Here is a 139599-nt window from a genome sequence, read left to right as displayed (position 1 = left end):
GCATCCAGGTTGGCAATGTCAGCGGTCAGCCTCACAGGGAAGCCAGTGGGAAATGAAGGAAGTAGCTCACAGGTCTGTGCATCAAGATAACGGAACCCGAGCTGGAGCCAGAACTGCAAGGCAGCTCTTCTAGTACATGGCCATACTGTGAGGATGGGCGGCCCCTCGGAGCAGACAGCCTCAGTCCCGATGATGTCATATTGTTTCTCTGACTTCCTTTTTTCTCTTCTCCAAGAGAGGAAGAGACGAGGCTGAGTGTCAAGGAGAGACAGGGCGGAAAGTTGGTGTTGACGGCCAGATAGAGTTTGTGTGCTGACTCTGAGCAGTGAGATTGGTGTTTCTGGAGGGGAGGGTGCCTGGATAGGTGTCCTCGGGGACTTCCTAGCCTTGGAGAGATTTCATGCCAGCTCTTGCAAAAAATCTCCTCTTCTGTCTCTTGAAGCGTAGAAACATTCTCCTGGCAAGAACACTTCAATGTCACCTTTATGCCCTTGTGCAATGAGGTACTAACAAAGTCCATAGTCTGTCCTAAGGACCCATGCTGCTTCTTAGAAAGTGTGGCCTGTTGTCTTTGCAAAGCTGTTTGGGCCACTGTTCTTAGGGGCAGGCATCGCATGGTGACAGAGTTCTAGAACTGTTTATATACAAATCCTTTTGAAGTTTCCACAGCCTGCCTTCCAAGCCAGGTGTGAGGAAGGGGGCCTCAGGAAGCAGCCTCTGTCTCAGCTAGTGTAAGAGACCCACCCTCCCGCCTCCCCTGCACCCCAGCATTCCCAGTGCCCCCCACACCTCCCCTGACCTGCTGCCACACCCTAACTTTACAGGTTCTTCTCATTTTCCGTAGCTTGGGTATAAAACTCCATCATGTTCTTGAGCAGACTCCGAGGCTCAGCAGGAATGTAGTCAGGACACATTTTCCTAAGCACGCGCCTGAATTCCTCTGCCTGGAATATTAATGCCGCTTCCTTGCATCATCCTTGGGGCCTTGGTGTTTGGAACAGGCTTTAGGAATCACTCATCCAGTCTTCCGAGTTTTCCTCTCTGAGCCCCTGTCCTTCTTCACAGCTCCTCTTTAGAAATAGGAACCGAATCAGTTTTGTTTGGGCCCCATTGCTGGCATCTCTGAGGAACTCTCTGGGCTCTCTTGGAGAACCGGATCATCCTTGTTGAGATGCAAAGTTCCTTCACAAGGCTATCTGCTTGTGCCTTAAAATAGCTCTCAGCTGGAAGCCCTCCCTGGAAAATTCCAAATTCTAGGCTTCTGTTGCTTTCTGCCTTCCTTTCTTTTGGAAAAGGTGCAGGTGTTTGGGTGCAGACTGAGCATGCCTGGCCTGTGGCCACACCCACTTTCAATAGACAGTTCTCTATTGAGGTCAGTCACAGCAGGGCCATGGGGCACTCGCAAGGACTAGAATGAAGCCAGGACATAAAGTACCAGCCTACCATACCCAAGCCCTGGGTTCTATCTCTAATACCATGAAAAGAAACAAGCAATGCACCAGACCCCAAAACAACAGAAATGCACATCAGTCAGTACAAAGTCAACACTCTACGTCAGGTGAGCCCTTGGCATGTGCCCCATGGTGTGTCAAGGGCTTAACTATTAATCCTTGCTGTATCCCATGAGTGTTCAACCATCCCTACTTCATCTTTGTGTAGACTCAGTCATTGGGGAACATTAGTTGAAGATGTGTTATATTCGCTTATGCTGTGAAACATGATTAATGTTGCAAACACGTGCTGCATTCTCTTATGTTGCATTTAACTCTGTGAAACTGTTACTTTGCCTGCCTATAACACTTGGTTGGTTTAAGAAAGAACTGACTGGCCTATAGCTAGGAGAAAGGAGAGGTGGGGCTGGCGTGCATAGAGAACAAACAGGAGAGAGAAGAGGAGAAGAGGGAGGAGCGAGAAAAGGAGGAGAGGAGGACACAAGGGGCAGCCACCCAGCCAAACAGTCAGCCAGGGAGGAAGAAGGATGGAAAGATGTATATAGAACAGAGAAAGGTAAATGCCCAGAGGCAAACGGTAGATGGGATAATTTAAGAGACGCTGGCTAGAAACAAGCCAAGCTAAGGCAGGGCATTCATAAGGAAGAACAAGTCTCTGTATTTATTTGGGAGCTGGGTAGTGGGGCTCTGAAGAGGAAAACACCAGCTACACTGAGTTCTACTCGTGAAGTGGCTCAGCTGCTGAGTCAGCATCTCAAACTCATCAGTTTTGCTTCAGAGTACACACCCTCAGTCATTATGCTACCCCAGTACAAAAATATAAGCCATGAGCAAAAATACTATATTTTCAGTGCTGGGGTTCAAACCCAGGGTTTCACATATACTAGGCTGATGCTTTTTCCTGGACACCCCTACCCCACGCCCAAGCCCAAACACAGAAATCCTAAACTATCTTACCAACTTGGAGGGGAGTTAGAATGTCACCTTTTCTACTGAAGTAACTCTGAGGCCTCATCGTAACCAGTGTGTCCTTTCTACCAACCCAGCTGAGGACCCCAAGCATCCTTTCTGGTCTAAGGAGCCAGACTCTGCTATGAGGATCCTCAACACAAGACACTTTCTGTCCTGCTGAAGGTCCAGTCATTTGCTGTTGGGTGACAGACACAGTTACTGGATCCTGGAACAACCCATGTTCACTGAAGAAGGGCACTGGTGACATCAGGTGCCCGTTCCCGCCCCTGGTGCAGCTAAGGGCTCTTCAGATGAAAAGATGACCCTGGGTTTTCCCAGCAGTCATTCTTCTGCCCTAAAGTCCAGTCTTAAACACCACGGCCATTTCACCTAGGGGATATTTACGAGCGAGCCTAAAGCCAGCTTCTGTACCCCGCTCTCCCATCCGACCCTGCACTCTCTATCCCCAAAGTCAGCCTATCTGGTGTCAGAGTAAATGTCACTTCCTCTAGTGAACTCCCACCCTCTCCAATAACTCATTATTCAAGGTGGAGCTGGAGGGGACACAACGGTGCAGAGCAGCTTCTGCAATGTTCTCTAAACACTCTGGCTGGTTGTCTGCCCCTCCCTTGCCCGCAGAAATTCACATGCTGGATCAGTGAGGTTAGGAGGAGCACGATCCTTCCTTTGGGGAGCCAGCTGCCTGTGGGGAACAGGCATTCCGCTTTGCTCCTATTGGAGCAGTTTGTTTCTGTGGACAGCAGCAACAGGCTCACAATTAATGGGTCCTAGATTGAGACATATTGAGCCACTCAGCCTCTGGCAGGCCTGGGAAGCTTCCAGCGTCCACTCTGCAGCTAAAGCACATGACCAGAGACAGCCACCAACGCAGCTCAACAAAACCCATAAACAATTAAGACACCATGAGAGGTTTGTTTTAACTTTTAAACTCAATTGTGAAGTTTTTAGGGGTATGACCATATTATGTCGCGGTGTCAAAAGGTTGGACATGCCTGTCAGGTCATGGTGATGATCTGAATTGTTGGCCAATTTTCTTCTCCTTTTCTTACATTGTTGAAAATATAGATTTTAGGACTCAGCAGGTGTTTGCTGCTATCTGAAGCCCTGAGTCCTGGAATTCCCCAAGGTAGGAGGAGAGAACTGACTCAGGCAGACATCGCTCTGACGTCTACACATGCTCTATGGCGCAGGCATGGCCCCGCACACATACACACAAAACCAATGTGAAGACTTTAGAAATCACCGAGAGCTTGATAAATCATCCCCAAGAACTAGAACTTTGTCACGAGTATGGGGTTTCCTGGTGGCAAATGTGAAGCCAGGAGCAGAGAGGGAACATTCAAAGGACGTGCCTTACAGAGCTGGTGCTGTCTGGGCAGCTCAAGCAGGATATAAGAAAGCCTTGATGCCAGCTTCCTTTCACACACACTCACACCCACACACCCACACACTCGCACGCTCACACACACATCTTTTCCCTCTCTGTCTGGAAGCTCAGCCTCTCTCTACGGAGAAGCTTCTCGTCAACTTCACTTATCCTCCCTTGGTCCTCTGCGGCTGCCAAGTAAAGGAAATGAGCATCCATCTCCCCAAGTGGCCCCTTGGGAACCCTGTTCCCCGAACTGAGAAGATGGGAAGGCACCCTCCAACACTTTCCCCACAATTTTCACCCCAATCTCCAATAACTCATGCCTTATTATACTCCCTCAGATGCAAGCAAATCTTGCAACAATTTCTCAACCATTGTGGTCTATTCCACTATTCTTCTTGGACCGTGGCCTCCTCTGGCAACACACACACACACACACACACACACACAGAGAGAGAGAGAGAGAGAGAGAGAGAGAGAGAGAGAGAGAGAGAGAGAGAGAGAGAGAGAGAGTTCTGTAATAGCCTCCAGCTTCCCACTGGGGGACTTCTACAGCATCACACTGTCTATCATACTGAGTGGGGGGCTCAGGCACATCTCTGATGTTTCAAACTACCGTGGGCATGTTTGCCACTGGGAGCCTTCTCATTGTAGGAATGAGAAAGAAGTCTCAGGTGGTGCTCCAGTCCTTCCACCTTTGCCCCAACTGTGATAGCTCTCTCGGCCTTTGTTTTCTAGTGAGTTTAAAAAGAAAATACTTTGATATGTATCAATATGATTTAACTGCTAAATAATGCTGTCACTCTGTCGACCAGACACATACACCTTGGATCCCAGCACTTGGGGGGTAGAGGCAGGTTAGGTATGTGCCAACATGCCATGCCAGATAGAGTCCTAAACAGAAGGAAATGGGAACAATTTTAGGTTACAAATCCTCTCTGCCCAGAATAAATTAAAAAAAAAAATCAATCACTTTCTCTTAGTGACTCGGTGGCAAACATATTCAGGGACTTGCCATGTCTAATTTCTCATTCATTAATGGTCAACTGATTTTTTAAAGCAAAAAATAAAACAAACAAATGAACAAGCAAAACCTCCTAACTTTCACAATTATGGTCTCAGAGGAAGAACAGATGTTGAATTCTTTTGGAGGTAAAAATGGTTCTTGCTATGTTAACACTCAGAAAGTTAAATTCGCCAGGCCTTGGTGGAACATGCTTTTAATCCCAGCACTCAGGAGGCAGAGGCAGGAGGATCTCTGAGTTTGAAGCCAGACTAGTCTATAAGAGCTAGTTCCAGGACAGGCTCCAAAGCTACAGAGAAACCCTGTCTCAAAAAACCAAAAGAAAGAAAGAAAGAAAAGTTTAGCACAAGGAAAAAACAACTATGATGTATTTGAAACTAGAAAAAAATAGCTTTATATCCCTTTTTAATGACTGCTGTCTTTTCCAATATTTGAAATACTTATTGGATAAAAAATGAGTCTGTGAAAATTAATTCTACATATTTACTATTGTGGGTTATTGACCAGAGAAGACTGCTCAGACGTGGGTTTAAGTCAATAGAAAGTCTGTATTAGCTGGCTGGCAACTACACCAAGTATTCAAAATCCCAGAGTAGCCCCAAGCCTTCCTCAGGGGGAGCTTTTAAGCACAAAAGCCGTGTTCTGGGTTGACATACTTTACTTAACAAGAACAGTTAGCCAGCCACAGAACTACAGAAGCTGAAAAGCAAGGTTAGTACATTCAGAAACTTTCTAAAAACTATAGACTTTGATGGATTAGGTCTTTGTTTTTCTATGGGCTGGAGGTGCTGTCTATGTACTGAGTTTACCACCTGAATGGCACTTCTGTCATGGAGTCAGTTGTGCTAAGGTTTGGGGGCCCGTTACATTAACTTGGTGAGTGTGTGGTGTCTAACTGAAACAGCAGATTACATGGTCCCAAGAAACATCTCACATAACTAACATGTAACAACTGTGTTTGCTTCGGGGTCGATGGACACAAACTAACAGTCACCTGGGTAGAGGAAACTACTGAAGGCTTGCCTTGGTCAGACAGGCCCGTTACTGTGTCTATGCGGCATTTCTTGACTGCTTTTTGATGGACGAGTGCCCACTGCACTTGTATAAGAAAGCTAGCTGGACAAGGAGCAGCATCTCTGTGTCAGTTTCTTCCTCAGGCTCCAGCCTTGAGATGTTGGCCCTCAGGGTTGGAGTGAGAGCTGTACAATGAGACAGTCGTATTCTCGACCTGCATTATCTTTGGTCCTGGTGCTTCTTACAGTGATATCCCTTAGATGCTACGAGAGCCCCTGGGTTAAAGACGGGTCCGTGAGCTTGAGTCACACGGTGTATTTCCCCTGAAGTGTAAGCAAAGGCCAGTGTGGTGGATGAGCGAAGTCTCTGGGTGGGAAAAGAAACTGAGGTTGGCATTTAACTCCTGCTCCCTCCACCTGCTCAGTATGCGTGGTCGTTGCCAGTGCCAGGTGGAAGTGGTCAGGTCGGCGTCTTCTCTGCTTCCTCGCTCATGGAAGAAAACAGACTCGAGACTTAAGAGTAACAGGCATGGCCTCAAGCTTGTAGCTTAACACATCGATGTCAAAGGCACAGGGCTGCCTCCTGCTCTTTCTCCTCACAAGGGGGTTTTGAGCCTTCTAGGCATAATGGAAAGAAAGGGAAATAGAAGACAGGGGGGCGCTGTAACCGCTCAGCGCTGGCTTCCTTTCTCATCAGGCAGGTGCTGATCTGACTCTCTTCTGTGTCCCTCAGTTCCTTTGTCTCAGAGGTCTCAGGTCTGGAATACCCTTGTCCTGAGTATATGCAGCTCGCTCTGACTGTTTCTCCCTCGAAACCTTCCTCCTGCTTTCTCCTATGGAGTGAAGCTTGGCTCTGAGATACATTGCCCATGCCCACTCCCGAAGGCCCCCTGTCCTCTCAGCCCAGACTCCAGGGTCATTCAGCTTCTTTGTTTGTGTTCAGGGCTTCATCCCCTGAGACAGGCATCAGGCACTTTCCTCATTGCTGTTACAAAGCACGAGAAAAGCAGCTTGAGGAAGGAAGGGTTCACTGTGGCACACAGTTCAAAGTGAGGGGAATTCATATTGGCAAACTTGTGAGCAGCAGGTAGCATTGCATCCTTGGTCAAGAGGCACAGGAAGGTGGTTGCTGCTGCTCAGCTCCATTTCTTCTTTGTTTTCAGCCCAGAACCCCAGGCCGTGGATCTGAACCACACTCAGGGAGAGACTTCCACACCAATTAACCCATTCCAGAAAGAACCACAGACCTGAGGGGAGCCGAGATTTGATCAAGTTGCCAACCAATATTAATCATCAAAGGACTTTTTTCTCTCAGGGACTTCAAGGACCATTTAATGCTTCTCATTGGGAAATTAGTCAGCATGAAGTAACAGCTGCCAGTACCGAGGTCTCCTTTCCCTCCCCACAACCATCAGCCTCGTGTGTTCCAAACACGAGTGACCAAGACTTCAGCCTGAAGCATCCACAGCATTTCCGTTCTCCCTCAAAGAGAGGAGCTTCCCCCCTCCCCACTTTCTCTGCGTTGACTTTGGCATCTATCAGCAGTAACCATTCTTGACATCTTGGCCTGTTCTCCAGAAAACCCTCCCACAGCATTTCAGCAGGAACTACCCCCTGGTAGTGGAACCAGAGAGTGTGTGCTCTCTAGACAGCTCTGGTGTGATTTCCCAAGATAGCTTTATGGGAAACAGCTGGCTCCTGCCTGCACCATCCAACAGATAAACTGTATTATCAACATATAAGCAGGCTGCTTCTTTCTTTGGGTAAAAGAAAACAAGACATCAGAAAGTTAATGGGAAAATCATGATTTTTTTTCCTTTTTGTTTTGTTTTCTTGTATTTAATCAAGTCATTTTCTAAGGAGATAATTGGATGTACATTATTAGCTCAATGAGGCAAAGTACTAAGTTATTACTTTTGTTTGTTTGTTTGTTTTGAGATAAGGTCTCATAATTTAGCCCTGAACGGCCTGGAACTCACTATGTAGACCAGGCTGGGCTGGAGCTCCAAGATATCTTCCTGCTTCTGCCTCTTGAGTGCTAGGATTAAATCCCACCATGCCCATCCCCAAACCACATGATAATGTCATCAAATATGTAATTTAAGCCTTAAAGTGAGCAGGTAGGAATGAGGAGCCTCTTCTCATGCACCTAGCTGATGATTGAAGTGTCATTTACAGAAATGACAGGATTAGGGTCTCATGTCTCTGTGACCAAAACAAGAAAACTTCAGAAACAGTTCTGTGGGCCGTGGAGAAGTCTAAAGAGGTTACATGCTTTGTTCACAAGGATAAAGACCTGAGTTGCGTCCCTAACATCCATGTGAAGAGTGTGGTAGCACACACCTTTAATCTAGTGCTGGATGGTGGAGACAGGAGGTTCTCCAGAATTGTCTGGTCAGCCAGCCTAGCTGGCTCCAGGCTTTGTGAAACATCTGGTTTCAAAATTTCCATCAACCCCTGGCCTTCATCCACATATACAAACTCACTTGCCCGTGTACACGTGTGCACACACATCGGTTGCATAAAAACTTTATCATAGTAATTTCAAACATTGGTGACGTCAAAATAATGGCAGTGGAAAATGACTTCCCTTGATTTCAAGCATAGTCTGTTGATCAAGAAAAATCACATCCTTTAAAAAAAAATCAATACCTTGCTTTACCTCTCAACAGCTGGTAACTCATGTGAGGCCAAAGACCAGGGCACTTCCATCTAGTACTGCGTTCTTCAGACACTCTGTAACCTAACTAACACTAGTAACTGAATGAGTAGGGATACTAGTTAGTCAATTGTTTGATGATTTTTGCATGTTTGCGGTACATGTTTTCATGTGAGTATGTGGCCACACATGCATGTGGGAGCTCATGCATGTAGGTGTAGTTGTGTGTAAAAGATAGGGGCCAGTGTCAGACATCGTACTCAGATGCTGTCCACCTCATTCTGGGGAACAGCGTCTCTCAGGGAGCCTCAACCACCAAACTGGCCAGGCTGGCTACTGAGCTCTAGTGGTCGGTCTGCCTTGGCCTCCACAACGCCAGGGTTGTTAGCTGTTTCTCCGAGTGACAAGGGCACACCACTCTGTTCTGCCCAGATTTTAATGGGATCCGAACTCAGGTCCTCATGAGTTGCTCACATGGCAAGCACATAAGGGTGGAGTCCTTTCCCCAGCCCTGCATGACAACATTTATTCATTCGTTTTCACCCATCCACAAGTAGTTTCTTTGCTAGGGCTCTGTACAGGGTGAAAAGTCATGGTAGCTTCTCAGGTGGCTCATTGCCCAAGAAGGAAGACAGACAGATGGATCATCAATGCAATCAGGTGACCGTGGCTAAAAGTGTGTAAGGTATTTGAGGGATAGACAGGAGAATGGCTAACTCTGTCCTGGAGACCCAAGAGAATCATTTCAGAGAAGAATTCCATTTAGCTGGTGGTTCAGAATGAGAGGCCAGGGGAATGAGGAATATGAAAAGTCTTTACCAAATAAGTCTTAGAAACAGAATCTCTTTTCTTTGGAGCTCTCGGGTCAAAACTGTCTAAATTGCCTTGGGGCGGGGAGCTGTTTAGCCATCCAGAATCGTGCCGATTAGGCTTCATTAATCAAGAGTATTTCCCTCCCTCTCTGGCATTGACGGCCATGCCGCAGCACACTGTCTCACATTTCTGCTGTAATTAGCTCCTCCTCAGGCTGGGAACTGACTGGAGGTGATGGTGGGCTTGACATCTGTGTCCTTTCTTCCTTTGTTTCCACAAGGTTGCTTTCTGCATGCCGGAATGTAAATACAGTGTCTAAAACAGATACCATGTATTTTGTTTTAAATAAATAACTACTCAAATACACTAATAAAATCAAGATTCTTTAAAACAAACTATCCAAACATCACCAGGACTCGACCAAAGTCGGGGAGGACCTAAAGGTATACTTGTTGGGTCAATTGTATCAGACCATGGAAATGTTGATCTTGCCTATTTATATCTGTGTATTCAGGAACTGGAAGTTTCTCTTAGGTATAAACAGAACATTACAATGTTTAAAATGTCTTAATGAGTAACACAATCCTTTCTGGGCAGAGAAAAAAAAATCCGCCAATTCTTGGGCTAATAGCGGTTCTATGTTAGTGGAAGTGTTAACAAAGTCCATTTAGTGTTTTGTTCAAAGGAATTATAGGAAGTAATTATAGCAGTGGTTATACTTGTTAAACATCATAACTTGTTTGCTTATAATGTTGATTTTGTTATATGTCTTTAAAGTTTTAATAAATTAAAGAAGAAAAGAGGGCAGCAAAGAAAAAAAATCTACTCAATTTTATCATTTGGAAAAAATTAAACTTTATGTCTCTCCCCTGACACTGCTCTGGACTCCTTCCCAAAGGCGAACACTTGGTACCTTTTAAGCCGAAAAATTAAAATCCATCACCCACTGAGCCAAGCCAAGATTGAAGAGGAGAAAACTTGAGATTTGAGAAGATGGAAAAGGGTCCAAGACAGGAAATTGACTTGGTCAGATGTGTGGAAAATCAAGGCAACCCACAAGACCATTAACACAGGCCCCCATACACAGGTCCCTGAAGGCGGCCCTGCCTCTGCTCCCCACCCTTGGCCTGCTGTCTCCAGCTGGGAGGAGATATTTTGGAGGGCGCGTGCCAGCACCTTCCAAGAGAAAGACAGCTGGAGCATATTTCACCGGGAAGTGTGAATAGGAGGTGCAGGTGGCACTCGGCATGAAGACAGGGATCTGGGCACAGCCGAACCTTGGCCTCCGCTCCACTGGACAGAAATCTCAGCTGCAAAGCTGATCAAGAGAGTCCTGTTGCAAAGATTTTTATCCTCAGGAAATAGCAGCAACAATGTCCTTTCCTGCCTTCCCCTAAGGGAACCGTGCCAAGATGCAAAGGGCAGGAAGGGGATCATCATTACAGTCAGGCATGTGGGTGCATGCCTGTCATCTCAGTGCTTGGGAGGTGGAGGCAGGAGACCTGAAGATCTGCAGCCTGGACTACACAGCAATCCCCTGTCTTAAACATGAAGTAAGAAGGTAAGCAAATAGGAAGACCAGCAGAAATGACCTCAGTACAAGACCAGAGAGTCTCTAAAAGGTTGTGGCCTCGTCTCCTGCTTGGTTATATTCAGAGGCCCATGGAGCTGGCCCTCTTGTCTGTCTGAAGATGGCATGCATCACCTTTGGGATATAGTGAACACATGGATTGAGTCTCACCCCTACCCACTCACATCTCCATGTGTGTCCACATAGCTATGGCTAATTCACACCTCCTTATATGTCCACATGGCTATGGCTAATTCACATCTTCATACATGTCCACATGGCTAAGGTTAATTCACATCTCCATGTGTGTCCTCATGGCTATAGCTAGTATACATCTTCATATGTGTCCACATGACTGTGGCTAATCACATCTCTATACATGTGCACATGGTTATGGCTAATTCACACCTCCATATATGTCCACAAGGTTATGGCTAATTCACATCTCCGTATATGTGCACATGGCTATGACTAATTCACATTTCTATATGTGTGCACAAAGCCATGGCTAATTCATATCTCCAAACATGTACACATGGCTATGGCTAATTCACACCTTATGTGTCCAGATGGCTATGGCTAATTCACATCTCCATACGTGTACACCTGGCTATGGCTAATTCACATCTCCCTCAGGTCAAATAAGGCCAATACCCTGGTGGTCCCCATCATCTGTGGGGAACTGGCAAGGGGGACCTTTCAAAGAGAAACTCCTGTCTGCTCCATGAGGTCTTATCCCAGCTCCTGATGCCCTCATTAGGCATTTGGTGAGCATCTTCTGATGAGCAGAGGACAAAACTACCTATGTTCTCATGGAAGTTAGTCTTGGGAGTGGAGGGGCAGGTGCTGCAGACAGTAACTGCATTTGTAATGACCGCTCTAAAGAAGGGGCAATGGAGAGATGATATGGACCAACATGCTGTAGGCCATCGAGAAAGGGCTCTGTTACTATCATGGTGGGTGCTTTCCATGTGAAGGGAGGCCCAGGGCAAAGTCTATTGACATGTATTTGCATCTGGTCTTGTGGGTCTGCAGGAGGGACCCCCAAGTCTGGCTGACAACCACACTTCAGAGATACATGATCCCCTAGTGGTCAGGCCCAGGTGGGTTTTGACGCAGTTCCATGCAATCGTGCTACTTCGCAGGGGGCTGACGGGGCAGCGCTAGCAGGAGCTGCGAATTCCGAGGCCTGAATGGAATAAACCTGGATACTTCTTAACGCGAACTCAGCTAAAATCGAATGAGAGGATGAACAGCGAACAGCTTACTTTGTGGCAACAGGGTCTTCACCTTGAAGACGGTCAGCAAGGCTTTTCCTCCAGTACCGTGCTGTGCAAACCTAACAAACATGCTCTACGGTTTGTAGGAAAGAGTACAAAGGACAGCACTGAAGCCTGAGACTCAAATACACCAGGCACCCACCAAGCTCTACCACTGAGCGCTCCCTGGCCAGGCACGCGCTCTTCCACCAGGGTTCCCTGGTCCATCTGCTCTGAATATTTAGGTAATTTTGGTATCTGGCTAACTGCTTCTTATTAATGATGGAAAAATAGGTCATAGTATTTCTCATATATTAGTCACACATGAGTCAGTGATGTACTAGTGTGTGCTGGTCATCCTAACACACGCTTACACACTTTGCACACTCAGGCACAGGGTACAGAGAGATCAAGGCCCTACAAGGGCCCTTCTATGTGTACCTTGTTTTCTGTTTTAAGATTCAAATACTGGGGCTGGAGAGATGGCTCAGCAGTTAAGAGCACTGGTTGTTCTGCCAGAGGACCCGGGTTCTAGTCCCAGCACCCACGTGGCAGCTCACAACTGTCTGTAACTCCTGTTTTAGGGGATCCAATACCCTTATACAGACATGCTTGTAAGAAAATGCACATAAAAATTAAAATACATAAAAAGATCCACTAGGTACCATTTGGGAGAAACTATTTTACAACAGCTCACCGTGGGGAAGCTGGTTCAGAAGCAATTTCAACACTGAGTTGAGCACATGCAAAGGCAAAGAGAATTTAAAAGTTCTGTGAGTAGTAAACCAAAATTAGTTTAAAGAGATTCCTTTAAAATATATGCAGCCCAGGTTAGACTTGAACTCATGATCCTCCTGCTTCTGCCTCCTTCAGCAAACCCTCCTGGCATACACCACCATAACCAGCTAAAAGTAGGTTTCTAATAGGATAAAGGCCCCAGCATTTTGTTTTTTAAAAATTGTTAAATTTAAAAATTTATGAAAAATTAACATAATTAAGAAGATACAAAACTACAATTGCTTATACTTAGCATATTTTGGGTCTTTTTTGTTTTTTATCTGAATATCTAATTTTTATATGAACTGGAAAACATATTCTGTACCCTGTTGTAGAATATTGTTTTAAGATGTGTTACATTTGTTTATGCTGTGGAACATTTGTTTTAATGATGCAAAGATGTGCTGCATTCTTTTATGCTGCATTTGTTTAACTGTGTGAAGCTGTGCTGCTTTGCCTGTCTGAAACACCTGATGGGCTAATAAGGAGCTGAATGGTCAATAGCGAGGCAGAAGTAGAAATCTTGGGGGAAAAGGAGAAAACAACAAGGAGAAGGACATCAAGTCAGTCGTTCAGCTACAAAGCAAGCCACAGAGTAAGAGTGAAATTTGCTGGGCAGTGGGGGCGCACGCCTTTAACCCCAGCACTTAGTAGGCAGAGGCAGGCGGATCTCTGTGAGTTCAAGGCCAGCCTGGTCTTCAGAGTGAGCTCCAGGACAGCCGGGGCTACACAGAGAAACCCTGTGCCAAAACACAAAACAAAGCAAAACAAACAAACAAAAAAAAAGTTAAAGATTTACAGAAATAAGAGAAAGGTAAAAGCCCAGAGGGAAAAGATAGATGGAACAATTTAAGATAAGAAAAGCTGGCTGGAAACAAGCCAAGCCCGGGTATTCACAGGTAATAATAAGCAGCGGTGTGATTTATTTGGGAGTTGGATAGTGCCCCGCAAAGCGAAAAAGAGTAAAAAGTAAAAAACCAACAAGAACAGTACCCAGATAATTCCTTCTTTTTATCCTGTGCCTAGCATGACAAAATAAATAGACAAAAACCTACCCCCAGCCCCAGTCAGACCACAGGCAGGAGCATGCTCTGTGATTTACAGAATCTCTTACTTTGTTCCTTTGATTTGGTTTACTTTAAATTTGATCTTTGATTTCTTTTGTCCCCCCTAGTTAGGTTACTATGGTTCTGATGAAACACCACAGCCAAAGCAAGTTGGAGAGGAAAGGGCTTATGATTTGACTTACACATCCACATCACCGGCCATTGCAAAAAGTCAGGACAGGAACTCAAGCAGCGGGATCCTGGAGGCAGGAGCTGGTGCAGAGGCCACGGAGGGGTGCTGCTTAGAGGCTTGCTCAGCCTGCTTTTCTACAGAATGCAGGACTGCCCGCCCGCGGATGGCTCCACCCACAATGGGCTGGGCCCTTCCCCATCAATCACTAGTTAAGAAAATGCCCCACAGGTTGCCTCTTAGACCGGTATTTTCTCAAATGAGGCCCCCTCCTCTCTGATAACTCTAGCTTGTGCCAAGTTGACATAAACTAGTTGGGATATTGACCTTCCAGAAGACACTGTGATATTTCAGGATCAGGGTGATAGATGGCAGAATGATTTGTCTGTTCAGCAGTTTACATGGGGAGTTGAAATAAACACCATGGTTATTAAATGGCATGAAATGTGTTTCTCTCTCTCTCTCTCTCTCTCTCTCTCTCTCTCTCTCTCTCTCTCTCTCTCTCACACACACACACACACACACACACACACACAGCCACTGACACCTAAATGTAGGACTCACTCAAAAGAAAAGAAAAGAATGTTGCTTTTATGGTATGGACTCTTCTCTGCTGGCAAATCCACCTCATTCTCTCTCAGAGAAAACAAGAGCCTTCCTGTGAGGCTGGAGCTGTTGGTTCTAGTCAGATAGCCTCTCCTAGCAGGGACTTCTTGCCTAGCAACCCCTGCATGTGATCCAGGACAAAGGAAGGTTGCCATTGGCCTAGGCAGACTCCTTAGAGTCTACAGAGAGTAACCACCTCAGAAGCATGAAGTGTGGATGGAAGGCCTCCGTTTCCAAGGCTACAGTATCTACTTACACAGCATTGTCTTTAGATGCTATGTAGGATTTCAGTGTTATGCAGGGAACGAGCAAAGGGTCAGGTCCATCCAAATGCCATCTCGCTCACTGGCTTTGCAAACCTGGCTTAATGCCAGAAGTTAAAATGAGAAGGGTGTGAGGTGAGGGCTGAAATCCTAGTGAGACCCCACTGCCCACTCAGTGGAGCTCTTCAACCGTGGTCAAGAAGACCACTAAAGAATTCTGACTCCACTCTGGAATGAAGCTCTGTAGGGAGGTGGGGCGTAGCCCCCACATCTCTTGGGCCTGGTCATAGCTAGGTAATGGCAGTGGGGCTCCCACTTTTGTGATATGCCCTCAGTAGTTTAAATCCACTGCACAGAACTAGTTGGATGTGTCAAATCCCTGCTAGGCCTTCAAGAATGGGCACAGCTCAGCACAGGGAGAAAGGAGGTAGGTGAGCTTCAACTTTCTCTGAGCTGTTACAAGCTCGCCACTATAGTCACAGGATGGCCCGGAATGACAGCTCACCTGCTGTGGCTCTGGGCTTGCTGCCCTCAAGCTGTAAGTTGCCATTTTGGATGCTCTCCTGTCTTTCAGGCCTCGGAAGTACGGCATAGTGCTCCAAAGTGCCATCCACGCTCCTGGACCAAGGCTTGGCTTTCTCTTTCCTCTCCCACCTGAATTTCCTTCTGTAGGTGATGCGCTCTGAATTCCTAACAGGTGAGGGAGTGTGAGAGGAAGAGGCTGGAGGCAGGGAGTGGGAAAGGCTGAAGGTCAATCTCTCCGGGTAGAGCACAGTGTGACGCCTAGCACGGCAGCAAATCTTTGGCTCTGCAAGGGGAAGGTGTGTGTTTTAAAGTCCTCTTAAATATCACCATAGAACCTTCATCTAACAACAGAGGGTAACAGAGGCAGAGACCCACATTGGAGCACTGGACTGAGCTCCCAAGGTCCAGTTAAAGAGTGGAAGGAGTGAGAATATGAGCAAGGAAGTCAAGACCATGAGGGGTTCACCCACTGAGACAGCTTGCCTGAGCTAATGGGAGCTCACCAATTCCAACTGGACTGGGAGTGAACGAGCATGGGATCAAACTAGTCCCTCTGAATGTGGTTGACAGTTGGGGCAGACTGAGGGGCCACCGACAGTGGGGATTTGTCTTTACTGCATGTACTGGCTTTTTGGGACTGGATATATTCCTTGTTCAACCTGGATGTAGTGGGGAGGGCCTTGGACTTTCCAGAGCAGGGTGCCTTGCCCTCTCTTAGGATTGGAGGGGGTGGGGTGGGAGGGTGTGTGAAGGGAGTGGGAGGGAAGTGGGAGAAGGGGAGGGAGTGGGGAATTTGGATTGGTATTTTTTAAAGTAATAAAATAAAATAATAATAAATAAATAAAAATAAAGTCCTCAATCATGAGCCGGGTTGAGGCGTCACTCTTTTCTGTTATTTATTGGGCTAAATACGTCTACATGATTAGCTTCATGTACCACAGTCTGCTTTGTGTTGTTCGTTAGATGTCTGAGGACTATTTTTGTTTGTTTAATTACTGGCTCCTAATTTGCAGAGCCACTTTTCAACAGACCCACAAGTCTGTCAGAGGGCACCTGATGCCTGAAATCTTGCCCTCCGTGGTTCCTGGAGATTTCTTTGTATGTTTTGGGGTTTCCGTTCTCCACCTGGAAAGCAGGGCTTTGCCCGGCATCTCACCTGTGTTCTTGTCGGTGCGTGCGCGTGTGCACACGCGCGTGTGCACGTGTGCACACGCACACACCTTGCCCATCAGGAGGCAGTCTTCTGGGTAGAAGAACGGGGCAGGTGTCAATCCCAAGATTGTCTTAACAATGAAGTAAGCTCAGGCTCCACGTCTGTTTCCATACAGTTGATAAACATCTTTCTCCTTTGATAAGCCGCCCTCACCTTTGGCACACTGCACTATTTAACAACAAGGGGCCAGAAGACGAAGAAGAACCTGAAATGCTTTTTTTTTTAAAAAGTTAATTTTATTATTATCATATGTGTCTAATGTACCTGTGTATGATATGTGTGTGTATGTGATGAGCATGTGCAGGAGCTCATTGTGGTGTCTCTGTGTGTGTGTGTGTGTGTGTGTGTGTGTGTGTGTGTGAGAGAGAGAGAGAGAGAGAGAGAGAGAGAGAGAGAGAGAGAGAGAGAGAGTGACTTTGCAAGTCTGTTATCTCTCTCCACTTCTACTGGGTTCCAGGGATCACATTCATGGCTCCAGGCTTGATCAGCAAGTGCCAACCCCCACCCCCACCCCCGCTGAGCCATCTTTCCAGAACAGCAAGGGCTTTCCCAATCCCCTCACTTGTTTAAATTATTGTGATGCATGCCGTAAGTATATAAGAAAAAGAGCCAGAGTTAAATTTAAAGAATTTGGTGACTTCACCTCATAAAATCTAATTGGCTACTTGTAAATGTGTCACGGGACAGCCCACATTCACCCTGTAGAGAAGCCATGATGGAAGCTATCACCGGGTTCTCAGCTGCCTTGACTACCTCCTAAGAAACTGGGAAGTTGCCAGTGGGGAATGGACTGCCTCACAGTGGCCTGGTCAGTCCTGAGAGGGCCATTTGTCTGTGACTTTATCCAGTTACCCGATATCAGGTGGTACAACTAAATCTGAGTGAATGGGTTTGCCTTTGTCTTAATGGGGCTACTGATTCATTGAGGCTCCCCAGCAACTCAGCTGGATCCGGAGAAGAAAGTCTGCAATCTCCATTTTAGCTCCAAGATTAAAAACATATATGGGAAATAATTTTTGAAGAAATAATTTATTCCTGATATATTTGATATATAATTCTCTTCCTAACTAAATCAGTATAATGGAAATTAGATTGTAAGAAAGCTGTGCATTTCAATGCATCCAAGATATTGATCATATATTTTAATTAACAGCTTATTACATTGTGTCATTGTAACCCTACAACCATATTTGAAAAGCACAGACATGTAGGGATAATATTTGCAAGGAACTGGGAAACAGGTTAAGGTATACCAGACTGCAGCAATGATTTTGGTTCAATTCTGTTCCCATATCTTATTCCAAGCAAGACTAATCTATAAAGCATGCTCTTCAATCAAGAACCAGAAAATGGAGATAATCACCCCACCTGGATAGAATTTAAGAACAATTTCTAAAGGCTCTGTCCTAGTGAGGGTTACGATTGCCGTGACAAGACACCATGACCAAGGCAACACTTAATAAAGAAAACATTTAATTGGAGTGGCTCACTTACAGTTCAGAGGTTCAGGCCATTATCATCATGGTAGGGAGCATGGTGGTATGCAGGCAGGTATGATGTTGGAGAAATAACCAAATGTCCTAGGAATAGGAATAGGCAATAGGAAGTCAACTGCCTGTCACACTTTAGGAAGCTTGAGCAAAAGAGACCTCAAAGCCTGCTCCTACAATGACAGACTTCCTCTAACAAGGCCACACCTCCTAATAGCGCTATTCCCTTTTGGGGACATTTACTTTCAAACATTCCAGTTCCTGACCCCCAAAGGCTTATAACAATATAATGCAAAATGTGTTTAGTCCAACTTCCTGGTATCACCTTCTGTCGTAGTTAGGGTTTACTATTGCTATGAAGAAACACGTGATCACAGCAACTCTTAGAAAACACTTAGCTGAGGAGGCGGCCTATGGTTTCAGAGGTTCATTATCATTATGATGGGGAGCATGGCAGACGTGGTGCTGGAGGAGCTGAAAGTCCTACATCTTGCAGGCAACAGGTAGTCAATTGATAGTCACACTGAGGGAAGCTTGACCAAAAGAGACCTCAAAGACCACCCCACAGTGACACACTTCCTCCAACAAGGGGATACCTCCTAATAGTGCCACTCACTTTGGGGACCATTTCCTTTTAAACCACCACAGGCTCCATCATATGAGCAAAAACCAGAGTGCTGGCTGACCATACATGAAAGGGGAAACAAGGACCGGTTGCACAGAGCTGTTGTCTAATACCGGTTTAAATAAGCCGTGTTATCCCAGATGATTCTAGAACATCCCAGTGTATGATTTTACTATATGGATGAACTCTTTCTTTCTTAAGCTTTTTAGATGGATAGGAAAGCCAAATCAATCACAGACCAAATTCATACAATTTATATACAAATATCAATGTTTTATCAACTAAGAATAAGAGTTACCAGTACCGAACCCAAACTTAAGATTTCTTCCGAAAAAGCCAGCCTAAGTTTTTTATTTCAAACTTTTTTAAAAAAATCACCATCTATGTCAACAAATCTCTTATTAGATTTATAACATTTTAAAAGAGTGTTAGAAAGGTAAGAATAGTGTTTTAATTTACCTTTGGATGAAACTTACTAAATTTTAAAATGAAATTAATTTTGAAGCCTTGCCACACAACTGAACCCATCAAATGATGCTGCTTCAGGTTAGCATAGACCAGCCCGAAGTACACGTAATCTTGCTTCAGGAATCTACTGTGGGTATCCACTTTCTACTTTACATTTATCCTCACCATGGACGTGTTAATTCCTCCTTTGTGTATGTTAATGAGACTGATCGAGGAAATGAGCAGACTGTGTCAAATTAAAATAAGGACCAACTGACTAATTTAGGTCATTGTCTGGTGGCCAATCCATTCTTTACTGTCTTTCTTAGACTTACTTTATATAATTTTATTTGATTTCACTCAGCAATACATGGTTACAGAAAATTTTAAAATAAATCTAGACATTAAAGACCTTGAGAGTTGGTACAGAGAAGGTAATATTGCTGTGTGGTGGGCCTAAAACCAAAGCTGGGGGGGAGGGGGCGAGGGGGCAGAGCTCAGTACTGTGCCCGCTGCTTAAGTGTGAACTGAATCCCCACAAGTTAAAAAGAAGACCAAAGTCACAACCAGGTAGGCTGGCACTTGTTTGTACTCCCAGCACTGGGGAGGCAGAGAAAGGAAGATCGCTGGGGCTCGCTGGCCAGCCAGCATGGCCTAATCTACAGACAGCAAGGCAATGACAGGCCTTCCCCCACAATCCCACAACCCCTTGGTGAATAAAGAAGTAATTAATAATAACAAAAAACTTCCAAACAACCAAACCAAAACAAAATAACCCACTATTAATGGTGCCTGAGGAAGAACGACACCCAAATTTGTCTTCTGTTCTTCATACACAAATGCACACATGTGCAACACACACACAGACACACACACACACAGAGACACATACACACACAGACACACACACAAATGCTCTTTTCTAGCTTAAAGAAATCAAAGGGCAGCCTTTTTATCTGTCTGGTATCGAAATCTTTATTAGAAGAAAAAAACAAATATACAATGAGCAACAACAAATTTCATTAAATATTAACCATTTTAGCTATCAAAGGTATTTTAGAGCATACACTTTGAGTGTTCCTGCATAGCAGAGACACAGTGATTATATAACCCACGCCGCCATGGGCTCGGGAGCCCAAACCACCAGGCGTGGGGCGGGAGGGGTGGTGAGCCCACACCGCAAGGCGCTAGTGGGAACTTTTTGGTATAAAAGTATCTAAAGTGACCTTCCAACAAAGGGATCATTGATAAACGATACTAAGTTATTATCGACTGACTCACTAATGTCCACCATGTGGTTGACTTGCTGTAAGTCTGAGTTGGGTTAAACGGAGTTGGTTCTCCTAAAACTTAGCACTCCTCAGAACATTATTTAAAACTAAATCAAAGACTTCTATTGGCACAGTAAAAAACTCGACAGGTAAACAGGTTGTTTCATAAAAAGTGGAATGACATATACAAAACAGGCTCCCATGGAAGAGTCAAGTGTAAGGGAGCTCTTCAGCGCCGGCACGCCCCTTGCCACCCTCTGAGGGGCAAGCATCCCCGTTAACTCCCACAAGCTGCCCTTGGGGACAGGTAAAACACTAGAAGTGCAGGGGCCGACCTACCGTATTTTTAAGGAACTACTATAGAAAAGATTTTACTTTAAAACTTCCTTCAGTTAAAAACAAAGACAAAGCCAACAGATTTTCTCTCGGGTTGTTTTGCTTGCGTATAGCACACATTTGTGAATGTCCACGAGGCACAAGGGGAATTGTTCGAGTCACACAAGTGAGGATTATCAGGAGTGAAATGACCAGAGGTATCCGGTCGTCGAGCGGGATGGAAACAAAACAGAAGAAAACAAACTGAAAACGTGAGAAGACCTTTCATCGCTTGACACTGCAGGGTTTGATTTCTTCGAACAAGGTCTGTACACTTGCCCACAAGATCCGGGAAGTACTGACCAGCCAGGAAGGCACTTGCAAGAGAACTGAGTGGTTAGGGTGGATGGCTGACTGGCAGCTCTCACAGGAAGCCTCTCTACTTAGGCAAAAAAAGGAGGCGGGTGGTCTGCTTAATTGGTTACTGTCAAACAGCAGTGGGGAAGGGACCTAAAAACATTTATCTTGCTTTAATTATCAATTTTTCCCTGCAGAAGTCTTTTTAGTTGTCATCTTAAAAAAATTATTAGGAGCTACTGATTTAAATCATGTATACACCATTAAGTTAATAATGAAAAGAATATGAATGTACCCAATATATTTTTCCAAACATCCAAGCCTCTTTATGTTAAAAAAAAATACAAAACGAAAGATCTTAGTATAAAAATGTTGCATGTTATTAACAATCCCCTTGCGGCTTCTGATGGCTTCACAGGTTACAGTGTGGGCTTTGGTATAAGATGCGGAACGCAAGCAGCAAGGCCGTGGATACAGATGTCCCCGACCAAAGCACTGTGCAAGGAGTGTCGGATGGACCCAGCGGAACAGGAGGTGACAGAGCAGGAGGTGACGCAGGTGGCGGGTGCCCAGCTGGCTCTCCTAATGCTTCTTATCCGTTTTGTGCTCCATCAAAAGTTTCATTAGGGTCGGAGTCACGAAATAGGGTCTGGAAGGAGAGCCTTCGTTTCTTTCTAAGTCTTCCACTAGGAGGGAGGAGGGCAGAGAGTCAATAGCGCAGCAAAGCGGTGGGAGGAGCAACATCGCCACCTGCTGCCCACCCTCTGCACAGCAACGCCAAACATCGGTTTTTTTTTTAGAGGCCATCAGCATCATTGTAAACAGCTATGGAGAACAATCAGCCCTTGTTAATACATCGTGTCCCAGGTCAGTTCTGGCGAAAGTCCAAGCCTTTCCATGGAATGACTGAGGAAACGTTTACTCCCCACCCAAATTTACTCTCTAAATTACAGTGTTTCCAAATTGCCTTTGTTTTTCCAATGACAACTTAGAATGTAAAACCTTGACAAAGTGGTCTTTACAATTAATTTCAAATCTTCCACGGACAGTTCTGAAAATATTGCTCTGTGTTTTAAAAACTTTAATTGCTGTATATGAAAATGGCTTCTAAAATTCTTCTCAGAAACAACATTCATTTTACTCTACACATTTTAAGTACAGTAGTAATAAACAGAGACTATTTTTCTGGGGAATACACCACAATACAGCAAAACGACGGCTAGTTTCTCGCATCTGATCTATCGCTAATTTTTGTGTGTAGCTGGATCAAGTATCTTATCACAATCCAGAGAGACACCCACGTCCAGACAAGAGACACCTGCGGCTGCAGCTTCACTGGTAAATGTCACATTCTTAAGGTATTTGTTGAGGTCCTTGCATGGCTGAAAACAAAATACTACTAAATTCAAGAAAAAAAATAAGAGATCACTTTTTCTACCTTATCAAGGAAAGAAAGAAGGCTCTTTTCCAAGTGACATTTGAGACTGAACAACCTCAATAAAGTAGACCAAGCACAAGCCGCTGGCTGTCATGTAGACGACACACTGAAAACCTTCTGGAACAATTGGCTCTCCATAGGAAGTCTCAATAAAACAGTTCTAAATCTAGATCCACACACTTCAGGATTATTAAATAAATTAGCATTTATATTAACTCATAACTCAAGGATATATTTCCGACTCTCAAGTGTGAGGGCCGTATTGATATCCACACATTTCATTATTAATATATAGACAATCTGACATGAGTTTAGCATCAAAACCAAAAGGGCACTGATTAGTCCTGTGCTCTTTGGAGGGGCTTTAATTAGCCATGTGGCCCATCAGTCCCCTCCTCACACAGGAAAGAGCAGACAGGTGTATGGGTCCAGTTCACTGTGTGACATTTAGGCACAGCCACAATAAACCAGCTCCCTCTCTAAGCCCTGGGGGTGTGGTGTGGGGAGGAGATTTTCCAATTTGAACCAAGCACACCCTTGAAAGTATCAGATGCCATACTTGATAGAAGGCCACTGGTCCATTCATTTCCTTAGAATAAAATCTGAAGGGACCCATCAGCGTACTTCCCTCACTGAAAGTTGAACTCAGACCTTCTGCAGAATGTAGTCACATGAGCTCAGGCATGTACCCATGAAGAGGAGAGTCCAAAGGCCTTCTACATGACTGGAAACTCGGGCAAAAGGCAAGAGATGAACGAGGTAGCCATTTCTGCTCTTTCAGAATATTCTCAGGGTAGCCAAAGGCTCATAGTAATGGAAATGATATCCCCAAACCTAGATTTGACCCCAGTTATGAGTCTTGTGTTTCTGAAACAGATGGACCACAGGGCCACAGGTTCACGTCATCTGCAGCAATGCTAGCGGTAGAACCCAGGGGACCTGCGCTTCACATGACTTGTCATGGACTCACCAGACTGAAATATGCTTTCTAGGGAACCAGGATTATAAGCTGAATCACAGTTTAGAGAGCTGTTCACCAGCTTAAACAGTAACTATAACCATAGCACCATATTTACAAATTTAGTACCACATACCGGTCAACTACAACTCGGTACATTTATGGCTAATCGATCACGCACTTATAGTGTTGTAGAAAAATTGCCTGAATATCCTTTACAAATATACACCTATAAAAACGAAAGGCTAGCAAAGTTATAAAAGTTAGTAAAACATTGTCAGCTGCAGGTTTCTGCAGTTGGGACCACAGTCTAGAAAGAACGTTAGGCCACTGTCAAACGCCTGCTCCCCCCAGTGGCACCAACTGCAGCCTTTTCAGAAACAGCACAGAATTTGCACCCTGCTCCAAAGCAGCGTTTTCACATTGCAATCAACCTAATCCACAAAGCTCCTGCTTGGAGCTTTTCTACTCTGTCTGTCTCCGGGAACCTGGGCGCTTCTTGGTGAGAATCCTGTGCAGGCTGGGGGTTACAAAGTAAGGTTTCTCTGCCGAGCCGTCGTTTCTCTCCACATCTTCACCTGGGTATCAGGGGCCAAGGCGGGGCCAAGGCAGGAGCCACAGCACAACAGGGACCCAGAAGGTTACAATTTGGAGAGTTGAACAGGGAGAAACCAGAGAAATCAGCGTTAGCATGTCTAATAGAGGCAAAGGGAGGCAATGTTGGTGGTGGAGAAGGCGCGAACTGGCCTCTGCCCCTTGGGCCCTTGGATCCTTGGATCTTTATCTCCACGTTCATAAGGAAGCTCTTCCTGGGGATTCTAAAGTGTCACCTTTCAGCTCTGCGACTGTTCATTTCAGAAGGTCACGAGCTGCTGCACATCACTGACCCCATGGAAAATGTAAAGCAAAGATTTAATTTCATAGCCCAAGCCTTTTTGCTTTTGAGATAAGCTCTTGCTATCTAGCCCAGGCTGGCCTGGCACTGGTCATCCTTTTGCTTTAGTCTCTCCAGCACGGGGGTTAAAGGCTAAGCTATTTTACTTACATGTATGTGTGGGGAGCGTGTGTGTGGGTGCACATGTATGTGTGGGGAGCGTGTGTGTGGGTGCACATGTATGTGTGGGAAGTGTGTGTGTGTGTGAGTGCACATGTATGTGTGGGGAACGTGTGTGTGGGTGCACATGTATGTGTGGGGAGCATGTTTGTGGGTGCACATGTATGTGTGGGGAGCATGTGTGTGGGTGCACATGTATGTATGGGGAGTGTGTGTGTGGGTGCACATGTATGCGTGGGGAGCATGTGTGTGGGTGCACATGTATGTATGGGGAGCGTGTGTGTGGGTGCGCATGTATGCGTGGGGAGCATGTGTGTGGGTGCACATGTATGTGTGGGGAGCATGTGTGTGGGTGCACATGTATGTATGGGGAGCGTGTGTGTGGGTGCACATGTATGCGTGGAGAGTGTGTGTGGGGGTGCACATGTATGTGTGGGGAGCTTCTGTGTGGGTGCACATGTGTGTGTGGGGAGCGTGTGTGTGAGTGCACATATATGTGCACATGCATGCACATGAGAACCAGTGGTCAACCTCGGGCAGCACTCACTCCTCAGGAGCTCTCCACTTTCCTTTCTGAGATGATGTTGTCCACGGCCTGGGGCTCGCCACGCAGGCTAGGCTGATTGACTTGTAAGCTCCAGGGATCCACTGCTCTGTCTCTCCAGTGCCGGGATCACAAGCAGGCACCACAATTCCCAACTTCTTACATGGAGACTGAGCACGCTTATGTGGCAAACACTTTGCTGACTGAACCATTTCCTCAGTCCTAAAGTCATTAAAGTTATTTTATTGGTGTGTGTGTGGGGGGGGATATGTGCACATAACTGCAGGTGTCCAGAGGCCAGAGGTGTCCGGATGTGCACATAACTGCAGGTGTCCGGAGGCCAGGGGTGTCCGGTCCCCATGGAGATCCAGTTATAGGAGGACATAAATCACCCTGCATGGGAGCCGGGACTCATGGAAAATCTAACTCCAGCCTCCTGCAAAAGTATACGTTCCTAACCACGGAAACAGCAGCCCAGCTCCCTTTCCTTTTCTCCTTGAGTTTTCTTTTTATTACACTCATTGATTTAGTGTATGTGCGTGTATGCATGGGCCACAGTTCATGTATGAAGGTGAGGGGACCACCTGCAGGAGTCAGTTCTCCCCTTCCACCAAGGAGCAGTGGTTCGAATGGGCAGCTTGAGCAATCATATGAGACCTCAATATTCATGCTACGCCCACTGTGGGACATTGTCTCCTTTTGCTGCCTGCGGATCAGGATGCAGGACGCTCAGCTCCTTCTCCAGCACCATGGCTGCCTGCGCCTGGGTGCTGCCAAGTTCCCCCATGATGACAATGGACTGAACCTCTGAACTGTAAGCCAGCTCTAACTAAATGTTTCCTTTATAAGAACTGCCATGGGCATGCTGTCTCTTCACAGCTATAGAAGCCCTAACTCAGACAGAGGATCTAGAATTCAGCTCACCAAGCCTGGTAACAAGGAAATTTAAGCCAGCTTCTCAGTTATCTTTCCATTTTCTTTTTTTCTTTTTTCTTTTTTTGGTTTTTCAAGACAGGGTTTCTCTGCAGCTTTTTTAGAGCCTGTCCTGGACCTAGCTCTTGTAGACCAGGCTGGCCTCGAACTCACAGAGATCCGCCTGCCTCTGCCTCCCGAGTGCTGGGATTAAAGGCGTGCGCCACCACCGCCCAGCTCTTTCCATTTTCTTAAATGAAACAGAGACCCAAGGCCAAGATTATACCTCACAGTTCCTCACAAGCCAGACGAGCTATCTAGCGAATAAAGTTTTCAGATTTCTTTGTTTATTAAAAATTGATTCTCAAATGCTTAGAAAACACCAGATTATGTTATTTTCTAGATTTTTTTTCTTTTCGGCAATTATCTTTCTTCCTGATCTGCCTTAAAACTGCCAGTCTTCCACAAGGCATTTTCTCAGGAAGTAAGCTTCCTCTGCCTGCCTCTCTGAAAACCCCATGTGACAGAGAAATTATCTCTCAGCCATAACATGGCTACTAGGTTCTATTCTCTTACATCCTGACCCTACCTCCTGGTTTGTTAGACATACAAGGAGGAAAGACCAGATGAAAATAGCAATAGAGCTTAGAATCCTCTCCTAGCAAAGGCAAGGACCTAGGTTCAATCCCCAGATCCTCCACCACCTCCACCTCCACCTTCACCACCACCACCACCTCCACCCCCACCACCACCTCCACCACCACCACCACCACCACCCCCACCACCACCTCCACCTCCACCTCCACCTCCACCCCCTCCACCACCACCATCATCATGCGTGCTTCTCTCACTCCCCCTCTCTTCTCTCTTCCTCCCATCCCCCACAACAGAACTAACAAGCATCTACAAATAATAATCTCCTCCCAAATAAATGCTGCTTTGCATCCGAGCCTAGGTAAAGCAAATCACCAAGCCAGGTAGGCAACTGAGTTTTCACCTTCTCATCTTTTCGTTTTCTACAGGACAAATATGCACGGTGGATACTCACAGAAGCAGACGAAAATGGTCTCAACACACATTGAGTAGACGCTGAAGCACCCATGAGCAATCAGGTAAGATCCAACCACCAGAGTCTGTGAACAGACAGAGAAGAGGTCCAGCACATTGTGCTTTGTTCATACTGACTTCGCTCAGAACAATAATGAGGCAAATGCAAATGGAAGGCAGGATAAACAAACATTGGCATAGTCCATGTGGGGAACATCTACAATATAGACACCTTTGGCTTTATGGTAACGTGCTGTCCTGAGATTATAAAAACATGTCCTCGTTCACATGACCACCCGTATTCCTAGTGCCTATCCAAAGAATCTCAGTTTTGAGTTCCCGCATCAAGGCAGGAGAGTCTAGAGGTTAAGAGCACATGCTGCCTAGGTCCTCAAGTTACTCAGCCTCTCTGCGCCTCTGCCCTGACCTCAGGGAGAAACATTTATGTCATACAGATTAGGAGAGCTGGCTTATTGTGCTGGGTCCAGCAGGACTCCCCTCGGCTCTTCATCCACTCATCCTCAGAGACTGGGAATGTCGGCTGCAGAGAAGACTCAGATGCTTCACTGCATAGACATCCACTCCTTCAGGGAACCGCTTCGTCCAAGTTAGAGCCCAATATAGGGGATCAGCTCCTGGCTATCATTGCCGGCATGATTCACAAGGCCAGCTTCTTTTCCAGAAGGTCCTATCACTGTATCTGGGGATACAGCAGTCAGTGTACTATGGGCTAGCTTCTCTTGCTCCGCCTAGTACCTCCTTATGAATGTAGCTCATGGAAGAGCACCCAGCACACCTTCTGCACGCAGCCCTAGCAACAGAGCAGCCCTTTCCAAGGACCCCGACACCAGAAGCAGACTGAACTGCCCCCTAGGCTATGGGAAGAGCGATGGGGACACAGGTCACGGTGGGAACACCTTTACATGGGGATCGTGCCCCTCTACAAAGAGACTTGGTCTGCCACCTTTCTCTCCAGCATGTGATGTGAAGAATCAACCTCTTTCCCAGCTGTCATCTCCAAGCCTTTCAAATTGGGAGGAATAGATTTCTATTGGTGAAGTCACTCACCCTATGTTGTTTTTGTTACAGTGTCCCCAAGTGACTAAGTCACCAGTTCTTACCAGGAAAGGTACCCAGTAGTAATTTAAAGTCGTCGGCCCTTCTACAATCCTTTCCAGCCTCTCTGTGAAGAGTAGGAAGGCCAGGATACCTACATGAAAAAGCAGGACATGGATATCATACACTGAGAAAGGCTATCAGAATTTTTGTGGCACAGGAGTCTCCAAACTCCTTAAAGCTTTGAATCCCTGTTGTTATCACTACTCACCTACAATCCCAGACACTAGAATTTTCCCCAGGAGTAACACAAAGTGTGTGACTTCATCTGTTACTGCGACTCTGAGCGTCAAGGGAAAACAAGAAAGTATAATTCAGTGTTTGAATGCACTCGGCATTTGAAATCTACACCAGATAGATTTGTATCTCCTGCATATTTGGTGAAATTTTATTTGGCTATTGTTAAATGCAAGACAGGAGCATGGGAGTCAGGCATGAGGTCCTTATTTCTAACGAGACTCACAGTAGAGGACACTGGAACAATGTCCCTGTGGGATGAAGAACAATGAAGGTTTCTGGTTCTCTCTCTACTCCCTAAGGTGATGGACCAGCTTGACCCCATCTTACAGATGGAAGCCATTTTGTTGTAAGGTCAAAACAAGTCAATTTCTGTCTGCTGCAAAATTCAAGTTGATTTTTCTTTAACCTGTTTCTGGAATTTGACATGCTCCCAATACCCTGATAAGATGTTCTGCCAAATAACTTTGAAATGTTCAGCCAAGTTCCTACATCACCAAAATTCTTTTGGAAATCTTCCAAACCTTGAAAACCCCTAGTCATACAGCTTTTTTGACTATATAAACCCCACTTTCTCCTGTGTTTGATGCTATTTTCTCAAACCCCACTTTAGGGAGATAGCCCTGTCTGATAGAAAATAAAGCTTGTTAATTTGATCAAAGAACTTGGGTAGTGGTCTTTACTGTCATCTGATGGGAGTAGTGAAGGCACCCTGGATCCTGAGTATGGTAAATTGATGGAGGAATGTCTATGTGTTACTTTCATTATTAATAAAGACACTGCCTTGGCCCTTTAAGAGAACAGAAAATTAGGTAGGCGGAGTAGACAGAACAGAATGCTGGGTAGCAGGCAGTGGGGAGATGCTTCAGGCAGTCGCCATAGTGAGTCGCCATGCTTCTCTCCAAGATGGATGCAGGTTAAGATCTCTCCTGGTAAGCCACACCTCATGGTGCTATATAAATTACTAAATATGGGATAAAGCAAGATATGAGAATCAACCAACAAGAAGCTACAGATAACGGGCCAGGCAATGTTTAAAAGAATACAGTTTCCGTGTAATTATTTTGAGTAAAGCTAGCCGGGTGGTTTCCGTGTAATTATTTTGAGTAAAGCTAGCTGGGTGGCAGGACATGGCCCCGCCGCTCCCTTCTACAGTAAATTTATTCTCTGACTCTGCACACCCATTTCTCAACAATTTTGAGAGGAGAAAACGGGCACAAACGAGATGCTAAAGTAAGCCACCTAGAAGACTTCTTGAGCAGAAAGGACAATAAAAATTAAATATGTAGCCACCTAGGTGGACGGAACTGTTGATTAAAATCTGCCAAACTAAAAGGTAACATCCATGGCTGCTAAGGCCAGCAACACCCTGGTAACTACAAGCGAAGAATGTCAAGTCTCACCAGATTGTCTATGGTCGTCCTCAGCCTGATTACTTACTTCAAAATGTTTCTCATGAGCAGATAGAAAGCATCTTTTGTTGACTCACAGAAATTTTTGCCATATAATGCGATCTGAAGAAAATGATTGACACACGTGTTAGTGACATAACCAAACAACACCCAGGGCCGTCCAGTTCACCGCCATCTTCCACACTAACAACCCTGTTTTCCTTCCAACATTTAGGTTAGCAGGGTGCCTAGGAGCTCTCTGTCCTTGACCCCACTAACGGGCTTGCCAAGTGTTGTATGTAGGGGCAAGCCTTTTCCTCAAGTCTCAGATGAGGGAGTCTATCTTTGAAACATTTGACTGTAGTAGTTATTAAATACATTGAATATTGTCATCAAAATAAATTACTCCTAAGGAAAGCCAATACCTTCTACTATGAGAATTTACTAATTAAAAGGCTCAGCATGACCTCTCACTGTAGGTAAATTAATTGCATCTCCATCCATGACCATATGAACCCAGCCCCAGTCCCCACCGCACTATGATAATAAGCAAACATGGTAAAATAGTACAGTTTTCGCATTTTGAGGGAGTTGTTTTTTCTGAGTCTACTGTGTAAACAAAACAATTCCTCAGTAGAGGCTTGCACATTCTCACAGGAAACGAGTTAGAGATTTGCCCAAGCCTTACCACAGCTCACTCTTCTTTAACACAAAGTTTGTTAAAACAATTAATCCCTTTTCTAAAATTATGTAAATCCCCTTATTAGAAAGATGGTTTCTTCTTGGAAGGACCCTGATGGAGGAGTGTTTATGTGTTACTTTCATTATTAATAAAGAAAACTGCCTTGGCCCTTTAAGAGAAAATTAGGTAGGTGGAGTAGACAGAACAGAATTGTGGGAACAAGGAAGTAGAGTGGGGGAGACGCTTCAGGCAGTCGCCATAGGAGTCTCCATGCTGCTCCTCTCCGAGATGGACGCAGGTTAAGATCTCTCCTGGTAAGCCACACCTCGTGGTGCTACCCAGATTACTAAATATGGGTTAAAGGAAGATGTGAGCATTAACCAATAAGAGGCTGAAACTATGGGCCAGGCAGTGTTTTAAAAGAATACAGTTTCCGTGTAATTATTTCGGGTAAAGCTAGCCGGGTGGCAGGACGCAGCCCCGCCGCTTCACACTACAGATTGGCGCTCCAACGTGGTGACTAAATCCACATAAAAACCTGTAAAAGCTTCAAATAAAGGAGAGAGAGTGTTTAACACGGCTTTTTGCTGTTTGCCTGGACATGCTGTAGAGAGATCTCCTGTTTCCGCAATAGCGGCACAAAAAAAAAAAAAAAGCTGAGTCATTTTAAAATGCAGCTTCCTGCGCTGTGCCGCCAGTGCAAACTCTGGCTATAAAGCATTTCAGTGGCTTTTATGGACTGGATGTTTGTGTGCCCGCTAGGTATCGGAAAGAAAGTACTCTGAGACCACTGCTCCCTGCCTGCACCTGGGCAGATGGCGGAATCAGGCTTAGGCGAGCGGGACAGCGTTTGCGGATTCCTGCTGCCATAGAGAGAGAGGTGTTTTCAGACTGCGCAGTGCTCTGCATGTCAGATTTGGCTGTAACTTGGATGAAAAGAGTTTTTGTGCTGCACGCTCAGTCTCAGAGTTAAAGTGCTGAGTGCGGCTCCTACCTGGCGGCCCCAGAGCTAGTAGAAAATGGTACATCCTCCATTTTGAAATTGGAGAGAGGTGGAGCCAACATCCAGAGCAGCCCGCAGCTCTGCAGCTCAGAGCTGCAACCGATTCAGAGTCACAAGCGGCTCAGCTATGTTGCACTGGGCGTGGCAAGCTCACAGTACCTGTTTTTGACCTAGGAATGTCACAGCTTAGAGTCTTAAATGCTTAGCGATGTAAAGGCGCAAATGAAACATGTTTCTCGACAGTAGAAAAATTACAGATTCACAATAGGACAGATTCAGACATAAAAGACTTTTAAATGAGTCACAATGTTGGATGAATGTATGTAGGCTTGAGAGAGAAGAAGAAAATATAAAAAATAAAGTTAATGCCTTAAAAAAAGGGTAAAGTCTTTAAAGAGACAGAGTACAGATAGTTATAGATTAAAAGAAGTAAAGTGATAGAGTAAAAATAAGCCACGTAAAAATGGAAAATTCACAGAGAGTCTGGATTATGTATTTTATTGTGTTTTCTTTGAAATTTTTGACTGTAAAGGAGCTAAATACAGAGAGACATTTCATTATATGGGCTGCCAGTCTAGACCAGAATGGACATCTTAACGGTATGACTTCAGGATTTGGATCTAAGAACATGATGCTTTGGAAAAGAGTTTCTTCTTTTGTTTTCACAGAGGACGAGACTCTGTGGATTGCTTCTATCCCAATATGGTATGATAGACCACGCCCTCCTGAAAGGTTGCTGTGAACACCCTCAAAAAATGACTTCGCTCAACTGCCGACTGAGATGAACCTAGCAGACAGGTTATACCATAAAAGACCTAAATAACAACGCCCCCATTCAGCAGGAAGCAGTTTGGAGAGATTACTACGTCCATATTCCCAAATATTGTTTATAAATGTTCTTTTACATTTAAAGGGGGAGATGATATAGATATGAATTTGCATTGGTATAGATTTTAAGGTCAATTTTGTTATATGTATATGTATTTCTGATCTTGATTAAGCTATTGTGATTGTAGTTCATTTTAAAAACTGTAATGTATAATTAGGAATTATAGGTTGTTAATGGATAATCATTGATAATAGTTAAGCTTGTAGTCATGTTATTAGATTTTCTAGATATGTAGAGATATATTTCAGTTAGATAGACATTCTTCATATCTTTCAAAGACTGCAGAATATGGCATTTAATGTTTTAATAACTTAGGGTTTTTCATGACAATGAGACACGTCTGCTCCTGGCAGCACCAATCTACTTCAAGAGGAAGATGGGCATCGAAGAGGCTACTTATGGAGTTTGTTAGCCATTTGGGCAAGAAACTGCTCTTGGCTGGACTGTTCCATAAACTGGACACAAAGAACCCGCAGAGAGAGGACTGCTGAACTTGCCTAAAGGTGAGATGGTCTTTTGGGGTTCCTGATTCATTAAAGAGTCTGCGAGACGTTCTGCAGGACACAGCAGAAAGTGACTGAACTGTCTTTGGAATTTCCTGCTTCATGAAAATGTCTGCTGGATACTTATGGGCCTGTAGGCTGAAGATGGATGCCCCAACAGTACAGAGGAACTTTGGGTGACTGTCCAGGCAGCGAGTTGTCTCTGTCATTTCTAGAGTTTTATAAGTTACTTATTTCTTGTTTACTTAGGTAGCATTGTATCCTTCTGGAGTCTTTGATGGAGTTGAAGAATAAATAGATAGTTATAGCTTTCCTTAGTTATGATAAAAGATAAAATAGATTTAAATATTGTAACTGTAATACTTGCTTGATAACTGTTTTGTTACATGTAATTTTACTATGTTAAAGTTAAAGCCTTTCTTTTTTGTTTAAACAGAAAAAGGGGAAATGATGGAGGAGTGTTTATGTGTTACTTTCATTATTAATAAAGAAAACTGCCTTGGCCCTTTAAGAGAAAATTAGGTAGGTGGAGTAGACAGAACAGAATTGTGGGAACAAGGAAGTAGAGTGGGGGAGACGCTTCAGGCAGTCGCCATAGGAGTCTCCATGCTGCTCCTCTCCGAGATGGACGCAGGTTAAGATCTCTCCTGGTAAGCCACACCTCGTGGTGCTACCCAGATTACTAAATATGGGTTAAAGGAAGATGTGAGCATTAACCAATAAGAGGCTGAAACTATGGGCCAGGCAGTGTTTTAAAAGAATACAGTTTCCGTGTAATTATTTCGGGTAAAGCTAGCCGGGTGGCAGGACGCAGCCCCGCCGCTTCACACTACAGGACCCAGGGACAACAGCTTCCCTCTTAAATAATTTTTAGACATAAAGCACCGTTTCAATCTACCACACTTTCATTTTCTATCATTTTAAAATCTAATTACATTTATTTATGTGTGCGCACATGTGTGTGCATGAGTAATGTGTGTATTTGTGCGAGTGTGTATGTGTGTATGCTCACTCGATAGCTTGCCTGTAGAAGTCATTGCAGGATTTGATTCTCTCCTTCCACCCTGTGGAACTAGGGCTAGCCTTGGCTCGTCAGGTTTGACAGCCAGCATCTTTACCCTCAGAGCCATCTCTCTGGGCCTCTAACATACTTTGAAAATTTCAACACAAGCATTTCCCCTTAAATGAGCTATCAAAGGTAGTAACATCTCAGGAAAAGCATAGCCCTGATTCATGTGTGGGATCACACACCCACTTATCCCAGTAACAAAGTCAATCACAAGATACTAGAATGCTCTTCAGGCAGTAGGGCAGACATGAGGTCAGCTGGGCAAAGCAAGGGCACCATAAACAAGCAATGGCCTACTTACCATGATATAGGCATTTCTGTTTAAAAACTTCACCATCTTTTCCAAACACCAGAAACAGCACCGCAGGCAGCACTGGAGGAACTTGGAAACGCTGTTCTGTGCCTCTGTGGAGGAGTGTGTGAGTCTGTTAGCGACCCTCAGCCTTCAGACCCATTGGAAACAGGGTGTGACTTTTTTACTGTGATGTATTCCTAGCTGACATTTTAGCCATTCTTTGGTATATAATTCAGTGGCTTTAGCACCTTTACAGTGTCATAAAATAATCTCACTATCCATTTTCAGAAGTTCTTGTTAAATCAAATAGAAATGAATGGCCAATCAAAAGCCACCCTTCTCCCTTCTCTCTCACTTGCTGGCAGAGGGCTGCTTCTCCCAGGAACTCTAAGTAGGACGATACAAAGAGGATTCTTTTTTATCTGGCCTCTCTCACCTAGCACAGTGCCTTCCAAATCGACCCCTTTATTCCCTTCTGAGCACTAACATCGCACCGGAGGTGGAATGCACTCCTTACCCTGCCCGTTATTAGCGGACAATTGAGTGGGTCACATCCTTTGGCTGTGGTACTGTTATCACGGATACTGGGGAGCAATGTGGGAGTCGTTTTCTGGGTTTCTATGAAATTATGCCTTTAGCATTTTACAAACTGCAGCTGTTTCCATGGTGGCTGTGCCGTGACCATTTGTATGGAAGGGTCCAGCTTCTCTACTCTGCACTGCGCTATTCATGGCTGGTTTGTTGCGGTTGCTCTGACGGTTTGTCCGTCCTGTATGACTGTGTCCTTGCAGTCTTAGTTGAGCGTTCTTGTCTATAGGGGAGGTCTTCTCAACTCCTTGGGCCACCTTTGGACTTTCACTGCTTGCTCTCGAGTGACAGGAGTTCGGCATGGGTTCTGGACACGAGTCCTTTAACTACCTGGCATATCATTTGCAATGATTTTCCTCCACTGTGTGGGCTGTCTCTTTACTGTGCCGTTCCTTTCATGCACACGTGTTTTTAAATTTCATGAAGTCCAATTTGCTTTCTCTTTCCTTGTGCTTTTGGTGTGAAGTCAAGAAAAGGCCACCAAATCCAATGACATAAAGATTCTTCTTTTCGAGAAGTATTATATCATTATCCCTTGTGTTTAGATCTTTGATGTGTTTTGGGTTAATTTCATATTTACTGTAAATATTGGTCCAACTTTATGTACTCACATTTGGGCACTCCAATGTTTCTATCACCTTTAGACTGACTAGTCTTTCCCTATAAAGGGTTTTAAATGTGAGAATTTATGTGTGGGATTCTCATGTTATTCCAGGTCTATATGTCCACTTGATTGCCAAACCATCCTGTCTTAATGCTATCATTTTATCTAAAATCAGGAAATTCAATCAGGAAATAAGAGCTCCAATTTTTTCCCACTTCATTATCTTTTACGACGCAGTGTGAGCAGAGCCTGTGTGCGTGCAGACTGCGTGTGCTGTGTGTGAAGACATGGTGTGAGCAGAGCCTGTGTGTGTATGCAGACTGTGTGTGCTGTGTATGAAGACACAGTGTGAGCAGAGCCTGTGTGCGTGCAGACTGCGTGTGCTGTGTATGAAGACACGGTGTGAGCAGAGCCTGTGTGCGTGCAGACTGCGTGTGCTGTGTATGAAGACACGGTGTGAGCAGAGCCTGTGTGTGTGCAGACTGTGTGTGCTGTGTGTGAAATGACAGTGTGAGCAGAGCCTGTGTGCGTGCAGACTGCGTGTGCTGTGTGTGAAGACATGGTGTGAGCAGAGCCTGTGTGTGTGTGCAGACTGTGTGTGCTGTGTATGAAGACACGGTGCGAGCAGAGCCTGTGTGTGTGTACAGACTGTGTGTGCTGTGTGTGAAATGACAGTGTGAGCAGAGCCTGTGTGCGTGCAGACTGCGTGTGCTATGTATGAAGACACGGTGCGAGCAGAGCCTGTGTGTGTGTGTACAGACTGTGTGTGCTATGTATGAAGACACGGTGCGAGCAGAGCCTGTGTGTGTGTGTACAGACTGCGTGTGCTATGTATGAAGACACGGTGTGAGCAGAGCCTGTGTGTGTGTGTGTACAGACTGCGTGTGCTATGTATGAAGACACGGTGCGAGCAGAGCCTGTGTGTGCATGCAGACTGCGTGTGCTGTGTGTGAAATGACAGTGTGAGCAGAGCCTGTGTGCGTGCAGACTGCGTGTGCTATGTATGAAGACACGGTGTGAGCAGAGCCTGTGTGTGTGTGTACAGACTGCGTGTGCTATGTATGAAGACACGGTGCGAGCAGAGCCTGTGTGTGTGTGTACAGACTGCGTGTGCTATGTATGAAGACACGGTGTGAGCAGAGCCTGTGTGTGTGTGTACAGACTGCGTGTGCTATGTATGAAGACACGGTGTGAGCAGAGCCTGTGTGTACATGCAGACTGCGTGTGCTGTGTGTGAAATGACAGTGTGAGCAGAGCCTGTGTGTGTGCAGACTGTGTGTGCTGTGTATGAAGACACGGTGTGAGCAGAGCCTATGTGTGTGTGTGTGTGTGTGTGTGTGTGTGCTGTGTATGAAGACATAGTGTGAGCAGAGCCTGTGAGCCTATGTGTGTGCAGACTGTGTGTGCTGTGTGTGAAGACACGGTGTGAGCAGAGCCTGTGAGCCTGTGTGTGTGCAGACTGCGTGTGCTATGTATGAAGACATGGTGCGATCAGAGCCTGTGTGTGTGTGTACAGACTGTGTGTGCTATGTATGAAGACACGGTGTGAGCAGAGCCTGTGTGTGTGTGTGCAAACTGTGTGTGCTGTGTGTGAAATGACAGTGTGAGCAGAGCCTGTGTGTGTGCAGACTGTGTGTGTTGTGTATGAAGACACGGTGTGAGCAGAGCCTGTGTGTGTGTGTGTGTGTGTGTTTGTGTGTGTGTGTATGTATGTGTGTGTGTGTGCGCGGGCTGCGTGTGCTGTGTATGAAGACTGATGTCAGGGCTCACAGTGTCTCAAGCCTGGCAGATATGGAATTGCCCCTGTGACATCTTACATGTTCCTCCACAGTAATATGTTAAGACAGAATTCTTCAATTCTTCTTTGAAATTTGCTTCTCCTGGACCCCACAAGATCAACCATGAGGACCCCAGACACTCTCCCTTCCCCTCTACTCACACCCCTCATCTTGGTACCCCATCCTTAGCAAGTCCTGTTGGACTGTGTATCAAAATATTCAAATCTCTACCACATCTATCCTCTCCACCCTGGTCCGCAATGTCACCCCTCCCCACCCCACTCTTAGCAGGGAGTCTAGGATCACTTCTGCGAGCTTACTTTTCAGCCGCCTGTCCAGGTACTCTAAGATCACTTTGAACATCTGGACTGATGCGAGGATCAAAGATCCGAAGGCCAGGGACCCCGTGTGGTATCTAGGGGAAGACAAGACAGGGTGGAAGGTGAAGGGTGTTCTGTGTACACAGGGCGAAAGATGAAGGGTTGTTCTGTGTACACAGGGCAGAAGGTGAGGGGTTGTTCTGTGTACACAGGGCGGAAGGTGAAGGGTTGTTCTGTGTACACAGGGCGGAAGGTGAAGGGTTGTTCTGTGTACACAGGGCGGAAGGTGAAGGGTTGTTCTGTGTACACAGGTGCCTCTCGAACAGTTCCCTGGATAAAAGGGAGGAGAAAAGCAGGGCTTCTTGTAATCTCTTACTCAAACCGATAGAGCTTTCCACAGAAAGTTTGAAAGCATTTATCCATCTTGTCTCTATAACCCATAATATGTTCTCCTAGAAGGGGTCTTGGCCTGATCAATGGGGCCACAAGATAATTCTTTTGGTGTCCAGCTCTATGCCCTATCAATCATCTCTGGTAACCTCTGGTAACCTATGGGATTTAGGACATTGACGGGGCATGGGATTGCAAAGCCGCGTAACTAGAGGCAACGAGCATCTATGAATCTCAAGTTATATTTCCAGCTCATTAGCGCCTTTCCACTTGAATTCACTCGCCAAGCATAAACACCAGAGCACAAACTGTAGCCGAGGAAAGGGGCGTGGAGTTCAGTGATGAGCTTACCGCACGGCTCGTCCGAAGGCAATGAAGAGCGGGTATTTCGGGATGTCCTCGGGTTTCCTCATGGCCCAGTAGTATGACGCGAAGGCCCCCGCGAGGGTGCACTGACCCAACGCAATGACAAAGTTTATAAGCCAGAGGAAGGCAAAGAGGTTGTACATCTGGAAGATCATGATGTAATTGAGATACTCATTCTTTCCACTGTAGGAAGCGAAGTTACAGGATGCCCCAGGGCAGACTTTGGGAATGTTAGTTTCAGGGAAAATCTGTGCTCAGAAGAAGACACGAGAACATGGCGTTAGATGTGGGTCTTATCTTTCCTTGTGGCTCCCCAGCTGGGTATTCTGTCCTCTTTCCATCGCTTCTGGTTGTTACTTCTCTGAGATATTAACTGATAGAATTCTTTAATGAGTTCTGGAAAGGGCTGATTTCAATCCACATGCACCCACTCTCTCCCTACTGTACTTTTACACATTATTTGTGCTTTCATTGCCACAGCAGCTTCCTGGATTTACTGCAGGAAAGCGAGCTCTGTTCTACCGGCTACATCCAACGCTGTCCTGACGACACCTCCCTTTCTTTCTGTACCAAGTTCCCCTGCGTCAGTTTCATGATGCAGATGATAGCAGAATTCTTTTACTCACATCTGGGTCACAAGTTTCATCTTCATAGATGCATTTCCCCTCTGGGACCATGACTTTGAATATTGGTACCCCTGATGTAGCCAAGAAACTGAACAACCTTGATTAAGGATAAACCATTTACTGTTAAATTAAAGATAAACAGATAAGAAAACCATAATCGGCATACTGTGGAGGAATGCGCTTTCCCGTGTTGTACCGGTCATCTTCCCAGGAGGCTGATATTAGTGCATCATGGGCCAGTTGCACTGACAGGGCCCTGACAGACCAGCGAGAGATGAAGGACACCTGCTTAGTTATTGCCAAGAATAAGCAATAGAACAGAACAGGTATCTGTGACTTCTTTAGGGGGAAATTACATTTGATTGACACATTTTTAGGCTTGGAACCTAATCCAGTTACTTCTTTATGTTGTTCCTTATCTTCACAGGAATGAAAAACCCTGGGCGTGAGGTCTGGTCTGGAGCAGCAAGGTGAACTCCAGAGATAAAGAAATCCGTTATGGAGAGAGGGGAGGAGGGTTGGGGAAGGGAAGTGGGAAGGCACTTATGAGTGAAGGGCAATCATATATATATGATATATATATGTAATCATATATATACATACACATACACACACATATATAAATGTCATGATGAAATCTATTATTTTACACATCAACTTAAAAAGCTAACAGCAGAGGTCAGCGGCCAAAGGATACACGGCTGTCACCGCCCAGTAGGAAATACAGATGGACAGCAAGATGAAAGTTAAAACCGGGTACATCAGCGTGCTGGGGATGTAGCTGATGGCCCTGAAACGAAGTGAATAGTTGATGTTCAGCAGGAATCTGGATCGGGTCTGCACGCTCTCGATAACCAAGTACTCATCTGGTAAGAACTAGATGCAAGCCTTAGACTGGATTCCTGTAACGGTGCTAATCGTCACTGATAATTTTCTCATTTTCTTCAGCAAGTCCTGAACTGGCTTTGACATGCATTCACTCATTTTAAAGAGGTGTGTTTCCCAGTGCTGACCTCAGCTCCTGCACAAGACTTCCAGTCCCCTTCCCTGCTGACCTACCAGCAAGGTTTTGACAGACACAGCCCTGTGATGTCTTCCTCTGCTTAGACTCTTAGCTTCCTAAAGTGAGAGAAGACCTTCTGGCCTTCTGTTACAGTGTGAGATTCCGCTCCTGAGTCAGAAACCTCTGCTGTGTTCCACACTGCGCTGGCCTTTGCTGCAGGCACCGCGCAGGGAACTATGATGCAGTTCATGCCATCCTACAAGAGTCGGACAGGCCATCCTCACCTACCCTCTAGCATCTCACCCACCACTTCCCGGGAAAGAGATGATTGTGTTGTCACCCCACACAACACAGGAACCCGTTTTCAGCAGGCTTTCCTCCTAGGACATTTCACCTGTGACGGTTTGCCAAATGTTCCCAGCTAGATTGTCACTAGCAGCTTTTAAGAAGTTGCTCCAGTCTCTGTCTCCAGATTGAACACATTCCTATTCTGTACTGCTAAGGAAATCTCCCCACATCAAATGCACCTGCACACAAGTCCCTTGCCAGAGCTCTGCTGCTTTCCCTTCCTGCACACTCTGAATTTAGGCCGTTAATTCAAAGTTTACTCTGAACTCTGGTCCATTTATTCCGGCCCTTACTTCCCCTTTGACAATCTATCAACATGTCACGGTGACACTGACCCTTCAACACTGCACACACTCATGTACACACCACACAGTAGCACACACACGCACCACACATACTCCACACACTCACCTACACATTGAACGTTGTGAGATGTGCGTTGAGTTATAGTGAACTACACAATAATGTACCATTTAAAAAATGCACCCAGAAAATCAGTACTTTCAGGGGATAATGACAGGGCCTCCTTTATTGTAAGGGGCAGAGTTTAACCAGCAGCTTGTTAGCTGTTAAACCACTGGCTTCGGGTGGCACTATGATTATAATAATATGGCAATTTTGTTAAAATAGTCCTTAAAGACAATTAAAAATAATTCTGCCCTGGGTGGTTAACAACTTTGTTTCCACTGTTGTAAGCAGAGGGTCTGTGGCTTCCTGGGGGAGTTTTCCCTGCTCCTCATTCAAAACCTGACTGCACAGACTTTCTCAAGTGACCATTTGGAATAGTCTGGAGACTATAGACATTATTGAATCTTATGAAAGATGGTTTATTTTGTAACATTTTAAAAATGAGAGTGGCCCTGGGTGTTAAGTGTGCCTGAATTATGTGTTTCTCATACAGAATGTATAGTCAGGCACTCAGGAACCAGCACTTTGTCCACTAGGAAAGCGTATCATGCACACACAATGCACAGCACACAATTGATATCATGGGATTACAGTGATTAGGACTTCTGCGGATTCTCTCAATCGGTGATATTAACACATGTGCCACCAAGGGATAATAGGACCCATGGTACCGCCAACCCCATCTGTACTTCATGACTGACATTCTCCTAGCTGTACATGTTCACATGTGTGTGTGCACAGGCTACATAGATTCTTAGTTTGCACTGTGGAATGGGAGACAGAAAGGACTTGTTGGAGGTGACCTTGACCTGGCCAGTAAGTGGAAACATCTGACCGTAAAACACGTTCTTAATGTTCTTCAATTTCTTCCTTTAAAAGTCCTGGTGGTGTGGGTACCGCGGGGAAGATGGTCCATTTGCTGAAGGCTTGCTGTGCAGCACAAGGGCCTGAGATAGCTCCCTGACACCCACCCAAAAAGCTGGCGTGCTGGTCCACACCTGTAATCCCAAATGCCGAGGAGGTGGGGGCAGAAGGATGCAGGAGCTCACTGGCTAGGAAGTCTAAATGAAGAAGTGCAGCCCAGAGTCAGGGAGACACTCTGTCTCAAAACTAAAGTGGAGTCACGTCAGCTTCTGGTTTCCACACTAATGTGCACACACACATTCACAAACACCCCACGCATACACATATCATGCACACACATACTCATGAATACACAATAGACACATACACACATGTGCATGCCCTGAGCACTGGCTGAGCCCCTCCCCCAGCCAGTCTGACACCTGCCCTTACCACTGGCTGAGCCTCTCCCCCACCCTAGCCTGACACCCGCCATTAGCACCGGCTGAGCACCTTACTTGCTTCCTTCCTTCAGCATGATGATGGCTACTCGGATTCGACTTCTGAGGAAGATCAGCACGATGACGAGGACGGCCTCGATGACGGACAAGATGATCACTGAACAGGAAAAGACGTCAGTCTGCAGTACCAGTCAGCACCAGAGCAAGCTTATTCTGCAAACCTAGGAGTGAGCTTAGCAGACCATTTCTGAAACTGCTGTAACAAAGGCGTGTGTTAGAATTGGGGGAGGGGATATAACAAGACTGTTTGGCCTCAAGAAGTTTTGAAGCAGATTTGGCTATCAGACAAGAGAAACAATGGAGCAAGTGAGGAGGCTTCTACTGAAGGAAGGGGTCCTGGCTCACCCACCTCAGGGAGGGCCTTTCACCTTTCCTCGTAGCTAGGAAATGCCCCAGAGAGTAAGGACAGCACAGGACCTAAGATGTCCCCCCGTACAGTCCTTTTTCACATACAGGCATTTTATTCCTTAAGACTGTTTTCTTCACCTAACAGCCTCAGTGGGGCAGAGTTCTATGAGTTTCAGCCCACGAGAGTTATAAACCTCAATTCAACACTGAAATGGATTCTCTTTCTGTGTTGTGGTTTCTGTTTCCTGAGGCAAGGTCAGAATAGCCGTGGCCATGGTCCTCTGCTTCCCCTTCTGTGTCCGCTGTTCTGGCTCTCCCCACTTTGCATGGTGCTGGGTGTCATTCGGGGACATAGTCTCGCCTGCCCTTGAATACCCAGAGTTTCTCGGACGAAGAGGCAGAAACAGGTTTGGAATGTACAGAGATTAGCCTCTTGCTGAGGATAACTGCGTGATCAGGTGATGCGTACACGCTTCTTCCTACACCCTTACTGAGTTCCTCTGATATGTCAAGGCCGATGTGAATGAAAAGAAGGGAAGATTTCAAAAACAGAATTCAAAGAAAAAGTGTCAAAACCTAGATTCATGAACATGGATCTCTAATTATAGAAATGTTAAGACCGAAACTATCTTTGAGATGATCTCGCTTTAGAAATTACTGCCAACCTTAAGTAATCCAATAATGTGAACAGTTAAGAATGTAAATCTATTTTCAGTTATTTCTCACAATTCCTGCAATAATTAGATGGAAGCTTCTGCCGTGCGAGCGAAATAAGTGTCCTCTTTCTTTTAAAGTAAGATCACAAAAATCAGCCATTTCTTTCCTTTGCAGGCTAACATCAATCAAGTCCCCATAATCAAACCATTTCAAAATAAAGGCAAGTGGCCTGGAATTCTTGTAAAGCTGTGCTGTCTGAGGCCACACGGTATGTTCACTGTTTCCCCACTCCTAAGTCATGGACATCTACAGCCAGCACTGAGTGGTCCATGTGTGTAGCGGGATGCACCAAGCCCAGGCTTCCCAGTGCACAAGCAGGCTTCTTCGTTGTTACTCTACTCACTCATCGAGAACCACGTCTGCTTCAGCTGAAAGAACATGTTTATGCTGGTCTGAACTCCCAAGTCGTATATCAGGATGGTGGACTGCGGTCTCTGCTGGAGGCCCTGGTACTCCAGATAACAGTACCATATGCCTTGGAAGGAAAAGACCAATATCCAGCGTTATTTTCTGGAGTAGAAGCTACATGCTTACCATACATGCCTACATAAAAATGATCAATGTGGCTATTTCTACAGAGTTAGAATCATGCTTGGCTGCAATAGCCCAACTGCTACTCTGGTTGACATAAATGTTTTCTGAATTTATGTGGCTTTCAGTGGGCTCCTGCTCATAGCAACCTTAGTATCCACCAACAGAACTGTTTTAATATTGCTACAGTACATCCGTCTTGCAGGAAAATGGGCTGACAACCCCTTATTTATACTCGATACTAATACCTTATTTATTGGCTTATTTATCTTGTGTACGTCTGTGAATCATTAGAATATTTTAATAGATGCATTCAAGTTTAGAACTGGTTTTGTTTTAGTGAATTGGGCTGGGCCTGCTCCTAATAGCTTTATTTCACATTCTATTTTGTCTGATATCATTACTACTATAGATTTCTTTTCACAACTGCTGGTTTTTAAAATCAGTTCTTCCACTTTTAACTGTTGTGTTTCCTTATACATTCTGTATAGTTTGTAAATAACATACAGTCCCAACTTGTGTAATTTTAATCTGACCTGATCATCTCTGTTCTGTTTTTATTTACATATTCTCTTTCTTCTAGTTCCCTGCCATCTACTCTGTTTTTATAACCCTCTTGAAAATTTACTGCAAGCTGAGTATTCAAGTTCAAAGTGAGTATTTAATAAGGAAATATTTAACAAGGGTCTTTGGTCACCTGGGGATTACTCCTATTCTGGTTATTTACCCAATATCTTAGTTATATGTATTTTAGCCTGAAAATACACCAATTTCTTTCTTTTTTTGAGACAGTATTTTTCTCTGTAGCCCTGGCTGTACTGAAACTCACTCTGTAGATCAGACTGGCTTTGCGAACTCAGAGATCTTCCTGCCTCTGCCTCCCAAATGCTGGCATTAAAGATGTGCGCCACCCCCTGCTGATGCCATTACTTTACAGGAGTAAAGCTCACTTCACTTGACCTATTGTTTACCTGTTCATTTTCTCCACTCACTGGCCTTCCTGAGTCTTGTGTTATTGAGAGGAATCATTTTCCTTTCTGTTCTCTACTCCACGTGTCAGGAAACACATCTGGTTACACACACAGCCATCTCCACGGCCGCCTCCTCCGCTGGGGCTCGGGACATTCTGACACATGAACTACTGCAGCAGCCTCCCGGCTTGTCTCATTGTTTCCTGTCCTTGTCTTGCTTGTCACCGGGACCACAGTCATCGTCAAGTCACACCTCCGCTCTGCTCAGAACCACGCAGAGCCACCCTGGGTGCCCAGATCCTCCGTGAAGTCTGTGGCCTCATCTCCTCCTGTGCTCTCCTTACTCAGCAGAGCCATCCGCTCAGCCTCCTAGCCCTTCCCTCAGCATGCAGTTTCCTCAGGGCCTTTGCTCTAGCTGCACCCACGGCTAGAACTCTCCCTGGCCACCACCTCACAAGGTATTGCTTCCTCTGGGTGTTTCACATCTGTCTTCTCACAAAGACCCTGGGGCCAGGGTGTAGCTCAGTGCCGAGCCCTTGCCAGACAACAGCAACAGACGTGGCAGGAACGATACCAGTCCTATCCCTCCTAACACAACTGTGCTCACTCCTCAGCTGCAGGGTACACTCAGTGCCCATCTTCTGTGCTTCCTGTCTTTCCTATAGCAACCAAGACCTTCAAATACACAGTGTGCTTCACGGCAAGCTTGAAACCTGTGAAGACCTTCGCTTATTCGTCCACTGTTACATGTTAAGAGTACAGCGCACTGTGTGTTATAACTGCTCAATTGATGTCAGATGAACATGCATAAATGAGTATCTGACCTCATGCATTTCTCTTCCTTTACTCTCCTTGGTATAGATGTGGATATATCTTTCAAATATGACTGATGTATGACATCATTCTCTCTGGTTCTTATTCTTTCTCTGTTTTATCCACACAATAGTATTTTTGTTGCATTCTGCTGTGTTTAAATACTTCTTTGAGATTCATTTATCTTGGTGAGACTCTTGTGTTATTGCTCACACGCACTCACACCATCTAGCTTTTTAATCCGCTCACTGTGACATATCCACATTATTCTACGCCTTAGTAAATCCGGTACCATCAATAACAATGTTTGGTTTTCCATGATAGTAAATAATCAGTGGCCCAAACCAGTCACAGAGGCCAGTCTCAGCTGTTACAGTTTTCAACCTAAGCGGACATTTTAGTCGCTGTAAATGGCTTCAAGCTTAATTGCCATGCAGTTAGTTGCTGGGTTAGCACCACCCAGGGAGTCAATAGGCAGCCAAGACCAATGGCTTTACTTGTGCTTGTGTCTATGCCTATCTCTCCGTTTGCAGAGTCAAGGCTGCTGCACAGCCAACCTCAGTTCTCTTGTTGCCTAAGACAAGTCAGCGGAGCCAACGGCAGACTTTATTGCCCTTCCTGCCCTGATAACAAAGGAGAGATTGGATCACACACCTAGGTGCTCCAGTGGCAAATCTAGGTAGGACACACAAAAAGATTAGGGATGGTAGTTCTCAGGCTCCTCTACCAGACCAGTCCCTGCTCACCTGGCTGTGCTCATCAGGACATCAGGGCAAGTGGAGAATGCCAAGGAGGGCTGGACTGTTGACTAAGAAGTTCTTCAAATGCAATGAATGCAAAGACAACAGTAACTGAACCAGTAGCTGACCATTTACCATGTCTGGACTCAGTTCTGTCAGCCCGAGATCCATATTTCTTATCTTCTGAGATGGAAGCCATCATTAGATTGATGGCACAGATGTGGGAACTAAGTCTTGGAATCTTAAGAATGGTTTCCATAGTTACTCAGTTATACAGTATGCAGCTGAGTCATAACCAAGGCCAGGTACCAAACGTGAGCCTGCCCACACCCTGACTATACTATATGTGCAAACCTGTCTAAGCGGCAGAAACAGGAGCTGGTTATTTTCAGTGTGTACTATGTGGTCAATCTAAATAGTGCTGTGGGGGAAGTAACTCTTTGGGGTATAAACTGCTCTATGTTGTCCCATTCGCTGTGTAGAAGGCCCAGGACAAACGTCCACACTTGAATTCCTTTATTTAGTGTTCACGTCAGGTCTGACGTACACTGCTTTTGGTGAGATCGAATTGAACTCTTCGACCAATGATTGCGATTTAGTGTGCTTGCCTCTAGAGGGTGATGCCTCCCTGTGGGAGCTGACCACTAAAATGTGTGCCAGCACCTGATTAAATGTACGACCAGATCTAAGAAAAGCAGATCAAGTCATGCAGCTGTGCAGACCTGCCACTGACGGACAGACAAACTGCTTGAAAAGCTTTCATTTATTTTACAGGATCCTTCCTGCTCCTCCCGATCCCATCAGGACCAAGACCAAAGGCTGCTAGGGAAAGGAGTAGATTTTTCTTATGCAGATTTCCTCAAAATAATGACAGAAAGAGTTATGGAGAAAATAGATGTGAAATTAAATAAATATTGTAAAGTTAATGACCCAAACTAATTAAGTCTAAGGCAAGCAAAATGCTTTCCAATAATTGCTAATGACAAGGAAAGTTATTCTGATACTTGGAGATCTTAAGAGTTGTGTTACCTACCATATCCTATAATTCCAAGCACGCCAAACATGAAGACCCAGAAGAGGAATCCAGCTATGTACCTCAGGAGTATCAGAAAACTCCAGCTCAGCACCATGGCGATGGTCAGGCCACTGGAGGTAAAACCCACAACAGACAGAGTCAGACATGCTCAGTAAGTACAACATAAGACCAACATCAAGAGAAGAGCCTTTTCTGTTTGAAATCATTCTATAGAATATTCCACTTTACCTGGTTGGAGCAACACGTATGAGTCTAAGAAGTATAAGCAATGGTTTTCTCTAAGAATTTCACACGAGAGAGGAAAGCAGAGGACCTGTGAACCCTTTACATGCGAAACGTCCTGGGTGTCTCCAGAAGCCGGACTATCACAGCCTATGTGAGGAACTGTGCAAGTGACCCAGGCTCACAGCTTTGACCTGGCGGTCACACTTTCCAAACTGTGCTTTCTTTTCTTCACACCCTTCTATTTAGTGATAAAAACATTCATGACAAACTGAGATAATCTGATGACTAAGGGAGATGTCCCAGAACACGGCTGTTTGGCAGTAACAGAGTAGACTTGAGGTGGAAAAATGAGAAAAATAACTGGATGGATCGGTCCTGAACTCGTGACCTGTCGTCATTGTCACATGTAAATTATCTTGAGCAGCATGAGATGCCTGACACCATCTGACATCTATCTGGAGTCCCGAAATAGTTTAGCTGGGTATGGTAGTCCATACTGCCAATCCCAGAATGTACGAGTCAGGACAGGAAGATTAGTACTTCAAAGACAACAGATAACCTTCTCAGCTCTTAGAACGTTCAAGGCCAACCTTGGCTGCAAGAGACACAGTCTCAAAAGACTAAAAGGAAAAAACGAGTTGTCAGTTTATCAGAGAAATAAACCAGATAAATAAAATATGGAATGAAAGACTTTATATAGAAGATAAGTAGCTATGTGTATACAGAGATATGTACACATAGACAATGGGTATGAAGAAAACAGGGGAAGGCATTTATCAGTGAAAATAATAGAAGTTTCATACATGTCAATAAACTGATTTTAAAGGATGAGGTGTGGAGGTTGGAGATGGAGCTCTGTGGAAGGATGCCTGCCTAGCACACATAAAGTTCCAGGCTAGCCCTCAGTACGTAAAAAAAGTAAAGTGGAGTCACCCTGGACTCATATGGGAAAGTAGAAAAAGTCACAGAATATGCAAAGGCACAAGATTGACAGTTGAGGGATGGCAGATTATTTATACATAATTAATTATATTTTAATAATTATCTGTATCTCTATTTATATAGTACAGATATACATCTATGATTATATTACATATAGTTATAAATATGTATAAATAATTAATAAAAAGTCATCAGGTGTCTCTCATGCTTGTAATCCCAGCACTTGGAAGGCTGAAACTGGATGGAGTTCAAGACTTTCCTCCGTGATTACACAGTGAGATTTAAGTCAGTATAAATAGACTACAGAAAAATACTATATATACACACACACACACTCGCAGGTACCCATAAAGACCAGAAGAGATCCCTTGAAGCTGGAGATACAGGCCACTGTTAGGAGCATCTTGTGAACAGAACTGTAGGTTTCTGCAGGAGCAGCAAGTGCTCTTAATCACTGAGCCATCTCTCCACCCACTAAGAAGCTGTCTTTAAAATAAAATGACATGTAAGGCTAATCAAGGAAGACAGAGGTGAGCTTGAGATGCTGTGCTGATGTGATTATAAAGTACCTTGGAGTCACTAAAGGGGCACTGATTTTATTCTCTGGTCACTAGGGAAACACAGAAGCTTCTCAACTCTGAAAAGTGGTGCAAAGGTAGAGGACAGGCGTACACACCAGACACACCCACCTTAGTCAGGACAGTCCTCCCACGTATTAACCGTCCAAAATACCAAAGGGAGAGGACAGGCGTGCACACCAGACACACCCACCTTAGTCAGGACAGTCATCCCATGGATCAACCGTCCAAAATACCAAGCTTACTTCTGAAAATTTAAATCTCTACCTTTGTATGTATTTTAAGTTTCTCAGAACTAGAATAGCCTTTAATGGAAATTATTATCATGTGTGAAAAGAGCACAGTAAAAATTACAAATGATCCATTGGAGTCAAAGGAGGGCCGAAGGGGGAAACAGGGAATTCAAACCATGCTCACCCGCTGTGAATGTGAAGAGCAGAACACAGGGCCCCAGACACAGTGGCAGGGACTTGGTACACATACCAGTTATACTAGTGAATTAACATATGAGCTTGAAACTTATGTCGTTATGGGCATATTTTCAAATCTATCTGCCCTGGCCTTACCCCTACGTGAAAAAGAAATTTACCCCGAGGACTGAGCCCACTTGTGGCCATTTAGTAGGAACAAGGAGGTTGAGGAGTCTATAGAAGTCATCAAAAAGCATCTAGAGTTCGAGACCAGCCTGGTCTACAAGAGCTAGTTCCAGGACAGGCTCCAAAGCCACAGAGAAACCCTGTCTCGAAAAACCAAAAAAAAAGCATCTAGAGAGGACATGCTCAGTCTCACTCACGTGAGGATCCATTTCCACGAGGTTGCGTAGTCTTCAAACAACTTCAGTCCGATTGTCCTGGCATCAAAAATTTTACTGATGCCACTGAGTTCAGTGAAGGAAAAGTAAATTATTTTTGGTTAATTTTCAAAAAAAGTTCTTATAATAAAGAAGATTTTTTGCAAGATTCTATTCAAGAGTGCTTTCAGAGAGCATCTGCTATAGTGACCCCTTTACTAGCCCCAACAGCCTATCAAATGGCATTTCTAGAAGCTTGCAAGCATAGCTGTAGTCCCATATACAGAGGAGCTGGCCATCCAAAGCAGGAGGAATTCTTACACAGCTCACACTACCTGCTCTCAGTATAGCAAAAGATCCCCTGTAAGAGGCACATTTAAATGACAGGATCTAATTTACAAAGTTTCTAGATCTGACCATGCATATCCTCCTAATCCCTCTTCCTGAATCTCTGTCATGTGGTAGCCAGACAGCATCATGGAATACAGGTCAAAGTATTCATAGATCATGTGTCCCACATGGTGGGTGGTCAAGGTGAGCACATAGAGCTCCCAGCCCCCATCGTAGCATGCCCCTGTCCCACCACTGTGATCTGTGCGTGCCACAGGGCATCGACTTTTGCTCTGTGTCTTGTGTCCGCGGAGTCACGTGTGTATCATTATGTTATAGCTCTCCACGCAGCCTCATATTTCTGAGGTTCATTTACATTGCTATTACATTCTAAATACGAAGGAGGTTGCTGCGCCACCTGCACTCCCAGTGTCTTTTAAGGAAAGGAAATAAATTTCCAGGATTCCTTTGCTTTTGCTTTTAACTCTGCAAGTGAGCAATGAAAGGGGAACATCCATGCTCGCGCACATGCAAATGGGCACACAGCCAAGGAAATGTATTTCTCAACAATCCCACATACAGGCAAACAAACAGCAGGAAATGGACTGTGCTCAAGTTGATTGTAGAATCTGAGCTGGCAACAGCACCCTTCTCTACACCAAATCTTCCTGCCTAACAGAAGGTTAACCACTCTGAGAGACGCTATTCTTTCTAATCTAGAGCGGCATGCGTACTTCATTCAATACTGCGCAAGTGATTTCCTGGAACTCCGAGTGTAACTCGTGTTTTATACAATGACAGGATGCATGGAAACAACACAGAAATGTGGACATACACTGCAGCCTCCCTGAGCTCTACGATATTTCTGGTCCTCCCAGTTCCGTCTTCAACCTGCATCCTGCTTCCTACTGTTAAGACTCCGTTGATGGTCGAGAAGTCAGGCATGCATCTCTGCAGAACTGTGGAAGAGAACGAAAACCACGGCAAACACCTTTTTTCTAGTCTAGCCTTTAAAAACCTCCTGTTATCGGCAGTCAGGATCTTGCTGGGCGTAAAGTGTGCTCAGTGGGGATAGCTAACTACTCTTTATTGACATCTTCAGGGCTTTCTGGTGGTCGGGGGACAGAAATGGAAACAGCATCACAACATGAAGTCACATCCCAACATGTTGATATTTTGACACATGAAAGATTCATCAAACTGCACAAATAAGATGTGTAGGTGAGGGGACATGGGCTCAGACCACATATGCTGAGCGCGCTTTGAAGGCGAAGCTGCTTGCATGGTGAGAGGAGTTTAGGACTGGCACGTAACAGGTTTTAGATGGGGGCAGGCATGCATCTTAGTGGTACAGAGCCTGTGTGAAGCCCCGGTCAGTCCTGGGTGATGCGGAAGGGCACACCTGTGATCCCAGCACTTGCGACGTGCAGGCAGGAGGATCAGAAGTTCATGGTCACTCTTGGCTATCTGAGATCAGTCTGGGATAGACGAGAGACTGTTTTGAAAATATTTTTTAAGTATTCCTCAGTGAAACCTTGGAAACTAGAGTTTAGTGAATGATTCCTGGAGGAATAAGAACCAGCTCAAGCTTCAAGCTCCCATGGAGATGGGACTTCCAATGACGAATTCTTAATAACTGCCTCTTGCCAGCAAAGCCACCTACATTTTACTGAAAGATGGAAACTATTGATGGAGGGCCACACTGTTTGATGTAATTTCCAAGAAGAGTTAAAATGTTCAGTCTTCCATGGTCCTGTTTTGGTTATTAGAGTCCTGGCCTCCACAAACACACTACGTTAACGGTTACTGTAGAGCTGGCCACCAAATGTATTCCAATGTATTCCAGCCCCAATTTTAAATGAAGAGGTAAGAGAAATCAGAAATGAATAGATATTTTTTATATCTTTTTCTTGTAAGTAGTATCACTGATTTATATGTAGAGCTTGGACCTAAAATATTGAGCCAATTGGTATAGGGAAAAAGCTTCCTCATGAAGCTTTCCGTGGCTTGCCTATCCGTCTTTAGATGATGGAGCTGACTTCCTTTATAACTTCCCCATCTTTCTCCTGCTCTACCTCCCTTCTGGGATCTGAGACAGCAGCCTCTAGGACCCCTTCTGCTCACTCTCTACCAGTCAGAGCCTTGCTTCTGCCTCCCCACATGACCTCGTCCTAGTCCTGCAGAGGGGCGCCTGGCACGCAGTAGGGCCAGTATAGTTCTACTCTCTCATTCTTTCTAGCCTTTTTGTTCCCATATACACTGTGAGTATAAGCTTTGTTCCTCTATATGCCATAAGTGTAAGTTTTCACCTAGAAGATCCCCTGGCCTTATTTTACGTATTCTTTCTGGTAATCACTTCCAGTCTGCTATGACCCATTAATTAATATGCTCAGTATATATTTAGAGAATATGAAGAAAAATTACAAAACGATACACTGTCCAGCCACTGACAGTGAACCATATGATTTTGCTGTTCCGTTTCTTTCTCATTTTTTACATCATTTTTCGGTGCCAAAATAATACAGGAAACAGAATTCCTTTTTCATCCCCCTCTCACGTAATCTCACTTTGTCTCCTGTTATAAAATATTTAAGGACTATGTGTTGTTAGTTGCACATCATGTCACGTAGTGATATACTTGATCCTCTGTTAAGAGAACACAAGCTGATTGTAATGCTGATCTTAATGACTTTCATTATTTCATTAGACTAAGAGAGGTTATGGATTATGTATTTTTATATCCCTAATGTAAAATTTAAAACATGTGATTTAGTCAAAATCTAATTGTGAGAACAGCTCTTTTTTCTTTTCCCATAAGAAGTTTCTATGCTGTTCTTGGCCACATACAGCCAGCGCCTAGGGAATCCCGGGGTTGTTATTTCTCACCCAACCCACCTCTGCCTCGGGGTCTTTAGTGAACCACAGAGAGATGATGGGCACTCAACACGTGGACTTCATGGCAACTAATTAAACATACTTGACTTCATACTTAGATTGGTGCCTGTTACCTTTCTCCTGCTTTAGAAGAACTATACACTCATTATGGACGAATTGGGGACAGAAAACAGGAGAAAGAGAGAAAATGCCCCATGTCATCTCCCTTCCCACACCCTCTGACAAACAACTTCTTAATATTTTTGGTGTGCTTCTTTCTGATCTTTTTCCTTAAATAATTTCTGGGATTTATTTTCATTTCAATATGCTTGACCTTATGATGCCTTCAACCATCTGCATTTTACTGAATATTTACCCACGTGTGCTTTGCTCTCTATTTATTAGTTCTAAGGTATGTCCTCTCATGAACACGGTGGTTATTTCAGTGTTCGCTTGCCCCAGGATACTGCAACCTTCCTTTCTCCCCCACCTCCACCAGCTGTGATTTCTGAGCTCTGTATTAACCGTTCTCTGGGTTGAAAACCCTCACATGAAGCTTTTCTCTGTGGTTGGAATTCCATCATTCAGAAAGGAAGAGGAGCAGTTATTTCAGTTTTCTGAACGGCTTATCAATTTGTGCTCAAACAGCACAGAAACAAATATATATTCATCAGGGAAACAGAAGAACTCCAAATGTCAAATTATGAAGACAAGGCATGCAACTGAGAAACTGCTTCTTGGGCAACTTCTGAACACTCTTGGCTAAACTCAGGAGTGGGTGTGCCTGACTGTTTGTGTGGGCTATACACGCTTGGAGGGGTATGTAAGATCACACTGGCGGGCTTCTTAAAATCAGTCCTTCTGCTTCCTAACGTGCTCATGTAGCCAAGCCCCACACCTCACCGAGCGCTGGGGGAAATGCCCCAGTTGGAGTGAGGACAGTTGTGGCCAGAGACACGGCTCATGACTAACTCTGGGCTCTCAGCGTGGCATTGAACCCTGTCAGCCTCAGCCTATCAACTGAGGAAACTCAATTAAGTTACAACAGTAAGAAAATTACCACTTACAGGGTCTGCTTGGATAGATTGCCGGAGGACAGTCGCCATGGGACAGAAGATCTGAGAGAGACTGAAGGGAAAGGGGGCATGTTAACAATGCAAAGCCAGCAACGTCCACTTTCCCTCTCAATATCAAAAAATTGAGCTTGAAATCTTAACTCCACATCTCATTTTCCCAAATTGTCTCCCCACTGCCAGTAATTATAAGATTATTACGTACAAATTCTTCTTGGAAAATGCCTTTCAATGCTCTGAGTGAATCCACAGAGATAAAATACCATAATCTTATAAAAATCTTACATTCTGGATCTCTGACCCTTCAGAATTTTTTCTGGAAAAAGCAGCATTTTCTATAATTAATAAACAATTAATAGTATTTAATATACTAAAGCTTTAGAAACCTCCCGTGTATGTCAAATCTAGGAAAGTGTGGGCTTAAACATGTTTATTGCACTGTTTTATTTTGTGTGTGTAAGCATGTGTGTGTATTTGCATGTGTGTGTGCATGTGCATGTGTGTGTGTGTGTATGTGTGTGTGTGCATGTATGCACACCATGCATGCTAAGGCACACATGTGGAAGGCCCATCACCAGATTCTGTTTTCTCCTCCTATCATGTTGGTTTGAGTGCTGGGGAGGGAATTCAGGTCGGGCAGCAAGCACCTTAATCAGCTGAGCCGCCTAGCAGTATGGCTTCGTAATGATGACTCTAGATGACATAAAATTCTAGCCCATCCAGATATAGAAAGTCTCTCAGCTATGGCTACCTAGGCACATTTAACAGTCTTTTCTACCCAACAAGTGTACACAGGGCTACGTCATGAATGGCATGTTCCTTTGTCTATACAGTGCGCGCCCTGAATATTCCGTGTTTTGATACACCACGAACAGTATGTGTTTTTGAGTGTTCATGTGCACTGTGTTTTATTGGAATGGTACCATTAATATTCATTTTCTAGATCTGGACATTATTCCAGTAGCAAAATAGAATGTTCCACTGAACGTTGAAATAGCAGCTAAGCTCCTTCCAGGAGTGATCTTGAGTACACGCACCTTTGCAGGCCTGGCCGTGGCCTTGCAGAACTGGCGATAGTATTCCCAGTGGCTTTTGTCTTCTTTGTTCAAAAACTGCATTTCCACATAGGTTAGAAATTTCTCTGGGCATCTGGAGACGCAGATCTGTGGAGCAGAAAAGCATAGCAACGGGAATGGATCGAGTAAACCAAAAAAATGCTTACACGGTAGGATGGGCTTCTGAATTCCTCGCCAGCATGAAGAGTCAAGCATCATTGTCCAACTGACTTAAATCACATTTCTAGTTTTACTGTATAAAATTAAATTGAGTATAGATTGTTACCAACCTGTGCTTCTTGCTTTCTAGGTCTTGTGTTAAGACAAAAAATTGAACAGTAATGAGAGTGGAGACCACTGTAACATTTTTATCCCTCTGCTTTCCCACCTCCCTGCTCCTGTTCCCCCTTGCCTTCCCCGATTATTTTCCCATCTTACATCCCATGTGTCCTTTCCCCACCTTCCATCCTCCTCATCACCCAATACCAGCCTCTCCAGGGAAGTATAACTGTGAGGAGACCCAAACTCATGAGACAAAACCAGCATGTTCTCTGTCATATGTGGATTCTAGCCGGTGAGACATGATGGACGGAGGTCTTGGGCTTTTCAGTCAGTAAGCCCCGTCCCACAAGCTTGAGGGCTTGAGTTACAATCCCTAGCACCGTGTGGAAAGCCGGGAGCAGCATCAGGCCTGTGGTCCCAGAGCCTGAGCACAGATGCTAGAAAGTCGCTGGTAGCCTTTGGCTAGCCAGCCTAGCTGAATCAGTGGTTTGTTGAGAAATCCCATCTCAAAAACTAAGGTTGAGAGAAATAGAGAACACTTGGAGTCAGCCTCTGGTCTCATGCTAACACACATGCACATGTGTATACACATGACCTCACTACAAAGACAACAATTATAGAAAGATTTGCATCTTGGTAGTTGATCCATGGAGCCATCTGGAAGAAGAGTACTTGGAGAAGTACTTCAACTCGGAGAAGAAAGTGAACACGGCAGGAGCAGGAGCCTGCCTGCATCCTTCAACGAAAGCAGCCCGCCGAGGGCGGTGATTAGGTGAGCTTTATCTAGTGCCTTGTCTGGGCTTATTTATTTATTTAACCTTACAGATCTTTCTGCTTAGAGGGGGATATGGGAACATCTTCTGGGGTGGCACAGGCTACAAAGCTCAGGGAAGCTAGCCGTAGCTCTTAATATGCAGAGAAAGGAAGCGTCTAAAACCAGGGAAGCAGGTAACCAGCCAGGAGCTCAGCCAGAGACAGTTCCAGCCTATATGACAGAAATGGCCAGAAACTCCAGCTACAACCACCCTCCATCTACAGATCCCATCCTCAGATGACCTGGGAGAGGAGCCTCCAATCTCAAGACTTTTTATTTCTATACTTGTTTCTATTATATTCTTAGTATTGTTTTTATGTCATTAAAGTGTGTGTTTATTCCTCTTCTTACATTTATCTGATTTACACATTTTCTCTAATTCATAATCACGCATTTATCTCACCCCATTCTCTCTCCATCACATGACTTTCCTCTTCTTCTTATATTTAACTTTGATTTTCCCTTCTCTCCTTCCTCATCACCTTCCTCTATTTCATTCATTTGCTATTATTTTATCTTAACTGACTTTAACATGGTCTTTTCTCCATTATTTTTTATGCAGTTTTCCTCTCTATGCGCATTGGTGATACAGTAGTAGGTGTCACTTGGTTAAATTAGAGTTCTGTATCTGGTTTGGCTTTCTGTCTCTAGTTTCTGCTGTCATGGTTTGTTTTCTCTTCTCTGAATATGATGGCAGATCCAGCCTTCCAGGGAAGGCTGCTTACTTAGACGGCTCCAACAGCTATGAAGAGAAGCACAAATCAAAGAGTAAAAACACAAGAATCATGAAAAAGCAAGGCAACATGGCTTTTTCCAAACATTCACAACTCCTCAATAAACAAAATTAAAGATGCAGAAATGACTGGAACAGCAGACAAGCTTCTGCTGTGGTTACTTATAAGAGCGAACGGTTACCATCACCGAAGTTCCCCAGCAACCCTGAAGGGCTTCATCCCCACCTTAGCTTCCACTGGATGTGCATGAGCATGACATCAGGCTTACTTTTTCCTACCTCACGGACAGCCTTACCTGTGTAGTAGGGCACTGGAGCCGGAACACCACGGAGGAGCTGGTACACCTGAACAGGTTAAAGTAAAGCAAAACAGTCTTGTTCCTGTCAAAAAAGAAAACACACAGCGTCTCTCTGTGGGAACGCTCTATAGCAATCAAGCCGCAGGTGCTTAGAATGCATCCTCTTTAAAAACTGACTTCATCTTCATGTGGGTGCTGCATGTTCTCAAACCACCTTCACATTGCCGGACAATCAAAGCAATTGTTTTGTAATTATTAAAAGTTGAAATACATTGTCCACCAGCAGAAGATCACAATGTCATTGGGAATGATGTTGACACGCATGTTTAATGGAAGGAGAAAGAAACTTACTTAAAAGACCATTAAAATATAATTTTGACTATGTGGGAATAAGTATTAAATTATATGCAAAAGAAATGATAACATCTAAAATTTGGGAATATATTCCTTCATCCAATTTTTGTATTTATGGATTTCTTTAACATAAGAATGTATTACGTTGGTGATGTAAAAAAGCAATAATTACATTTTCTATTACAAACTGTACTAAGTGGCAGTCATAAACATTCAATGGAATATTATCCTGCCATTTGAGACTCTCTTTGAATTTCAATGATCCTATTAGGGAGATGAAGACAATACCAGTTCTGTCCACTTCATGGTGGCACAGAAGAATTAAGATGATGCTGGACTCAAGCAGTTGTTCAACTCTGGCATATTTGGGGGTCCTGAAAGTGGTCGTCAGAGAGAGGGGACTCTGGACACGTGTGGGGGTCCTGATGGTGGTTATCTATATTAGCAGCTCTCGCCTGTAGCTCTGACAAATACAAAATCCATGTAGGAAGGCGGTTTGTCTGATTCAGGCACGCGCCTCATTAGAGTGAAGACTCATAGCAAGATCGTGAGACAACCGTTCACACCGCATCCATGGTCAGACTCATAGCAAGATCGTGAGACAACCGTTCACACCGCATCCATGGTCAGACTCATAGCAAGATCGTGAGACAACCGTTCACACCGCATCCATGGTCAGACTCATAGCAAGATCGTGAGACAACCGTTCACACCGCATCCATGGTCAGACTCATAGCAAGATCGTGAGACAACCGTTCACACCGCATCCATGGTCAGGAAACAGGGAGCTACAAGCTGAACAATCAAGATGTGACCATTGTAATACTCAAGACAAAATTCATGGCCAAATAAACATTTTATTGGAATCCTGTGGGTGGAGTCTCTCTCTCCTCTCTCTCTCTCTCTCTCTCTCTCTCTCTCTCTCTCTCTCTCTCTCCCTCTCTTGCTCTATGTAGAGACAAACTAAAATGTGGTGTGATCGATCATACAATATTATTAAAATGCAAAATGTGATTTTATATAAGGAACATGTTAGAAACAAAATAACAGTAGGCTGGCAGTGAATAAAAACTATGCAGTCACAACAAAATCAAAGTCATTCATTGCTTCCAAATTCTGGTATCAAATACGACAGGACATGCTGGGTTCTGCTGAGGTTACAGAGCCGAATGTAAAAGGTGACTAGACCGCGTAAGGAAATGAGAGATACAACAGCTGCAAAGTGGGAAAGAAAGGAAAACAGACGGGTGTGTGGGCATGGGATCCAGACACGTCAAGTCAGGACAAGGAGCAGAGGGAATTATCACTGTGCTGTTCCAAGGGGCTAGAAGGAGACCGAAGCTCAGACATGGGGTGTGGCTAAAAGGAGGAACGAAATCGGTTTTCCACAGCGGGTTACCAGTGGAAATCACCTGAACTAACAGAATCACATCAAAAGATACTTTTTAAAACCTGCTAGAACTGAGCCTGAGACCCGAAGGGGTGTCTCCACAGAACATGATTGTGGGCAAGGAGGGCCAAGAGCCAGGCCGGGGCCTTTCCTTTGGTTATAGGATCTTCCTTACCATTTAATTTCTTTCCAAACGCATTTTAAAACAAATTTTAAAAATTAAATCAATAGGACATTAGGGTTGGTCATTATTCAAACAGATCTGTGGGACTTGTCATTTTGTGAACGATCCTGTGGCTGTTTTCATTCCTGGTCTCAAGGGTGGTGCATATCTGGGCTCAGTCTCTGACTCAAATCTCCTGTAGCATGTGTTGAAAGCCAAGCAATCATTATGAGCCAAAGTTCTTGTAGCAGCCAGAAGGTGGCGGTGTAATCAACCAAATTCACACCTTTTAGTGGAAAATACTGAAGACCAGGCCTTCAAACGGTAGCTCAGGAGCAACTTCTGTGCTGAGAGGCAAAGGAAGTCACACAGGGAGGCAAAGCATATGTGTCCTCTGGAGCCAGGGTTTCATTTGGTATCTCAGGAACCCGTCAGTATTTCTCCCACAGTCCTTTTGGCTGGGCATAGGCAAAACCCAAAAGGCCTGATTCTTCTCCATCCCAGGTTCAATAATGCCCTCTCCAAACGTAGGCTCTGCGCTCAGTTATGAGGAATCTTTGCTCCATATGAGAACCCAAGGATAGCTGCAAGGCCATCGTGACCCAAATACAACCACTCAGTGCTCACACTGACCTGAGCGTGGCCCTGGCTTGGCTTTCCCTAAACCCTTTCGTCACCAGAGATGTGTCCACTGCATCCTGGCACAGAGGTATGCACATTTATCTAGTGCCTTACTTTGTGTAATATGTTTTGCACACACACACACACACACACAGGCCAGAGGTCAACCACAGATGTCATTCCTCAGGCATTCTCCACATTTTTTATTGAAAGACAGAGTTCCTAACTGGCCTGGAGCTCACCAAGTAGGCTAACCTGGCTGGCAGGGGACTCCAGCGATCTGCCTGCCCCTGATGGCCCAGTACTGGGGTCACAGGCTGGGGCCACCACACCCGGCTTTTCAAATGTGGGTTGAAGGGACTGAGCTCAGGTCCACATGCTTAGGCAGCAGACCCTTTTCTAAGCCGGCTCCCCAATTCCTTCTGTGGAAGGCTGAGGACAACTTGCAGGAGTGAGTTTTCTCCTCCCTCCACGTGGGTTCCAGGGATTGAACTCTGGAAGCCAGGCATGGCAGCAAGTGCCTTTACCCACCAAAGCCATCTCTCTGTTGACTTCTTGAGCTGACGCCATATCCGGCATATTTCCCTATCAAAACACAGTAGTGTTACGGACGGAATCTCACTATTTTATCACACAGCCCACGTCATCAGTCTCTGGGCAGACGAGGAGACGTCTGCACTCTGTTCTGACTACCGCACTGCCTACAGTTGCTCGTTTAGTTTCATCGTGACGGTTCGGCTGTGACAGCAGACTGTGACTCTCTCTGAAAGTTCTGTTCTGCATTTCCCTGGGTCCTTTGACGCCCGCCTGAACTGCAGGCATTCATTATTTCTTGTTTGGATGACGTCTCTAAAGTCTCACTGAAGAATACCCAGAGAAACCAAATGAAATTCCAAGGAGAGCCCATCAGAGAACCACACAGCTCCTCACTTCTCTTTTCGGACCCCGTCTGAGCTCCCAGCCCACAGTTTCGTAAGTTCGTCCCTGGCCAGTGTTGCGTTCTGATTTTTATCTCATCTGTATGTAAAACCGTCACTGATTCTGTATCTTTAAGGTATGAATTGTTATACACATTTAGTTTTACTTCCATGAATAGAGTTTCATTCAGTTCAGTGCCATTCACTGCATACTGTTTTTTCGAGGTACTGACTTGAAATTCTGTCTGTGCCACAATAAAAGCCTGGTTCTGTTCCAGATCCAACGGCCCAGGCCTGCAACCCCAGCTACCCCGGAGGCACAGGAGGGAAGACTGCAAGTTTATTGCCTTGGTTTCAGAGAGAGCTCAAGGTCACCATAGGCAACTTAGTGAGACTCAGTCCCAAAACAGATAAGTGATTAAGTAGGGGCCAGACGTACGACTCAGGCAGAGCACTTGCCTCCATGTGTGCGGCCCTAGATTCTATCACCAATCCTGAGAAAAATGTATTTACAATTGGATTTATTTGTACCTAGTTTATTACCACTCTATACTCTAGAATAATGTGATTACTCTGATGAATTTACTCTAACCTTTTCCTGAGATATATTTTATTCAATTACACTTATACATATTTGATTTTAAAGATTTGTTTATTTTATCTTATGTTTTGCTTGCATGTGTGTATATGCACTGCGTGTACTGCCTAGTGCCCATGGAGGCCAGAAGAGGACATCTAATTCCCTGGGACTGGAGACCATTCCTGAGATCTCTCTGTAAGACAAGTAACCACTCTTAACTGCTGAATGTCTTTCTAGCCCCTTAAGTTAAAAAGAGAATAACCTTTATTTTTATTTCATGTGTGTGGGTGTCTTGCCTGTATGTAGAGCTGGGCATCATGAGCATGCAGTACCCGTAGAGGCCAGAAGAGGGCATCAGATCCCCAGGGGCTGCAGTTAAAGATGATTGTGTGCCTCCTTAAGGGTGCTAGGAATTGAACCTGGATCCTCTGGAAGAGCAGCCTGTGTTCTTACCTCTCCAGCCCCTTACCTACAAATTTCATATTGAGTAAAGTTTGATTTTCTATTAGTACTTCCACTTACCATTAAATCTATAAGCATAATTTAAAATAACTTTTTGTTTTTAATTGGTATACAATTATTATAATAATTAAAACGTCAATTCCAGGGGTTCTGTCTTAGTCAGAATTACTATTGCTGCGATAAAACACTATGATTAAAGCAAGTGGAAGAAGAAAGGGTTTACCCAGCACTGTTCATCACCAGAGGAAGTCAGGACAGGAACTAAGCGGGGCAGGAACCTGGAGGCAGGAGCTGATGCAGAGGCCATGGAGGGTGCTGCTGACTGACCTGCCCCCCATGGCTTGTTCAACCTGCTTTCTTATAGACCGCAGGACCACCAGCCCAGGGATGGATCCATAATGGGCTGGGCTCTCCCAGTCAATCAGTAATTTAAAAAATGCCACGCAGGCTTGCCTACAGCTGGTCCATATTGGAGGCATTTTCTTAACAGAGACTCTCTCCTCTCTGATGACTTTAGCATGTACGAGTTGGCATAAAACTAGCTATTTCAGGATCAGATGCCTACTTCTGACGTCACGGGTATCCATAGATACATGCTCATACACACACAAAATACACTTTTAAAAGTTACTGGAAGACTTAAATGCATTGATATAGGCTTAAGGTTCAGAAAGAAAATGGTATGCAAGTTTATTTATAGAATAATAACTTTTGTAAAAAAATGAAATCTAAAAATCCTGTTTTCCAATAAAATCTTTTTAAATAATTGAATTTGCAGTTGGAAAAAATGTTTGGCTCCTGTTTCAACCTACTCATACAAAAATTAAGTTCCAACCAGGTTGAAAATTTAAATACATAAAAGGCAATTATGACAAGCTCCATAGAGCACAGGCAAATGGTATTCTCGAGACCATAACACAGAGGCAATGGAAAGGAAAAGTGGGCAGAGCGGCTGCTCCATTCTGAGCACTTCCTGCAGTGGTCACTTAGACCTGAGCTGCCGCTCACAGGTGAGCAGAGCGGTTAGACCTGAGCTGCCGCTCACAGGTGAGCAGAGCGGTTAGACCTGAGCTGCCGCTCACAGGTGGTTGAGGTCTGTTCTGTTTCAAATCTATTTTTATCGGACATTGTATTTGATTGACCAATCTGGTAGGCAAGGGTCACCTCTGGAGAGTCTATACTGCAATTTGGGGTGTCACCTCTTTGTCTGACATAAGTGGGTCATGGGCTTAGGCCTGGATGACTTTTTACAAAGATCCTTCTAAAAACAGCCCGTTTCAAAGGAACTGAGGATTTAGAGCATCTATGCTTTCTTTTCTTCTTTTTTTCTTTCTTTCTTTCTTTCTTCCTTCCTTCCTTCCTTCCTTCCTTTCCTTCCTTTCTTCTTTCTTTTCTTTCCCTCTTCTTTCCTTCTTCCTTTCTTCCTTCTTTAACCACCTGCTTCTTTCTTTGTCCCCCCACAATGTAAAAAGTCTCAGATTTTTCTTTTAGGTTTCTAAGATTAAAATTCAGTCCAGGTGTCTGCTACATAGAGGCCTTCTGCAGGGGACACTTTCTCCAGATCTGCCTTGCTGTCATTAAAAGTTCCCTCTCAGGCCAGGCGGTGGTGGCGCACGCCTTTAATCCCAGCACTCGGGAGGCAGAGGCAGGCGGATCTCTGAGTTCGAGGCCAGCCTGGTCTACAAGAGCTAGCTCCAGGACAGGCTCTAGAAACTACAGGGAAACCCTGTCTCGAAAAACCAAAAAAAAAAAAAAAGTTCCCTCTCCCTCTCCACACTTGGATTTCCCCCACTGTCTACAGTCATTCCACCCCGTGCATTGCTCTTGCTCTGCTCTTTACCAAAGGCCTGTCTTAAAATCTGTGTATCTTTTAGTATAACACATCCTCAGTTCTGGGTGGCACTAGAGACATGGCAGAAACGTGTTAGACTGTATTTTTGTTGGTGGAGCCCTTTTTGTTAACTGGCCTTTTGCTTCTCCATAATTATCCACAGAAACTCGACTGTGGCAAGGCGTGAGAAGATCTAGCACCAGACCCATTAGAGAAGAAAGAAACGAATGGATCATGAGAAAGGGGTAAAAGTTTTCTGGGAATGTGAGACGTGGCTTTTGTCTGTCTGATTTTAGGCAAATAGAAAACTTGCTTCCCAAAAAACCCAGGATAGCCAAACAATCCTGTACAATAAAAGAACTTCTGGAAGGCATCACAATCCCTGACTTCAAACTCTACTACAGAGCTACAGTACTGAAAACAGCCTGGTATTGGCAAAAAAAAAAAAAAAAAAAAAAAAAAAAAAAAAAAAAAAAAAAAAAAAAAAAACAGACAGGAGGGCAAAAGAACCAAATGAAAGACCCAAATATCAATCTACACAACTACAAATACCTGGTTTTTGACAAAGAAGCAAAAAAATATCAAATGGAAAAAGAAAGTATATTTAGCAAATGGTGCTGGCATAACTGGATATTAACATGTAGAAGAATGAAAATCGTCATATTTTTCACCATGCACAAAACTCAAGTCCAAATGAATCTAAGACCACAACATAAAGCCAGCCACATTGAGCCTCATAGAAGAGAAAGTGGGAAGTACACTTGAATGCATTGGCACAGGAGACCACTTCCTAAATATAACCCCAGTAGTGCAAACACTGAGAGAAACAACTAATAAATGGAACATCCTGAAACTGAAAAGCTTCTGTAAAGCAAAGGACACGGTCAACAAGACAAAACAGCAGCCTATAGAATAGGAAAAGGTCTTTACCAACCCCACACCAGACAGAGGTCTGATCACCAAAATATACAAAGAACTCAAGAAATTGGTCATCAAAAACACAAAAAATCTAATAAAAAAGTGGAGTATAGACCTAAACAGAGAACTTTCAACAGAGGAATCTAAAATGGCTGAAAGACACTTAAGGAAATGCTCAACATTCTTAGTCATCAGAGAAATGCAAATCAAAACAACTCTGAGATTCCATCTTACACCTGTAAAAATGGCCAAGATCAAAAACTGTGATGATAACTTATGCTGGAGAAGTTGTGGGGAAAAGGGAACACTCCTGCATTGCTGGTGGGGATGCATGCTGGTACAGCCCTTTAGATGTCAGTGTGGTGATTTCTCAGAAAATTAGAAAACAACCTTCCTCAAGACTCAGTAATACCACTTTTGAGTATATATCCAAAGGATGCTCAATCGTGCCACAAGGACATGTGCTCAACTACATTCATAGCAGCATTGTTTGTCATAGGCAGAACTTGGAAACAACCTAAATGCCCCTCGACCAAAGAATGGATAAGGAAAATGTGGTACATTTAAACAATGGACTACTACACAGCAGAAAAAAAATAACGACATCTTGAAATTTGCAGGCGAATGGATGGAACTAGAAAATGCAGACCCAGAAAGATAATTATCACATGTACTCACTCACAAGTGGTTTTTAAACACAAAGCAAGGAAAACCAGCCTACAAATCACAATCCCAGAGAACCTAGACAACAATGAGGACCCTAAGAGAGACATACATGAATCTAATCTACTTGGGAAGTAGATAAAGACAAGATCTCCTAAGTAAATCGGGAGCATGGAGACCATGGGAGAGGGTTGAAGGGGAGGGGAGAGGAAGGGAGGAGAGCATAGAAAATTGTATAGCTCAATAAAAATCAATTTAAAAAAACTTGCTTCCAAGCAGAGACACTTCTGCTTTGATTGACATTGCGCAGAAAGAGCACTGAAGATCTGTGGATACGTCAAAAGGCAGAATGGTTGTCTGCAAACACGATGGTAAACACGGCCAAAGAGTGACGCATGACGCAGGCATGTCACCAGCTGCTCAGGACAGCCACACAACAGCCCATCTCAAAGGGTGTGATCTAAATATGGCCGCTAACAAACCCCTGGGCCCATCCTTGCCTTTGAATTTTATTTTCACTGATAAGAGTGGAGAGGCAGAGAATGAAATCTCCAAACCACTTAGGGCTGCCTACAAGAAAGGAGACAGCAGAAGCCTCCTCCATGAGTCTCAGCCTTGCTCAGAGATCCTGAGGGACTGATGCTGATGTGTTTAGGGTCCTGTTTGAGACAGTAAAGCCACCCAAAGCACAGGGGCCATACTCACTCATTGGGGGTTCCCTTCTGGCCACAAAAGTGTCCCTGGCTGTCTGTAGGATAGGCCACTCTCCTGGGGTCACCATGTGTCCAAGCTGCAGGAACAAAAAAGGACAAAGTCTCCATCAGCAACATCTGGCTGAAGGCAGTCTGATTAGAGAGATTAGAATTGCTACGGCAACGCTCACCTCTTCCCCCTCAGTCATAGAACATTATTGATTTTCTTCAAAGAGTAATTTCTTAATGAAAAGTAAAATAAAATATGGATGAATTGGTCTGAAAGCGCGTTTTTCTTCTCTCCAGATTCATCTGGGCTGCAGCCAAAACATGAGGTAATGCACTTAGAAAATGACAGTTATTAAAATGAGGAGGAGAGAGGGCACAGACAAAAGCCCTCTTGGCAAAGAAGATGCCTTTTCTAAAGCTCCAGCACAAATGACTTCATGCCAGAGCTGATAGATTGACTCCAGGCAGCATGATGTAATGCTTTGGGGGGTATACAGAAGTGAGAAACACCGAAGAATTGAACAGAGTGAACCGACCAGCTCTCTGATTTCACAGGACACTCAAAACACAAACAAGGACACGGCAGAGGCACCCAGCAGGAAAGATCTGCCAGGCATTTGTCCGGTAATCTCGGAGCTCAATGCAAAGATCATGTGTCCCTGACTTCAGTATAACAAGGACTCAGCCGTGGTTTCTGTGGAGATGCTGGGCTCTGCTTCATGCAAACTCATCACCCCTTTCTGTTTGTTTTTGTGTGGGTGATAAACGTGGCCTGACATCTGAACGACAAACCTCCAGAAAACGTCTAGGCTGCAGCTGAAAACACATCCTGGTCCTTTGCTTCTGATAACATTGTTCCATCATGTCCTTCCTCACATTACTGGAGCTGACAGTTTGCCTTATAATTCAATCACCCTTATGCATGTGACTGGTGTGACGATAAAAAAAATCAATTTTCCAAATGAAGAATGTAATAAGGAAGACATTTTTTTCTCAGTACTTTTCTCATTTCTTCTGGTTAGTGTCTAAGTACGAGGGAGGTTTCCTTTGTCTATTTCTCTCTAATGTCTCAGAGGCCAAATCAGCTTCATCTAGGAATATCTTCTTGTGATATCTGAGCAGCCACCATGTCTTTCTGTCCTTGTTTTCCAGAATAAAGAAAGAGCTATAAATAGTGTGCAAATGACATCCAAGTGCTTGGCTCTCAGTTAGACCCTTATTACAACGTCTTAATTTGCCACACACTGGCTAAGCAATCCAGTTTCACCCAACTCTATTCTTTTAGCTTTATCCTAAAATGTTTTACCCTGTTTCTCTAAATAATTATTAGCTGAGAATTGGGCATCAGATTCCTTTTTTTGCGGTTTTTCTTTGCTCCTGAGGATTTCATGAGTACACACAATGCAATGTGTCCGCTGCCACCCATCTCCCCAACCCCAACTCTCCGCATATTGCCTCAACGCATTTCCCTCCCAACTTTATGTTTTCTTTCTCAATAACCACAAAGTCCAGTCAGTGTTGCTCATGTGTGCATGGATGTGCAGCCATTCAGAGGAATATGGGCAGCCAGCGACACATCCTCAAGACGATGATGCTCCCTTCTCTTGTAATTGTCGATGGCCAAAGGCTGCTCAGTAAGGAGTGGGGCCTGGAGAGTGTTCACCATATTTAGATATCTGTTTCTTATTGTCTATAACCCAGATCAAATTATTCACATATTTTAAATCCCCACTTTCTAATTAGCTACTAAAGCACAGAAGCAATGGTATGAAATGCATAGGTATTGAGCCTGCAGAAGAAGATAATAGAAGTGGAAGTCTGGTACGGGCTCAGGACCCACTGTGCACGCAGTCATGCTAGCTCTTTCTTTAATTTCTCAAAAATCGAAATCTGAAACCAGACTTTGATGCTTGTGTTTTATTTGGGGTGGGGTGCGCAGCTCCCAGAAGCTTCCATGGGTGCAGTGGGCTGGACCCAGGAGAGGTTAAGGACCATAAAGGAGACAGTAATAAGCAGGCCACAGTGATAGATAGCTGTGGTCGTCTGAGAACTTCTGCGATGCCCTGGTGGTGCTTGTGGGGAGCCACTGCACATTTGCCCCCATAACTGTGAACGCATGTTGATGGGTTGAGGGGACGTGGGGTCTCCATCAGTAGCAGCTTCCGCCATTGATTTCTTTCCCCTTTTACATTATTGATCAACTAATTAAAGACTCCACTTAGGGACCACTGTGTGTTGTGGGTCAGTGTCCGCTCTGGGACGGACACATGCCAGGGTTCTTAAAGAGAATGGAAAGGGGGTGGGGCGAAGTTTACAGAGGGCTCAGTGAAGAAGCAGGACGTGAGGCAGACTTTGGGAAGTGATTTGGATTTGGACCCGGACAGGAACATCGACTGACAGAGCTGTGTGATAACAGAAGCTCCCTGTGGTATCTGCCTGGGTCGGGTCAGAGACTCTCAGCTACACCTGGGGTCTCACATGCACTGTGCATCTCACGGGAACCCTAAGAGGTTGCCGTCCTTTTAATCTAAGGTTTGTATTAGAGTTTATTTCTCAAAATCATACATCTTTTAAGCGATATAACCAGAGTTACGAATAGGGCTGTTGCTTTGGTTTTATCCACCAGACTACAGTGGCAAGGAAGCTAAACAGATGAAGCAAACAGAAAATGCTTCCATAATAAAAAAGTTTAGATGCATTAAATATTAAAAAATAATTCCTTAATGAAAGGTTTAAATACACTAAGTAATGAAGTCTTCTGGTAAGAATAAATTAGGAACAAGCTTGCTTTAGTTTCTTTCCTTTTGCCGTGATAAATATACTATGATAAAAGACAACCTAAGGGAGAGGGGCTTATTGCAGCCCACAGCTCCATGTTATCACTGCAGGGAAGTCAAGGCAGGAACTTCAAACAGCTGGCCACAGAGCATCCGTAGTCAACAGCAGAGAGAGCTGAGCCCTGCATGCTTGCTGTGCTCAGTCCAGTCACTCCACTCTGATAGAATGCAGGCCTCCTGAGAGGGTGATAGGGTTGCCCACTTTACGGTTAGTTCTTCCTACATCAGTTGAGGTAATTAAGACAATTCCTCCCAGACACCCACAGGCCCACCTGTCTGCACAGCCCCGCACGAGACCCCGTTACCAGGTGACACCACGTTGAGCAAAGCTGACACTTCTAATTAACCATCGCAGAGTTTGTTTTAACCATTAAAACTACGGTTGGGAAGCGGAGTGTCCTCTCCAATGGCTATGTATCCCTCGTGCAGAACGTTCAGAGTGAAGGACCCTGGAAGGCGATTGGTTCTCGGGGACTCTGAATTAGTGGGTTAACCCACTGATAGCTCTGTCATTAGATGGCATTGTTGAAAGGTGGTGGGAACTTCAGAGAGGAGGCCTACCTGAAAGAAGCCGGCCACTGGGGAGAAGTGTTGCTGGTGGGCTTTATCTTCTCTCTGCCCCCTGCCCACACTGAGGAAGCTCCCAGTGCTCCCGCCATGATGTTAGACCTCGCCTCAGGCACAGCAAGGAAGCAGCTGACCACGGGCTGTGTCTAGGGGCCAACAAGAGTGTATCCTCTCTTTAAACTCTCACAGGGGGTTGTCGCAGTGATGGACAGGCTAACTTACACACCAAGAGACAGGAGAAGCAGATAAAGATGAAAGTGTCTGAGAAGGGGCTCCCTTCACCACCTCCTGGTGCTGCCCTGGGGCCGTGTTTACTGAGTGTCTTCTACCTTTCCCACTCAGCTCCCGTGAGGAGGCCTGGCCACAGACAGTGTGTATTTGAGCTGGAAGTGCTTCAGGCTGCCAGAAAGACACGCAACAACAGAAGCCATGTTTGACGCCTGTCCAGGAAGTCAGGGGCATCCACATTTTACTTCATTCGTGTAAGTTTTCTACATGTGGGATTTCCAGAACAGTCTGTCTGGTATAGAAGTTCCCTGTCTACTAAAAACTAAATGGGTTATTAGAAAAGACACAGGGTATGAGTGTGAAATACATGACTTGTTTTATTTTATATTTGAGAGAGGGTCTAATGCATGTCCAGCAAGAATTCAGATGTGGTCGTCTGATTCTGCACTTCTGTTTCTCCATCTCTACCTCCAGAGTGCTAGGATTACAGGTGTGCACAGCCATGTCTAGTTCACGTGGTGTTGGGGTTTTACGCATACCAGGTAAGCATATCTTGAACACAGTATGGACAAAATCATAGACTCTCTCCATATTTTTATACTGGTTGCATTTGAAATGATACTTAAATCCATTATTAACTCACTGAAATAAATTCACTCGTGTTTTAAAAGTACTCTCAATGTGGAAAACAAGAGATTACAGTGTCAATTAAGATGTCATCTCTCTGTCAGATCTGGTCTGGAAAATATCCTCACAAATGTGGGCTCCTTGTACAAGGTGATGAATAGCATTGTTATACTGTTGATCTATCTAATAAGTCATCCAAAGCCTGTGGTACCCAACACGTCATAATGATTACCTTTCATGTCTCTTTCAAAATCTTGCAATAATGCTTACTAATAAAATACCATTTTTCTTTTTGAAATGTAAACATATAGTTAATGGCTGCTGGAGAAGGGGAAGCAGTTTCCTTTAAGGGTGTGGCCTGCAGTGTGCACACTGTGTTCCAGTAGACGGCTTCTCCTTGGAGTTATTATTTTAAAAAATGGGTATAAAGAGGTGTGACTCAGAGAAGAGGTAAAGGGAGGAGTCAGGGTGAATATGATCAAAATACATGTATGAAACACTCAAAGAATTAATAAAAATGCTACACACCCACACATATTGGTTTTTCGAGACACGGTTTCTTTGTGTAACAGCCATAGCTGTCCTGGAACTAGTTCTTGTAGGCCAGGCTGGCCTTGAACTCACAGAAATCTGCCTGCCTCTGCCTCCCAAGTGCTGGGATTAAAGGTGTGTGCCACCACTGCCCAGCGACATGCTATATTTTTAAAGTATACACAATGCCCCTATTTAATATAAATGAGAAGTAAGAGGTAATTCAAAATTAAATAATATGTATGTTGATGCAGAAACTCAGGCTCAAGTAGAAGGAAGAGTGAGGGGTCGGCTGTGACATCTAGAGTTGGAATTTCTCCTTCATGAGGGGCCTAGTCCCTCACAGTTTGAATGTGAACTGGACTTGGGACTTGCTTTTCAGAAACAGAATGTGAAGTTCCGTTGGCCTTGGTGGCTTTTAAGAGTAGAAAGAGAGAAGGAGTGGATGGAGGGGGCACAGAGGTAAGATGGGGGGAGAGGGATTGGGAGGAGGGGAAGGAGAGGAAACAGCAGTTGGGTTGTAAAGCAAACAACAACATATATATATATATATATATAATCTCTCTCTCTCTCTCTCTCTCTCTCTCTCTCTATATATATATATATATATATATATATATATATATATATATATATATATATTAAAAAGAGTAGGACACATGACTAATAAAAAAGTCAATGAAATGATTCCTCATGATACTCTGCTCTACTCGTAGGTCTGATCCTATCATAATCATCATCAGAGAGGCTTCATCCAGCATGGATGGAAACAGACGCAGAAATCCACAGCCAAACATTAGGCAGAGCTCAGGAAATCTGAGGGAGAAGAGGGATTTTAGGAGCCAGAGGGGTCAAGAACACCACAAGAACATGGCCCACAGAAATCAACTAGCCTGGGCTCCTAGGGGCTCCAGAGACTGACGTGACAGTCAGGGAGCCTGTGTGGGTCTGAGCTAGGTCCTGTACATTATGGTTGTGTAGTTGTTCTTGTGGGACTCCTAACAGTGGGAGTGGGGCTGTTTCTGATTCTTTTGCTTGCTTTTGGGATCATTTTCCTCCTGTTGGGTTGCCTCTCCCAGCCTTGATATGAGGGTTTGTGCCTAGTCTTATTGTAACTGTTATGCCATGTTTGGTTGATAACCCAGGCAGGCCTGCCCTTTTCTGACGGGAAACAGAGGGGTAGATCTAGGAGGTAGGCTGGGAGGGGCTGGGAGGAGAGTAGGGATGGAAACCGTGGTTGGGATGTAATATGGAAAGAATAATAACAATGATAAAGAGTAGGTCTCCTCTGTCGTCTCTGTTTCTGCTCTCTAGTCCTAGGGGATGATGCCCAACACTCAGTCCCTCAGAAAAGCCCACAGGACGGAGGCCAGTGCCCGTAGTCCCAACACTTGGGATTGAAGTCACTCGGCTCTATGGTGAGTTCAGGTCTATCTAGCATCGTAGCCACCATGAAGGGAAGGTGTGAGAGGCGTTAGAATAGTGTCATGGAGTTCTAGCCTGACCTCTACTTCGTTACACGCCTTCAGTAATTAAAAGTCGCTATACCCTAGTGGGTAAGAGAGTAAACTGCCGGGGTTATAAAGTTTGCAGAGCAATTTATATACACTTGAATCAATCATTTTATTCCCTTCATTAGCCCACTGTTTTAGAAACAACGTGTGTGTGTGTGTGTGTGTGTGTGTGTGTGTGTGTGTGTGTGTGTTTGGGGGAGTACGTAACAGGGCTGGAAGTCAATCTCGACTGTCATTCCTCAGGTGCTGTCCACCATGTTTTTGAGACAGGGCGTCTTTCACCAAGAACTCACAAATTCTGCTAGGTTGACTGTCCAGTGAGGTCCACAGATCCATCTGTCCAGCCTTCCCAGAGCTGGGGTTCAGATGTGCACCCCAGGACCAGCGTTTTAAGTGGGTTCTGGGGATCGGATTCAGGTCCTCATGTTTATGTGGCAGGTACCCAACTGCCACGTGCCTAGAAATAACTTTAAAAGATTGTTTTAGCTGACTCCAATGTTTGCATGAATAGTGTGTGTGCGTGCGTGCATGCGTGCGTGCGTGTGTGTGTGTGTGTGTGTGTGTGTGTATGTGTAGGGGAGGGGGGAAGGATGAGGAATTGTACATTCGCACATTCTGTTGAGGTAGTTCACAGAGGATGGCCAAAGGCTATCAGGGACAAGTGAAAGCCTTATTTGGGCAAAAGACCTTATCACTCATCTCAAGGAAATAGTCATCCCTGAATATCCGGGAGAGCACCGTTACTACCTAACATCCTCTCTCATTTTCAGGGGTTTTCAGAGCAAGCTTCAGTTGTGCTTTCGGGGCAAGTTGAAAAGTGGCAGCCATTATAAAGCCCTCTACAAGTCATGGAGAAAATGATCAGAACCGACTGTTCTCACTAACCCTGAAGAATGAACTGCAGATCTGTTTGGGGGCAGCGAGGGCAATTGTGGAGCACTGGCTGCCCGGGATGCTGGCTCTCAGGTCGATCGCGTGTGCCCCTCAAAGGCACATCTTAACTGTTCCAGTATGCGAGGAACAGGCCTGCCACAGCGAGCTTATGTTGTTTTAACACAAGCAATTTATAAACGCAATGAAGCAGATAATAGGGCACAGGAAGTCAGATCTGAAGACCCGTGTTGTTGGCAGGGCTGCTGCCATAGACGGGCTTTGAGAAACAGTCCCGTCTCCAATTGCCTGGCTGAGAAACATGGCTGTCCTTTCACAGGTGGCCTCGTCCACCCAGTGGTGAGTTTAGGGTCGTGTCCTTGAGTGCAAGCCAGTCCCTCATATGCTAACAACACTTCAAGAAGTCTGGACAGCATGGGCCTGCACAACTGTGCACAGGAAAACCTAACAAAAGGTCAAAATCACTCAGTGCTACGGACAAGCTCAAATCTCAGCTGAAAACCAAACGTTTCCTTTTTAAACCAAAGACTTCTGAAGCAGAAGTACGAGTGTGTGATATAGTTTATAAATACGTCTGTATTCACAAGGAAAGCAAAAGAACGCACACTATTGACCCTTGTCATCCTGTTAGCGCTCAACACATTTTTCAGAAATAAAAGTGTGGTCGAATCAATCTTGAAATAATGGAAATCAATTTTAAAAATGAGCTTTTAATTGAAGGCATTAATTTACTTTTGGTAATAGTATTAGCCATGACATGACAGGTAGGTTCATTTTGGTCTTAATGTAAGCAAACGGCAAGACGTGGCTCCCGTGTTCAGTTCCCTCTAACGGTGAATGTTTCAGTACATCTGCTCCTAAGAGAGAACTGCAGGACGCCTGTGGAGCGCAGAAGTAACCACTGCTGAGGAGGCTGTGGGCAAAAGGCAGCCTCTTGGACCTTGTAGGTGGGAACATAATTAGCTCAATTATCATGGAAAACGGGGTTCAAAACACTGAAATTAGAATCATCAGCCATCCCTTGTGGGGCACCTCTGAGGACAAATAAAGAGCTGTCTGCATCCCATGTTGACTTCCGTGTTCTTCACAGTATCCAAGACACAGACAAGCTAAGAATCTGTCAACAGGTGGATGGCTAAGGAAAGTGTGTGCGTGCACACACGGAATACTCCTGTGAGTTCGAGGTCAGCCTGTTCTACAAGAGCTAGTTCCGGGACAGCTAGGACTGTGACACAGAGAAACTGTGTCTCAAAAAACCAAGAAAACAAAACCATGAAAAGAAGGAAATCTGTTTGTGGTAACAGGGATGAACGCAGAGGCACAGAAAAGCAACCACATTTTACTTGATTTCACTAATACGTGAACTCTAACAAGAATCCAAGCAGCAGCTACCAGGAGTGAGGGGACTGGGGCGGTGGGAAGACATAGATCAAGAGATGTGAATGTGAAATTAAACAGGAGATGACAGCAACAGCTGGTCCAGAAGGAGACATAATTCATAATTTCCTTCAGGTACGAGGTTTATCTGAATGAGAAGACTTCAAGGCCTTGGGGTAGGAGGAAGTAGATAGAAACAATACAAACAGGAAGGGGCTTAAAGGGAAGGAGAGGGAGAGAGATGCTTCCCTTCAGTGCCTGGAGGGGAGTTCATCAAGAGTGAGAGAGGGAGAGGAGGGAAAGGATGAAGGAAGAAGGAAAGAGAGGGGAGGGAGTACCATTATGAGAGGGGAAGGGGAAGGGGAAATGCCATTATTGGGGGCAGGCAGAGGAACCTCTTCAGAGAGCAACCTTCATCTCTGACCCAAATTTCTGACCTGTCTCAGTGAGGAGAATTGGATAAATCTCTAGGTCAGGAAAAGCCTGGCTTTTTATAGCCTTTCGGGAGTAGAGGAAAATTTCACACTGTAATTTAGTTCAGCATAACCCACATGGCAGAGGTGGGAAAGCATGGAGTCACAGCACAGACAGAGAGCTGCAGGGAGCATGGCTCAATTCCGGCTATGGGATCGGGACTAATGTTCTCATGATAAATCTTTAGGTTCAATACGACTGACTCCTAGAGACCTAGCATACAGTGTGCTGTGTGCAATCGCATATGGGAAGTTTTCCTCAAAGAGCACATCCTAAGTATTTTCACCCCTCCCAAAAGGTAATTATGCTGAGAAATGGATGTTAATCAGCTTAATTATGATAATAATTATACAAGACATACTAACAGCAAAATGCCAGGCTGGGGCTGGGGCTGCGGCCATAGTGCAGTTGGAAGAATGCTTTTTGTGGCATGTAAGGCTCTGGGTTCAATCTCCAATTTAAAACGCCTTCATGTTGTACATCACAAATACCTGTAATATTTTGTCAATTGTATATTTTCAAATCTAAAAATTTATGATGTTTAATTATACTTACTTGAATAAACCAGCCCCTGCATTTCTCTACAGACAGAACCAAAAATCATCCTAGAATTATCTTTATTCTTGGAAAGGTCACATGAGTGAGTGACCTTGTTTAGGGATTCGGGCTTTCTCCATTCCTTGTATCCTTGATGGGAAAAGACCAATTTGATCTAAGAGATGAAAGGGAGAACCTGTCAAATTCCCTGTGACTTCAAATCAGGACAGATCCAGCTTCTCAGCTTGGTCACCTAGCCAAAATGGACACAAATACCCCAAGGTAACACCACAGAGACAATGCTACCCTCAGGTCTTGCTAAACAAGGCTCTGTCTGATTCTCTACTGTTTTGCCTTCGGGCACACATTTCCTCATCATCTGAGGAGATGGAGATTTAGGGGAAAGTTTGCCTTTTACTTGGGGTCTCTCAGAGAGGAAGTCAGCATTCCAACAGGGATAGTTAACCCAGTCTGTCCAGTTCAGACTGCTGTCCAGACCCCCTCACCCCATCCTGGAAGCTTTTTCATGACTCTTGGGTTTCTCACAGCCGGAGGACAGAGTTCTGGGCTCGCCTGCATGAATGTCCCTATTAACTTCCCATCTTCTCAGCAAATAAGGGTAATTACTCCAGGAAAACATTAAAAATCCAAAACAGGTTTTGGGCTCCAGTCTGAGGTATTTCATAAGGAAATGTAACCGTGGACTAACGCTTAGAGAGATAAACAAAATGAAAATTTGTTGAATGTTAAGATTGTTGAATGTCAAAATTTTTATGTATATAATGTTAGCCCAAGGTTTGCAGAAAGCAATTTGCATAACAAGAATTCCTATTCTTTGTTTCTAGTTAGTGCAGTAATTGAACAGCAACCACCTATGAAGGAGCACAAAGAGAGTTACTATCCTAAATGTTCACATGATCATTCAGCGAGCTTGGATTCCCTTCTAGCCAGACTCCACTCCATCCACTCCATCAAAGGTTCTGTCAGCGGAATGCTAAGTGCCTTGCTCATGTGCAGGCATCACTCTGTGCTCACACTCCACATGGAGCACAGAGAACAGTCTAGTTGGGTTTTTTTGGTTTTTGTTTTCTTTAACTCTTACTCTTTGAAAACTCATACCACCCAGCTCCCAAATAAACACACAGAGACTTATACTTTCTTATGAATGCCCAGCCATAACTTGGCTAATTTCTAGTCAGCTTTTCTTAAACCATCCCATCTACCTTTTGCCTCTCTGGGCTTTTGCCTTTCTCTATACTGATGGAGGACTCTCATTGGTTAATAAAGAAACTGCCTTGGCCCATTTGATAGGCCAGCCCTTAGGTGGGTGGAGCAGACAGAACAGAATGCTGGGAAGCCGGGAAGTTAGACAGACGTGATGAAGCTCCGGCCCAAGATGGACATGGGTTAGAATCTCCCCAGTAAGCCTCCACCTCATGGTGCTACACACATTACTAAATATGGGTTAAAGCATTATGTGAGAATTAGCTAATAAGAGACTGAAACTAATGGGCCAGGCAGTGTTTAAAAGAATACAGTTTCCGTGTAATTATTTTGGGGCATAAGCTAACCAGGCGGCCGGGATCCAGGTGGCAGGAACACAGCCCACAGCTCTCACTACAGAACTATACTTTTCTTTACCTCTTACTCCATAACTGGCTGTGTGACTAGGTGGCTTCCCCAAGCATCCTCCTCTCTATCTCTTCTTGCTCCCCCTCTTCTCTCTTTCTCCTCCTACTTATTCTCTCTGCCTGGCAGCCCCTCCTATCCCTCTCCTGCCTAGCTATTGTCTGTTCTGCTCTTTATTAGACCAATCAGGTGTTTTAGGCAGGCAAAGTAACACAGCTTTATAGAGTTAAACAAATGCAACACATCTTTGCATCATTAAAAAAATATTCCATAGCATAAGCGAATGTAACACATCTTAAACTAATATTCCATTTCAGAACAAGGTCTGCCTGGTTGGTTTCTGATGAGAAACAGAAATGGCTCCTCCTTGGTGTGAAGGAATGAGAAATGCTCCCCATGTGCTCCGGTCTTTGAACGCTTGGTCCCCAAGATGACAATGCTATTTGGGAGGCTTAGGAAGTGCGCTTTTGCTGGAAGAAGCAAATCCCTGGGGACTATACTGAGAGTTAAGACTCATGCCACTTCCGGTTTTCTCTCTCTGCTTAGGGTTCGCGCTAAGAGATGTGGGTGCCCAGCTTCCTGCTGCCAGGCCTCATTTACACAGCGGACTCCCTTACCCTCCAGAATCACAAGCCAAAATAAACTCTTCTTCTGTCTTGAATGTAGAACTTTATAACACCAACAGAAACATAACTAATAGGCATCGTGACACTCACGGAGAGATCACAGATAAATGACCAACCCGTGAAGGCCCTGATCTAATGGAGATGGCCAGGCCCCACGGTGCAAATATCATCACGGTGAAAATGACCTCTCAAGGGAAAGCATGCATTCTTCGGTGCTACAGCCATTGTTAACATTCTTAACATTGCCCTTGCCAACTGTACCCTGCGGTCCTCTTCCAGCCTCCCACTGGATATAGCCAGGAGTTAAGTCAATATCTTTAACTCAAACCAGCAAAGCCAGCTATAGCCGAGGGATAAAGTATGTGGATATTTAGAGAATTTCTTGAGTCATTTGTTTCTAGCAGTGGTATCAGGATTAACTTGGGAGAAATACTGAATTAATTTGATATTGAATATTGACTTTGAGAAAAACCTGTTACCCAATTTCCAATATGAATCAAAACATTTACAAATCAAATCCAGAGATCTTGAACAAAAAGGTGAAATTCTTGTCTTGATCCTGCCATGGACAGAGGTGGCTGGGCGCTCTCCCACTAACCCTGCCAGGGGCAGCGGTGACTTTGACAGTCCCTATAAAAACAGATACCTACCCTACAGAAAGACTCAACCAGTGTTGAGTTAGGCTGCGTATGGAAGGAAGCCCCTTGGGGCGTTCCTGTGTACATTCAAACTTTAATAACCAAATTTATGGGTTGCAACAGAAACAACATTGTAAATCATACTTAAAACAAATTTATTGCAATTTCGAAGAGCTAAATTATTTATGCACTGTCTAATACTCTCACCGGCACTGCTGACATGGTTGGGCATTGCAGTTCATCCCTCACAACTGGCCTGGAAATTCAGGGAGTGTTTCAATTCTTCCCAGGTGAGCAAGCTGGTTAAACAGCTACCTGTACCCCACAAGATAGTATGAGAATCTAGACCTGCCTAGTTCCAAATTCTCCTCATCTCACACAACACATTTCAATTCTATGACAGTAGCAAAAATCACCAATGTTTATGTAAACTAGAAAAAATGTGTCCTGAAGTTATAAAACACTTGATAATATTCAACCAAGAGATTGTATTCAATCTATAGTAATGCATAGATATTACAAAGTTAAATATTTAATCAACCTAGAGGTTGTATTTAATCTACAGTAATGCTTAGATGTTACAAAGTTAAATATTTAAGAACAAGAGGGACATTCTTTGAGCCCTTATAAAGACGTATTATTTATTTCTGTGTTAATGCTTGTTAAATTTTTCTTTTCCCTGTCCTAGATTTTATACAATTCTGTTTGTATGGTGATACAGAGATTAAATTGGGGAGTTACTTTTAATTTTCGTTCTCAGGACACTTCTCTTACTAGAGGGTAAAAAGAAAGACCAAAATATTTTACAGTGTTCTGTAACATGGTGCAAGTTTCTCTCCATGTTAACCACAGGTCAATAATTATTGGTGCTGAGATCTGATGGAAATGGTTCTTAACCATACAGAGGCAAATCAAATCTTCTTAAGTCAATTCCTGGAAGACAGGATTACACCTCCTGGTGGAACTGTCTGCTGTACTGACCACAATTATAAAATCTTTTTACAGGAAAATACACAATGATTTTTTGTTTTCTTTTTGTGCTATTTTCTTTAAAACAATCTTATGTGTTTGTCTTCTTTGTTTCTGTGTTCTAGAAAAATCTTTAACGTAACAGCAAACAAGAGTGCCACTTTCTTGGTAGGTAAAGAGAACAGGGTTCAATTTAAAGAATGAATTAGCTGGTGAAATTGATACTCATTGCCCTTATCCTGTCTAGCTTATGAATCAACACATTTAAAAATTGCCCAACCGACCTAGCTACTAGTTCTTACAGCCAACAGCAGCCCTGGTATAATTAGTTCTTCATTGGAATTTAAAAGGTAGAAATTACTAAAGAAGGAACTAGAAACCTGTCTTTTCTCTTTGCTGCTGTCTTAGCTTCCACTTGGCCACTCTGCGCCATGCCGATTTTGTACTGTATCACCACCAAACAGAGAAGATAACGTCAATAACAAGAAGAAAACAACTCATGTTTAAAATGAGATACTGGCGTTGTTGATCCACTAACAAATGGTTAGTATTGTTTATACCTGGGGTTACTCACCCACGAGTCCTAACACAATGTAGCCCACAACAAACAGTATGAAGATTATGCAGCACAGAACATCCGTACAACTCCTGAAAACAGAAAGGAAGGGAGAATTAAAAGGCATCCTGAGTGACTTCTTCACCATACAAAACGCAGGGAAAGAAAGATAATAGCTATAAGCCACCTCCAGCAAACAGTTCTGAAAGGCAGGACGGGTGAATTTGTTCAATCGGAGACTTAAGGCGAAGTGGGGGAGTCAGATCACCTTGACAAGAACTCGCTTCGAGCTCTAAGTGTTTTTTCTCTCTTGGGTTCATGTGGGAAATATTTCTAAAGATTAGCATATGCCAACATCAAGTAGACTTTTTCTTTCCATGTCTATGTATGCATTGTATATGCGTACACATGTGTTTGTATGCATGTGGGAATGTTGTTTGTGTCAGGAAACTTCCTTGACCAATTTTCATCTAATCCACGAGGCAGAGCCCTGATTCAAACCTAGAGCCCCCTGACTGGACTAGTCCTTGCCCAGCAGGCTCCCGGTGCAGCAGCACACAGACCCGTCAGCAGTTATGTGGGTGCGGGGATTCCATCAGCAAGTTCTCTGAGCTCTTCCTTCTCTTGGAGCCTCTTGTTTGCACTATAAGACACGGGCAGAGTTATCTCCTTGGCCCCTGAGTGATTCTTAAAAGTCTAATTAGAAACATAATTTAAGTAGTTTGGTCACATGATTTTATTTTTCATGCTTTCCCAACACATGGTCTAAAACAATGTGTCCTTTCTCTATGTCTTCCCCACTTGTATTTTCTTGGCGCAAGTGTTTTATAAAGAGGACTGACCACGCTAACTTTCTCTGAGAAGCAGTTATAGGTGCTCTAACACTGACACGTGTGGCTGAAAATGTTTCCAGACTCTACTCTTTCCGGAACCGCACAAAACAGATGTCATCAGATTAGATTTAGAAAGAATTAGCTAAATCAGGATTAGAATTCAACCAATGGATATGCAAGGCACGCAAGGCTTTCTGCTTTCCTTACTTTAATATTTATTTTCTGTGTGTGTGTTGCCTGTGTGTGTATCTGTCCACCACTTGTGTACCCACTGTCCATGGAGGTCAGAAGAGGATGTTGGATCCTCTGGAACTAAAATCATGAATGGTTGTGAGCTGCCATGTGCGTACGGAGACTCAAATCCTAGTCCTCTGAAGGTTCATCCAGTGTTCTTGACTACTGAACCATCTCCCCAGCCCTGACACCTAAGGTCTTCAAAATAAAGTGTTCCCTATTTCCAGTATGATGATGTGTTCCACTTTCAATGGTTTAAAAGTTAGAGTTATCATTAAAGCGAGCAACTCTACTGCTTCTTACTTGGAAACAATTATGAATCTATTATAAAAACAAAACAAAACCATCTAGGCAGTCATTGTGAGGCTTGTAATCCCAGCCCTCAGGAAGATGGGGCAGGGGAACCATGATCTTGAGGCTGTCTTGGTTGTATGGCAAATATTGTTTAGAAAAAAAGAAAATAAAACGCCAACAGCTTATGTGATAGGATTAAAAGTTATACAAGAGAATTTTCAAAACAGAATACTTTGATTTGGAGGCATCTGGGTACACTCATGCTTTAGCGCAGGTGAGATGTGCGGGCGTCTTTGTATGTATTTGTGTCTGTGTGTCTGCTTGTGTATCCGTGTGTGTTTCTGTCTTTTTGTGTTTTGTGTGTCTTTGTGTGTACTCATGTATGTACTTCCAGGCAGTTACAGCTATTTGCTATAATTGCCTACTATTTCATTACTCATTTACTTCTGTCTCTTTCCCCATATTCTCTTCAGGGGAAAAATACAGAGCTTAGAAAGTTTCTTGGAATTTTTTTTGAACAAAATATAAAATACAGCTTGTGTAAAATGGTTTGGGTCAAAGAATACAGCAGGCTGCTTCTGCCTCTACACGCCACAAGGCTTATCTTTTGATCTTTTGAGCTCAGGAAAGCAACCACCATGCCTGTGCTCTACAGGAAGTGAGGTGGGTTTTTATATCAAGTGTTTCATTTGGATAATTAAAAAAATAACTCCCAAGACAAATATTGAAATAAGTGGTTTGTAGAATTTCTGAGTAATTCTGAGCCATATTTGAGCTGGAGGGCAGTTCTGGGTACCTTTTCCTCAGGTGGGCTCCTTTTCGCGGTTACGGCAAATGCTAAGGTCCACTGGAGGAATTAAGAAGTGGGTTGCATCCCATGGGGTCCCCGAGTGAAAACTGACAGAGAAATAGGCCCAACTCTCTTCATTACTTCCTTCCTATCAAAGTCACATTTTCCCAAAACAAGGCACAAACGCTGTCCATCAGAAAGACTCTATGAACACTATTCAGACTAAGGATCTCTGACATGAAAGCACTGTCAAGATAAATTAGTAAAGTACTTTGTTTCCTTGTATCTAAATTCCAAACATAAGAATGGGATCCCAATTACATATGCGCTTTACAAATTTCCCTCCATTATATCTCTAAACTATGACTATGGTCCAAGCATGGTCACCCGAACGTAAAGCATTGGGAGCTTCTTGTGATTTCCCATTTTCTCAGCATCTTTTATATTCAACTGTCAAGTTCTCTTGACTTCCTCTCTGATCTGGCTTTCTGTTCTGTAATCAAATGCCATTGGGACACACAACATCATTTTCTTTTACAACTGGAGCTGGGCCACCACCTCACTTCCTGAATGTCATTTCATGCTAACTTGCAGGTCCACTCCTTGTCGAGCCCCACATCCTCTTTCCAGGCCCGTCTTCCCCAGTTCCTTCTCAACATGCTTCCGTTGACCAACTTGCTCACTCACACATGTCCGTTGTCCACCATACACAGTCAGAGCTTTCTGCTCCTAGGTAACTGTCTGCCCCATTGGGCACATCGCAGTTTGCTTCCACATGTGGGGCTGGAGAACACTCATTTATTCCCCCAAAGTGTGTGAGCTTGAGCTACCCTAGTAATAAAACCTCATTCTCTAAGCTGCTCAACATGTGACCTTTCCTGAAGTGTTTGACGGGACGAGAGACTCCAGACCTGTGGACTGTGCACCTCGCGTCTACTCTCCCACCGTAACACAGGCCAGAGTGAAGGGGGAGGGGCGCTGCTTTCCACCAGCAGAGCTGGTGTTCCCTTGCTCATGTGCAGTCACTAAGCTGTGAGTGACTTTTACTTTATTCATTTGTTTTGAGAAAGGGAATCACTATGTAGCCCCAGTTGGTCTGGAATTTGCCTCGGATTCTTGAACCTCTGCCTCCTTCTACTGGGTTTTCCATCCTTATGTAGTTTTTAAAAACCCAGATAGAGCCTAGCATGGAAGTACACACCTGTAAACCATAGCCCTGGAGGAGCAGAAGCAGGAAATTATGAGTTTGAGGCTAGCCTGGGCTATGTAGAAAGATCTTGTCAAACAAACAAACAAAACCCCCAAATCACAGTATCACATTTGTAACATAAAAAATAGGCAAAATTCAAATTTTAGTATCCATAAGTAAGAATTTTTCAAAAACAGATATTCATTTACATGTGCATAGTCTGTGGTCAATTTTGTGTTAAAATGGCCAATTTTGATGATTGCATGAGAAATCACCCAACCTGCAAAATCAAAAGCATTTATTTTCTGAACTTTATAGAAAAAGAGTGCTGAACTCTGACCCCAAACATGGAGGCCTCTGAAGCAGCATTCAGCACAAGACCTGATAAGCTACATATGCACACATGCACATACATACACATGAACACACACATGCATGCACTCACACACACGTACATGCATGCACTCACAGACACATGCACACACACAGGCACACACACACATCCTGACTGGCAGACCAGTCATAAGTAGACTCTTCTGACCATTCAGGTTCTGTGTTTAGAAGTTTGGATTCGATTTTCTTTTCTTCTGACTTAACACAGTGTGTAAGGTGCCCAAAGAGAGTTGTTTGGGTCAAGTTCACACACGCCACCAGTAAAGGGAAAATCACCAACCAAACCAAGTCCCAGGTGGCAACGGAGCTTTATTTGCCCAGCACACATCCCAGCTGCAGGCTGCTTTCGTTTTCCAATGGCTGTCACTCAGCTTCCCGTCTGGGGACAGCTTTCTACCCTCATCCTGAAACTGATTCATTTTTTTAGGTTTCTTTCTTTGTGGCAGGTGGCATTTCAATATCATCCATCCTGAACGGTCATTAATAAGAAGCATTAGTGTGAGCACGGAAGCTCTGAGACTCATTCTTCTTTGACAGATCACCTGTCAGTGCCTAATGAGTCAGCTGAGGGGCTGCCACCACCCAGTCGGTGACTCTAGCGAGGCTGAATCTATAACCAGCATGGAAATGCTGCCTCTCTGTGCCTCTGCTCCGCTGGAACGACATCGGACGGAGGGATGCCGCTAACTTGTCTCTTACCCCACAAGCTCTCAACACAAATGTCAGTTCCGGGGTTGGGGTAACAGCTGGTCGATAACATGTTGGCCATGAAAACAGTGTATGTTCTAGAGGACCAGGCATGCTAGCCTGTGCTTGTAATCTCACTACTGGGGGCGGGGCAGAGGCAGGGAGGTCTCTGAGGCTCCCTGGACAGCAAGTTCTAAGCCAATGAGAGATCCTGTCTGACAGCTCAAGGTGGATGGCGTATGAGTAACACCTAAGCTTCACCAAAATCTCCATCGCCAATGCTAGAACGTGGTGTGAGTAACACACGTCACCCCCTCCTTGGGGGAGGCTGTGGAGCCTCTGTGACTGTAGTGTAGCTGACAGACGTGGGAAGCTTAGGGTAAGCCTTGAAGGTAACATCCATCTTTGCTTCCTGGTGGGGACCTAATATAAACAAACCCTGTGCTGCCTTGGACTAGGCCACTCCAGCCCTCATGACTCTCCTATCACAATGGGCTGTGCCCTCTGTGGGCCTATTAAGCCTCTCCTTCCTGAAATTGTTTCTGTAACAGACAAAGTAACTGCAAAAGCAAGTTAGAAGTACTTTTTCTCTCTTTCTACTTTCCATGACTGATAGAAACTCCTCTGGTAGTTTTGGGAGGGGAGCGAGCTCCCAGGGCTCCTTACTGTATGAAGACTGAATCTGTGTACTCCTGTTTCTTGCTTACTAGAAACACTGCCTAATCACTGATACTGTTACAGTAGGCTGCTTCCCACCATCACTTGTGTGTGTGTGTGTGTGTGTGTGTGTGAGTGTGTGTGTGTGTGAGTGTGTGTGTGTGTGTGTGTGTGTGAGAGAGAGAGAGAGAGAGAGAGAGAGAGAGAGAGAGAGAGAGAGAGAGAGGAGTATAAATATCCTGAGTTTTCATACATTGAAACCACACAAGACAGGTCTTATCAACAATCAGTCATGAAAGGCAGAGGGGGGTCACCGGGTGCAACCTTTACCACTGAGCTACTGCTACTGAGAGGCTTGGGCAGGGAGACTGTGCACCCACTGCTAGGACTACCAGCTCCAATGCACAGCCCCCAACTCCTGATCACACCAATGGCCCTGGTTAAACTCCTGGTCACACAGATGGCCCTGGCTAAACTCCTGGCCACACAGATGCTCCTGGTTAAACTCCTGGTCACAGAGATGGCCCTGGTTAAACTCCTGGTCACACAGATGGCCCTGGTTAAACTCCTGGTCACACAGATGGCCCTGGTTAAACTCCTGGTCACACAGATGGCCCTGGTTAAACTCCTGGTCACACAGACGACCACGGTAAACTCCTGGTCACACAGATGACCCTGGTTAAACTCCTGGTCACACAGATGGCCCTGGCTAAAGTCCTGGTCACACAGACGACCACGGTAAACTCACGATCACAGGACAAACCAGACAGACATGGATGGGAAGAGCGATTTGTGCAGCATGGTAGTGGGCAGGTAAGGAAGGGAAGTGGGGTCGAGAGAGCAGTGTGTGCTGCAGACACGTGTGAAAAGGTTTGGAACAAATTCTTAAAATGACATTGAAACGTTCTACAATATTTGGAAGAATTTAACTTGTTAAAATTAGGGACATTTGGGGGGACAACATTGATTAAGTCAATGTGCATTTTCAGGTATTTGAGAGCAACTGGCTTTTCAAGTTGCAACATTTTGTATCAAAGACCCCATTTGCCTTCCAAGGCAGTGACAGCACCCCATTGAGAGAAGAGTACTTGCTTTGTAGGGTTAATATGTAAATGAACTTGAAGCTGTTGTTGAAAATAAAATATAACAAATAACTCAAACTCCTATGAACTAGGATGACACTGGCAACGTCACGCAGGTCAAATAAGATTGCTGGGTGCTGAGTCTGTTCTAGTTAGTTCTGAATAACAGTGTCCTAGAGCCTTCTGTATTCTCCATGATTAATTTTCTACTCTATTTTCCTTGTGTTTGAGTTTCTACTATCTTAAGAAAACAGCTTTAGCTGGCCATGATTTATATTTTCTATTTGTCAAGGGAAATAAAGCCTATTTTTTTACCCAGAGCTCAAGTGATGCTTCTATAAGTATGCCTTTTATTTAAAATGGAGTAGGATTAGATATAGTTGGTCTTCAGGTACGATTCATCATTTTTATAAATTTTGTACTATATTCCAAGTAAACTGATGTTATAGTGAAAGCCAGATTGAACACGGTGGCTCACATACCTGTAACCCCAGCAGTTTGGAGGCAGAGGCGAAAGGATTTCCACAAGTTTGAATCTAGTCTGGGGTACATAATGGTACATGTCTCAAAAAAAAAAAAGGAAAGAAAAGGAAATCAAGATGCAAGGCAGACCCTAGACATTGCTCACCTTACAACTGGCATGACAGACCAAAGGTCCAACACAAGCAAGGTGTGAGACAGCCTAGGACAGCCTGGATCTTTCTCAAAAGTTATTAGTACCTGTTAAGGAGAATTCTCGTCTGTTTAAAATGCTATTATTGAAGTAGTGGAGCTGGGTTGGCTCGCTGCACCAGCATGAGGATTAAGTTCAAGTCCCCAGCACCTAAGTGGAAAGTCCTGCATGGCTGAATGCGCTCAACTGGCACCTCAGTACTGTGAAGGACACAGACAGGAGGACCACTGCAGGCTCCTGCCCACCAGCCCAGCTCCAGCTGAGGTCCTCAAGGGAGTAATGATGCAGGTGATGGAGCGGGACACCCCCCCCAGCTGGTGTGTGTGCAAAGCTGCAAGGCCACCTACATACACCTTGCATGCACACATATGGACACAAAATTGAGAGGAATGCCTACATATTTGGAGTAGATTAGCACTATATAGACACACAGAGTAGGAGAGCAGAAAATCCTACTGAGACAGCAATGCACTTCTGAGCATCCTCACCCCGGAGGAGCCATCACAGCGCAGGTGTTGAGGAACTCCAGAAACCCTGGTGGACATCAGAGTGTTTTCGTACGGAGAGATAAGATTCAGTTTGAAAGATTAGGTTGGCAATGAAACAGCCTTATTTGTAAAGCAATTTTATATTTATAATGAGGTGTCCATTAAATGAAAAAAGCACATCTTAAGTGATTATGTACAGACTACACAAACAGATGGAGTTAGTAGCTTTCTCAAGGAGGGAAACTGAAATAGTAAGGGAGAACTATTTTTTAAAGATTTATTATTTTATGTATATGAGTGTTCTATCTTCTATCTGCATGTACAACTATATTTCAAAAAAGGCCATCAGATGGCTGTGAACGACCATGCGGTTGCTGGAAACAGATCTCTGAACCTTTGGAAGAGCAGTCAGTTCTCTTTAACCTCTGAGTCATCTCTCCAGACCTGGGAGAACTATTTTTAATCTATCTTTTTGGCCTTTTAAATTGAATACTGATTTCTCATATTGACAGATTAAGAGCAATTTTAAAATACAAATTCATGTATTGATTTTGCACCCCTTAGAAATATAAATAACCTCAGATATTAAGATGAATGCAGGGTGACTTCTCAGTTTTGTGGAAATGACACTCTCAGATTGCGAGGGATAAAGCCGTTAGGGATGAGTCCTCGGGAGAGCGCCTTGCTGGGATTAGAGAGCTACTTAGTCGTTGTCATTGAAAATCTGAACTCGGTCATTAGAAATCTAATTAGATTTTAAATTAGTTCAGAAGATTTTGGAGGAGCAGTGGGGGTACAAGAACAAGGGGAGGTCAGAGGAAACTTGGAGTCAGTTCCCTCCTTCCGCCGTGTGAGGCGTGGGGCTTGAACTCAGATCGTTAGACTTGGTGGCAGTCACCTCTACCCACAGAGTCATCTCACTGCCCCGCTGTTAGTGTAAACCACCCTGGGTGTGCTGGATCATTTCTGGTCACAGGAGCGGAGCAGGGTGGGCTTGTTAGCACTTGGATGGGAGGCCAACTGTGACAAACCACACGAGTAGGAAACAGGATTTCTGTATAAAACACTGTTTGCAAGTTTGCTGGGGCCGTAGTTCCATTTTCAGAGGAAAACAGTGAGTGCCGTGTGACATATTCACAGCAGCGTCATGTAGAGCCCTGGCCTTGGATGCTGCTGAGAAACTGAGCCCACACGGGAGGCCTGTGCTCTTACAGAGAAAATGGACGGATGTGTGAGATGATAAAGTAAGCAACGGCCAGCTTCCACAGCAAAGAAGCTTCGCCATCCAGCAACAACCTCTGTGGGACAACCACCAAGAACAGCTGCAGTGGGATGGAGCATGCTCGAGCTAGAAGACAAGCAGTGGGCAGAACTGAAGGAGTGAGTGACCCAAGCCGCTGGAGGAGCCCAGAGGATCGTGAGTGGATCCCAGACATTGGGCTTCATGTGGTTTACACAGTTGGAATCTAGTCTTGCTTTGATCTGATCGTGCCCTGGTGTTTCCCTCTTGAAGAAAGGAAGTATTTGACTACTTTTGATTTTACAAGAGCCCACACTTGAGAGACTTAAGATTTTGCCATGGTCATTGTGCCGCTCAACAGTAATAGAAACCCTAGCACAGTCTCCTTGTAATAGATTCGAATGGGAACTTAGTGGTTTATCCACTAAGAAAATTTGACTGCAGAAGACAAAAAAATGTAAAACTAAAAAGAGTGTTTTAAACTCCACAGAATTTGTTTGTAGAAAGCTGCCCCATGGTTTGACCCTGATTTGGTATGGGGTAGCCTTCAGGGACTAGAGACTCACTCTTTCTGACCCTGTCCTCAGCTTACAGTCAGCTGGCTGTCAAAACTCCCTGTCACAAGTTGGCGACACACAGGACACCGGATCCTTTTAAGTCAGACTTTGAAATTCCCCAGCAGACTTCTTTATTCACTGGTCAAAGCTGCACCCCGGCCATTGCTGCAGGAAGGTGGTCGGAAGAATGCCACCTTGAGTTTTTCTGCCTCTGGGCCAAAACAGGAAGGAGAGAAGGAGCTAGAAATGGATGCTGAGAAAGACCAACTACCAAATGTCCCACAAAGCCCAGAGAGGGAACTTAAGCAGCCATATGGGAACCAGATCGATGGCTGAGTGTGCAAGGTCCCTGCTACACCATAAGGTCTCAAGTTTGAATCCCCAGCACCCATGACAAAAGCCAGATGTGGCAGGCATGTGCCTGTAGTATCTGCACTGGGGAAATGGACACATGAAAACCCCAGGAGCTCACCAGACAGTGGTCTAGCCAAATCAGTGAGTGCCAGGTTTAGTGAGATACCCTGCCTGAAAAATCAACGTAAAGAATTGCAGCACACACAACGCCTGTCTGCGCTCTATGTGCTACCACACAGTTCACGACCTTCAGGCAAGGGGCCGGAGATTAAAACACACAATGACACACACACACACACACACACACACACACACAGAGTCAGAGACACACACAGAGAGACAGAGAGACAGAGACACGGACCTCTAGTCACTGGTAAGAAGCCTCCTATTCAATGGCACCATGGAGGCTTGTATACCCAACACAGTCAGGTGGGCCAACAGGTGAAAACCTTATCCTCTGATCCTTGAGGTAGGCAACACGTGCTCGTGAAGCAGAGCTGGTAAACAGCTTTGACACAGCTTTCAGTAATTCAGCTCAGAAGGAAAGCAAAGGTCACTAGCAGGGAAGAGCAGCAGGAGGCCAGAACTCCAAATGGTCCCAACAAAAAATAATCAAGAGAGTCATATGACATTGATATGTGGCTGCCACACAAATGTATAAGGATGCATGTATGCCCTCCCCCACATTCATATACCACACATACTAAAACTATGTTTTCTTCTAACAATTTTCAGTTTACCCAAATGGGTTATGCAAAGAATGTGTGGATTACTCTATTACGAAGTATTTATGTATTTTATAAGATTAAGAAAATGGAAGAATTCAAAGTAAAACTTCTGCTTATTTCCCTAAAACAGTTTATTCTGGACCTTGTACCAATAACAGAGAAATACCAAGTTGTTGGAACTTACAGTTGAATAATTTCATATTTTAAATTCAATTGTTTATATAGTTCTTGATGCTCATTTTCAAGGGAATAGAATTTGAAATTTAAATGAAGTCATTGTATATACCAATGCAGTCATCACAGGCTGCATATTGAGATACACACATAGTTTTTGGTCATTAGACACAAAACATCACAAACAATATCAGTCTCTGCCATTTCAAGCATTAGACACAGGAATAGCAGCTAAATAATAACTCTGGAAGTCTGTAAGAATTTATACTTAATTTTTTCAATAATGGTTCCGATGCCCATAAAAAAAATACACTGCCACCAAACACACACGAGGTCCAGTTCCTATCCTGTGTTCTCCTTCCCCAAACACACAGCAGGTCCAGTTCCTGTCCCGTGTTCTCCTTCCCCAAACACACACGAGGTCTAGTTCCTGTCCCGTGTTCTCCTTCCCCAAACACACAAGAGGTCCAGTTCCTGTCCCGTGTTCTCCTTCCCCAAACACACACGAGGTCTAGTTCCTGTCCCGTGTTCTCCTTCCCCAAACACACAAGAGGTCCAGTTCCTGTCCCGTGTTCTCCTTCCCCAAACACACACGAGGTCTAGTTCCTGTCCCGTGTTCTCCTTCCCCAAACACACAAGAGGTCCAGTTCCTGTCCCGTGTTCTCCTTCCACCAAACACACAGGAGGTCCAGTTCCTATCCCGTGTTCTCCTTCCACCAAACACACACAAGGTCCAGTTCCTATCCTGTGTTCTCCTTCCACCAAACACACAGGAGGTTCAGTTCCTATCCCGTGTTCTCCTTCCACCAAACACACAGGAGATCCAGTTCCTGTCCAGTGTTCTCCTTATATTTTGCAGTATGTCTGTGAAGTACTTGTATTTTCTGAGCCGTCCCTAGATGGGGGTCCTTCCTCCTCAGGGCTTCATAAGAACTCCCAGCAGGTGTTTTCAATGGTGGTTTAAAATACATCTGTCTTTTGCTACTGTGGCAAAAAGCCTATGTACGTGTGTGTGTGTGCGTGTGCACACACATAGGGGTACAGTTATGTGCATGTGTGAGTATGTATGTGTGTAGCTATGTGTATGTGTGTATACATGTGTTTGCAGTTATATGCGTGTATGCGTGTGTACATGTGTGTGGTTATGTGCATGTGTGCACATGCATGTGAGCAGTTATGTGAATGTGTGTACACATGTGTGCGGTTATGTACATGTGTGTGCATATGTGAGTGTGCAGTTATGGGCATGTATGTTAAGCATGAATAATAAAAACCCAGAGACAGATAATGGAGTTCAAACTGAAGATCAGAAAGCAAAACAGCCAAGCCACTAGAAAAGTCTTACCTCTACCAAGGCTGGGCCACTGCAGATTGAGCTCTAAGCCTCTGTCTCCCTGCATCTTATATTGTCCTCTAGTACTGGAATTAAAGGCATGTGACTCCCTAGTACTGGGATTAAAGGTGTGAGCCACCACCACCTGGATCCATTTTTGCACTGATTTTGTGTAGCCCAGGGTGGCCTTGAACTCACAGAGATCCGTCTGCCTCTGTCTCCCAAATCCTAGGATTAAAGGTGTGTGTTACCATTGTCCAACATCTAGTGGCTTACTTTTGTACTCTGATCTTCAGGAAAGCTGTGGTTATGTGCATGTTGCGCATGCACATGCATGTAGTTATCTGCATGTGTGTACATATACATGTATGTAGTTATGTGCATGTGTGTGCATGTATGTGCATGCAGTTATGTGCATGTGTGTGCATGCAAATGTGTGTGGTTATGTGCAGGTGTGGCACACACATGCACAGGACAGGAATGAAGCATGCTTAGACTATCAAGAAAAAGGAAAAGCTTTAAGCAAAGCACAATCCTAGCTCCTCTGAACTGCAATGTGATGATTTTAAAAAAGCACGTGAAGATAAAAAGTCTGTCATAAAAAAATAAGGACATCTTAAAGCACAGGCACAAATCCATGCACTACACATAAGAAGACTGGAGGCAAAGCAGAGGGGACGCCCTTGTGAGGACACAAGTCATCAGTAGAGGAGGTAGGCTCGAGTCTTGATCATATATGTGAACAGCTGGCAAAAGAGGAATACAGCTCCAGCAAAAGAAAGTGTAAGGTGTGTGTTTCACCCTTATGCAGCTTCCCTCTCCAGTTTGGACTCAAGTTTCTTAACACCCTGCTGGGGTTGGATCTGAGTGCAGACAGTCACCTAAAATTGGATGAAATCCAAATTGTAAAATTCACTTGAATTTGGACAATGTCATGAAAGAAAAACACGCAAGAAGCAGTATACACGTTTACATGGAATACTGTCCAGGTGCATAAAAGGGTGTGGTTCTGGAACTCCACAGGAACAGGACTGAGCCAGCGACCTGGGCCTGAGTGGGCCTGGGACAGTGAACTCCACGGGAGCATGAGCAGATCCATACTACGGGCTGGGGAGATGGCCCAATCAATAAATTTTTACCACACAAACAAGAAGACCTGAGTTTGAATTCTCAGTACCCAGACCAAAATGAAACAAAACAAAATAAAAAAAAAAATTGGGTGTGATGTCACATGCCTATAGCCCCAGCACTAAAGAAGAGATAGGACAACCCTGAGAGAGTGATAGCAGCCAATCTAGCTAAATACAGGAGCTCCAGATCTAGTGAGAGACTCTGTCTCAATAGCTAGGACAGAGAGCAATAGAGAAAGACACCCAGCAGCACCCTCTGGTTTCCACAGGCATGTGTGTGTGTGCATGTACACACACACACACACACACACACACACACACACACAAACGTGCACATATAAACACACCACAGAGAAAGAAAGTGGGGAGGAGAATAAGTCATGGCTACACAATGACAGAAGCTTCCTGAAACCTACTTTGGTTTGGACAAAACAAAAGAGCAGGTAACATTCCCTCTTCCAGAAGTAAATTTCATGAGAGGAGAAAGATGAGTGGGAGAAACGATGGTGAAATTTGGTCTTAATCTACCTTAAACTGTTTACTGTTATGATGTTTTATTTGATTGTTTAAAGGACTGTAATCAAAAACTAAGGCAACATTCAAGGACATTTGGTCTTTGTATATAACATTTCCTTCCTTAAACTAATTCTAATTTATTAGATTTATTAGCTTGATTATTTGTGTGTCTGTGTGTGTGTGTGTGTGTGTGAGAGAGAGAGAGAGAGAGAGACAGAGAGAGAGAGAGAGAGAGAGAGAGAGTCTCTACCATATTTTTTCTGGGACCTGGCCCTGGAGTCCACATGTCTCCTGTCCCCAGCACTGTGATTACAGGGGCACACCTAGATTTTATGAGAGAGAACTCAGGCCTGCACACTTGTGCAGACAGATTATTTTCAAGGAAAATAATATCTAAGAAACCCTAAGATAATTTCTAGTAATATTTCAATCGAAATTATTTTCACTATACTAAACATGGTAGAAATGAACAAACTTCCTCATGGACAGCGCACAGAGGACCTGGAGGAGCAAATGCTCCCATCAGCAGAGCCTCTTTCTAAGCATCCTGGGTGACTCAGTCAGCTTTCATCTCCTGAAAGTCACGTGGCTGGCATTTTACAAATCTGCTGAATTAGTGGGTAAGAGGAGCCCAAGAGGAACATAAATGAAAGAGATAACATCTGTATTTTAAAGGCTGGATGTCTCGTGTGACTAGGATGGTGGATCTTTCAAGTCAGAATATTATACATTTCAAACGTATGATCTTAGAACAAGAGGCTGCGCTGTAATTCTTCGATTATTTCCGATACCGTAGCAGCAGCACTTAGCTGACTTATCCCTGAACAAGGAGAACGCTCAGCAGGGAAGGAGAGCTGGGAGAGACCCAGGGCCAAGTCCTGGTCTTTGGAAAGACTTAAACTGGAACTAGGGGACGGACCTTACCCAAGCCTTCCCCACACACAACACACACAACAAAATTTTACTTTGGCAAGCATATTTCACTAGAAGCAAGACAATCTGGTTATTTTATCCAAGTCATGTGAAAATGTAGTTCTACAGCATCACAGATAGATTGTGGATAGTGACATGTAGCTTCATTTCCCTGATTTTTAGGACAAACAAACCCCAGGTAGGGTAAAAAGATAGCTCTAATGACAGGTTAACCCACATAGTCCCTTGGCCTTCAGCGTTGAGTTCTAATGCCAGGTTAACCCGCAGTGTCCCCTGGCCTTCAACGTTGAGCCATCACTCCTGGCTCACTCTTCAGTATCCTATTCTATGCTCCACTTTTAGCCCAGGGCACATGGCCAGGGCCAGCCTTTGTGGCACCCTCTTGCAAGGTCTCCACAGCATTACTGGCACCTGTCAGATGTGGGGAGATGAAGGGCTGTGCCTGTGCCCTGTACTTCAACACGAATATTCAAAGTTAATCCAGCCTTCTCCATTGCAAACACCCAGCTCAATTTCAGACCAGCAGTACAGCCAACGCACACACCAGCCCATGCCATGTCCTACAGCCTTTCCACATCTACAGATCTGCAGACCTCCAGAGCAGTGGGCTTCACCGTCAAAAGCACATCAAACTATCAAATAGGAAAACCCACACACGAGTCTGGCCCAGCTGACATTTAAAAGCAAAGCTGGCAAACGGTGCCCCAGGTTGGTTTTTATTTAGCTTCATTTCATATGATCTCATACAGACTCCCTTGTGCTCTGAGGTATGTTAATATTTGCACAAAACAGAAATACAATCTTTCCTTTCCTCCCTGTCCCTGGTCTCTGGGCGAACACATTCTATGAATACATGAGTAGCAGATGGGAATCGGCCTTTGTCAAAGATGCCAGATCACCTCAGATGGCAGAAAATCTCATAAACAGAATTCCAGGCTGACAGACATTGGCTGAATTGTGTGCAAAGCTTCTGCAGCTCAACTTCGTTTGCAGTATGAACACAAACAAAACCCTACTGCTCAGAAAATTAAAGTCTTTTAATTATAAATTTATTTTAACCAATGGTTCCTCTAAAAATGGCAAAGGAATCATATCTGGGCCCTAGGATCTGCTAATTTATCTCTGGAACCATCTTCTGTAGATGTGGAAGCTACGGCGGCACTCCTGCCTCTCTGCTACAGCCTCACTGCAGAGACAAAGGTGTGTGTGCCCGGATCCAGTGGGGGGTTATCTTGGTCAGATTTCTGGGGTGTTTCTGCTAGGAAGCTGTCTTACATGGGAGGACCCAGCCCGCCGTGGGCAGCGGCGCTCTTGGCTTTGGGTCAATGGGTGGTGAGTAGAGAAAACAAGCCGAGCACTAGACACACGTGTGTTAACTCTCCGCCTTCTCCTACCTGTGGATTTAAGATTTATTTATTATTCGTGTGTGTGTGCATGTGCCTGCATGCATTTGTGTGCACTGTGTGCATGCAGGTGCCTGCATAGGACATAAGAAAGCATAGGGTACCCTGGAGCTGGAGCGACAGGCAGGTGTGAGCCAGCATATGGGTGCTGGGAACACAATCCAGGTCCTCTTATAAATGTACTCTAAAAGCATGCATGGTATGAACAACTCAGTGAGTTTTCCCAATTTAAAGTTCAACATTTTTCTCGCTCATTCTTAAAAGCTATGTCTGTCCTTACTTAATTTCTTAGTTACATAGTCCCATTGCCCAGGCTGTATCAGGCTCAGTTTTATCAGGATTGATACTTCCACAAGAAACTTAATTCAAACCTCCCTCACTTGTGATTTGATCTTTAAGTTACTGACAATAACATCCTTTGGTGGGGGGTGAGAGAGGGTTTCTCTGTAGCTTTGGAGCCTGTCCTGGAACTAGCTCTCGTAGACTAGGCTGGTCTTGAATTCACAGAGATCCTCCTGTCTCTGCCTCCCGAGTGCTAGGATTAAAGGTGTGTGCCCCCACCACCCAGCCTAACATCCAATATTTTGTATGGCTGTGAGTAACAACTGAATATACACTGTGCAGTGCGATCTAAACCTCATTTACTGCATCACGTAAACCCCGCGTGATCTATGGTTGCTACATATAGGCATGTCTCTCCAATATGGCTTAATTCTAAATGGTTGACAGAACATTCAGCAGCCTGGGAAACAATCTAAAAGCACCCAGCAAACAGAAAAAAAAAGCAATTCAGGGTGGTTTTGCTTGCTTTTGTATTTTTGAGGTAACACTCAGTTTATAACACATCTTGGTTCATCCTTTCCTCTTTCTCCACCAAGGGCATAAATACGAATTCCCTCTTATGACCAACTTACTGTGCAGCAATACACAAAGCTTAAAGTGATGCATTGAAATCCACAGCACTGGACAGACTAGAAATTACTACATCCTAAAAATAAAGAACTCATGATGTATAGTCTAGAGATTGCAAGTCTATTTCACCAGATATTAAATCTGTTTTTACAATCCATTTGCTTTGAGTACCCTTTCCTATTCTCCTGCCCTTAGGTGGCATCTGTCAACCATTGATGGTGAGGTGTGTTTCTTGGGAGAAGGAAAAGGCTGGGTCCTGTTTTCTGATACAACCTGCTGGGCTGCTCTTTTACTCGGAACTGAGACTTAACATTCAGAACTCCACTGAAAAGATGTATGTCATTCTGTCAGTTTGGGGATGTTTTTAGATCTGATTTCCCGGCCTTGCAGTGTTTGCTCCCTGTGACCTCTTGGCCGTGTTTTGCCTCTTCAGACTGAAGCACTCCCTGTAGAGCTAGCTGGTTAGTCTACAAAGTTTATACTTCTCTTTTAATTTTAGTGATTTTTCTGGGTATAGTAGTTTGGGTGGACAGACAGTATTTTAAAACTTGAACACAGCTTTCCAGTCCCTTTTGTTTATCTAAGTCCCTGTTAATCAATCAGGTGTCCTTCTGATGGGCCTGCCTTTCTAAGTAACTTACCTGTTTTCTCTTACAACCATCAATGCCCCTTATTCATTCTGTGCTTTTGATGTTTTGTGCATAATATAGCATAGAGTTTCTCTGCTGGTCCTATCTAGTTGGTGCTCTGTAGTCTCTTATACACTAGGCTTCTCTTCTCTGGCTGTGCAATTTTTTCTTCTATAATTTTAATGAAATATATTCTATGCCTTTGGTGTGGTGTTCTTTTTCTATGACCCTCATCTGAAGGTTAGGTCATCTCACAGTGCCTCAGAGCTCTCTTGTTGTTGGGACCATTTGGAGTCCTGGCCTCCAGCTGCTCTTCCCTGCTAGTGACCTTTGCTTTCCTTCTGAGTTGAGTTACTGAAAGCTGTGTCAAAGTTGTTTACCAGCTCTGCTTCACGAGCACGTGTTGCCTTGAGGATCAGAGGATGAGGTTTTCACCTGTTGGCCCACCTGACTGTGTTGGGTATACAAGCCTCCATGGTGCTATTGAATAAAGGGCTTCTTACCAGTGACTAGAGGTCCGTGTCTCTGTCTCTGTGTGTGTGTCATTGTGTGTTTTAATCTCCGGCCCCTTACCTGAAGGTCGTGAACTGTATGGTAGCGTATAGAGCGCAGACAGGCGGTGTGCGCGGCATCTCGTGTTCTGTTTATGGCTTTTTATAGATTTATCATGACTTTTTCTGAGTAATGTGATTCTTCTACCCCATCTTCTAGCTCGATGCTCCGCCGGCAGGCTTTCCAATGAGGTTTTTATTTAGGTAGCTGGGCTTTTCACTTCCGGTGTCATTTAAGTTTGACTTTCTTCACTAACTCAACCTCTCCATTGAATTCTATTCCCATATTTGTGTTGAGATTTAACATTCATTCCCCTCTTTACCTTTGTCCTCTTGGAGTTGTTAAGAACACAATTTTAATCATTCTTTTGAGTTTTTTGTCTGGGAATTCTTTGAAGTCATTTTAATTGGGGTTTATTATTATAGAATTAGTAATTTTTTTTAGAGAGGACACTACCTTGGATTTGTGTTGCTTCTGCACTGAGATTTACTCCTTTGGAGTTAGCTGGTTGGATGGGAGTGTGGTCCTGGGGCTGGGGGTCTGAGAAGTGCTTGTCAGCCAGTGCTAAGAGCTAAGAGAACTCCATGGGCAAGACATTTAGGATCCAAGACCTTGCTGGTAGGCACCGGGAGCTGAACAGATGGGCGAGTGAGGCCAGCCAAGGGTCTGGGCTTGGGGAATCCTTATCTTTCTGTGGCACAAGTAGGGCAGGCTGGTGAGGGCCTCACCTGGAGATCTGAATCCAAGCACTTTGCCAACACAGTGCTGGCTCATTGTGACTAGACTTTGCTAATCTTTCCAGGCTTGTTTATGCCTCTCACAAACAGGAGTCTGAACTGAATAAACTCTAATGTTCTTTGCTAATTGAATGGATAATTATGAATCTGTGTTTTGTATTTAATCATGCTAATTCCTTTAAATTCTACAGTTCAGTATAGCACGAAATCACAGCTATGGCTCCTTTCTCCTACTTCTTCTTTTAAGTGTGGCTAAAACGCTAACATTTATGTTGGTTCGTGACTACAGCTTTAGTGTTCCTACAACCTCAGATAAGCTTGTGGGCTCCTGAGGTCATGCAGTCTGCCAGTATTTCCCAGCCTCCTCAGCACCTTCTCTTCCACCTGCTTCATGTTAGGCAAAGAGTGAATTTACCAGTTCTTTCTTCGCCCACCTTCCCCACAGTGCAAAATGAGCAGAACCTTTTCATTTCCAACTCCGGCTGGGAAAATTTCCCACCACCATGACACACAAGGGCATGCACTTAAAGACAATGTATTTATTTAGTGGGTAAGAATGTCTTTTGACTAGAAAAAGAATTAACAATCATCCACAGAGCTTTAAATAGCAAACATCTGTTTCCCCCAATGTGCTTCCAACACTGAACCCCCTGATTAGTTGCTTTCTGAGAACTGTTTCTGAAAGACATAATGAGGCAGTTTAAGGATGAGCTGTAAACGATCTTCAAAGTAAAGCGAAGGAAAAATGTTCATGCTCTGGGTAAGGCTGGTTTAATCCAGATCTGCTAGCTCCTATCACATGGCTGGATCATAGCTCTTTCAGAAATTTGCAATGTGGCCATAGTTTAGCTAAATATTTCAAGCCAAAAAAAATGATAACACAGATATAGGAAGAGAAAGGGCATCAGTCTGGAGGGCAGCGCCATCCACGGTGCTGTCAGAGGGCTTTTGCTCGAGCAAGCCAGGCACGGAAGTGTGGGAAGTCGTGAAGTGAAGCACCTCTGGGTGGGAAGGATTCAGACACACGTCAGAGGTGGGTGTGCAGGGGCTGCAGAGATGGCCCTGCAGTTAAAGCACTTGACGGGCAAGCATCAAGACCCAAATTCAGGTCCCCAGAACCCGAGTAATGGCCCATGGGCGTGACAGCTCGCCTGCAGTTCTAGCCTCAGAAGGAGGGATGAGGACCCTTGCACAAAGCGAGTTACTAGCGAGCATGTCTCTACTGATGAGGTCTGGGTTTGAGCAGCCCTGCCTCAATGGATAAGATGGAAGAGCAATGTGGATGGATACCAGACATCAGCCCACGGCCTCCACATGCACATGCGCCCTCTGTGCATGTGTGCATGCCCACAGACATGCTCATACGTGCACACACTCCAGCTGATCTTATTCCTCCTAAGTCTCAAGCTCTTCCGCACACCCTCACCAAGCAGCTACCTAGACGGCAAGACACACCAACACAGCTACAGCAGAGGCCTTGACTTCTGCAAGAGCAAACCATCTTTCTGAGCAGCCATCTTCCCATATGGGGTTGAAGGGGTCCTGACCTGCTCTATGTTCCTCACAAGCCTCACTGTTGTTGCGGGTGTTCTACTGTCTCTTGCTCGTCAGGGCTAATCCCGCCCACAGGCACATTCACCCACACCACCAGGACGCATCCTGAAGTTTCGTGTCTCTCATCTCTGCTATCTCCACCACACCACCACTTCATCCAGGTGACCTTGGCCTTCACTCAGGTGGCTCTGAAAGCCTCCATTCATCCCCATGCTCCCGACTGTGGTCTCTTGAAAGCGTCCTCTGCTTAGCAGTCCAAATGGGGTTGCAAAGCAGGCAGTAGACGAACTCATGCTTTCTCTAACACCGCAGTGGTTTTTCCAGTGCACCCAGATATGGGCTTAGCACGCAGAACATCCTGCTACTGCCACACTCCCCAACCCATCTGCAGTTCTCAGTTCCATACAAAGTCTTCTCTGGCATCAGCTATAGCCCCACATTCCTCACACCCATGCAAGGCACCGCCTTGTGCCTCATTTACTTTCTTCCTGTGCTTACATTAATGTAGACATTTTCTGCTCTGTGTTTTCTCTCTTCCAGATCGATCAACTTTCATACATGAACTGCTACTGGGCCCACAACACCTGACAGAACAGATCCAGGGAAGAAAGACCTGCTTTGGCTTCAGAGGGCCTCCGTGTGTCATGGAGGGATGGTGTGTAGAGCAGCTCAGGACATGGCAGTAGCAGGAACTTGTGGTAAGGTCTCTCACATCACAGTGGACAAGAAAGTGGAGGAACTAAGTAGTAACTAGATACTGGGGCGGAGCCTTTTCCTGCCCACTCCTAGTAACCAATGTCTCCAGTCATGCCCCACCTTCTAAAGGTCCCACAGCCACTGACAATATTTAAGCCCTAATTACCCTACTATCGGCCATCATGCTGCTGTAACATGGAAAGACCCATACACATAACAGATGCTTAATAAATATTTACTGAATGGTAATCTTTGAAAACTAATCTTTAGAACCAAAGCTCCACAAGACCCCACGGAAAGGGGGTCCCTTTTGTCATTGTGCCCCAACTTCTCTCATTGAACTTCAAACTCTTTTAGGTTGTCTGCCCCTTCTAGCATGTGTCAATTCCTTAAGGATGAGGGCAACTCACAGTTGTGTGACCGCCACCAAATGTCATTCTTGACCTAGAATTCACTCAAAGAGGATGAGGAGGAAGACACCAAACATGGAACATGGAGATAAAGACAAAGATAAGCCCCAAGGCGCTGAAAATGACCACAGCCCACTCTTGCATTTCAGACTAAACTGTCATCATGCACCACTGAAGCCTGTTTAGACCAGAGGGCTTAAAAGTCCTTACGGGATGCTGCTTGATCACTTCCCAAATCCCATGCCATTGTTAGAAGCCTTTGGTGTGATCTGAGCTTTCAGACGCCTAAGTAGGGAATGAGCACTGGGGATCTCTGAGTACCTGAGTGGCCACAGTCCACAGCCAAGACTACGTTCTATGAGAACCTTTTAATAAAGTGTTGATGGCGTGGCATGCAGTATTAGCCAAGTGTGCTGTAACAAGGAGGTCACATTGCAGGTCCTGGTGCAAACACTTCAGCTTATTTAGTTTATCTCGTTCTTTTCATGTTAAGATAAAAGTCATTAAAGTACTAAGACCATTTGTTTGATTTGAGCCCGGACACATGGAGGTCCAGTTGCTGCACTGACATCATCCTAAGTAATAGGAGGCCAACACAAAAAGACAAATACCGCATCTTCACATCTATACGTGAAGTCTAATCAATCAAACTAACAGAAGCAGAAAGCAGAAGAGTGGGAGCTGAGGCTAGGGGTTTTGGTGAAGATGGGGACAGTGACCCAAGGATATACACTTCGAGCAGGAAGAATGTGTGAGTTTCTTTAGATCTACTGCAGACTGATGCCAATAACAAAACTGCTAAGAGTAAATTTCAATTCTCATTACTACAACCATGTTGAACAGTTACACCAATGAACATGCTAGCTAGCTTAATTTAGTTATTCACTGTATTCATAATTCATAACGTCTCTTTATATCCTATAAATGAATGCAATTATAAATGTCAACTCATATTAATTTTAAAAAGAATCTAGGCATTTTTAAGAGCAGCCAGAGAATGCCCCCCAAGGAGTACTCTAACCAACAGTGTATCCTCACAACTACGGACGGAACAGACCTGTGTCCTCCAAGGGAGGTTCCTACCTAACACAGGTTTTACAAGACAAAACAGCACATATTTTCAGGAGGGCACAAACCACTAACAACCAGTCTAAACTGTGCCCAAGTCTATGGACTCCAAACAGCATGGCTGCAGGCCCAAATGTGAGGGTAGGATGCTGGACCGGGGTCAGGAGGGCTGGGTCCTACACAGAACTGTTAAACAACAAAGACTATGACTCTGGCCATGGTTTCCCCACAACTCGGGACAGTGGAAAGTAGCCTTGTTAGACAGCGATGAACACCTATGGTCCCGGCACTCGTGAAGTTAAGCGCAGTGATTACTGTATTTCTAAGACTAGCTTGGCTGTAAGGACGATCCCACAAATTCTGCACCAGCCCGGGGTACAGCGGAAGACATTGCCTCAAAAGAGGAAACCCTCCAATATTAAACTAGAATAGAAAGAACAAAATGATGAACAGCATTTCCCTCTGAGTTAAACTGAGATCTCGATACGTGATTGAACACCTGGGGACAACAGTCACCACAGACACTAAGCCAACAGGTGTAGCAAATTGAACTTAAATAACCTTAGAAACCCTATCTGGTACGTCGCTAAACACGCGCTGAACTTCCTATTGGGAGTAAAGGGGATGCCCAAGGTCCCACGGCTCTGCCACCCAAACACTGCCCAGGCTACACTGTCCCGTGGACACAGGATCCAGATGAATTTCCTGCTGAGCACAGGCTTCCAGAACCTGACGTTCTAGACATTCTGCAATTCTCCTGCTCTGACCTGCACTTCTCAAGCGGCCTTGGGGGTCATTAGTTTCTAGGGTTGTTTGCCTAGTCAAGGGCCATGAACAACAGGTCTGCTCAGGCACGGGATCTGCCAGTGTGAACGATGGCGTTGGCACTTCATTTTACACACCAGTCCCTTGTCAGTGGCAAACGCCATCCCTAAGCGGCAACACTACAGGGCGCTGACACATTAGCCTCGGACCCTGTGTATGGGTACGTACGTGGCTTGGCTCAGAAGTAGGTTTATTGAAGAATTAGAGAAGAGGGAGGTGGAAGGGATGGGGGAGAGAGGGGAGTATATGTGGATACGGTCTGTCGAGATTGGAAGGAGATTTAGACATCACGCCGTGGCAGTGGGGAGGCACTGGTGAAGTCTGAGTGAGGAGAAGTGACACAGTCAAGACTTTCACTCACTCGTCCAGAGCAGATCGAAGAGAAGCAACCAGAGTCCAGGGGAGTCAGCCGAGGAAGCAGTGGTGACGAGAGGCACATTATCATACTTGCACAGATTCCAGGGGCACCTGCGGATGACCTCGCGGGTGATCTAGGAATATAGCTTAGATGTGATAACTTAAGTTGATTTTCAGCGGGTTTTAATATTCTTTCGTAGGTCTCCCCATCCTTAGAAAGTTTATTTTGTTAAAAGAAATACAGACTTTCCCACAGAGCTTCAAATATACATTTAGATTCCTTTCTCCCTATCTGGTCAGCACGGAAACATGGCCAGGCTTTCCAGTGTCCAAGTGCATGAGTATCTCTGCTCTTCCTACTGTCCCCAGCTTCCCTGCCTCTGGGAGCACAAACCAGCACATCTGCTCCTCGGACACGGCTGAGCCAACCCCTCCTCCACTCACAGAGATTCACAGCCAGGCATGTTTTCACCTGCGCGTTGATCAGAGCTCTCTTCTCCCAGAGGACTGCTGCCTTAGCCAAGTTCTAACAATTTCTTAGCTGGGTTGTGGAAGTGGCTTTCTAAATGGCTCATTGTCTTTCCTTGCCCTCCATCATTTTGAGTCCAGGATGACAGCTCATTCCATTGTTCAACAAATGGATGTTGTATGTCAGGGACGTTTCCAGGGAACAAAAACAGTCAAGGACCTCGTTCCTCACAGAGTGAAGGTCTAGACAACACAGTAACGATGCAATCAAGAAATAAAGTTTTCAGTGGTGGCAAGTACTATAAAGTGGGTACAGTTAGCGTGTCAGAGAGGGGAGGGGAAGGGGGTTGCCATAAAGGACTCTTGCGCAAATTGCTATTGGGTTCAAAGCCGATGATGAAGAAAGACCCACGCTGTCTGGGAGCAAGGCATTGCAACAGAGAAATAAGGAGGTGAAACCACCAAGGGGAGCAGAAACACGGGTGCAGAATGCATCTAAGAGAAATGGAGGTGGGAGAAGGGAGGGAAGGAGGGAGGAGGAGCAGACAGGAAGGGAGAAGGGCCAGTCCTTTGGCTCCCATACATGTGGAGAACAACAAAGGGGCAGAAAGGGGATCCCCCGAGAGACAGAAGCTGCCTGGGAGTGTTATGTCAAGGAAGCCCAGAGCAAGAGGATTCTGGGGAGCAGAGTGAGGTCACCACACCTGCTGCTGCTGCAAGACTGTGACAGAAGGCATTGCTCACTGAGCAGCAAGGCAGAAGTCACCAGAGACACTCTCAAGATGGGGTTGAGGAAGTGTGAGCAGAGGGAGGAGAACTAGCAAAGACTTAAGAAGGATGTGTAACTGTGCAGCTCCCCGGAATTAAAGTAATCTATTTGCCGTGTGTGTGTGTGTGTGTGTGTGTGTGTGCATGTGTATATGTGTGCATGTGTATATATGTGTGCATGTATGTGTATGTGGGTGTGCATGTGTGTGTGCATATGTGGGTGTGCATGTGTGTGTGTATGTATGTGGGGGGAGAGTATTGCACAGGCCAGAGGTCGATACTGCATTTATTCCTTAAAGCTCTCTCTACCTTATTTTTGGAGACAGCTCAATCACTGAATGTGAAGCATACAATTCAGTGAGACTGACTGGCCCTCAAGCCCCAAGGCTCCATGTGCTCAGATTATAACTGTGAGCATGCCAGCTCTCTGACCTGGGTCCTGATTGTACCGTAAGTGCTTCATTAGCTGAGCCAGCCCTCCTGCCCAGTGCTTGTCCCTTTAAAGTTTAGCCCCCTCACAAGAGTTTCCACCATGTGGCTTTGGCATCACTATATATTTTATCTTATTTCGTGCCCCCTCTTCCGCACCTCCATAAGCACTTGCAATAACTGCAACACAGCCACTCCCTGCCCACACCTCACTCTCTTCGGGTCTCTTTGATATTTCTTAGATGAAGTACAAACTGCTCCACATCTTTCCCCGCTCATCAAGAATCCCCACCTCAATTTCCAGTTTTCCTTGTCACATGACCCCTGTCTCCCAGGGGTCCTCACTTCAACCCACCCTTCCACACTGCAGTGCAGATCCACTAAAGCATCCCAAACACAAACACCCAACAGGACAAACACCAACACACAAGTCTCAGGTCCTATCTAGGAAGCTTGTGATGGTTAACTATGCTTCAAATCAAAATGGTCTGCAACCTCTTTCCAGACAGTTTTACAATATTTAGGGTTTGTTTTATCAGGGACATTGTGACCTTTTCCTGTTGTAACCTCTGGCTTATGCAGGGATGAACTCTGCCTTTTGGTATTTGAGTCCTTTTACAGGGACAAGGAGCACATCCATTATTACAATAAGACGCAAGCCTGAGCTATGCATAAACTGGGGGGGGGGGGGGTCTGGGAGGAGGTTAATTTGAGAAGTTCTATTAGTAACAGAACCAGAATCCCTCAGAATTTGGTAAGTGACATTGTGCTCATCTCCTGGGCCTGAGCTAGGTGAGTGTGCTCATCTCCTGGGCCTGAGCTAGGTGAGTATGTTCATCTCCTGGGCCTGAGCTAGGTGAATGTGTTCATCTTGTCCTGAGCTAGGTGAGTGTGCTCATCTTGTCCTGAGCTAGGTGAGTGTGTTCATCTCCTGGGCCTGAGCCAGGTGAATGTGTTCATCTCCGAGGCTGAGCCAGGTGAATGTGCTGGTCTCCTAGATCTAAGCTATGCCAGTGTGCTCCTCTCCCAAGCCTTACCTAGGGTTTTCTCTCTGTGCTTGGCTTTAAGTGCTGTATCACAGGGCTGAAGAGATACTCAGTGGTGAGGAGCACTGGCTGGAGCTACAGAGGACCAAAGCTCAGTTACCAGCTCCCTGTGGTAGTTCACAACTGCCTGTAATTCTATTTCCATGGGATCTGACATCCACTTCTGGTCCCTGTGTGCACTGCACACAGGTGGTGCACATAGATACAGGCAGAAACAGCACTCATGCATAATAAAAGTAAAATAAATAAACCTTAATACACCATAAATAAAAATAAATAAACCTCAATTAAAATAAAAGAGTTGAATCACAGAGGCACAGCCTCAGGACTGGAGAGTACACAGGTGTCACTCCCTTTGCCTGGATTAATCTCCCGTGGCTATTCCTCATCCAGCTCTTACCGTCTGCCTTCCCCCTTTGCTGACAGTAACTGACCATCCCTTCCACTACAGCAGGCAAATAAACACACCTTACTAATGGAGATAAATATCCTACGTTGTACAACAATGTTACCAGTATTGTGAGCCCTTCCAATCTGGATGGTGCCACAAGTAGGAGTCTTTGCCTATTTTGTCTAGCACTGGGCAACCAGCAATGCAGGGATCCATTTTCACTGCCTTCTCTACACATAAACTGCATCCACCCCACCAAACCCCAGGAATCTAATGAAATTACTTAAAACACCCATCTACAGTTGAATTATTAAAATGGTAGGGGGGAAATGTCCTGAATAGAATCTACTGCAGCTGCTGTTTGGGCTTTCTGATTGTTCGTTCTTGGGGGTGTTTGTGATTCAGCTGAGAGACTCACACAGGCCAGGCAGACGCTCTACCACTGAGATACCCCAACCCTCCTTTCAGTTTCCATTTTGAGACTAGGTCTTACTAAGTCACTCAGGCTGACCTCAAACTTGTGATCGTCATGTCTCAACCTCCCGTGCAGCTTGGGAATATAGGCTTGAACCCCCAGGTTCAGCTGAATAAAAGATGTCTTACTGCAAATGCTCGCTTAGTTGCTGGCAATTAAACATGTTAATGGACTTTGAACATATCAGTTAAAAAATTACCCCTCAGCTCTCCTTGTCTATTAAAAGAGCAAACTTCTCAGCTCTGGGTTGCAACCAGAATCCCTCGTACATTATTTTATATAAAAGCCTTTCTTTCTTAGTTTGCTCTGTGTATTCCATTCCACCTTGTGTATGTTCATACACACACACACACACACACACACACACACACACACACACACACGTGCGCATCTGCTTTTGCATTATCAGCCCAACATTAACTGATATTTTCTGACTGTTGAATACAGAAGGCAACATATGTGTCCTGTAGATCAACCTTTTCAAATGGAACACGGAAAAAACTTAAATGACCAAATCAACTCCCAGACACCCTATTTTTAGTAGACCAGAGCAAATGAGGCCCTGGCAACCAGACAACAAATGCTGTGTTTGTGTGATGTGGGATTTCCCTCTGTGTGCTGTGATTACCATTGATACATAAAGGAACTGCTTTGGGCCTATAGCAGAGCTATAGAGGAACAGAGCTAGTTGGGGGAAACTAAGCTGAATGCTGGGAGGAAGAAGGTAGAGTCAAAGAGAAGCCATGTAGCCCTGCTGGATACACTGGAACTTTAGCTGGTAAGCCACAGCCACGTGGTGATGCACAGATTAATAGAAATGGGTTAAATTAATATTTAAGAGTTAGCCAATAAGAAGCTAGAGCTAATGGGCCAAGCAGTGATTTAATTAATACAGTTTCTGTGTGATTATTTCAGGGGTCTGGGCAGCCAACACTTGTGGGCTGAGGGGAGAGTCAAGCAGGCAGACACAAAGGGGACGTGGGGACTGCCTGAAGTAATGGGGATACCACATAAGCTGGCTGTCATTACACTGCTCTGCTGGGAGAGGCAATGGAGGGCAGGGAAGAGGTCACTTTGCTAATTCTCTTGCAGGCTTGTTTGAAGCCACTTTACCTGTAAGAACACTTCCTTTTGTTTTTCAAGTACCCTAATTACTTCCTCAGTAAGGATTGGGTAAAGCCCTGCTGCCTTCAAAGGGCCTCCTGGGTCTCAGCAACTTGCTCCTGACACCGCCTTCCTTTCTTAGACAAAAGGCTATGATGTACATCCACAGAAAGTCCCCAGCCCTGAAGCCCTTTGTGGTGTCTGGAGCATCCCCAACCCAAGATTACAATTATTTCCTCAGTGGTTACCATGGGTATTTGGAGTTTACTGGTGTGTGTGTGCGTGTGTGTGCGTGCGTACGTGCGTGCGTGCGTGCGTGTGTGTGTGTGTGTGTGTGTGTGTGTGTGTAAACCTCCATATAGTGTGTACCTTGTGTGAATCATTTCTCTCCTCCCACCAACCCCTCTTCTCCTTATCAGCTCTCGGGATGGAGCACAGGGAATTAGGCTCTGTGGCAAATGTCCCTACCCACTGTCCCCTGTCTCGGGGTCCCTAGTCATGTCTGATAACCACAGGGATCTTCCTAAGAAATGCATCATTGCGCGTTTTTGGTACTGTGAGAATATTGCTGGTATACTTATGCAAACCTACATGGTACCCACTGCTACACGACACCCAGCGGCTGTGGCACCTATGGTGCGTGGCCTCACCTCCTGCTCCTTTGCCACAGACCGATACAGCATGCTCCTGTGGAGTTCTGTGATCTGACACAGCTCGCTGGGGCAAGCAAGTGATGCGTTAAAGATGAGGACATGTGGGCTCTTTGGTGCCACCAGGTATGATCGTTGCAGTGATGCATTGCCATTGAACACACAATGCATTACGCTCTTCTGTGCCTGCTGCAATACACTTTGTTCATGATTGACCAGCATGTCCTTATGGTGGCCACATGATGGAAGATCTCAATTTATCTCCATAAAACCAACCAGGCCGACCTCAGCTGCCTTCTCTATGGCTAGGAAAGGAACACTTCAAATTCACATTTCCTCTGCCTAAATGTGACAGCTGGTTAACCGTGATTATTATTCCCATTGAAGCTCAAAGATATTTAGTGATCCCTTGGGGGCACCAGGCTACATTCAGTCTTCAGCAGTTGGTAACTCTGAAATGTGAAGCCCACGCTGATCGAGGCTTTCTGCACTCTGGGCAACAGGGTGCACTCATGGATTTACCACAGAGAGGAGGACATGACGGAGGCTCCTCACTCATCCTAAGAAACTGGACCAGCCAATGAGGAACCTGAACAAACGCCCTGACATTTTGCCGAATTAGAATAAGCTGCTTAAAGCGGGGAAATTTGAGGGAAATCACAGGAAAGGCTTGCGCACGTCCCGATGACTGGCAAGTGTAAATGAGTGTGCTGACTGTTCTTTCATGCCACGGGTTATTATGACATGTGACTGCCAAAAATCAAAGTCAGAGTCAGGCATAAACAGATACAGCAGCACACCCTGTCCTATAGCTGTCCCCAGCAGCACCTTCCCCTATAGCTGTCCTTAGCAGTACACCCTGTCCTATAGCTGTCCCCTGCAGCACACCCTGTCCTATAGCTGTCCCCAGCAGCACACCCTCCCCTATAGCTGTCCCCAGTGGCACACCCTCCCCTATAGCTGTCCCCAGCAGCACACCCTCCCCTATAGCTGTCCCCAGCAGCATACCCTATCTCTGATTAGCTGTAACCCTGAGAATAGAGGAGAGGATAAATGATAAGAGGGTTAAATTATTGGCTGAAATTGAAATGTCATGCAATGCTGGGGGAGGGGAACACCAGCAAAGATGTGGTTATTCCCCTGGGAGACTCTCATCCTAAAGATCCGTGATGCCCCAGAGAATGGTGGGCACTGAGACGTGTCCTGTTTCTGGAAGCTGAGTGGCACCTATGTCTGGCATGGAGAGATTGGCATAGCAACTCTGCATTGGCCACTGTGAGTCATGGAATCCACAGACACCTGAATGAGTCTGCATCTCCACAGGGTGGGTAAGCTGCAAAAAGCATTTCTCAATTTCTCTTCTGGTGAACACAGACTCTCGGTCTAGTAACGAAAGGCAGATCATTTGCTGAATGAACAGTGTTCAGGATTCCAGGAGAGATTTGTTTTCTGTACTTTCCCAAGGTAAATAAGGTTACATTCAGGCAGAACTGAGGCATTTGTCCCTGAAAATCGATGAAATTCTCCATGAGCTATAAAACGATGTACACAAAGTTAACTTCGGTGCTCGTTTAGAAACATGCATTCATGGGAAAGGGCTGTTTACCTGTCGGCAGTGGGTCCCTGGAAATCTGGATCATACGTCCTTGGATTACCTGCATCAAACAAAAGCTTTTTAAGTATAGAAGCCAATGAAGAGACAAATAAATCAATATAAAATGTTACCAAAGAAAGAGCTTGTTGGGAGGGGAGCACGGGGATCAGGGAGGAGGGAGGGGAGCACGGGGATCAGGGAGGAGGGAGGAGGGAGGGGAGCACGGGGATCAGGGAGGACGGAGGGGAGCACGGGGATCAGGGAGGAGGGAGGGGAGCACGGGGATCAGGGAGGAGGGAGGAGGGAGGGGAGCACGGGGATCAGGGAGGAGGGAGGGGAGCACGGGGATCAGGGAGGAGGGAGGAGGGAGGGGAGCCAATGCTAAGTTCTTTGTCTAGCAAAGTAACAGGTGTGCCCTGGTCACACTTGTGAGTTCTTGTCCTCTTTCCAACCAGAAGCGAGACCACAAGGGTCATATTCCCCATAAGCTGTAAAAACACCCTCCTTCAGAGGGCGCCAGCTCTGAAGACACGTGTCTGGGAGAGCAACACTGGTGCCCTAAGCTGCTGGGCCCCTCTCAGTCTGCCATTGCCATTGCGGCTGAGGACCTGAGAGGCGTACATCCTGATTCGAGATGGGATTTGTCTAAGCTCTCCTTTTGTTTTGGTAACCAGTCATTTGGCTTCCACTCAGGAAGTCTAATTACCAATCCTCATTGGCTCTGCCCTATTGGCTACATAGTGTGGGCTTCTTTACAGATCTACAGACAGACATTGTTGCATCATGGTGCTGCTACAATCCTGTCTTTGCCCATAAGAAATCCTCGTGGGATGGCCTTTTCCTGTAACGTCATCCCTAGCTAAAGGCCTGTGGTTGTAAACCCCAACACCCAGAGATCCTCCCTGCAAGTGCTCCAACCTCATCCTCTAGACATTTGGGTCTATCACAAAATTTCTCCTGAATCAAAGACAGGTTCTTAAAAGGGTTAGAAGGCTTCTAAATGACAGCCACCTGGTCCCACTTTTACAAAGTGGGAAGCCACTCCAGAAAACTTGGAGGTCTCCAAGTTTCCAGTTGGGACATAAAAGCAAAGGGATAGATTTGCAGTGGAAATCCAGGGAGCAAGTAGCCTGCAAATACATAGAAGGCACCTGTAACACACACACACACACACACACACACACACACACACACAAACACACACACGCATCTGAGGAGGCACAGGAGGTATGCAAGGCACGGTCAGGCTGCATCTCAAAGAGCAGAGTCTGCATGCTGGTGCATTCAGCAAGGTCATCTCTACTGACACGCTGCACAGCACAATAGAACACTAAGTTGTGTGGACTATGGTCTGAACGAATGCTTGCAGCCCTCATTCCTGCTGGGGACCCCTGAAGTGACAGTACCAAGAAGTGGGTCCCAAACCAGCAGTCCCATTTTCCTCAGCTCCTCTTCTTGAAAATTAAAACCTTCACAGATGGAGGAAGGGTTAGCGAGCCCTGTTGAAACGGGATTAAGCAATAAGGCAGTCATCGGACTGAATGGTACCAATGGCCTCAGACCAACCTAGCCTTTGTAAAGCTCTCTCTTCTGGCATGTTAGAATACCATGTTCTCCATTTCTCCATTTGCCACACTCCACTGTGGGAAGACACAGAAAGAGAGAAAAAAAAGGCACAGTCTTGCAATCAGACAGCCATCCCCTCCAGATACCAAACCTGCCAGTGCCTGGATTTCAGACTCAGAGGTCTCTAAAACTGTGAAATAAATTCTGTAGTCAGAAACTACCAAGCCTAAGGTGCTCAATAGGACAGAAGCATACAAAGGTGTTGTGACAACTTTAGGTGTTACAGAGCTCTGAGAAAGTAAATTACATCAAGGACCATAGCAGTCAAGAAGGTTCCACTCAGGAAGTGAGTGTGTGTGTGTGTGTGAGCGCACGCGTGTGCGTGCGTGTGTGTGTGTAATCTGAAACAAAGGGAGAGGCATAAGATGAAACCAGAATTCAGTCATATTTATTGCAATGACTGTTTATAATATGTTATGTGTGGACAGAGGCACCCAGGGGAAGAGAAGGAGAAAGAATCACAGTCTGTCTTCAACACAACAAGGAGAAAAGTAGAAACCTATGTTACATGCAGAATATGGTCATTAGAAGCAAGCATGCAAGGACAGTGTTGTGAATCCTGGGCATTAAATGCCATAGTCAGTGGAGTATCAGCAGCGAAGGCTCATAGAGCCACCCAATAGAGTTTTAAATGGATAGGCAAAGACAAAGCTTGTCCTGATGCACGGAGTCACACAGGTGGGGATGAAGAGCATTCCTGCAGGAGGGGTGGAAGAGCTGGGTCACTAGAGTCATGGTAATGGGAGAGGAGGACACAGAATGAAGCTCGATAGGTAATGTGGAACAAGAACACATACAAAGAATGGGGATGGAATTTATTTCATATGTTATAAACCACAGGGATTCCGAGACAGACTTTGAACAAGGTAATGAGACAAGAGAAATCATGCTAACAACAGCAGTCTAGCCTTGAAAGGACAATACTCAACTTCACATAGAAAAACAAAGAACCCAGAATAGCTACACCAATTCTATACAATAAAAGAACTGTTGGAAGCATCACCATCCCTGATTTCAAACTGTGCTACAGAGCTATGGTTATTTTTTAAAAAAACACATGGTACTGGTGTAAAAACAGAAACAATGATCGATGGAATTGAATCAGAGACCTAGACATACATTCACATACCCATGGACACCTGATGTTTTATACAGAAACCAGAAATACACAATAATAAAAGAGAACATCTTCAACAAATAGTGCTGGTCTAGCTGGATGTCAGTATATAGAAGATTGTAAACAGATCCATATTTATCACCCTGCACAAAACTCAAGTCCAAGTGGACCAAAGACCTCAACATTAAGGTAGACACACTGAAGCTGATAGAAGAGAAAGTAGCGAATAACCTGGAACACCTAGGCACAGGAGACAACTTCCCAAACAGAAGACTGACAGTGCAGGTTCTAAGACCAACAATAAATAAACGGGACCCCAAGAACTGAGAAGTTTCCGTAAGGCAAAGGACACTGTCAATAGGACAAACAGGCAGCCTACAGAATGGAAATCAGTTTTCACCAACTCCACATCCAGTAGACAACTAAAATATATAAGAAACTCAAGAAACTAGTCATCAACAAAACCTACAACCCAATTTTAAAATGGGGTGCAGAGATAAACAGGGAGTTCTTAACAGAGGAATCTCAAGTAACCAAGAAACACTAAAAGAAATGTTCAGCATCCTTAGCCATCAGGGAAATACAAATTAAAACTGCTTTGAGATTCCATCTCACACCTGTCAGAATGATTAAGATCAATAACACAAGTGACCGGTCATGCTGGCAAGGATGTGGAGTCAGGGGAACACTCCCCATTGCTGGTGGGAGTGCAAACTAGTATAGCCAGTACAGAAATCGCTATGGATGGCAGTTCCTCAGAAAATTGGGAATCAATCTACTTCAAGATCCAGCAATCTGCAAGACACAGAAGACACAGGAAGGTTAAAGCAGATGAAACAACAAGGAGAACCCTAGCACTAACCCTAACCCTAACCAAGACAGATGATGCAGGGAGCTGACCAAGGCTGCAGTAAGAAAGGAAGAAGGCAATTCCAGAAAGTGCATTTGATAGGGGCGAGATTAGGAGTGACACAGAGCCATGCTTTGGCATCTAATGACAGTACCACACCCAGGAAATAATCAGATTCCAGGAACCTATTCTGGGAAGAAACATCAGCCCACACCACAAAGGCAAAAGGAGTAAAAACACAAGAGAGTCCTCCAGCACCCACTCAAACTGAGTACAGAGACTCCTAACAGCACGATGGGTGTTTGCCTCCTAAACACAAATGCTAAGCCATTGTGTACTACTTCAAGAATGACAAATCTGCTCATTTATGACAGAATTTTCTAACCACTAGGGTGGTTTTCAAATACTCTACATCAATATTTAAAATAAGTTGCTCTACATGGGCACAAAGCATAAACAAGTCAGTTATAACCTTAAAAGTAATAGCTGCCAGAACCATATGGCACAATCCTATTGCTAATGGCACCATATGCGGGAGCTATAGCACTCTGATAAATCACACCAAAACAAAGCTGAAAGCCTCCCCTCATCATTATGGAGGGAGAAGCAAGTGCTGACAGAAGAGAAAACCCAGGAATAGTTTTATTCAAGTACAGATCCAGCATACTACAATTCCAACCTTCCGGTTAAGATGCTCCCACTGGTATAACCTGGCATAACTGTTTGGGCTAACTAAACATCATTTGATTGGATTTGGTGATTGCTACCCAAAGAGAAGTTCATATATCATATATCACGCTGTAAAACTTTAGGGGGGGAATCTATGGAGATGTCACAGGCTCCAGGGAAAACTTATTGATAATAAAAGACAAACTGACTTAAAATATTTCTCATCTTATACTATTTTTCTGCTCTATGTCTTGGCTAAAGAAACCTTTTTATGCAGTGGGTGATGGTTAATAGAGAGAATCAGAACTGATGAAAATGCTAATAATACATGATTGTGGAGTCATCAGTCCTCACTGGGACATCTACATTACCATTTCAAGACCCAGAGAATCTCATAGAAAAGGAGGTGCAAGAATGTGGGAGCTGAAGGGTGGAGAGGAGACCGTGGAATGCTGTCTCCTGGATAGGACACAGCCAAGGCTATCATAAACTCAGCATTGAGATCCACAGGAAACAGGGAACAACAGCAGGGGGCATCTAGTTGGGAGGATGGGACTTTACAGGAATAAGGAGTAGGCTAAAAAGAGAACAATGGGGTAGAAAATATCATCTGGGGCATTGAAAATGAAGTTTTGAAAAAGATGAGTCTTCTACAAGAGCAGTGCATGCTCTTAACTGTAGAGCCATCTTTCCAGCTCCTGTAATTTTTTTTAAAAATTATTTTATGGAAGATTAAAACTCTTGGGAGTTCTGGAGGCATGGAGGAGGAAGATTAAAACTCTTCAGAGTTCTGGAGGCTGGAGGAGGAAGAAACTCTTCGGAGTTCTGGAGGCTGGAGGAGGAAGAAGTGAGATTTCTTTGCACTGCGATGGTTCAGTTGAAAGGAAGCCTGTGCTTGGCAGAAAACTGTACTCTTGGGGTTGCCATGACAGCGGTGTTCTCTCTGATTGGTATGCTGCTATTTTTCCACAAACAAAGTAATTTAAGTATTAATATTTAATCATGAAATTTATTCAGTAAAATTATTTTAAAATAAGTATGAGGATGTTTTACATCTTTTTTCATACTTCCAACTAAATAAAATTGTTGCTCACTATTACAAAATAAAGGGCTTTCTTTTTCAGTTGCTAAGGAAAATAGCTAGGTTTTTGGGATTTTGTTGTTGTTTGGTTTTTTGAGAAAGGGTTTCTCTGTAGCCTTGGAGACTGTCCCGGAACTCGCTCTGTAGACCAGGTTGGCCTCAAACTCACAGAGATCCACCTGCCTCTGCCTTCTGAGTGCTGGGATTAAATTAGCTAAATTTTAGGGAAAGAAAAAAAATGTCATGATAAATTTTTAAAGTTTGAACTAGATCAATCAGTGACCAAGTTGCTGGGTCAGGTTTTCTGATCTTTAGCCCCATGGCATCCTTCCCGTCTTAGTTCTGAGTCCCCAGTCCAACACACTCAGAAATCACCCAGCTTCCTTGGCAGGCCTCAGTCACTAGGATACTCTTCGCCTGCACGTGAGTAGGATTTTAGAGTTCAGGATCCCTGTAAGATGATTCAGTGGGCAAAGGCACATGACTCAAAGTTTGGTGACTCCACTTCAATACCCAGAAGAAGTATTGGTGGAAGGAGAGAATTGGCTCTGCAAACTGTCCTCTGGCCCCCATGATGGGCAGCCAGGACGTCTCAAGGGCTCCAATGAAAGGACAAAGGGAACCTAGCTCTCTGTCCTTGTCGAAGGGGCCAGGGCCTTGAAGGAGTTAAGGTTATGGTTCACCAAACCCGAACCTGACTCTGACTTCCCTCCCACACCAGACACTGGTGTCATCAGTCTGAAGGCCACTGTGGTCTGTCTGTGGGGCACTCGAGGTACCCCGTGCTCCTTTTGAGGAACACTGCTTGATTAGCTTCCTTCTGATTGTGTCTCATGATGCTGGGGTTTTCTGCTGACTCTGATCCATTTCCTCCCTGCAAATAGGACAAAAGATGTCATACTTATTAATAAACTTGCTTGGCATAAGTCATCAGCTCATGCAGGAGACTCAGGTTATAACTTTCCTATTTTCTTTATTTCCTCATTCCCCAGTCCTCTTGCTCAGGGACCTCGCCCTGAAGAACAACCTGCTGGTCCAGGCAGGTTAGACTCCTTCCATCCATAGATGAATAACTGCTACAGAAGGCATCTCATTTTAATGATTTACTTATTGGAATTTCTTTATTTAAACCAGCTGTCTTTTGTAGCAACTTTTTTCTCCTCAGCTGCTGGGTGTGACTCAGGTGTGGACAGTATGCTAATCAGAATATTCCCACGCTTGCTCTCCTGTTGTGAATATGGCTGAGGTTCATGCTTGAAGATCTACAAGTGACCTTTCCCATGTAATTACACATATGTATGCATATTCTTGACCTAAATTTCAAACGTTATTTTATTTGCATACAAACAAATCAATTTCGTGATATTTTTCATACACGTATGCAATTTGTTTTTAATAATCTTCACTACCTCCCTCAACCCTCTCCCCCCTGTTGCTGGCCTGTCTTCCTTGTCCTCAAACAGTCTTCCTCTGCTTCCATAACATATAGACTGTCACCCTCTCTTGTCCCCCTCCTGCTGACTTTTCTCTCTCATTTCATAGTCTTGTCTTCTTTCATACATACATACATAATATGCACATATGTGATTATGTCTATATCCCAGGTGAGATAACGTGTGTGTGTGTGTGTGTGTGTGTGTGTGTGTGTGTGTGTCTGTGTGTGTTTCTTTCTTCTGAGCCTGGCTTATTTCACTTAACATAATGAGCTCCAGTCCCATCCATTTTCATGCAAGCCTATTCCTGATCTCTGAATGTTGCTATAGAATGTCCTGTTCCTAACTCACCCAGAGCAAAGTCAAGTTGTGACAAAGTACACATGTGTGACCAGAGGAGACATATGAATAAATCTGTCTGTTGATATTCATGCCTGCATTCTGATTCTCATAAATCACATGAATAAAGACATCTGCTGATACTCGTGCCTGTGTCAGGGATCTCATGAAACAAGACATCTGTTGATACTCGTGCCTGTAACCTGAGTCTCATGAAACACATAAATAAAGACATCTGTTGATACTCGTGCCTGTATCCTGAATCTCAGATGGAAAAACAAAGTAGAAATTTGGGTCCCTTTTACACGAAAAGGTATTCGTATTGTCTGCTTATAACAGCCGTTATGGGACATTTATTCATAATTTCAGGGGTACAACCTCAAAATGTAATGGAAAGTGAAATCAAGAGCATGGAATCTAATGAACACAGCCTAGGACCTGAAACCTGTGTAATCCCAGAGTTCATCATGGGAACAACTTGTGCAGCCTCTGAGTTTCGTCCCCACAGTCCACAGAATTAACAGACCGAGGGCACTCCCCACCGTTCCTCTGAACTCTGTCCATTGGAAGTTCTGGACAACTGCCAAGACTGGCGCTGGAGAAAGGCCGTGGGACAGACCATTTCAAACAAAGGTCAGAGAAGAGATGAGCCAGTGAGCTGCAGAGTCAGTCTGAGAGACTCCAGGGAGACAGAAGAAACTCCGGAGGTAGAATCCAGTGTGAATCCATCGAAATTGTACTCAGAAGATCTGAACAAGATCCACAGACCTGTGGTTTCTAGCAGAGCTCAAGCAGGAAGCCGGTGTCACCCACAAAGGCACTTGGGGACAGGATTCCATGTGAATAGAAGAGTCTGGGGTGTCAGGGAGGAGGCAGAAGGCAAGAGCGGAAAGGCAGCCAAGTTCCACACTGAAGCGGCAGGAAAGGGAGCTTCTAGGGGCTCTGAATGTACACTGCTCCAGGCTCCTCAGTGACTTAGTAGCTGTGCAGGTCACATGAGAGTGGCTCGCATGCTCCTCACAGAACTAAGCCAGGAAGCCTGTCAGAAAAGGTGGAGGTGATAGATCAGGGCTGGGGCCTCTACTGATATAGAGAAAATATTCTTGTTTTCATGTTGAGTTTGGTTAGTCACAAAGTAGAGTGTGGCTGAGGTCCATCTTAATGAAATACTTCAAACTTCATCTCTATCTTTCTCTCTGCAGTATATGCATGTATAGAATTATAAGCTTGCCCCAGTTCCTAAGTCAGAGAATTAAACAATCATTTTTAATTAAAAACAAAAATTTTTGTTTTTGAAGTTTGTATTGGATCATTACTGTGCTTAACTGTGCAAACCATATGAGCTCTCTCTGGCTTAGTCTCCTTTTCTATGAAATAGGGAGCACAGAAACATCTTCCAAAGGTTGCTGGCCAGGTTATAAGCATCTCCACATGAACAACGGCAAGGACGGTGCCTTGCATGGTCTGGACTGCCAGTCTTTAATTCTTGTCGTCAATGTACCCAGAGACTCTCAAAGGTTCCCTGCAGTGTGTGGCACTAAGCGTTCACACTTCGCAAGGAAACTTAAATCTAAAACCATCCAGAGGGAAGTTGTCTCTGTTCTAGAGCAGCCACTAGATCTGTTTCTCAGAGTCACGCTGTATAGACCTAGCTGGCCTGGAACTTGCTTATGTGGATCAGGCTAGCCTCAAACTCATAGAGATTTAGCTCTGCTTCTACCTCCCGTGTTCTGGGATTAGAAGTGTGCTCCACCACACCTGGCCTCACCTTATTTGATTTTAATCATTTTGGAGAACTAGGTTAGTGCCATGGATTAACCCAATCCATGTCGAGAATTAACCAACAAGAGGTCTAGACTTTTCAACAATTTCACCTATCAGAAGTGAAGAGTCTCATTGTAAGAAAGCTACATGGAAAGCGGTGTTTTAGTTGGATAAGCCTTCTATGGGCTCTCTATCAGAGTAGGAATCTACAGTCACAAGATTGTGTGCAAACAGGCAGCCTCCCTCTTTGAGATGGTATTGCCAGATGGAAGACACACTCAAAGGCAAAGGCAGAGGGCTTCCCTGATGAACCAGAAGTCAGCCTCCCACAACAGGTTTTGCTCAGGAGGTATATGTCCTTTTACTTAATGCTTGCTGTGGCTCCTGGGATAGGCTGTGCTTGCAGTCAGATCTATTCTAACAATAACTTTTTATTGCCATAGTTATGGCTAACACTGACATAGTGATTGAGTGGGACAGAAGAGCAATTAAAATTATAGAATACTTTAACCTTGGCATTTTGATAATGAGGACACTCAACATGAAATACCATTTGATCCACATAAAATTAGACTAGGCAGATAAAATGACGGCATAAAGCTAACAATACTAAAGGCACAAGTAATTCAGTCAGTTTTCTTCTTTCTTTAACTAAAAATGGTGCCATAAATCTCCTCTCAATATTCAAATGCAGAAACAAGGTCAAAATATTATAAAGTTGAGACAGCTATAAAATATCAGAATCAAAGTATAAGAGCAATAGCCAATATCTAAGATGGCATATTTGTACAAAGCTAGTATAGTTAATCTTGTGATTGCTGATATTTAGGTACTAGTGGACTAAAATTAAATAGAGTGTAATTAAAGAAAAAAAGCAATGCTAAACTATTCGCATTTGTGTTGTAAAAGTTTAAATAGCAGTAGGCCGCTTGCTTTGTTTTCATCCTGACTTCAGGAGTCTTCTGATGGCTCAAAGGAAAATAGACTCCAATCAGACAGTAGCTGCTTCTAAGCCAAGAACCAAGAGCCTGTGGTGGTCATCCACGTGATGCCAGGACCTTGACCTGGTACAGCCTGTGGTGGTCATCCATGTGATGCCAGGACCCTGACCTGGTACAGTCTGTGGTGGTCACATAATGCCAGGGCCTTGATGCAGTACACACTGTGGTGGTCATCCACGTGATGCCAGGACCCTGACCTGGTACAGGCTGTGGTAGTCACATGATGCCAGGGCCTTGATGCAGTTCACGCTGTGGTGGTCATCCATGTGACACCAGGGCCTTGGCCTGTTACAGCCTGTGGTAGTCATGTGATGCCAGGATCTCGACCTGGTGCAGAGGAGCTGGTGAGACTTGGCATTTCAGAGATGACAGAGAAGCACAAACATGAGTTTTGGAGGGACATTAGGGTGGACAAACAAGTCTAGATCAAGAAAGAGAATCTGGGTTGGGAGGCAAATTTAGGAATTAATATTAAGCACATGGTTGAATCAAACCATGGGAGCAAATGGAGTCATCTAGGAAGAAAAGGGAATATATCCTGAGCTCTCTCAGTACTCAGTCTCTACATGTGAGAGAGCACACAGAAGAACAGACATCAAAGAAAAGAGAAAAGCCAGAGGCATGATATTTGAGAAACTGAGAAAATACACTTCTTAAAGACTGGCTGACTGTGTTAATGCGCCTAAGGCTAAGTGAGAAAGAAAATTCTGGAATAGTGAAGCAATGTAGAGGCCTGCTCTCTGAAGGGATCACACAGCACACACAGCACACAAGATATAGAGTGGTTTGGAGGGAAGGAGAAGTCAGGCCATGAAGCAACCTGGGTAAGAAACCTGGGTAAGAAACGGGGTAATAGTGGGATGTGCACATGGCTCTGGGGGCTGGTAGCCTTTCATTAACAGCCAATGGCGGAATGTTTCTACTGAGACCGTGATGGGAACTGGTGCAGGTACCGCCTTAGGATGAAAGCGATCCTCCCCTTTAGGAGGGTAACTGGAACATGATGATACATATCTGCAATCTTTGTGTTTGGGAAGTAGTGGCAGAAGGATCAGGAGTTCAAGGCAAACCTTTTCTATATAGTAAGTTCAAGGCCAACCTGGGCTACATGAGAACCTATGGAAGAAAAGAAAGAAAATGAAGAAAGAAAGATTGGTTGATTTTAAAAGTGGCCATGAGGGCTCCCAGGGAGTCCCTGGCAGCCCACGTCTGTTGAAAATGTTTCTATTGGTTAAGCTCAACTGACAGGGGCTCAATACTCTGATTTACCTAAATTTACTCACATTGTTAATACACGGAAGCTTTATTTAACATCATGGTTCTAAGAGGATTTACAAATATTGAAGGAACAGTTCAGAAGGAAAAGACAAATGGCAGTCGGAGTCATGCTGTGCAGGCACACACCCTCACTTCTGGGCACCATGCACTCAGGATCTGTTTCCCCAGCAACAGATGTGTTCCCAGTAGCTGAGAATGTGCCGTGATGATGGTGCTGCTTCTGCACACCTGGGAGAAGGAAGCCACAGCTTCAGGGAAACAGCTCTGCTTGCCTTTCCCTGGGCTCCTGTCTATCCAGGGAGAATCCGCACTCAGTCTCTCTCTCCTAAGACTGTTTTATAAGCAAGACAGAGTGCTTATTTGTCCTTGATTCATTCATCTCAAACCCTTGTCAGAAAGATGATTTTATTACAGACATAATTGCTTTCTCCTAATTGAGAGGTTAAGATTTATGAATGAAAGCAAACCTCCAATCATTACTGACTAGTAAAACATTTTGGCTCACGGCACATTTTAAGTTAGAGCAATTTGCCGGCTTCTGATGACAAAACTGGCATCTCCCTTTCTCACGTTATCATTCTTCATCTTCTTATCCCGCCCTGAAAGTGTGAAAATTTACAAAATAGCCTCTACATGTTTGTATTACCAACTTTCAGAATCATAGGGGACCAAACTAAAAAATTTAAGAAAAGGAAACCTGAAACTATAAATTTAATATTTAAATATATATATAAATATAATATTTAAGTGTGTACAATCTCAATAGATGAAGTGCACAAAAGACAATAAAGGTTATTTGATAACAGAGACAAAAATGCATATACAGTCATACTTTAGAATTGTACTGATTTTAACAGACAATAATTGCATGTATTTCTGAGGTACAATGCTAAGTTTTGGTTCATTAATACATTATAAAAAACTAAGTCAAGTTAATTAACACATTTATTACCTCACCATAGTGAATACATTTAACATTCCAGATACCATACCCAATCTTCTAGCTAAGAATTCGGGGTCTATGCAGTGTGGGAAGGCACAAGTCCCAGTTATATATCTCAGGGCAGTGGAAGTGTCTGAGGGAGAAACCTTCCTAAATCCAAAGCCACTCAGGCTTCCATTGGCACACTAGCCTCTGAGAATCTCGTGAGGATGGAGATTCCGACTCACTTAGTCTGAGACAGAGCTTGAGAGCTGTATTCCACTAACACTCGGCGCTGCCCCAGCTGCTAACATCCTACCCGCACTTCGAGCACCAAGATCCAGATCTCTGGACAATTATGAGGAAAGCCAGCTGTAACACAAGAAAGACTCCTGGCGTCTTCAAAGTCTGGTGGTGGAGACCATCACTGGAAAGAGTTTAACAAGACTCATGCATGCCAGAGTCCTAAACTAGAAAGGAAAAATGCAAGATGAGGTGGGGTGGGGAGCACAGACTAACACACAACCAAGGTGGCCACAGGATCATCTGCCTGATAGAAGCATTTGCACAAAGAGAGACTCACTGCAAGAAGAACTCAGAACAGGATTGCTTCCCCCAAATGAACACTAAGCTATCTTTTGAGAAAAAAAGTACATGTTTATTACTGTCACGAAGGAATCTTATACTAACTCAGTGCTCAAACTGACTCACCAAAGTCCTGATCATCAGAGAGAGTTTCTGTTGATTCTAGGAAAAAACACAGAGGGTAAACAAATATTTACATGTGGAGTTTAATGATTGGAACTCTACACCGCCACTCCTCCTGCCCTAGGAAGCCCAGCCCCTGGGCGTTCACACACACCAAAACAGAAGGTCAGCGGGTGCTGATCCAATACAGCTGTCCTTCAGCATCCTCAGAGACTGCTTCCAATATGTCAGTACCAAATCTGTGCTCTCAGGTCTCCCAGGAAATGGATAGTACTTGCATATATTTCTGTATCTTCCCCTATACATACATAATCATCTAGAGTGCTTACAATACCAGTGAAGTATCAAGAAAATAACAGTGTAAACACTACATAAATAGCTATTGTATCATATGACATAGATTTTTGAAGACTCATTTTTTAATTATGTGTAAACATATGTGCACACATGTTCAAGGACCTGCAGAGGCTCTACCTGAAGCTCGAGTTACCGACATCTGACATGGTTGCTTGGAATCAAACTCCAGTCCTCCGGAGGAGCAGCGATTCTGCTAACAGCTGCCCCATGGTTATGGAGAGAGTGATACCCACAAGCACGGTTGGTCTAACTACACAGTGCACGGCAGCAACACCTTAGGACCCTCAGTTCCTGATTGGCTAACCCTGCTAAGGGTGGGGGATGACCGCATTAATCCCCAGATAGGTGACCTTCAGTCTTACGTTACCAAATACGTGGAGATGGGAGAGTGGGAGGAGGTTTGGAAAGAGTAGGGAAATGTAATCATGAACTCTCTCAACTTCATCATGCCTTGTCCATCATAAATGATTTGCACAGACTCCAAAACCAGATCACATGTGCACTAAAATTTATCACCAGAAAATGAGGTCTCTCATTTTCCACTTGTTACTCTGTAAACCTCATAAGATCCATGAGACATGAAAAAATTCTGCATTAAGTCATTTAATTACACACAGAATAGGCAGTGGGGGAAGGGGTGGCATGCCTGAAACCCAGCGGTGCTACTTTAACCCCACTAAAGCTGTCTTTAGTGATAACACAGTGATATATAACACAGTGATAACATTAAGCCTCCGCTCTTCGCTCCCTCCTCCAGTCTTTCCCAGAGTCCTCAGCTGTATGAACTAGTAAATCCCACCCACATGTTCTGCTCCATGTAGAGTCAATGCTTGGCATGACAGACAGACTCCTCAGTCCCAGTCAGTCCAATGCACATGTCCTGGCGGGAGCTTCCTTACAGTTGTTGCAGGCAATTCACAGCTCATTCACACAATTCTCTCCACATGCTGTACCATTTCCCCATTTTATACAGGAGAACAGAGGCTCAGCACTGGAATGCCTGACCAAGGATGTGCAACACTGGTGAGAAAGGAAGCCAGACAAAGAGACTAGCAGGACACGGCTCTGCACAGCCCAGGTTGAGCACCTTGCACTAAACCTTGGACTTCCTCATGCCAAGTTTTGCAAAATTAATAAAACTAAATACAGAGATCATATTTCATTTTTTGCACACTCATACTTTGGTTGAACCACTACTTTTTTTAAGCTTACATCTTTCCCAAAGGTTTTCATGAGAATGTTTATGCCATCTGCAAGCTGACTGTGTATACATCACGGGATCAAGTTTTTCTGACTCTCAATCAGCTGAGAAGATGGAAAGCGAGAGAGAAGTGAGTTCCTACACGGGTGAGTGCTCCAGTTATGTTTATCTCCAGGTACCAGACATTTAATGTGAAGTCTCAAGTGACACCCACTTTTTATTCTTTCTTCCTTGGGAGTTACAGGGTGGGGGTGAGGACTGATTGGAGATCGAGATAAAAGTCACTGGTGGGGGAAGCAGCAAGGCATGGGGCATGATGGGAGATGAATGTGAGAGTCATTTCCTGTCTTGTCCTTCTGGGATCAAACTCCTACATTCAAGCTCCGCAACACTGGAGATGGATTAACCAGGTTCTGTTTTTCCACAAGTGAAGTAATAGAGTGTACACCTCTGGGGCTAGGGAGATAACCAGTAAAGTACATGCCTTGCAGGCACAAGGGTCTGGACTTGATTCTCATAACCAAGTCCAAGAAAAGCTGGGCACAGGCTGAAGCAATTGCTCAGTGGTTAAGAGCAGAGGTTGCTCTTCCAGAGGAACCTTGTTCAATTCCCAGCATCCACAAGGTGGCTCAGAGTCATCTGAGACCTCAGGCCCAGAGGACTTGATGTCCCCTTCCAGCCTCCATGAACACTATGAACAAACATGCAGGCAAAACACCCAACAAATAGCATATAAATAAGTAAAAAGGAAAGGCAAAGAATGGGAGATGGTTTACTGGGTAAAGGACTCTGTGTGCAAGTGTGGGGAGCAGAGTTCAAGTCTCCAGAACCCAGGCAAAAGTCAGTTGGGTGTGGTGGCCCAAACTTAACCCCAGCAGCCAGGAGGAAGAGCAAGAGAGTCCCTAGAGCAAAGAGGCCAGATCAGCTGAGAAAATGGGGTTGCCGAAATATAGCAAGGGATTTTCCTCAGTATAAAAGGTGGAGAGTCACAGAGGCAGATTCCTTAGGCCTCTATATGTGTGCGCATGTGTGCACACACCCCTACACACACTGTACCTGCTGCATGTGAACACACACACACACACTGTACCCACTGCATGTCAACTCACATTTCTTTCTCTCTCCTCCCTCTCTCTCCCTCTCTCTCTCTCTCTCTCTCTCTCTCTCTCTCTCTCTCTCTCTCTCACACACACACACACACACACACACACAAACACATGCTCCAGAAAGCCAGGCATGGTGCTGTGCACCTGTAAGCCTTTCTGGCCTGCCAGCCTAGACTACTTAGTGAGACCTATGCCATTGAGAGAGGCCATCTCAAAACAAAACAAAAACCAAGGAGAATATCACCAGAGAAACATGTCCACTGGCCTCCTCACACATTGGCACTCATGCTTACACACATGTACACATGCACACAAACACGCAAAGAAAATATACATCATGCCTATGATATTCCACAGCCTCAAATGTTTAGTGGGAACCAATCCTCTAGATTTAGCTTGACCTACTCTTTACAGGAACGCAGATGGTAAAGACACTACATGTTGCCCTGTAAGGGCACAGATCCAGAAAATGAGGTCATCTCCATGATAACAGAGAAACAAGAGACAATACCAATTAGTATGGATTTCAGAGACCAAACCACCAGATGCAAAGTCTGGCCCCGGATTGGATTCTGATTTGGACAGAATGCTGTGTAGAGGTTTTGTTGGCAATGGGAGGAAACTGAATATAAGGTGGGTATCAGAAAAATATGAACACTTGCTGAGATGGAGAGTTGGAAACTAACAGAAGAAAGGAGGCAGGGCTGATGAGAAGGCTCAGCAGGGAAGTGTGCTTCCATCTGAAGCCTGGCAGCCTTGTGGAATTCCCGAAAGCCATACAAAGGTGCAAAGAGAGCCAAGTCCATAAAATTGTTCTCTGATCTCCATGCCCACAGCATGGTAAGTAATGCCTCCACATACATCATGCACACATACACATGAATAATTTTTAAATTCAGAAACTAATATAAAAAGCACAAAATAAGCAAAAGCATGCAAAGCAGTCTTATTCTTGTATAATTATGTACATGTGCACATATGTATATGTCTGTATACACGTACATTTGTGAGTGCATGTGTATGCCTGTGTACACGTGTGTGCTTGTGGACATTTATGAGTTCATGTACACATGTGTGCATGTGCACATGTATTGTGTGAACATGTGCATCTCTGTGTGCGTGTGAACGTGTGTGTACATGTGTGTGCAAATATGTGTATTTATGTGTATCTGTAAAGGTATGTATCTACATGTGCATGTGTGTACATGGCCACTTGTGTGTCTACATGTGCATGTGTATGTCCATATGTGCACTTGTATGTGTCTGTGTGCACATGTGTGGGCTCACATGTGTGAGTGTGGAAGTATGTGCTTGTGCATGTGTATTCATGTGAGTTTGTGTGTATAAGTGTGTGTGTATATGTGTGTGTGAATGTGTGTGTATTCATGTGGAGACCAAAGGTTGATGCTGTGTGTCTTCCTCAATCTCTCCACCTTCCTTGTCTTTTTAAGACAGCGTCCCTCAGGGAACCTGGAGCTTACCTATTCAGCTAGAATGACTGATGATTGAACTGTAGGGAATCCACCTATTGCATCTTCCCTAACACTGAGTTACAGGTTCAACACCAGTTCTGGTTTTTTACAAAATCTTATTCTTGAAACAAGTCATAGATGTGAGAGGAAATTTTATCAATATTATATCTACAGATGGCTGAAACATCCTTCTTTGATTAGTATCATTTTGCTTTGATGTATTTTCTAACTTTTGGCAATAGTCACAGAACCACTTTTTAGTGACTGTTATTGTAACTAAAAGTCAATAGATCCCGGAAGAGAAGTATAACCTTCCAGCAGGGTCAGTTTTGGGTAAGCTCTGTGCAGTCAGGTGCTGGTGGTGAGTCCCAGCATGCCTCTTACTCTGGTTTTTCCTCGCTTTGCTGTCACTGTCAGCTGCTTGCTTCCACTCTCGGTGAGAGAGGGGTCTGAGCTTCTGCCTCCGTGTCCCTGTCCACAGATCCAGTCCCCATTCCTGAGCCCGCCGCTTAGCTCTGGCCTTGAAGATCTATGTCATGTCTGCCAGCCCTAATGGGCCTTTGGATTCCAGCTCTCTGGCTTGGGCCTATCTTCGAGGAGACAGACTGCCCAGAACATGGATGAGTTTCCAGCATATTCTCCTGGCAGGAGCTCCTTCTGCTGTGCCCGGGCTGTCAGGGTGGACTCTTTAGTTGCTATTCACTGTTCAGACTCTACCTTATCTTGCTGTGCACATTGACTGCAGTGGATTACATAGTGGCCCTTCTGTAGCCACGTTTCCCTCCTCACCGTGTCCTGTCTTCCATATTTGCTGACTGATTCTTGATGCAGAGACCTACAGACCATTCACCATGTATATGGTACAAGACCTACACCATCTGAGGAAAGGAATGATTATGAGCTCATCAATCAAGGCAAGAACTGAATGAGGTGTGTGCACAGCGATTACCCAACATTCATTACTTCCTTCCCTCCTTAATTTCACTGACCTCATGCTGGGTTTTAAATGCCAGGCAGGCCACATAGATGGAAAGGGAGTGCTTATCTTCAGGTGCTGTTTTTTAATTTATTAGGTTGCTTGTGCACACTGTTATTTACTTGCAAATGCAATATGATGAGGGCTGTGTGGAGGAAGTGCAAGGCACCAAAACAGCACCAGGCTAAGTGAAGGGGAGCAAGTGCCAGCAGGGTGGTCAGCAGTCTCACAAAGGGCAATTATGGGCAGAGAGCCCATGTTGAGAAACTAAACACAAGGCCAGGGGAACTGCAGGACACAGGCTGGGAACTCTGTGTGGACAATGTACACACCGACTGCTGGGAACTCTGTGTGGACAATGTACACGTTGACTGCTGGGAACTCTGTGTGAACAATGTACACGCTGACTGCTGGGAACTCTGTGTGGACAATGTACACGCTGACTGCTGGGAACTCTGTGTGGACAATGTACACGCTGACTGCTGGGAACTCTGTGTGGACAATGTACACACTGACTGCTGGGAACTCTGTGTGGACAATGTACACACTGCTGGGAACTCTGTGTGGACAATGTACACGCTGACTGCTAAACCACAGATGCCGGATGCCTCTTGACCAGGATGCCCTTGAGAAAGCATCCCAGAACACGTAGGTCCAAAATGAACCTACAAACCTAGCTACCAAGTCCACGAGGACTTGAAGCTATGTTCTCAAAAACAGAAATCTCCTGAAGCCAAGAGCTAACTATTCTGGGAATGATGGTCAGGTACTGGAAAGAAAGCAACTCATTATCCTATGTATCAGTAAGTAATCTGTCTTGTAATTCCAGTAATTTACAGAAAATGCAGCAAAAGAAAAATGACTTCCATCTAGGCTAATGAGATGGCTGAGTTCAATCCCCAGCACCCATGTGAGAAATCCTGCACAGTGACTATGCTAGGCAGTACTTTGTGTTCTTGACACAGTCTAGAGTCGTTTGGAAAGAGGGAACTTTAATTTAGAAAATGCTTGGCACGTGGGCAAGCATGAGGAGCAAGTGTCTCTCCATGGCCTGTGCTTCAGTTCCTTCCTCCAGGTTCTGCCCCTGAGTTCCTGCCCCGACGTCCCTCTGTGATGGAGTGGGACCCGAGAGTTACAAGATGAGACAAGCCCTCTCCAAGTTACTTGTGGACATGGTGCTTAATCTCACCAAATAGGACAGTCTGGGACTTAGTCTCCTTTCCTGCTGCTGGGACAAAACACCCTGGAAAAGCAACTTAAGGGAGAAAAAGCTTGCTTGGCTAACAATTCTTGGTTACAGTCTATCAGTGTATAGACGGAGGCCGACAAAGAGGAACTTGACAAAACTGGCCACACTATACCCACAGTCCAGAGAGAGAACAGTGCTCAGCTTCCACTCTCTTTTTCATTCCTTCCCTGTACCCAACCCAAGAAATTGGTGCCTCCCACACTCAGGGGAGTTTTTCCTACCTCCTCCATAGACACTCCATTAGACCAACTGTTGTGGGCTATTGTGATCATACTCTGACAATCCTGAGACAGACAATAAAGTTTACCTTGAATCAGAGGACAGAACTAACTACTAGCTGACCAGAATTAGCCATAAAGGTTTGTGAAGGACTCAAGACATATAGAGAGACATAGGAATTAGTACGGAGGGGCTTAGAAAGATTCATGGCCCTTTGGATCAAGGAAGGAGAGGGAAGACAGACATCACTGGTCACTTCTCTGCTGCTTCTCAGATCATTCAGGCTTTCACCCCTTATCTGACTCCTGGACTTTTGCTAAAACTAGAATCATTTAGATCATCATTACAGCTGGTCTCCAATGTGTGGCATTAAACAACACCAAGGCATAAACCTGCCTTCTCTGCACTGCCTCTGCCGAGGCCGGCTTTGTCTTCCTCCCCACAGGCCCTCCATCCAAGTCCAGGGTTTCACCATTGCAGTCTTTCTATAGCAACCTCCATCTGCTGCCCACCCCAGGCCCACAATGCCACTGGTGTTAGCTGCCCACTGCTGGCCCATGCCCTCACTTCCTGCCATGTGGGCTTTCCCTGCACCCTCTCTTCAGGCCGTCAACACAGGCCAGCTTGGCCACCTTGACATAGGTTCACACCTGCTCGGGACTCGGGCCTTTACTGCTGATGTCACCACTGCAGGTTGCCAAGGGGCCCAGCCATGCACTGTCCACATCCTCTGCCCAGCTATGCTGAGCAGCCACAGCTAGCGGCCCACCCTTCTCCCCGCCCGTCGAGCATCGCTGATACGACTTTACTCTCACCAACAGCAGACCTGGTGAGACACCCAGGAATTCTTAAAGGGGTTATTTTTAAAAATGATATTTTAAAATAGACAGAAAATCTTTTGCTGTGGGAATCCCCTCTGTGTGCTGTGATTATCATTAATGAATAAAGAAACTGCTTTGGACCTTTAGCAAGGCAAAACATAGGTAGGCAGGAAAAGCTAGGCTGAATGCTGGGAAAAAGAAGGGCGGAGTCAGAGAGAAGCCATGGAGCCACCGGAGACAGGCGCTGGAAACTTTACCTAGCAAGCCACAGCCACATGGCAATATACAGATTAATAGAAATGGGTTAAATTAATATAAGAGTTAGCCAACAAGAAGTTAGAGCTAATGGGCCAAGCAGTGTTTTTAAATAATACATTTTCTATGTGATTATTTTGGTTCTGGGCAGCAGGGATGAACAAGCTGCTTCCTCCTACAAATTGGCACCGAACAGGGGGCTAATTTCCCATGTTAAGAATCAGAAATATTACAATAGAGGGCATTAGGACCCTTTTTAGTGCTATTATGGATGACTTGTAAATGTAGAAAGATAAATGAGTGTAAACAGAGGCAGCATTTTGTTTTCTGGCCACCTAGACCCAAATAATCACACAAAACTCTATTAATTACAACACTGTTTGTCCAACAACTCAGGTATATTCCTAGATAGCTCCTATATCTGAAATTAACTCTTTTCTGTTAATCTCTGTATCATTACGAGACTGTGACTTGCTGGTAAGGTTCTGGGCATTTTTCTCCTTTGGCAACTACATGACATCTCTCTGAACCTTCTTTTATTCTTTTTTTTTGTTTTTGTTTTTTGTTTTGTTTTGTTTTTCGAGACAGGGTTTCCCTGTAGTTTCTAGAGCCTGTCCTGGAACTAGCTCTTGTGGACCAGGCTGGCCTCGAACTCAGAGATCCGCCTGCCTCTGCCTCCCGAGTGCTGGGATTAAAGGCGGGCGCCAACCACTGCCCGGCCTGTTCTTTTATTCTTTATCTGCTTAGATTTCCCACCTTGCTATATTCTTTCCTGCCATAAGCCAAAGGAGTTTCTTTATTAATCAATGGTAATAAAATATATTCACAGCAAACAAAAAGGAATGCAACATCAAATGAGGGGATACACTTAGCTCAAATTAACATAATACCAATAGTTTGATAATTCATATTTCATTCTTAAAGAAGTGGTTTGATAACTGCCAAATATGAAAATTTAACTGATAATATATAAGCCTTAGAAAGACTAACTTAAAAAATAATAAAACTTTGGCTGAGAAATACAAGCCTTAGAAAGACCTACTAACAAAAATAAGAAAAATACCCAGACACAGACAGGTAGAAATTAGAGCAAACCTACCACACTATTGCATTATAAAGCTGAAGAGAAACAGCCCAAGGTTATTAAAAAACCAATCTTAGTTTATCCAGTGACCATACAAGAATAACCACCAGATTAGGCATCCCCAAGGCTAAGAAGAAGTTTATTGGAATCCTGTAGCAGTTTTAGATTTGAAGAGATTTAAAGAAGCAATTGTTTCATATGATAAGCATTCACCCTATGTAAAGCAGACGTTAAACTCATGGGAAACTGGGAACAGAATTATCCTACAAGACTGGAAAGATTTAACTATTGCAACATTGGAAGCCAGTTCTTTGTTATAATGGAAAACATGGTAGAAAGAGGAAGTTACATTCATAGAACAATGAGGTAGGATGACAGGTATGGAAATTTTACAAGACCAGCCTCCTGGTGAAGGCCAATATGTCAATTTGCAAAGACAGTTTAGATTTGATGATGTACTTTGGTGCTCTGCCTTATAGCAGCTTTGAATATTTGGGACAGGGTTGAAGAATCAGAAGAGACCTGAGTCATTTACAAAAATTATACAAGGCCCCAAAGAAGCCTTCATTAATTTTATAAAAATATTGACTTCATCTGTAAATAGAATGATATCAGACCCAAAAGTTGGACAAATATTAACTGAATCGTTGGTTTTGGAAAAATAATTCAGAATGCAAAGGGGTAATTAGGCCTTTAAAGGCAAGACTGGCACCAAGAGGTGAATGGGTTACAAATATGACTGATACTGGATCTTTTGCTTATGATGCTGCTTTGATAGGAGAAGTAATTTCTAGAAATTTTAAGAAATGTCAAAATGTCAGATGTTTTAATTGGGGTAAACAAGGTCATTTGAAAATAAACTGTAGGCAAGATGTCCCTAGAAGATAATCCAAACAGAAGACCACAGATTTCTGGAGTATGCAGAAGGTGTGACAATAGCTGGCACTGGAGTAATGAATGCTGATCAACAAGGAAGAAGCAAGGTAATCTTTGTCATTGGGAAACGCCCTGAGAGACCTCATACAGGTCCCAAGATCAAATTTGGCTCAATCATTTTCTGTCAGCATTGGAGAAACTCATCCAAAGAGCAATTAAAAGATGTAATACCTGTTGTTAAAATCAACACTGCTCTGATTATGACCAAAGACAAAACACCTTCTATAGATGCAACAAAAAGTTCAAGAGAGAACAGAAAACAATTATTTTGGCAAACTGCTATAAATGATCTTATGGGGACTTAAAGAAAACTTAGAATTATGATCAAGTCCTGACTGGAGAATCCTGTGAGTCTTGATCATCTCAGGCAGCAGTCTTGAATCTGTTCTGGATGTAGAACTCAGACATCTGGGCCATCTGTTCCTACTGGAGATTTCTCAGGTGGTCTTCCTTGATCAAACCTCATTTTTCTTAGCCTAGAATGAATCCACAGCCTCTTATTTCCTGTGGAAACAAAAGCAAAATCTCTTCTCCAAAGTAATATACCTTTTGACTTCAATTTTGAAGTCAAGGTATTTTCAAAATACCTATCTTGGATTAATTCAGCAGCAATTATAAACAAGTATCTTTTAGCAGCTGTTGTTCCTTCCTTAGCATTCAAACAATTCAAAGAGAGCATAATAACATACAGTATCCAGATTCTCTGTGTATTTTCCATCTTTATGTGGCTTTACTTTAACCTCTATTTCTTTTATTTTTACTTTTTGAGACAGGTTTTCTGTCTATCTTTGGCTGTCCTGGAACTCCCTCTGTAGACCAGGCTGTCTTTGAACTCACAGAGATCCACCTGCCTCTGCCTCCCAAGCTTTGGGATTAAAGGCATGTGCCACCACACCCTACTACTCTCTTTCTTTCTTTTTTATTTTAAGAACTTTAACTTTTAGCCTGCATATATTTTTAACACACTGTAAACCATTGAGAGGTTTTCTTCATATTTGACTCTCTCTTTTTTTTCTGACCACATGAGTCTTTAATTTGCTAAGCAATACAGAGAAGATTAAAGCCATGGCTTTGACGGCTGAATCCAGCCCATTCCTTAGCTTTCTGAAATTCCAGGCTCATAGCAGAGGTACCAGCCGGAGCCATGTTTATTGCCACAACTCTATCGTGTTTCAAGGTCCCTGCCAGCAAGCAAGCTGCAGCAGTGTGTTCACAAACAACACTCAAATGCTCTATAGTCATACTTCCTGCCTCAAAGAGTCAGAGTTTGCCTGGCAGGACAGCCCAGAAAGTCGGCATTTTAAAACGGCACAGCTTTTTTCCTGCTATGGCTGAAAACCATACATGCATGCAGCCAGCTTTTCATCAACACCGTTTAAGTGTTTTGTGGCAGGATCTCTTAAAGAGCTGCAGGGGTTTGCAGCCAAAGCTGAGTCAGGAAGCCTCTCTTAAATGACAGTGCTTGCCTCTAGCAAGCAGAGCAGACCCGAGAAATTGCTGCTACCAAGAAGCCATGCTTTACTCTAGTCTTTTCTGTTTAGATTTACTTCCCGAGCTCTCTCAGGCACTTGTATTTCTTGCATTCATTCAGCCGAACGTTCCTGAGTTCCTTCTCTGTCCTCACAGTTTGGCTCCCCTGACACAAAGAAATGGCAAGACCCCATTTCTGCTTCGGGCAGCTCACAGCCCAGTGAGAAAGTGAGCCTCCTAAGCCACAGGAGTGTAAGGAGGGTCATCACAGGAAGATGCTGATAAAGGGAGGGAGGGTGACATCAAAGTTCACAGCATGAAACCAGCAGCCAGGGGACTCAATGGCTTGTCCCAATTTTCAATGCCAGAAATACAGCTAATGCCAGCTTACCTAGCTCACATGACTAGAGAGAGAAAGTGAATTATATAAAGAGAAAGCCTTCTGAAACCTTCACTCATCCTAAAATATTATCTTAAGGATAAGTTGATGAGGAGCTGGACCGTGGTGGAGGACACCTTTAATCCCAGCACTGGGGAGACAGAGGCAGGCAGATCTCTGTGAGTTCTAGGCCAGCCTGATCTACAAGAGCTAGTTCCAGAACAAGCTCCAAAGCAACACAGAGAAATCCTGTCTTGAAAAACTAAAATAAATAAATAAGCAAGCAAGCTGAAGAGGAAGGTGTGAACCAAAATAAATAAGTAAGTAAATAAGCAAGCTGAAGAAGAAGGGGTGCCAAGAGCAAGAGACTCACACTCTGTACATTCGATAGGCATCAAGACAGTATGTCAGTTTCCTGTCCCCAAAGAAAAACCAGAAGGTTAAAGACCACGTCACACATATACATTGGCCTTTGCTGGCTGATGTCTAATTATGTCTCCCCTTTAAAGGTCAGAGGCAACACATTTGCCACACTTTCATCCAGAGAGGGGTAAAGAAAAGAAAAAGTGCCCAACTGAATGAGCAGGAGCAATGAAGCATCCGGTGAGCTGAAGATAAGGAAGGATTAAGCAGCCGCAAGCAGAAAAATCAGGGTCCTCTTTCATTCACAATCACTGAACCATGGCAGAGCCCAATCACAACACACATGGAGAACACAGTCCTCAAGGCAAAAAGGGAAAGCAAGGAGACGTGGGTGTACAGCTCAGGGCTGAATTGAGAGGAAGAGAAAGGAAGAGTGGGGACAAAGCATTAATAGGTGCATTTCTTAAAATATTAGCATTTATTAATTGTCCAGAGCACAAGGTCTCATCAGAGCAACTTATCCATGTCTAATAACATTGATCACATCCCCATTTCCCTCCTATCCTTCCTCCCCACCCCCACTCCACGACACCTGATAGAACTTTCTCTTGTCTATTTTCCATCTTCACTCTGAATAGCCGCTACCCTGCAATGATCCATTCATGATTTCGTTGCTGTTTTGCATGGGGATTAGCATAGGAGCCCAAACAGAACTGTCAGGTCCCTGTCACCGTCCCGTCTGTCAGCAGTGGCATCTGCTGAGTGACAGCTTCACCACGATTAACGAATCCTGTGTGAGTTTTCAGCTTGAACACCGAATGAGCTGGGGATGACAGTTTTAAACACACCTCCGGTAATTAATTAAATAGAACAGATTTCATGCTCTGGGATTTGATGGGGAAAATAACTCACTTGTTTATTTTTCATGCAATAACATTGTCATCTTTTTCCACCTGATGCCTTCAGCTATCTCTGGGCACATCTAAGAATTCTATAAATTCTGGTGAATACACTGGTAAAGGTAAAAAAAAAAAATCACATTTCAATGAACAAGAGTTTAGATTCTGTGACCTCATGGGTCAAGGTGATCAACTACTTCCACAATTAAACCCCAGGTCCTTCCAAACATTTGGATCATCTTACTTGACACTTTGAGATTAAACACAAACACAAATCCTTCTAAACAGAGTGAGGCAAATAAACCACGTCCAAGTAGGCTGAAATTCAGTCTGAAATTTATTCCCTGTCTCCCTAGTTGAGTCTCTATCTTGTAGACTGTAAGCTGCGAGTGTCCCTCCAAAATCCCCCCTCTGGCATGGGCATGCATAGTAGTGAGTCATACAGTTAGCACATCCATAGAGGTATATTCTCTGTCACCCTTGTCTTTGATAAGTCACAGTTTATCCTGCTAAGGTCTGAATAGGATTTGTTACCACCAAAACTCCTGTGGAGATATGGCCTTCACTGTAGCCATGTTGGAAGTGGGGCGAGGCACTTCCAAGGTTGCTCAAGGGCAGCTAATATGTTAGCATTTAGATCCCTGAGCTAAGAGCTTGCTCACCACGGTGACACTTGTGGACAGTGGTACTGATGGACGCTGGTGGAACCTTCAGAGGTGTGGCTAACTGGAAGTTTTTGGTGCTTTGGGGCATGGTCACAAAAAGAACCGTGGGACCCCATCTTCCTTCTTTAGTCCCTTCGAGTGAGGAATCTGGGGCAACCTTATCTATATCTAGTGGTACATAGTACATGTGACTCTGTGGCTGCATGCTCCAAAGCCGTATGGTCAGGGATGTTCAGAGTCCAGATACCTGCCATTAACTGCAAGCTACACAGTACCAACAACCAGTTCATTTATTTTTAAATTGAGAAAATAATGGCATCCCTAAACATTTCCAAAGGTAGCACAGCAATCGGGAGTGCTAAGCTCAGAGACACCACTGTGTTTGCCCGTCACGTCACTAAAACTACAGTAGAGAAGCTAGAACAGTTCTACCTCATACGTTGGGCATGTTACTGACATTCATGCTTACTCTGCATACTGTTTGCTGTCATGTGTGCATGTCAACCTCACCCAGCCCTATGCAAGAATGAGTCAGCAAATATTCGTTAAGTATCTGCCATCTGTCAGAGCCTAGGAATGCAAAGATGTTCAAAGTAGGCACGATTCCTGCCCTCTTCGAGGTCACTTGCTATTGAGCAGATGGGCAATGGGGAAAAAAAGCACACAAATGAAAATAAAATTACAAATTGTGTCCAGTGATTGTGAGGAAGCCTGCAGGTGCCACAAAGCACATAATTAGGAAGCTGTCATGGTTTGAATGCGAATTGTCCTGGAGGCTCATGCATTTGAACATTCGGTCCCCAGCTGGTGGCACTATTTTAGGATACTGTGGAAACTTCGGAGGTGGGGCCTCACTAGAGGAAACGGGTCATGACATGTGGCTTTATAACCTGGCCCCTGTTCTACACTCTGCTCTCTGGGCTGCAGAGGTGTAGGAAGAAACTCCACCCTCTTGGCACCGCATGACAGGCCCACCACAATGGACTGCACCTTCCAGCTCTGAGCCAACGTCGGTCTCTCTCCCCCAAGTTGGTTCCTGTCAGGTATTTGGTCCCAAGCAGTGGGAAAAGTTAAGAATGCAGAAACCTAAGTGTTTCAAAGGTGGGTATGAAGAATTAATTATAAAATTGCTGAGTAAATGTCATCCAAGCTAATGCATAAAAATTGAGAGGAAGAACATACGACTGGGGAAGATTCCAGTGGGAGATCAAAACTGGCAGATCGAATAAATAGAAGCATTCAGCCCTTCTCTTTGGAGGTGGAGTGCCAAGAACAACAGTCACAGAGAGCCAGGGAGATGGCTCGGTGAGCAAAATGCTTGTCATGCATCCATGGGACCAGAGTTCCAGAGCTCCAGACCCCATGAAAAGCTGCATGTGGTGAGTGCCTGCAGGGCCCACATCCCTACCGCAAGGTCGGTGCTTGAGGCAGGGGAATCCCCAGAAGCTCCCAAGCCATATAGCCTGGCAGACACAGTGACACACAAGAAGAGGCTCCTTCTCGAACATGTGGAGACCAGCACCTGAGTTGCCCTCTGACCTCCATGGGGCAAGTGCATCTACACTAACACACAAACACATGCACATACAGGAGGTTTTTTCTTTGTTTTTGTTTGTTTGCTTGTTTTTTAACGAAGAGAATGTACCTATGAAGGAAAGACAGAGCAAGGCATACTTTTCAGAGTACTGGACTTTCTTATGGGGAACAAGTCAGGTGAGTCTTCCGATGTCCTGACCACAATCTGAATGTTTCCAGACCGCAGACCACAAAGAGAGAAACAAGCAATTTCACTGCTCTGAAGATTGCTGGACAAAATATCAGCATGATTACGAAAGGACCACGTGATCTGACTCATATGTCAATGGGTCTAAAAAGATCACACAGGAGGGACAAAAAGATATCACAGAGCTGATTTAGATATGACACAATATGTATGTGCATGAGAATATCTCAGGAACACTGCAAACATAGGGTTTAGGATGCTCCATAAGTAGACAGGGTGTTGTCTTCCTATGTCAGTTAACATAACATGTGTATCTTCAAGTTAATACGAAATTAAACAAACTTCCCCAAATGAATAATGTACAAAATGTTTCCAAATCTGAGTAAAATTGTAAACAAAACCAAGAATCCCAACAAACATGGGCAGAAAATTAAGGTGGGATGATGAGGACCTGGACTTACCAGGAAACCTTACAGTTACTCAAAAAAAAAAAAATCTTGACGGCAGTCGCAGACGACGCCGTCATTGAGAGGAAGGTGACAGGTGTTTCTGCGGAGGCAAAGACGATGCCCTTCAGCACAGAAGAGGGAAAGGCAGTGAAGAGAAGACCTTCTACAGACAGGAAAACCTTCAGAACAAAGGTGGAATAAACATGTTTCAAGCCAGCAAAAGGTGAGGAATTTGTTACCACCAAAACTGATAGACTATTAAAAGTTTTCCAGGCCAGAGCCTGAAGTCAGTCAGAATGCTGGATCTACGCAAAAGGAGCAGTGGGTATGGTAAATTCATAGATGAATACAAAACAGAAACATACAAACTCAGACAGAGATATGTATAAGCACATAATTTAAACAATTTAAAGGTAGCCATTTTTCAACAAACTCCAAGGGTCTCCTGATGGCTACTCACATCTGTGTGAGTTCTCTGCTGCATTGCTGGGGGAAGGAGGAGGAGATTGATCCTTGGAGAATAACGTGAGGTGTGGGCACATGAGCAAGGAATACCACGGAAATATCCACTGTGTAATCACGACAGGGTTTCAAGCAGAAAGCTGTTGAGTGGATAAGGTGGCATATATGACTTCCTGAGGTACTCAATAAATCTCTGCACTCAACAAGTACTTGGTGAGCACCAGGAAATAAAGACACTTGCTGCACAAGGCTGACTTCAATCCCAAGGACCTGTGAATTTGTCTTCTGATGTTCACATGTGACACAAAAAAAAATCAAAAATTTCAAAACATAAAAAGAAGCATTTAGCCAAAGGTAATCTGCTCTGTGTGTGCGTGCGTGTGTGAGTGTGTGTGGTGTGTATGTGGTGTGTGTGGTATGTGTATGTGAGTG

The 139599-nt window shown here is 44.5% G+C and overlaps 1 protein-coding gene across 1 annotated transcript; it reads right to left on the bottom strand.

Moving 5' to 3' along the window:
* Positions 1 to 21613: 21613 nt before the first annotated feature.
* Positions 21614 to 130238, bottom strand: Slc44a5 (solute carrier family 44 member 5). The gene is made up of 24 exons (XM_042054145.1): positions 130174 to 130238; positions 128526 to 128752; positions 123085 to 123120; positions 110306 to 110354; positions 79959 to 80032; positions 65944 to 66028; positions 57337 to 57421; positions 55194 to 55319; positions 54151 to 54211; positions 51045 to 51168; positions 49883 to 49966; positions 47342 to 47454; positions 43597 to 43728; positions 42186 to 42285; positions 39763 to 39855; positions 39066 to 39153; positions 38425 to 38687; positions 37684 to 37778; positions 34400 to 34503; positions 30002 to 30075; positions 28536 to 28606; positions 28330 to 28418; positions 27210 to 27294; positions 21614 to 24229 (listed from the first exon to the last, which is right to left on the bottom strand). The coding sequence occupies exons 1-24, from the start codon at positions 130236 to 130238 to the stop codon at positions 24117 to 24119; spliced, it is 2436 nt and encodes an 811-aa protein (XP_041910079.1). The 3' UTR covers positions 21614 to 24116.
* Between the last annotated feature and the right edge of the window lie 9361 nt (positions 130239 to 139599).

The sequence above is a fragment of the Arvicola amphibius genome, chromosome 14 (genome assembly GCF_903992535.2).
Source record: "Arvicola amphibius chromosome 14, mArvAmp1.2, whole genome shotgun sequence".
Taxonomy (NCBI): Eukaryota; Metazoa; Chordata; class Mammalia; order Rodentia; family Cricetidae; genus Arvicola; species Arvicola amphibius.
This window is presented reverse-complemented; position numbering and strand designations above follow the sequence as displayed.

Excerpts from the sequence above, each read along its gene's own strand:
- Slc44a5 (XM_042054145.1), bottom strand. The coding sequence starts at position 130,238 with ATGGCAGGAAGTGAGGGCATGGGCCAGCAGTGGGCAGCTAACACCAGT. Across the intron at positions 123,121-128,525 it reads CACAGAGTTCCCAGCAGTCG|AATCAACAGAAACTCTCTCT; the intron begins GTGTGTACATTG and ends GTTTTTTCCTAG. Across the intron at positions 54,212-55,193 it reads CCACGGCCAGGCCTGCAAAG|TCTCTCTCAGATCTTCTGTC; the intron begins GTGCGTGTACTC and ends CTTTCCCTTCAG.